The sequence below is a fragment of the Patagioenas fasciata genome, chromosome 3, assembly GCF_037038585.1.
Source record: "Patagioenas fasciata isolate bPatFas1 chromosome 3, bPatFas1.hap1, whole genome shotgun sequence".
Classification (NCBI taxonomy): Eukaryota; Metazoa; Chordata; class Aves; order Columbiformes; family Columbidae; genus Patagioenas; species Patagioenas fasciata.
In genome coordinates, this window is record NC_092522.1 from 64,761,895 (window position 1) to 64,875,942 (window position 114,048).

A 114,048-nucleotide genomic window follows, 5' to 3' on the forward strand; every position below is an offset into this window, starting at 1 on the left:
TTGTTGCTGTGCTGCTGAAGTTACCTTTTAGGACAGTTTTCAGCTATCTCTAATTGAAACTAGGTGCCTTTTCTGCCATTCTTTTTCCCCCATCTCCAGTGACATCAAAGCCAAAAGTATTTTCCTCATTGTAGTGTTTTAATGGGGGGAGAAATGCTTCACCTGTTTAGATATGTCACAGTTCTGCAGAGCGTCTACTTGTACCGTTAGTTATCTCATCTCAGCAGCTTCATCCTCCTTCTCCCCAAATCTGGCCCGGACTCTGCTTAGTCAATGGTATAGGGCTCATTTATTAATGTGTTTACATCTCAACTCCCACTGAAAAAAAAACTCCAGCAGTTCAATGTGGCGAAATTCCCCAGGTCATCTGTGAAAACTGCAGTCCCTGCTGGTATGTACCAAATATTTCAGGCCCCTTCTCAGTTCTGCTCCTTTCCTTCATCAGTAAGTGTAAAATAACCATCTTCAGACAAAACCAAAGCATGATTTATTTTGCATTTGCCCCTTTATTCTACAACACAAGCAACATAAATAGTTTATCATTTTTGTTTTAAAATATTTCCATTTCAGAATTCAGTCAGAATAAAATATACACAAAATACAATTTGCAAGCCAGCTTACAGTGACTGCCTGACCACTGGACACCCAAGGACCAAACAAAGCTAGCAGCACAACGGGACGCAGCAGACACAGGGAGGTGGTTTTTTCTAAAGAAGAGCAGAAGGGTAGAGGGAGGAAAAATGGATGAGACTGGGGAATTGCAGCTCAGTATGAACTCAGTAGAAGGTAAAGCCAATGTAAGCACTTGCTCGACAAGGTGATTTACAGTCTCTCTTAGAAAGCATTAATGGCTCCTCCTGAATATACAGCTAGAGAGATGAAGTCCTGGGAATTATGTTTTGTGGGAAAATGCTTCCTATGGCAGCCATCATCATGGAAATAAAATTTGATTTTTTTTTTTTTTTTTTTTCATTTTTGAACAGTAAAGTATTAGATCTTTGGCAAAACGGAGTGTACGCTCCCTTTGGCTTGCTTTCAGTTTTCAGTTCTGGTTGAAGGGCCCATGGAAGTATGTTTACAGTCTCACAAATAATGACAAAAAAAGGGGTGAGGGAGAGAAAGTGAGGGGAACAGAAAGAAGGTGCTCGCTGCTGTCATTGCATACTTTTCAATCTCTCGCTCCCATCTACTCAGCAAGCAGTGTGCGGTACAGGGCTCTGTCACCATGGTGCTCTGCCCTTCCTGGCTGTTGTCCCTTTGGTATAGAATCCTGCTTGGCTCTGCAGAGCAGGGGGCTCAGGCGCCACAGCCTGCTTGTGCAGGTGATATTTGTCCCGTGCTTGAACCCATGTACCTGTGCCTCTCCACTAGCTCAGCTCTTTTGTTTTAGCTCTTGTTTGTGGAAGCATTGGCACTGCAGCCCAGATGAACCAAAAGCATGGACAGGAAATAGGGCCCTGGTGCTCCACAGCATTCGGATGAAATTTATGGAAAAGTGGGACATTGGGTAAAAAAATTGAAGTAGATCCTGTTGCCATGTTTCTTAACAAAAAAATACCCTCCATAAACTCAGTTCCCTGGTTCGATGTGGCAGTGGAGACTTCGCAAACCTCAACTTGTGTACCTGCCAAAAATAAAGAGGATTTGAGGGATCTGGTCCCATAGATGAGCTCATTTTTGCATTAATCCAGGATCATAGAGCGTAGCTCCACCAATATCCACAGAATTAGGGCATTTCTTCTTTCCTCTGCTTTTAGTTCTTAGCTTGGAGACCTCTGAGCACTAAGTGAAAAAAGACTGATGAATACTTGTGCCACATGCTTTTATATTTTCTTTTTACATAGCCAGCCCGCCGTGCTGTTTGTTTAGTATGATACAGTTAGTGTCACATATAAAGTATATGTTCTGAAGAGGAGTAGAGGAAATAACAGAAAGAGGAGCTACAACTTCTTCTTTGCAGCCATACAGTTTTCTGAAGTCCCAGATGTGTTGCTGGTGAGGGCTGCCAAGAGACCCTGACGTTGTATCCCTACAGAAGCTCTACTCAAAAGGGAGGTTCAGAGAAGAGGGGTCTCTAGCTGCCGGACGCTGTTATCTACATTGCATAAAAATCCAACAGTTGTGCTTCTGTGCTATGGTAACTTGGTCCTTTTATACTAAAAAGAAAATTAACTTTTTTTTTTTTTTAATTGATGGTATTGCATCATTTCTTCAAACAATTGTGGAATGATCCAAAAAGGAAAAAAAACTAACTCTATTTTGTATCATATGCCATGATTAGCACTATACATAGATCTTCCCTAAAATGGCTATAACTACAGTAATGAGTAAATAGCTTGATTAATTGTAAACTTATCAGAACACCCTCACAAAAGCAGGGGCAAGGGAAGAAAGAACTTTTTTTTTTTTTTTTTGGTGAATGAAAATCTATTTATTACTGAATGGATTACGAAAGTTCACAATAGCCAAACCACATGCTCAATTTCCGAATAAGCTCCTACACAGAAGGGCTAGGTAGAAATAAATTACTTTCGCTTGCTGTGGTCAGCCTCTTACATGTTAAAACTGGATCTGTGCAAAAGTGAAGGTTCTAGTTTTGAGGCACTGGGATGTGTTGGAATATGTGCTGGTTCCTGTAGATGTTTTTCAAGCAGGAGGTGCATTGAGACTGACATCAGGAACTGTACAGGGCTTTCCCTTTACTGAGAACTTGTGAACCTGCATGTAGGGATTGAAGGATTGAGTCCTGAGTATTAAAGATATCCAGGTATGTAACCTGCATTGATTTCCACAGTATGGGCACTCTGATCGTGGACCTGAGCTGTGGGGAGAGGCATAAAGTGCAGGCAGCACAGGGAGTGGGACCTCTCTCCTTGCTAACATGTTTGCCACTCGGTTTCACTCTGATGCTGCGTTGAGCTCTGCAGTGCAGACACCAAAACGCAGATGCTACTATATCAAGTGCAGATGGAGATTACATACGGTAACACAAGGTATTTAGAGGTGGGAGTTGTATCTTTGGCAGGTGAGGATTTGTCAGTGAATTTTACAGGAAGGTTTAGGTTTTAAACAAAACTTTAAACTCAAGTTCAAAGGTAAAGTACCTTATAGGTCATGGGTGTAAATGCTGCTTGGTGTTGACATGAGCCAGCTATTGTCCAGAATGAATTTTTTTATCTGCGATGACGCAAAAGCTGTGTTGCCTGTGATTGGAGTTTTACAGGGAAAGTTTTGCCCAGGTCTGTGTAAATCTTTTCCTAATAATTTTTTTCTGGATGCTAAACTAAGTCAGTTATTCTCAAGTGAGCATTCATCCCTAGGAGAATATAAAATCTGTGTTTTAACAGCTTAAAGACATGAAAGCATTTTGACCAAGAGACGGTGGTAATTCTGTGGCTGCTGAACGCTCAGAAAAGACTGCTGTGGGAAAGGTACCAGAACAACTGTGCTAACCATTGCGGATGTGACACAAATATTCACAGAGCATGATAAACGTACTACAAATGTGGATATTGCTCTGTAAATGTGCAGAATGCTCATAGTATGGTAGTGACAGGAGCTAATGGAATCTATACAGAAATACATAAATAGTCTCTCATTTCTGCATATATTCACACTACAAGATAAAGTGTAAATGTATACAATGGCCTGAAACCATATTGATTGGGGTCAGACCCTCTGCCTGTTATACAAGACAAGTAGCACTCCATTGATGGGTAGGCCGCTATTTATTTCAGCTTTAAATATTTGCATGGTGATGAGCAGTTCCACATGAGAAAAAGTAGTTGATGCTGGTGAACGGCAACTTACTCTGTTTGTGGCTGCCTGCAAGATTTTAAGATGTTACTCATGAGTTCTTATGGAGCAGTGTTAAGGTGCAGAGGCATTAAGGCTGACAATGGGCACTTAGTGCATAATTTGGAGGGCAATGTTTAAAATAGGGCAACAGCAATACAGAAAATTTACTCCTACTCATTTCCAGTATGGTATTTCTAGTGTAAAAAGTTGAAATGGTACTTTGGGTCAAGATGGTGGCTAATCAAATATCATTAGGCTGTGCTGTGTTCATGAGCTGCAGGGGGTTGGTAGGAGTGGTGGCATTGTCACTCCTAGAGCTTTTCTTTCTATTTTACAGAAGGATCTTGTTATTACAACCAAGACACATACCCACCATATTTCTGGGATATTAGGCCCTCTTCTGGAGTCCTGAGTGATTCCACTGGTACTGCTATCAATTTTGCTCCTTCAACATAATTTAGGGATTTGCTTTAGTTTCAGACTAGCACAACAAGGATCTGCATCCATTTGATGCGTGTATAATGAAAGAGAGTTGAGGGTTTTGCATACAGTTCATTATTCTGATTTCTGTTGCTGCCTGATTAATGCACTGCTTTAAAAGCAGTTCTGTATAGACGCCCAATAAAAACTTTAACAAAAAATATAACCACCCTTTTACTCTACCTAAAGATGTGTAAGAAAGACATGCCAACAGAAATCAAACCATGCCACTACTCTCCTATATACCAAGGGCTGATCTCACCTACCTCCAACCAAGTATTACAACTGTTGGGGGAAAAATGACAGTTGATGAAATTGTTAAATTACTCCTTTATAAAGCCAATGTAGGCAGCAAGAAAGAGTTGGTTTTCAGGAATTTTTATGTCTGTGACTGATGCTACAGAAGGTTACGGGACAAATATTCCCTGCACAAGTCTAGCAGGTGACAAATGGGACAGGAGGGAAGAGGCAGGAGGATGGTGGCAGATTCTTTGTAAACACATCAGCTTGGGTGATGGCTGTTCAGTGAAGCCTCCTGGCTCTCTCTGTTTGCTTAGTTTTAAGATGCTAGAAGTTGTGCAAAATGCAGACCTGATATAAAGAGATGCCATTTTGAGGATGCTTTGGAGCACGGATTGAAGCTGTATATTTAGTTGGTGTGCACATTTCAAAAGCCTTGGGAGAACGTCATTAAGGGGTCAGCCAAGATTAAAATCAGCTTATTTTCAACAAATTATTTTGCCTTCTAATCAACAAGTTAGGTAGTATGGGAGTATGAGATGGAATGTCCCAGGGGCTGTGACATAACTTGTGCAGCAAGGTAACCCTTTGCTGTGTCTGCTGTGAAAAGTGTCACGTATGTATTTGACAATACAATAGTCCATCTTTCCCCTTCTCCCAACTCTAAAAATACCAGCAAATTGTTGTAGTTGCTATCAGACGGCTTGCACAGAGGGGTTGTACCTCTCTGAGGATCTGTCTCCTCCTGTTTACATCAGCAGACTAGAACTGGGAGAGAAACAGGAAAGATCTTTTCAGACTATTTTCCATCTTGATTCAGCTCATTGTGGAGTCATAGGCTAAGTTCATCATGGGAGAGAAGGGTGCTCCTGGCTACAGCTGCTCTAAATAAGTGAACATATAAGTTTCCAGTAAAAGCATAAGCTAACTTAGCTGTAGTGTTGCTTAAACTGGAACATTTTACTATGTTTAGGTGAATGCTGGATATTGGCACATGCTGGTGTTTGCTCTGTGGTGTGTCTTCCCCTCAGCTTCACTGGAAACAGCAAAACAAACTTCCCTGTTGCCCTTAAGGGGAATTAGACACGTGGAAAACAACGATCAGCTGAAGAGGCAGCCAGGGTAGTGTTGCAGAGAGGGCAGCTTGACTGTGCCATTTCTCTTCAAGCAATACTCCACAAAAGCAATGAAAGGATGAATAGTCTGTGCTTGGTTCACCACTTTTAGACCTGGGATGTTTTATGTAGTCACTTATTAGCTACCCCAAATGTGACCAGACTTCAAAGGCTCTTCTCAGAGCAAATTAAATTTCCACTTTCTCTAGTGAGTGAGGCATATAGTTAGTACAGTAATATTTTTTGGCTTTTCTCTCTCATGCTATTTTCAGAAGGGAAAAAAGTTACCTTAAAGAAGTGTCACCTTTTTACTTGGCCTATAGCCCCACTTTTTTCCTGACTTTTATTTATATTTTTGAAGTTATGTAGGCTTACTGGCCTGGTTTGACATCCAGATGACAGTGGTGTTCACCACTAACTGCAAGTGTGGAAGTTCAGCTGTGGTTTCATGTGGCTCCCACTATTGCAAATTTCAATTAAAATGAAGGCTATTGAAATGTATCACCCCTTCAGGTATTAGGCTGACTTACTGGCAGTTTCTGGGGCCATTCCAGACACCCCTGGACACACTTATGCTTTGCCTCCTTTGCTAGTGTGAGTGAGGGACACACAGTCTCAAGTGGATAGAGGATATACATCAACAAGCTCATTGTTTCTTAATTTATCACCAACAAACAGGCAATTAATGAACCCCAAATACTTCTTTGCTGTATACCTTGGATATCATCTCCCCTTTGCAACAGAGCACACCTCGGTTTAAATGATGATATCGTAAACTCGGCCCACTCTTCCCAGCCATTCCCGCACTGCCTGGCGGACGCGGATATCTGTCACGTGGCAGGTCAGCTGGCTGATGCAGGGGAACACAGCTGGCTGCAGGGCTGTGAATGTTTGGTCTGGCAGGGCCTGAATCTGGTTGAGAACTGTCAGCACCATGTTGGTCCATGCCTACAAACAAATGGGATACAAGAAAAGACTACTTAGAAGACCTTTCTAAATAGATGAGCCCATCAACTGTGGCAGAAAATAAGATATCTGGGGGTTGCAGCCTCATGAGGAGGTCTGAGTAATGCTAGAATCTTCATTTCATGTTCACTGTGTCTTCCTAATTCACATGCAGACTCTAAGTCCTTATTTGACTTTGTATTGCGGGTATCATGCCCACCCTTTTATTTCATCCTGCAGTGAACTAAGACTTTCAAGTTTGGTGCTTTCACTGATTTGTTCACTTGGATATGCAAGCAGCAAGTTTCTGTTTAGCAACAGAGCCCGCTATTTCTGCTGTCGAATTAACAAAGAAACCTTCTGAAGTACAAAAGCATTGTGAAAACAGCAGCACATTTTCACCCTTAAGTGGGTGAGAGCCCTTTAGCAGTAAGCAATGAGTTCATTGTAGGCTGTTAGTTCTTAGCACTAAGTGCAGCTTTGGCCCCGGTTGCAGAAGCACTCTTATAAGCTTGAGCAGTATATGCCTGATAACACGTCCACTGATACTCTTTGCTAGGCCAGAATCAGGCTTTTATCAGCACAAGCTGCTGAAATATTCAGTCCTCATCGTGATGACTTCTTTATGTAATGACAACATTCAATGAAGAGATTATAATCATTATAATAAAAGCAATAGAAAAATACTTATAGGTATAATTTTAATTATTGCTATTATTATTATCACTCTACAAATATGTCCTACCTGTATCTGAGCCTCGGCATCCCTAACAGATATATTCAGGGAACTGACTGTGGATCCTGAGCGCGGTCTCTTCTCTTGTCTCAGGATCTCTGGACCAGCACTGAATGAATGCCTCATTTGACCTTGATCTATAAGATGTTGTGGCCGCTGGAGTATGGGTGAGTCTGGCCCTCTTGAACCCAGGAGCTCCCCTTTCTTTTCCACTTTGACCTCTTTGGTGAATGATGTCATGGCCTGTTGCTGCTTTCTTTTCTTGTATTCTGTCATGAGCTTGGAGATAGTTTTGTCAGTGGCTATGGTGTAGATCTTGTTGCCAGCACTCTCCCACCATTCTTTTTTCCTGGTTTGCTCTTTCTTCTCTGGTTTAGGACTTAGGGGTGGGGGTAGTAGCAACATTTCCCCTCGGGGTGTCAGGCTGTCCCCCAGCTGGTCCCTGATTTGACTGCGGTCATCTTCTGATGGTGTGTTCTTCCCAGATTGCCCTCCGGTCGATGGGGTGGAGGTTTCTGAATGAAAGGATGGTAAAATGAAGAAAGGGTCACCTTTGAACACTGGAGGCTCCTCTACATTATTCTCCAGGTCCAGATGCATCTGGATATAGTTGTTGCACAGTTCCATACAGAGCTTATGAAGCCGCTTGATTAGCCATCCCCAGTCTGCATTGCTGACAGGCTGTACGCTCAGAGATGGTATTCGAGCCCTCCACTGTCTCTTCTCTTTCCCTCGTGGGGGACTGACCTGGGCAGTTTCTTCAAAAATGTCTTCATCTTCTGAAGAACATTGCTGTGATGAGTCTGTGCTTCTCTCATCATCTTCAAAGAGGATCTTCTTCACTTGCTCTGCAGTGATGTTCTCCTGGTTTGTCAGGATTGCACAAACCAAAGCATGGAAGTAGATGTTGAAGCTCATGGCTGACTGGCGATACAAGTTGGCAGCTCCACTAATGCCAGACACTTTTTTCAGCAAACACTTCAACCCAGGTCTGGTGTCAAACTCTCTGGCTGTTCTGTAGGAGTCCAGCAGTAAGTCAAAGATGACAGCCAGGTTTTGCATGGAAATGTACCTGAGAAAACCAGCCAACTTGTTTTCTGTTACTTGTATTGTTATTTTCTCCTCCATGTTGTAAGGGCCTTTCACAAATTCTTCCAGTAAGATGTCATATAAATTCTGGAGCAGTACTTGGTGAGACAGCAAGCTCACCACTATGGTCCTGAAAGGAATACTTGGTAAACCAAGCATGAGAAGGACAAAAATAAAATAAAATAAAAATGGTAGAATGTAGAAGTACAGGAATACTTCGTATTTTAGAATCTAACAAGGAAGATGCAAATGGAGGGCCCAATTTTCAGAGCCTTTTTACAAAACAGTGCAGGAAGATAAAGTTTTCTAGAATGGTCTTTCAGCTACTCTTTCAAACACTCTTCTAGGATTGAAGACACTTAGATTGGTTAAGAAAAAATAACTGCCCACAGCAAGCACACTATTGGCACTTGTGTGGAGGTGGTATTAAAACAAAGCTCTCTTATAATTTTTGTCCTTTTGTCTGGAGATGTCTAAAATTGAGAGATTAAATACTCTCTGTTTCAATTTAATGGCAGCTGAAGGTACTCCCAATATTTCAGCCTGCTATAACTGAGGAGTTTGTTAACATACAAGCTGTGCAGCACTGACTCTGATTCCTGATTCTAATTTCTATTGTAGTTGCTGAACTTTGGCTAAATTGAAATATCCTTAAAATTTCTCCACCAGCATTTCAGCCAAGCTTAACTTTGCCTTGATAAATCGAGGCCAAAGCTAGTTCACCACTTGGTTTCCATTTCCACTAATGCCAGGAATACTTCTTAAAAACAAATCACAAAGAGCCAACCAACCGATAAACAGACATCTACAGAAACATCAGCAGTTCAATGGAGCATGCAAAGAAGCTGAAGTCTTGCTGAAGGCACATTGCACTGTTTGCTCTTAAGACTTCAACTTGAACACTGAGAACCCAGTACGGACATATCTGTTCCTAACCCTGTCTCTCACACGTAATCCTGGGTGATGCTTGGCTGTGCTGCTGTGAGTTGTTCTAGATCTCACTGATTTTTGATTTGCACAGGGAACCAAGGAATAGCAAATTCCCCCAGCCAGAGTTTCCAGGTAATTGACTAGTAAATAACATTGGGAGGCTTGCAGGCCAGGGAGGCTAGGAAGAAGGGGTGGGATGAGATTGTTGTTTGGATTTAAAATTAAAAACTCTAGAACCTATCTTAAGGCATTTAAAAAAAAAAGCTTTGCATAAGTTGCAATGGTGATGTTTTAAATCAAACTGATGCTCTGGTACACTTGGTAATACTTGTTTTGATTTAGGGAACTGTGATGGGTCGCATTTTAACTAACACTGCTGTCTAGTGAGGAAGAGATTTTTCAATTTGCTTACAATACTGCAGTTTTAGGTCTAAGTCAAAATAAATATTCATGTAACGTATGTAACGTGAGAAGTTCAATTGTGGACTTTTTTTTTTTAATTTTCTTTCCAAAAATTATTCTACTTTCATTAAACAACTTTAAAAAGTGTTTTCAAAATACCAAAACAAAAAGCCAGGTTTGAGGATGCAACTCTTAAAAAAAAAAGAAGTCAAGAAAAACATGTGTCTTAACTCTCAAAATTTTGCCTTATGTTAACTGACTTATAAAAGCACACAAATGGTCCTGATTGATTAAAAAAAAAAGTCCTGATACTCCTGGGACTACTATATGCTTGGCCATGTAGAAGCTATGGGTCAAACAGAATTGTGCTTCTAAGGTTAATTTACCTATGTCAATTCACTTACCATGACACAGCTGTCAGTGCTAATAGATCAGTAAAATTTAATAGTCTTATTTTCTGACAGTGCTAAAAATCTTGATGATTAATACACATATTGGAGCTCTGTATGGGGAAGTAGTTTTCCACTGTAAAAATCATTAGAAGCTCTGACTCAGAAAAGCTCTTAAGAGCATGTATAAAGTTAAATGAGTGCTTGCATTGATTTTAAGGGACTTATCCTGTTTCAAAAGCAGGATCACAAAGCAGAGCTGCTTTTCCTTGTAATAGCCAAAAAGTCTATTGCCAAGGACAGTTTAAAGTACTGCTTAATTCCAAAAGAAAGTAGTACAGAACTATAGGTGAAAGCATGCAATACCAAAGCTGGTTAAGGATAGTATTTTCTTATTCTGCCCAAAGTTTCGAACTGAAATATATTATTACTTTTTAAGAAGAAAAGCTCCCTTACCCCAGCTTCCTGTGAAACGATGCAGCATTAAGGAAACAAAAGCAAAAAGGGAGAAGAGAAACCCCACAAAGGTTAAAATAAAACTTTTGAAAGGCCACAGTTAGTAGCATGCAAGACTGCCATATTACTGCACTGCTGTAGCAAATAATATGAAAAACAGTTGCACAGTCAACTTTTGAGCCCTGTTTTGGTGAAAAATGAGCATTGCTGGAGTGACAGTTGCCTATCAGCGTATACACTTTCTGCACTTGTTTGTTTAGACAAAGTGCAGCGTGAGAGCATTGAGAGTTTGTGTTAATTGCAAGTTTGATTTATTTATTTGTTGCAAGACAAGCAAGACCCGCACTACCTTTATGAATGCAGCCTGTTAGATTGCATGGCCTTCTGTGCCATGAGAGGGGAGTCCTCCAGCCTTTTGCTTTGCGTTCGTTACAGCAAGAAGAATGATCTGCAAACCTTTGGAAAAAGCAGATACTTTCCCACCATGAAGGAAGGGTTTAGACTGTGCTCTCAACCTCTCTTCATCTGTGCAGGGCCCTGTCCTCTTAAGGTGGGGCAACAGAGCACCTGCTCTTGGGGGAAACATCTGCACAGCTGTGTACGAATAAGGAAATCCTGCAGGGTCTTTCTTGCTGTCCGTCCAAAGAGGGACCATCACATTCTGGCTCCTTGTTGCAAGCAATCATTTAGTTTTGAATAAGAGTGATTGAAGCAGATTTGGCATCTAGTAAAAGACAATTTCATGCCATGTATTACATACCTTGCAATACAAACACAAACCCTGAATGCAGAATTCTCATTCTTGGCCCTACTGATGTTACAGCAGTTGCTTAAACAACTGAGTGCAAGCAAAAAGAAACATTCTTTGACAGGATCAGATTGTCATGCAAATGCATGAGTTTCTGAGGTGGTAACACAAAGAAGGACTTCCACAAAAATAAAGTGCTAAGCAAATACAATTTTCCCTAGATCAATGTGTTGACAGTTTCACAGCTTTGGATGTGGTCTCTGATTTATACTGCTCCAGTCTATCCATTAAGTTTTTGTACCTTCTTAATCCAGTAATATTGAATTTAAAAGATCATTAGTGAAGCAGACATAATTTCTAGGTATTATTACAAACATAAAAGTACTTCCAAAGCTTTCTTCAAACAGATATTTTTAACTCTTCTTCTTAAAGAAAATAATCTCAATATTGGAAACATTTTCCCAGTTTTTCCTATGAGAATTCTTTCCTTAATTTAATCTGCACTTCCTCTACTTGAAGGCTTTGTGTGACCTCATCTATCCTTCAGGCATTTATAACCTATCAATCTTTACTATCTATTAGAAGTGTTTTCCTTATTTAGCTTTCTGCCTGCTCACCAGTGTAAGACAAGGAGAACATCTGGAGAGCAGACAGTAGTAAACTATTGTCTCCTGTGTCACAAAACCTAATTTTCATCAGACTGGTGTATTTCATTTTTTTCCTGAGACCTATGGAGAGGCATGGGTTATCAGCCTCTGTTCACATCTCTGCCAGCCTAACAATATTTATTTTTATCTGGCTTTTAATGACACAATATTTTACTGAGAAGATATTTTACCTTCTCTGGGTATGCCCATTTGGTTTCTTATCTGGTGGCAGGTCAATGATGAGCACGCACGACTGGGCATGTTCAAACCCTTCCTTGTTGCTAGGGGTCTTTGGGGAGCACTGAGTCTCTAGCATGAAGACCTAGAAAACAACAAGTTACATGAAACAATCAGTTTAGCACTTGCACTGGGTTCTTGGGGAGCCTGAGAATAGGATTTCCTGCACTGTGAAAGATCTGTTATGATAAATTATTTTATAGTGATGGAGAGAATGCAGAGTATCCCCCCAGGCAGACCTTACCTGGAACACGCCACTTTGGTAAAACAGCCTCAGAGCCATGGGCTGCCTCCAGACACCGAGCAGAGCACAAGGCAAAGGACAGACATCTTTTTTCTTCGAACTCACACAAGGCAGAATACCAAACACCAAAACAAGCTTTCTGCTGTCTGTATACTACTATCAGAAAATATAATGTACGGTGGAGACAAGACCTGTTTACATAGTTAGCCTGTAGTACCTAGAAAGGTTGGTTGTTGGATTATTTTCAGCCATGAAGACACAACAGACACCTACCTTGCAATTATTTGGATGGGAAATGAAACAACTCTAAGTTGCTGTAGCTTAGTAGTTGTGTCAAATCCCCCCTGAGAAGCACTTGGGGAGTGCCACTCATAGAATCTATAAGAGAAGTATAAATGCCACATTCCCTGCTTTCTTGAGTTCTCTGCCTTTAAAACTTACACATTTTTTTCTATTCAGTCTGCCACTGACACATTACTTGTGATCACAAGTCCTGGTCTGTGGGTCTCAGATTTTCAAGGAGCATCAGGGTATGATTAATCAAGTCAGAATTTGACACTAAACATCTGTTGGTTCTTTCAATCCAGCTACTTTCCCAGGCTAAAACTGTTGTATGTCGTATTTACAGTTTTAAGGTACCTTGCAGGTCATTAGGTTCAGTCTGCTGTATTTCAAGGAACTTGTTTCATATAACCACTTTTATAAAATGAGCAATCTCCATTGTAGTCCAAAGGACCCAAAGAAGGTTGTCTCCGAGTTTGCTCTGCTGATTAGGAGCTAGTGGCGAGTTTTAAAAAATTTGTTAAATGTCAGCATTATCATCTAGTTCTCAATAAATCTTCTTCTCAGCAATATATACCCAGGTATTTATAGAGACAAAATCTGCATTCCTCTTCAAACTCTGCTTTGATAGGTTGCACAAATATTGTTTTTGTTTCATATCACAGTCTCTGTTCTAGTGCATTTTTTGACCTTTAAAATTATCATTCTTTAACAGAGTAATTAAAAATGTATCTGACATTCTAGGTGAGAATTCATAGTGCCACTACTATTTCCTTTTCTCTACCATTGATGTATGCTAGAGCTGCCTTTTTTAAAGTTACATTACACAATAGGCTCATCATCAATCTGCTTCAGGTACCTACAGATCTTCCCCCATGCTAGGCATTCCTAATTCCTACATACAGGGGAACAGTTTTAAGGTGTGGTTGTGTTGTTTGTTTTTTTTCTTTTTTTTTTGTGGTTTTTTTTTTTTTTTTTTTTGTGTGTGTGTGTTTGGTTGTGTTTTTATTACTTTTATTGAACTAACAGTAGTATTGAGAAAAATGTCAGTCTGGTGATGAGGAAGTCTTTGCCCATAGGGTTTGTGAGGAAGATATTGGTAAAGATGTACTTTCATAAAGAAAAGCCCCAAGTTTAAAAGGTTCTCTGACTTCCCCTGAAACATCAGTCAGTACCTGTTGTGCCATTGCTCTGATTCTCCAGTATTCAGCTTCAGCACTTGGCGAGAGGGAGGGGGCTGCCACTTTCACTTCACAGGCATCTCCACTAAAGCTTTCAGAACCACTGTGGAAATAGCCCAACAGGTTCTATAGAGAGACACAACATCAGACTTTCACTGTGCGTTAAATGAAGTCAGTGACTGTAGCGTTGTCCAGCCTGCTCATGTGCAATAGCAGATTCAGAGTGATCTGTCCCATTACCATCAGCCAGTCACCTGCTTTTTAGCATTTGACATATTTGATGCAAGGGCACTACAACTTGTTATGTAGTCTGGTCCGTGATTGGATTTTTTTGTTACAAGAAAGACAGCAAGTTGAGAAATAATCTATGTGGAGCATGCAGCTACATGATCAAGTAAGCAACTTTGTCTTCTGTCTAGTTTTAGGCAATCCAGAGGACAAAATAGATCAATAGGTTAAGTTTTCACCTACTAAACTCTTCTGATTTCATGCTGGCGGGGCAATTTAAAATAAGTCTGGATTATTAGTGACTAGTGCTGTCTGCACATGTTTAGAAAAGCTGCTTTAAATCTGCATTGCTGATCCAACACCTTTCATTGTGAGTAAATTGACAAAATAACAAAAGCTACCACATAATCCTTATGCTTCTGCCAAGGAAGCAACCTGCCAAAAGTTACTGAGTCTATAACTGACTGCTGTGATTACATTTTGTCTGTCAGCAAAAAGGCAGTTTACCTTCACTGGCTCCAGAGTGGCAGAGAACGCATCCTGCAAGGCACAACATGCAAGCCTCCACATCTCTTCAGTGAAAACAGGCCCTGCTGTCACTAACACATACCTGCAAGGACACAGGAAAATGTTACCACATTCAGGATGGAACTAGACAATTGTTACTTGTAATGGGAGAAGTTTCAAAACAGAACAAAAAGCCTACTCCGTAGTGAGCTAATGATACCCAGTCTCCTCGGTTGTTATCCTGACCTGTTTTTGTAATTATAGTGTAGTTTTGACTTTTTTTTTCCTTTGCTTTTCTTGTTTAAGTAATCATCTTGCCAGTACAAGAACCACACATTGTGTAAGTATATAATGCAGTGCTTATTTTGATTATGACTCTAATAACCTGACGACTGTGAAAGGTATCAATTGCCTCTAAAGACCTGGGAATTCCAACAGAAAGACCCTTGATTATTTTTCCTAAGGGTTAATTATTGACTAACTACATATAGGTAATGCACAAGTGCTTTTTATGGGAATGATACACATAACAATGTGTAAAATAACAGGTTCTGAAGCAGAAAAGAAACAGCAAGAAAAGGTTAGTAAGTCTAAAATTCATTATTCAAATAACAAGAGATAGATATATTGTAGACTTCTTTAGAGATGTTAGCCAACTTAATCAGTTCACAAGTTCTTCAAAGATGTAAACACATGCTTTTTTTTTTTTTTTTAATATACTAACAGAATGAATAGACTGTGTTACCTGATGCAAGAGCAGCCAACTCTGGAAATAATTTCTGTTGGTTCTGCTACACAGGCTACCAGCAATTTGAAAAGATCTTTCAGCATAGTATTGATCATATTTTCATAACCAATATCTATAAGGAAAAGATACAGACTGGTTTTAACATCATTGCCTTTTCATTATAATTAGAGATAAACAGTCTTGCTACACTTACTGCTATTCAGAAACTTTGCAAAGCCAAATCCTTTTATGCAGCTATCACTAGAGTTAAATTTTGAAACATGCATCACATCAAGCTGAAGTGAGAACAGTCCTTTTGATGTTAACAACATAATATGTCTGGGCTTAAGTGGTACTGGAGAAATTATGTTAGATCCCATTTTTGAATATTCTAGTTCTTTATGATCAAAGTCTTAGTATATTCTTTTGGAAAGTATACCATAGACTGTGATGATTTAATTGTGAAGATAGCCCTGCTCTGAGCGGAGGCTGGACTAACTTCCCTAGGTTCCTTACAAGTTATTTTTTTCCATAATTCTGAACCCTCTAAAGAAAAAAAAAAAAAAAACCAGAAAATTTCAACCCTCTTCCTCTTATTCTGTGCTTCAGTAACCAAAAAAGCAATGAAACCATCTCCCCAAGTAGCTATTAAGTAACATGCCACTGGTGCCTGTCAGTAGATGTGACAGTGCAATGACGTACCTGAGTGTATGAAATTTTGAATGTGCTCCACTACGAGTTCACAGGAAAGGCCAATGGCATGCTTGAAATTAGCAGATGCCACATCCCAGTAAGAATGGTCACCGTGGCTGCGATGGAGCCAAAGAGACATCGTGGGAAGAAGAAGATGTACAACTGCATAAATGCCAAATCCCGGGCCTTAAAATAAACACAATGATGGTTGTATGTTTTTGCTTACAAAGCCTATGTGCACAGTAAATTTCCTAAGTTGTTCCATGCTTGAGGCCAGGGGTGGTGCTAAAGAAAGCAGGTTCTGAAACTTTCTTTGTGTGTGACAAGAGGGGAAGGCAGTTTCGGATCTAGTGGTGAGGTAGTATATGAACATTTAGTCAGCTGTTTACCTGCTGTCTTTCCCAGTGGGTCTACAGGACTATATAATTTTCTTTTCCTATTTCCTGGACACCAGACAAATGTTTTCTGTGGCTAAGACAGAGTACTGCACCTCTTTATTTGTGCAGTAAATGTAAGAGTATGTTCAACATACTCTCACAAGATACTTTTTGTCAACATGGAACAATGCACTAACTGGAACAACAGATCACTCTCTGAGAAAAACCCTTTCTACTGGAGAATGTCTCTGGGCTGCTATAGCATGAGTTACACAAGTTATCAAGCCTTTTCATTACCGGGTGTCTTGGCAACATCCCTCAGCAATTCAAAGAGCAGATCCAGAGTAGGAGGCTGGTGCTGGCGGGGACAGTTGGATATGGCAGTTGTTAATTCTTCCAGCAGAATAATCCAGACATTGATAAGGCCTACAAAATAAGGGAATGAAGATTAAAAGAGTGGGATTCTGCATTGACCACAGCTGGAACGTGCCCTCAGAAAGTGCTGGGAAATTAATTAAAGATCATGGGTTCTTGCGTATTCACTCTTGCTGTGTAATAGTTGTGGGCAGTATCAATTTTTGAAATGATGGTCTCCTTTTCCTTCCCTCTTTATTAAAGTTTGTGTTTTGTTTCATCCTTCCTCTTCCATGTACGTCTTGTTCTGGTCTTCTTTCTGAGTTTAGGACTCCCACTGGTCCAGTATCTTTAACTTTTTTTTTTTTTTTAATGAAACACTTTACACATCTCACTACCATTGCAAATGCTGCCCACAATGGTTTGTAATCATTTCAGCTTATCTAAAAGGTAAGGACCCTAGGGTGACTAGCCATTGTTTAACTGTCTCTATTTGGTACCTAGAAGTGAACACCAATAATGCCTCATGAAGTATCATCAGGCTGCACCACATGTCATCTCGTTGTGTTAGCTCTCAGAAATATATAACAGTTGTATTATTAATATCAGGATAATCAAAATATTATTAATTAAAATATTATTGTGTGCCAAGAGAGGGGTTGTATTTTTCTCATATATAAACTGTATCTTCTAACAGAAAGAAGGTGACATGACCTGAACTTCCAAGCTCTGTGTGTGCTGGTGTGTGTGTAGACAATAGGAAGACAGTAAATTATGAAGATTTTCCCCTCCTTTTTGCTTTCAGCAGTTGGCAAAAACGACAGTGAAATGTGGAAGAAGCAGCTGATCCATTCTGCATTTACTACTTTCAATGCACTTACCAGTGTCATCATCAAAGTCAGAAAGGATGCACTCAATACCATCCTCACTGCTGGCTGACTGTTCCTGCACTCTTCGGGGCAAGTTAACCAGCCGGCCACTGAGGAAGATGGGTTTCAAGGGCATTTTATAGATTTTGGCTAACAACTGGGGACAGTGTGGGGAGGGGAGAGAGGAAAAAAAAAAAAAAAAAAGAAGAAAAAAAAGTAGTGAAGTTTGTAAAAGCTATCATATACAACACAGGTATGTAAAATAAAATAAATACAAGTTAAGAAAGCAGCATAATGTCAGCATCTGTTCTGTTCATCCAGCAAAAATGTAAATGAAAAACACAACTAGAGGCCAGAAGTCTTCTGCTCATTGACAAGTAAGGAGCAGAGGGGAGAAAGAAAGGGAGAAAAGCAGTTTAAATAACACATTTTTAGGAAGGATGTGTGCTCCCTCCTCATTTTTGAAAGTCAAATGTTCCTACTTACTGATTGAACCTATGACCTAAGATGCTTCATTAGATGTACACAGAATATTTTGGAGCACTGAAGGACTAATTAAACACTGATAAAAGTACCTGTACAGCTTTATCTCAGAGCTTCATTGCCTGGGTTGTCTGTTACTGAACAAATACAAACTTGGCAGAATTGTACTACTGCTGGGATGCTACCAGTATTTTACCAGGCCTTTCTAAAATACATCATGTATTTGCAATATACAGACAAGATCTCTTTTTAGTTATTCTTGTTCTTCTGGTAAGTTAAAAGGTATAACAAGATAAAAATGGCTGCTTTTTTAAAAAATGAGAAAATATTTCTGCCTCACTGTTGACTGAGGGTTATAAGAATAAGGAAGAGTAATATGATGCACATAGTGTGTAGACAGAACATATGCTAGGTACACGCATAGCCATTCACTAAGTTTTTTTATGTGAACCAGATAGCAAGGACAGTTTGATATGTCTGCTGTTTATTACTCTGAGCTGCTTTATTGTTTCCTTCTCCTCTCAGTCTGTGTACTGCATCTACCCGTTATCTCTGAATTTAGATATTAAGTCCTTTCAGCTATGGTAATATATTTTGTTATGCATTTGTATTGTATTCAGAAAAAACATGGCCTGGGTCCAACAGAAAGACCTGCAGGTACTACAGAAATACAAACAATGTTATAAAATCAGACAAAAAATGTCCTAATAACTCTGGATATTAATCTGTGCTGTGTGCAAGGAGATTACAGGAAACATGCCAGCATGCTAATTGTTAAGAGACTTGCCCTGAGCTTCAGATATGTTTTCATGGTACAGATAAGCTGCTGCTGCATTTTAGAGGGGGTATCCTGTTGCTGTTCTTAAGATCTGAGTATTCTCAGGGATTTTTTTGTCCTTCATTCCCACCACTGTTTACAGTAACAGTTTAAATAAGAATGAATGTAGGTTTTAATATGTTACTACTAGGTTTTGAACATTCACATTTTCCCACATGCTCCTTGGGTCTGAGTGTTTTTATCTTCTCGGTTTTCCCACCATTAGCTGGCCTAGAAGGTACGAGATTCCTTCAAACTCCCACTCTCCACCTGGCAGTGCAGGTTATTACCATCAGGCTTACCGCAGATTTTCTTGTGTTCAGGCAAACCATCTAACCATTGATGCCAAGCCTGGAGGTTAGAACCGTTTCCTAGGCCAGGTTAGTACCTGTGTAAGATTGTTCATCGTACCTGAGAACATCTCCTGAGGTAATCAAGCGCGGGAAGGCACAAGTCTGTAGATGCAGATCCTGATCCTGGCACACAGTCACCCATCTCCTTACAATCTACTTCCCCTGGGAACAGGAAAGGCAGCATCGGGAAGGACAGAAGAAACAAAGACAGCATTGGTTTTCATTTTTTCATTCAGTTGTGTGCTAATGTCTGAAGAGAATCCAGGAAACATCCTCTGTTTGATCTTCTTACGTGACAACCAGATGATTCTCATACAAACAATATGGTAATATTTTATATTAATAAATGCTTTAATAAATACATGCCTATTTACTAACGCTTTAGTCGAGTCTATGGGAGTTCTTATAATCTTATAGTCATCTGTCATATTGACTCCACTTTTTTCTATGGATATATGAATTCCTTGCTCATATTCACCCTTTGCTCAATTTATTCACTGACTTTTTTTCTATTCATTTGCACCCCAGTGCCCTGGAAAATGATTCTACCACAAGTTCTTCCTTTAAGTTCATTTATTCCTTAAATACAGCATTTAATATTTTCTGCCATAATATCTCCTTCTGCTGTCTAATTCAGGTATCAAGGTCTCACAGTGTCAACTGTATGATATCCTTGGGGTCCAGTGTCTCAGTATTGCAGGTATTACTGACTCTGTGGTATCAGCAGACTCCTACTTGCAGGTCAGCTTCACTAAGTGTATTAAATAAGCAGATCAGTTCCAAGGCACACTGTTGCAGAGCTCCTCCGTGGTTGACTCCATTCACACCAGCATCTTTCCTGCCTGCACAGACTGTTTTCCTCTCCTCTCAGCCAATGTTCTGCCCACCCTAGAAGACTTCGCTCATGACCATTTCTCCAGTTCAGCCAAACACTACCCATTCAGTGTGAAATCTGAAGCTTTACTAAATGCCCGTATACATTAATATTTTATTGCCTTAAAAGTTATTTCTCTCCTAAAACCCACAAGATAAATATGAAATCCTTTTATTAAATCCTACTTTATTCTCCTTTCACTACATTTATTTGTTTTTTCTATGCCCTTAAATATTCTCTCCATAAGGTATTTAAGTCTTGTCTACTATTAAGATCAGCCAAGTCAGACAACGAAGTTTGCATCCTTAAGTTTTTTGTTAGAATGCATATAAACAGTAGTGTATTTGCTATTGCTCATTGCTGAAGTATCCCAAGTCCTACTACCTTTAATACAAAAAAATATATTGCTTTTTGACATGTAACCATAAAGGCGACAAACTTATCTAATGGAAGTAAGAAACCTAAAGAAATGCAAGACAGGCTTTTAAGATCTCCAGAAGGAATGAGTTCCCTCTACTGGTGCTGGAAATGCAAGTTTGTTTCTCTTTTGTAGTAATAATTACAATTCCAGTCTGTCATCACAAGCTGAATTCTGCCCCCATTGAAACTGATGGGGTGAAACAGCTTAGTAAGATGAGAATAATATTGAAGACTAGATCTGCTGCAGTTAGGTGATCATTTAAATCAAAGGGAGTCACTTACAGACCTAGATACCTCTGTGAATTAATATACATATAAAACCACCCCATTTTACCACTCACTAGAAGTTTTGCGATTTATATAAGGAAAAAAAAACAATGCCACAGTTCAATGAAGTGTCAAGGTCTAATGATCAAGGCAAGCCAGGGAACGTGAACACGGGGACAGAATGACCCAAGCCCATCTGCCTTTGTTCTGAGGTTTGGTGAAGCACCATCATTACTCTGCTGGGCCACCTTGACTTGACACACCTGGTCTCCGCTGCCCTCAGTAACAGAACAAAAAACCTACGAATGGGAACAGTGTTGTTATTTGTAAGGCTCATGATCTCACTGCAGGTTCAGCAGGTTTTCACCACGGCATATGCTAAACTACTGCTGCTGAGGTGAGCAGGGGTAGAGAGGAGTCATGTGTCTTTGACTGCTGAGCATAAAAGCGTACCCATTCTGCTGCAGACAATCCATGCTGTCACTGCACAATGCCGGGCCATTTCTACAATATAGTGTGCAAGGTGGCTTTTTTTTTCGGTTGGTTTTCATTCCAGACTTGATTTCTACACTGCCTCTCTCTGCCCTACCATACTATGTATTACATAACTGAATTATCCTCTTCTGCAAGATCAAATTTTAAATATCATGACTTAACAGGATAAAAGAAAAATAAAAATATTTACCCAGTCCTTTGACAAACTTCATAAGGCACATAATATAACTGGTGGCAGCATTAGCAAAGACTTGGATGCTGTCTGTATTTAGAAATGCTTCAAAGACATCAAACACCGGAGCCTGGCGTTTCCCTGGGGAAATAACAAGATGAGAACTCTTCCCCATCCCCCATAAAGGTGATTTTCCAATTGTTTTTCAACAATTTAACTGAATCCGTAGAATCTCTTCTGTTCTGGGCAGAGAGAGAAATGATATTTGAAGTAAAACCTTCTTTTGCTCCTGAGGCAACTGGTGTAGCCCTTCATAGCAAGTAATACAGACATCTTCCTTTGCCTGATCCGTGAAAAATATCAGCTTATGCCTGCCCTAATGCTAAGGGCAGGTTTGAGCTCTTGAACTCAGCTCAGTAGCTAACAGTTCTGTTTTGTGGAGGTTTCTGGTTTACTACTTGATAACTGCCAAGATGAGAGCAGTCACTTGGAAAAGTATTCAGTCTATACAGTGGCAAAATATCCCTGCTTTTCCTAAGTAGATTATCAGTCTTCAAAAGCTGTATACACTTGCATTTTGCCATTGATCATAACAGATCTGAAAGACAGAATTTAGGAGGAAAATCATATCCCTTACACATGACTTGTAACATTTAAAAATGCCTTCTAATGGAGCAAAAGAACAGATTAAAGTGATTTTCCTATATTACTCATACAAGCAACCTTTGGGAGAGATGTAGAATCATTCTTAGGGCAAACATGGTTCATAATGGTGCTAGCAATCTGAAGCCTTGTGATTAAGTACCTGGACAAACACTTGCCTAGATTATCACACTAATCCTCATGTATAAGAGCAATATGTTTCGTATTGTAAGAAAGACACTCCACATGAGATGTGGTGGCTGCAAAGAGTATACTTTCCTTTCTCTAGCAGGACAGTGACAAGGGCCCAGCCAAGGTCAGTACTCCTGCACTACTGTTTTGCTCTAGAATATTCAAGGAGGTTCAAAACATTTATTTTTAATTCTACTCATCTGCCAGAATCTAACAGATAAAAAGTCAGAAAAATACCTCTGCTCTCTCTCCCACCACAACTAATAAAGCAGATATTTCAGTACAGTTCTGGAGTGTTGCAGTGCCACTGTTAAGTGTCACTGTTCAGGTAGGACACTTTAATATATTGAGTTAGTTGTTGTGGCACCAAGGAATAACACAGGGAAACAAAAGCACATATGAAACAGTCAGTTCAGTAAGTCCTTACCCATAGAGTATTCTCCTACAAGGTACTCTTTAATCTCGGACTTGCTGCTGCTGTGCACTGTTTCCAGAGCACTGAACAGGGGTCTCCATCCGGACTGGATCTGGGTAGAACACATTTCTACCAATTCTCCTATAGAGGTGACCACCTGCAGACCATGTAGGAGAGGTTAAAATAAAAACCAAAAACCAGAACTGATACATAGATAGACCTTCAGAAGAAATGAGGATGGCTTTAAACACATTCCTAGATTTCACTATGTCAGTCTGAAGTAATTTATTACTAATTTTTTTTTAAGATAATAAAAAGTTTTATTTAATTGCTTTAAAGCCACGTGTACTGTCTCCATCCTCTGCCACAATGCTGGCTTATGTAGGCAGATCCCTCCTGATTCCTTGAAGATGATGAAGGACATATTGGAAATGCTCTCAATTGGAGCAAGCGCACTCTGGAGAACATCCTTCTTACGGGCATGGTATGTCAGATACAGACACCCTGATCAGGGCTGACTTGCCTGGTCTTGGACATCCTCATCACACAGCTCTAGCTGCATGATACGCTCAAACGGGCGGAAAAGCGCCTCATTAAAGTGAAAATGAGAAGGCTCATTCCAGTCCGTCAGCACTTCAGTGAGGATGTCATGGATGAAGGAGACAGCCTTTCGAGACACATGTCTCTCCTTATGACAGGCAGCCTGCAGGGAAAGGAGGAGTATTAGAGTTTGTCCAAGCAAAAAATTTGCTATTAGCAAAACATTTTTAAGGGAGGTAGGCACTTCATGCTGCTGAACCCTAAAACCAGCTTCACTGTTAACAAGACTAGGAACCCTACTGCCATGAAAATGGGAGTGTACTGCCATGGTACTGAGCTGCTTGGAGTCTCACAGATGCATGAAGGTCTGCTGACGATTCAAAAAGCACAGAGCTAAAAATAAATGTTATAAACCCCACAGAAGAGAGCTCATGTGAAATGTCTTTTGTTTCTACTGTGTGACCATTCTTCCCTTAAAAAATGTAGTTTGTGCATATATTGACCATACCTATCTATGCATGACCAAATATCACTTTTTATTTGGCTATTTATGGAGCTTAAAGTGAGAAGGTTCTCATCACTTTTGGAGGAGCTATTAAAAAATTAAACACTAATAAATCTGGATATGAAGTTACTGTTTTGAGTAACTATGCAGGTTATGCTAAATTCTGTCCTTTCCCTGATATTGCTCCTTCCCGGTAATGCACTCATCTGCACTGAGGTCAACAAAAAAGGCTGAGCAGCACTGCATTCTAAAAACATGGAAGGCACTTGAGTTTAAACTGGCTTGGGATCTCAAAAGACTTAAAAGTGTTCAAAATGTGAAAAGTATTTAAAGTCATATCAGATTGGTAGGCAAAGGCGAGACACTAGTTTTCCACATAATGGGCTATTAGGAAAGGAGAAGGAAAGGAAAATATGTCACCATCATCCCAGCTGAGCTGGTTTGATGTGGGAAAAGAAAGTCTGCATCCTTTAATGCGAAAGACTTGCAAGGATGCAGACCTTTACTTAGCAAATAGGTAGATGGTGGCGTTACTTGTAACCTCTTAGGGTGGCTTCATTTTTTTCACCACAGACACACAGGAAGTATCGTATTGCAAAAATTGAACACACTGTCCCTGGGCCTGCCCATTTCAGTTATTTAAAAGTGCACTCCTTAATGCCAGTATCACAATATATGAAACAGCATATACAATACTCCAACAAGAGTGTAACCAGAATTGACAACTTTGAGGGTTGATATACGTTTTAAGAGCTACCAAGCCTTCTACAGCTGTTTCAGCTTTGCCATTTCTTGCACACACTCCCATTTTATCCCTCGCTCCTACCTCTACAAGGTGAGGTGCCACCAGGCTCCAGCAGCGCATGAGGTGGAGCAATGGGCGAGATTTACTCCTTACAATTCGGAGCATGGCATCACCGAGTCTGAACAAGTGAAGTGCACTTCTCCTGTCCTGGGTAGATTTTACTTCACCTACAAGGAAGTATAAAAAACCAAATTGAATCTAAGCAACAGCAGCTCCTTCATCTCTAGATGTCTAAATTGGAATATAAATCAAGGTAGAAGTATTAGGCCAGGGGGAGCGGGGTGGTGGAGGAAAAAAAAAATAAATAAAAGAGAAAAAATCAATGTAAAACACAGCCTGTGTCTGTGAAGGTAAAAGAACAGGAGATTGACCGAAGTTTTAAGAACAACTTGTTAAACACACTTTATTTTGATTTAAGTGATTTTTTTTTTGAAACATTTTAAAGACAAAGGCTTGGAAAAGTTAAGGAAGTAGTTAAAGAATTGGTAACAAGACTGGAAATAATAGTTGCAAAAACCTTTGGTGACATCTACAGGAAAGAATGAAAACTGCAATTTATGTAGTTTTAGTTTGTCCTTTTGTATTTATCAAGCAAAGCATGTGAAGCAAAGACTGTGAGAAAATACTTCTCTGTTCCCCAGCCAGTAATACGTGTTATTTCATATTGAAAGGGATTAATCTTTCACTGCTCTTACAACATTTAGAAAGACATTCATTCTCTCATCCGAAATATGCTGGTGCTTTTATCTCTAATGAAAGATGTAAACAGGGGGCACATCACTTTAAATATTAAAAAAAGCATTTAATTGCTCTATCCTAATTTTAGTTTCATTATTATTAACTACTGTTGATTGCCTACTAAATACATAACAGGGTCATTATTTATTAAAAATAAAGTGATGAATGTTGAGGTCTGGAGACAAGCAAGAGCAAAAACCAAACAACTTGAAGTGCCACATTGAGAAAATGACAAGTAACACTTCAGGGAGAGAGGAAACGGATTAAATTGGAGATATATACCAGATAAAATCGACATCTGCCATGGGACAGAACAAATCCCATATGACTAATATAACTTCTAAAGGCACTGTACAAATCTAAGTAAATTATCTTCCTTTGGGTCCAGTCCACCAATTGAGACAGTGGTGGAAATGACAATTTACGGGCTTTTGTTTGTGTGTTCTCCACTCTGCTGGGGAAGAGCAAGCAGGACAAATCCCACTGCGTTAATCAACATTATTCAGTTGTGTGCTTTGTTTCCTATCACCTATTTTCTGAATATTTCTGAGGTTATCCCACTGTCAAATGTCTAACCTAAATCCACTGTCTTAGGTCTACGTTCACTCAAGTTTCCTTACTGGATTGGGCTCCAAAAATAGGGCTGTGATTAGATGTCTGTGGATAATTAACATCCTCAAAGTCCAAAACACAAATCAGTGTCCTCTGAAGTGTTTCACAGCAGGTGTGGATGTAGTGCCTGCCAAAAAAGGTGCTCACCTTTTCTAAAGACTTTTAATTACTCCTACAGAAAGATCTCATTAGACTAAATTGGAAAAATTTAAACCGTAAGAATACAAAGCAAGTCCTGTAAGCAGTACAGGTGTATATGAAACACAGAAGCCTGTAAGGGATCTGCAGGCAATTTACCTGGCATTGCAAGGGAGTAATCAACTGTATCTGTGACTGAATGGAAAAGCTGGGCCTGAGAAGCCTTCTTGAGCTGGTAGAGGAAGCCTGCCAGTGCCATCAGGTTTAGCTTGTCAGCAGCATCTTCAAAGAGCCTGTGAGTAAAAGAACAGAATCTAATTGAAAAATTCATGAGATGCAGACTTAAATGTGTATGTAAGAGGAAATCTCTTATCTCTACATGGCTGCTATGTGTTGCCTCTGGTGACATACCTGTTTACTGAGGGCTTTTTCATTTATACAGTGCTACAGAAAGACTTTGATCTGGAAGCTTTATTGATCGGAGGGTGGGAAAGTAGAGTGCTGTACCCTTCCACTACCCTTCCAAGATTCAACTGTGGTACTAAAACAAAAAGCCACTTTTTCAAGGAATCAATGCTTTCCCATTAAGGTATCTTAATGCTATAAGAAGTTCATGAACCAATAATAAAAAAACCAGTAAGAATATGCCCAGTCCTCACAACACGTATCATCATAGCTTCACTGACTTGAGAGTTACACCAGTTTGCTTCATCTGAAGTTACAAATCCTTCCATGAAAAACAAACTAATTCAGGTCTTAAACCTAAAGTTGCTGTGCCTGAATTCCTATTTAGGAATATAAACAAGAGATGTTATCTTCAGCTGCAATGAGCTCTGAAGATTTTAGAGTTAAAATCAATACCCTTAAAGCAGTAAATTTATGGAGATGAGTTCCAGAGAGATCACAGTGAGACTTCACAGGGTGCAGCCACAAGTTGACACAAATATGATTTTCTGACATTGCTCTCCATGAAAATCTTCCTATAACCCTGGGAAACTGGGGATTGAGTCCTAATAACATCCATATTGAAATAACAGTGTGGAAATCAAACCTGCATTGTTAAAATTACAGTACTGCTATTCTCTCATTCTTGGAAACAAGTTGTATTGTGAGTTTCCTGAATAAAAGGTACTTTCCATGCACAGAGCCTAATTCTTATAGGTAGAGCCAGTATGCAATACTTTTTCTTCTGCAGTTACAAATAATGGCCTTCTATTGGCAGAGATCAAGAATGCAAAATATCAGCTGGAGAGAAAAAAGTATTAAAAGCATGCAAACCCGGGAAATATTCACTCTGGCCTGGGCTGCTGAAAGAATAGCAGAAAAAGTGAAGAAGTGTCTGACATATCAGTCTGCAGACTGTGTTGTAAGGACATGTAACCTAGCCATTCTGTGACCATGTGTGGTGGCCCTTCCTCCTTCGGACACCTTGGGGCAGGCTGACAAGCTGTCCACACAGTCCTGACAGAAGCAGCTGCTTTCTAACTGACACCAGTCTTGTGACTCAGTCCCTTCCTGTCAAGACAAGACAGTTATTTCATCTGCTTTAATGAACACAACAGATTAATTTACATGCAAGCAATAAATCCACCACTCTCAGGATGCATTTCATTTACTTGGCATATGCGCTGTTGTGCACAGACATACTCAGCCCTGTACCTGCACGGCAGGTACTGTAGAGATAAAGAAAAACAGATCTTTTAGGAACTGCTGTTTGTGACACACACGCAGCTGTTTTGTGAAACTCAGATGAAGCAAGTGGCTGCAACAGGCAAAATCAAGTCCAACTGCACCACAAAAATGTTCATTTTGCTCCTGTTTTGGGAACAGGGACTCTGGGTCCTGACAGCGCTGCTTTTACCTGTCTGCTTGTGTGGAGAGTGTGAGAACAGCCTTGGCAGCACTGGTCCCACATAGCAGGCTGCCTCCACGGAAGTCAAAAGCTCTGCCCTTACTGCTCTCCTTGACGAGTTCCTGAATAGAAACGGGCTGAATGACAGGATTGCTGCTGAGGGTGGTCTCCTGTTCGGGAGTCAGTGCCTGGGGAGACTCTCCAGGCTCAGAGTCCGGCTGCAGCCCTCCAGGTGCCTGCTGTGACTGGGTGATGGTAAGGGAGGGCTGGGAAACACCGTCACTGAAGTGGGTGTGCTCCAGTGTGCTGATGTACTCACACACCCTGAGAACAAACAGGAGAAGCAAAAGATGAATAAAAGCCCCCAAAACAACAGCTCCTCCCCCTACTAATCACCAGGTTCGCTGAAGAAAAGCATGGGTCTGTACTTCAGAGGGGAGCCAGGAGGATAGTGCAATTACAGCTCTTGGCTGCCTCACAGTGTCATCACTCTGAGAAGCCACCTTACACGGAAACCTGCTGCCGATTCACAGGCACTGATTTCTACATCTGAAGCAGATATGATGTACAGGATATTTTCCTCAAATCATAATCAGATGACCTCTAACTTTCAGACTACACCTAGATAATGTGTCTTCTTACATCCTTTGGCCTCCTGTGTGCTCAGATAGCAAATAGTTTAGTGGTGGTGTATGAAAAGCCCACTTAGGTACCTGCATCTGCCACAATCTTCTGGTAACTTGGAAGTTTCTAAGCATTGATTTTGTCTCTGAATAGTGGTGGAAAACAGCATCATCTTTTCTCTTACAGATACTGCTAGTTAATTCACTCTTGACACTTTATACAGAATACTCATAGAGCATGTAAAGGCCTTTTTCTCAGTCCATTACTTTCAGGCAATGTGGTATAAATTCTGTTTGTTTTCAGAATGCTGGCGGGTACCTGAACACATGAGGCCAACAGTCCTGATTGTGGCTTCCCATCTCCAGGCCCACATTAAGGACTGCATCCATGCACAAAACATGAGCAGTGTGCAGGCAGACTCCCTGCACTTTCCCCATCTGCTCCAGTTTCTGCTCCACTTTCTGTTTCACTGCAGCACAAAAAATAAATAATAAAAAATACCAACATTAGCTTCTCCATCTTTTAAACAAATACTGGTTTGTATATAGGGTGATGGCAAAGGCATACAGTCTGAAAGCTATAAAAGAACATGGCTTTTAGACCAAAAAACCACAAAAAATCAGCGAAACCCATTTTTTCCTAATATACATAAGGCAGTTTTAAAATTTAAATCCCTTTTGATTGATCTTATATGTATGAAAAAAAATCAATGCCAGATCAACACCTTCCACCCCCAAATTCACAGCTTGTTGCCCACAGAACAGATGCAGATTGCCAGTGATAATACACATTCCTTTTTGGAGCTGGCTGGCTAGATATTTATTTTTACCAAAATCTTCTTTGCTAGCAAAAAAAAAAAGGAAAAAAAAAAAGAGTTTGCAGATTTCACATCTATTTCCACACAAAAGTTCCACTAAAGAGCTTTTGTTAATGTATACTTGCCAAAGCAAAACTAATCCTGAGCTGAACTACAAGCATTTGGACTTCATTCTTTTTCCTGAGAATCTCTGAAAAGCTTAATTTTCATGCTGCATTGGAATGGAAACAAATTTTGAAGCTTTGCAAGCTTTCATAGAACAGATCTGTTGGCCTCTGGCCACTGCTACTGCCTCCTCTTGCTTCAGTGTTGCCTGGCCAACTCACTTCAGTCATGTCTAGCAGAGTGGCCAAAAGCTAGTTTGTGCTCAGCCTATTCAATTTTGTTTTCTCTACTGAGACACCAAATTTAAGTGCCAAGCAGGGTCATTTGTGCAACAGTGTGTTTTGTTATGGGCTTCTTGCCACTAGAAATCAGATGTCAGACACATTTCACATTTCAGACGTTGGAGACAACAACTGACTTTATTGACTTCCACTGGGTTTGAAGTAGTGGTGTAGAGATGCAGAACTTTTTACATGTTATACATTTATCATGTTTTCATTCCAGCTTCATTTAACTTGATCCAGAAACAGTTTTAAATATCTGATGATGACAAAGACAACAAAGGATGTATACACAAGACAGAGGGAGAGAGATGCAAACTCAGCTTATATTACCACCCAGAATGCTAAAAAAAATTGTTTCTCTGATGTTCTCTAGTATTCATACTAGTATCACAAGGCTTAAAAAGTTCACATTTCAAAAATGCTTTTGGCTCATCTGTTGTTCCACTGATTTCAGTTCCCTATAAAATATAATTAGTGTGACATAATGTTAAGAACCTAGGACAGCACAACACGTGCTGAAGCTTCTAGACATACAACCCATATGCCTACAAGTGAGTGGTGCACAGTACTGGCATTCCCCTCTGTCCTTCTATGTGTAGCAAAGTACTTCCCAGTTGCATCTCCACAGGCAATATGAAATAAGGTAAGTAATTTAATCACATAGTTACCTTGAGCTATAGTATCACTGGGCTCTTGGATTTCTTTTTCGTCTTTCTCTTCTTGGACACAGGAGGCAGCAGCCATTTGGGCAAGAGCAGATGCACAGTTAGCAGCAACTCCTGGAAAGCAACAACACAATTATTGTTTAACCAGCATTTCCTCCCTAGTCCCATGCAATTTCAACAACAGGTTGTGTCAAGGAAAGCTGGCTCTAGGGCAAGTATGCTCTCTGGGGAGTCCTACAGTCCAGGTTTCTATCCAAGACTGGAACAGGATGCTGCTTTTCTCTCTCCTAAATTCTTTCAAGGAAAGTTAGCATCCTATTTTATGAATCTGCCATGACATTCCACATGCAACAGTACCTAGAGCACAGCTCAGCCGGGCTGCCCTCCTCAGTCCATCCAGGCTCACGCAGATGGAGTCCTTCTCCTTTTGGTTCTGCTCTTTGGCTCCTTCTGCTCCCAAGATGAAGGCCAGCCCCTTCGAGCTGCCTGCCATGCGGCCAGTCAGTGGTGTGGACAAAGTGTCAATCAAGTTCTTCCAACAGCCGATTAAAAGGTATCGGGCAAAAGCAACTCCTGGAGTGAGAAATGCATTACCACTACTGCTGGAAAATGACACAACAGCGGCTTTATCATCAGTGGTAAGAAAACAAGTCATATTTGTCATCTGCATGTCGGGGCTACCAATTAACATGTAGGACGTACTGACAACCCTTACATTGTTATTCTAAAACACAATTTATCTAAATATTCTTATGGTATATAACAACTTGCTGCTGATAGATACATTTATGCTTATAATACAGTCTTAATACCTGCGACAACAGAATCATCTGTCTTTCGGTTTTGGGAAAGAGGAGATTGAGCTGAAGCAGATGCCATCAACTGGCCACCAATTGCACTGCTTCCCAAGCCATCGATGTCTGCCAGAACATAAAAAAAAAATAACAGATTACTATTCGACACAGAGAGAGTATAAGGAAAGCGTCTCCTACTGGCTCTTCATTCAAATTAAGTACTAGTGTGCCAGACTCGTCAGGTATGTTTTTTAGCTGCTCTTTTCTGGCAGTCTTCTGAAGGCTTGGCATAAACAAGAGCTGTGGCATCTCATGCTTAACCCAGTATAACTAATGTTTTCTTGAAGAGAGCAAATATCCCACTCTCAGAAGCATCAGCCCCTAAACCTCTTCCCCTGAAGTTATGCATTCAATAGAACTCTCAGCAAGGATTTCATGGTATTTTTTGCAGTTCAGAACTTCCTAAACGAAATTTTTAGTAGACCTATGTAAGTTCAGTCTCAGCAAAAGAAATACAACACTTTCTCCAACACAACAAAAGACCAGCTTCTCACAGAGAGTTTAATGTTAGGGACATCAGATTGATTTCCCTTCTAGAAGCCCCTGTCAGTCTGTCTCTTCTCCACATACTTCATGGCTGTTGTTTTTCCAAAGTGCTTCTTTCTGCTCTCCACTCAATAGCTAAAAGCGACACTCAGCTCAATACCATTAGCAAAAAAACTTTCAGAGCAATGCCCTTTGACTACCAGTTAATGGCTCAGTTGAAGCCAGTGTTCTCCCTGTGTACAGTTTTAATTAGCTCTTCGTAATCACACAGTATACGCATTCAAGCAGACAGTGCATTTTATATCAATACAATATCATAGACATCCTGCTGCCTTTCAGCTGATACCATTTGATTTTTTCCCTCAAATGAAGCTAAGGATTGTTTTTTAAGAATTTGTTAGAGGTGCTCCAGGTTCTCAGCTTCTCTTCAGTGCCATTTGGCATATCCCTGGCACAGCACAAATCTGAACCAAAGGGAGCTCAATCTGTGGAATGCTTCCAGAATCAGAAGCTGCTATTTTTATTTGGACTGCACCACAGGCACACTGAAATGGCTTTGCTATGACATCAAGAAAACAGTAGCCTTACCACCTATCATTACCAGCTACCAAGTCTACCAGAATTGAAACTAAGAGGCATTTTGGTTCAGTGAACAAACCTACTCTCCTTGTCTCCAGGGAGAGTTTGTTTTTAAACCCATGTTTCAAAATCTTTCTGTCTGATCCAAAACAAACACTTAAGTACCTGCCACAGTTAAGTCTGATTCCTTCTCTACTGGTAATTTTGTGAAACACCATATGTTGCATGATGACATGCTGTTCTGTATGTAATGCAACAAAGCAGCATGTTACTGTAGCTTGTCTTAGACAGGTTTGAAAGTTAGCCTTGCCACCATAACACAGCACTGACCGGTCAGCATGGTGATAAGTGGAAGGCTGTGCTCCTCGGGGCTTCCCCAGTATCCAGCTTCCCCCAGCATGTTCCTTTCTAGTACCTGGTGGTACAGTTCTTCAACCCAGGCCTGGGAAAATACCATCAACACTCCACTGGACTGGACCTGCTTCATGAATTCCTTCTGCAGAGAGCCATAAAAGCCAGATGTAAGATAACAGTAAGGCTTACAGCATGAGCATCAGCCCCTAGATCTACTCCTCAGCTTGAGGGAATGCAGGAGTAGAAATGAAGTTATGCAAATGTAAGAATTAACCAAGGATCACAATGAAGAATGACACAAACAAGGAGCTTTCCCTTCTCTCACTGCAGTTCATGCAAGATGCAAATCATAACGACAGGTCTTGCATAGTAACAATGGGACATGCTGATCTCTCACTATTTCCATAAGGCAGGGGTAGTGTGTAAATTCCAATAAAAAGAAGTTGTGGCACCTAATGCTGCCTGTTCAGCAATCAGGCCCTTCTGGCTTGAAGTCATCACAGACAAACTGGGGTCCAATTAGATATCTGAATTATTTTCAACAATACTTAGGTCATGCTCAGGCCCATTGTGTACAGTGTTACACCTAGGGAAGGTTCTGAGACACAGAATTGCTTTGGCAGGTGCTGATTTTCTTTTTTTTTATGTTTAGGAAAACTCTGAGATTATTTCTTTTGGTCAGCTTAGTTGAAAACCACAGATTGATATTTTATAACTCCTGTAGCCTATGAAACAATTTTTAAAAAGCCCAAAAATCTGAGAAATCCCAGGTGACACAAAAATAATCAGTTCATGTTACTAAAACCTAATTATTTTTCACTCTTAGCTTCTCATGTCTCCACCTGCATAAATACACATCAAGTATTAAGCAGGAAATTTGTCATTATGCGCAAAAGTAGTTGCAAGATGAAGGTATGTCACTTGATAACATGCACAAACAATACATGCTGCATCACATGATGCTAATGAAGATCTGATGTGATCTGAAGATAGAGTATCCATTAAAATGACTTCAGTGATAATCAGTAAGCAGCATTCATTCCTCCCTGAATTACAGAGAAGCTGTGTAATTCAGATGCACAACATGGATCATGCAAGATTCATAAGTAGCTTGGAGAACACTTGATTTGCAATTATTATTTCTCCACTTGGCAAGCAGCCTGAAGGCTTTACATGTGGGCTGTTTTACGTGAAAGGGAGCAAAACAAATTTTCTTTTTTTAACAGTTTTCCCATATTCCCCAGCTCACCAGCAACACAGGGGCTTGGGCAGGCTTCTTCCGGTAGTAATCCGAGTTGGCCAATTTTAGGTTCAGCAGCAAAGTGTAATGTGAGACCATGTAGAGACTGTCTGCATTCATTAGAGTCTGGAAGTTGAAGTTTAGGTTTCCCTCAAATCCCGGTGAGTGCATCATACCTAACAAAAACACCATGTGAGCTCTCACATTTTACACTGATTTCGCCTGGGAAAAACAAAATCAGAAACTGACCCTAGCATTTCAGCAGTAACAGACTGCTAAGACAGTTAATGAATTGTCAGTAGAAATTACTCTACTAAATGTACTAGAATAGAGAACTGAAAAATAAGTAGTCCATCTAGAATGCAGTGCTGCAAGGCAAACTGAACACTCCAGTCACAGTCCCCTCACCGGAGAGGGGAGGCAAAGCCTCCGTACTTAACTGAGCACAGATTGTACCCCATGGCTTAATGAGGGTGATAGCCCTTTTAAAGCCCCTAGTAAATCTGCCTTGGCTAAGTGAGGTGTTGGATGGGGACTGGAGGGCTCAGCACCTTGCAGGCTATCAGGTTGTGACCATCCTCTCCATGACCTATGTGGTCAAATATCTGGAGCCAAGCTGGCTGGAACTCATTACAACTCCAAGCCCTGTTGAATTTATGCAAGATCTGCTTTCTAGACAGCTGAGCATTTGCAGCTCTGTCAGGCCCAGAAGCCACCTGTAAGTACTCAGTACTCCTGAAAACATTATTTGTATCAAATGCCAGCCTACAACCATGCCCAGTGGCACAATCCCTTCTTCCCAGGTAGGATGGACAGTATATACATTTTCCTTCGAGCTAGCTGACCTATTGGTAGAAAAACATAAATCAAGTATGAGCAATACCTAAATGAATCCCCATGATCTTTAGTTTGAGCCATGAAAAAAACCAGAGATATTAAGACCCCCCAGACATGACTCAAAATATTTCATGGTTTTCACGTCAAGTGTGAAATCCATTCATATAATGTCAATTAGGAAAGATTAAGGTCTAAGCTTTATCCTAGAGGAATGTTTGACATGAAACAAAAAAGCAGCTTCCAAGGTTAGCTACGTGATGAAGCAAAGCTGTGTCATTTGTTAACTGCTGCAGTGGTTTACTGTGAATATATTCCTCCCACCATAAAGCTCATGCCTCTTCTTAGACAAAACACAACAAACCATTGACAGAAAAAAAACCCACACACAGAAAATAAGCAAATGTTTTTCTTGCCTCGTGAGGGTTTGCAAGCTCTGTGTTGCTGCCTTCTCGGACTTTCCACTGTCGTCACTTTGGGGGCGTGGATAAGGTGAGTAACTGTTTGAGGGCGGATTTAGAAAGAGAGTAACTGTTCCAGGGTGGGTCTAAAAAATGAATAGCTGTTCAAAGGAGCAACCTTTGTGGAAGAGGAGTGACAGGGCTGGCCACAAACCACACCCACACAGGCTGGCCTGTGCTTGGGGTAGATTTTTTGTAGTGAATGTTAACAGAAAATCTTTACCTAGTACCAAAACTGCAACTTCGAGCCTGAAAGTAGCCTGTGAGTAGCTCCAGTGACTCCACCACTGAAGGCAAAGATGCACCTTAACACTTTGTTGAATGGAGGATCATGACATTGATGTAGCTGGAATATACTGATTTGATGCCTTATTTCTCTTAAATATGTACCTTGGGGACTAGAATCTGATAGGGTAATAAAAACCTCAAGGCAAAGAGGTATGTAAAAGAAAAAAAAAAAGACCACTTAATTTTGCATTAAAATATTTTTAAAAATGTGCAACCTCCTATACAAGGCTACAATTAAAAAAGGTGTTTGGAAGTGGCTACTACATATTTGGTATGTATTTGAGCGCTCAAAAGTGTTTGGGAAAAATATGGTCTCTAATTTCCTCTAAAATACGGAAAGATAAACAACTGCATTTGAGAGATGCTCAGATCCTGAAAGCAGAAGATTAGCTGATGTGCAAGCTTGCAATGGTGCTTAACAACACAAACCCCTTGCCACTAAAACCTATGGAATCAAAACTGAAAGGAGGTGCTAAAAACATTTGCTATGATATTCACATAGTTGCACACAATTTTTGGAATGAATGCCTTGACACTGCAGTTAATGAGAATAGTTATGTCTGAATTAAGAGAATACTGATCATCAACTTTATAAAACTCTGCCAGCTATAATAAACAATGAGGTTAGTGCACTGTCTTAACAGAGAGAACAGTTCAGTGAAATTGGCCAGGTAAAAGGAAGTCCTGAAAAAGACGCAAACTTAGTCTTTTATAGATTCATAGAATCGTTTCAGTTGGAAGAGACCCGCAGGATCATCGAGTCCAACCATAAACTAACCCTAGCACTAAACCATGTCCCTAAGAACCTCGTCTAAATGCCTTTTAAACACCTCCAGGGATGGTGACTCCACCACTTTCCTGGGGAGCCTGCTCCAATGCCTGACAACCCTTCCCGTGAAGAATTATTTCCTAATATCCAATCTAAACCTCCCCTCGTGCAACTTGAGGGCATTTCCTCTTGACCTACCACTTGCTATTTGGGAGAACAGACCAACACCCTCCATACTACAACCTCTTTCTCACTGTATTAGCTGTACTGAATGATGACAAAAGCCGTGTTTAGCCTTAAAATCTAGAAGTCTGCTAGGTCTACCTCTTCCAGTGCTTTAAAACGTTCTAAAGAGATTTGACAGACAAAAGACAAAAGAAGTGGCATAGTCATGCATTAGGGAAGAGGTGCACAAAAGTTTGAGGTAGAGTTCTAGTCCTGGTCTTCTGGCCTAACCTCAAGATCACTCTTTTTTAGGAAAAAGAAAACCCTTGTGACAGAAAAGATGCTTTTGAGCACCTTAATTAGGAATCTACCATCTTCCTGAGTTAAGGCTTATTTGGTCAGCATTTAAACAGGATAACAGGAATATTGGCTTATTCACTCAGCTTCATATCTAAATTATGCTGTATGATGACGGGAGGCATCCCTTCTGACTCTGTATGAGTTTAATGTGTGTGAGAGAGCACAAATGAATGAAGTAATGATTAGGAGAGGAGCAACAAGAAAGGCAATTGTATGTGGATTAAGTTAAAGAAACAGAAATATAGTTTAACAAACACTTCTACTTTGGCCACTGTCAGGAAAAAGAAACCCTTCCAAAAATACATACATCTATACACATTTTAAACATATTATCAACAGGACAAACTAGTCTTTGCGTGGAATTTTTTTGTTTGATTGACCAAGTCAAGATCCCAAAGGTTCTAACCCTGAAAGACTGCAGGTACTTCATCTCTTAAGAGGTAAGATCTTTAACTACTTTTCACTTGGTCTGAGCTTTGAGCTTTACATTTCTTGTCATGATAGACAGCAATATTAAGAAAAACAAAAGAGTGAAGAAGAAGAGAGTTGCTTCTCTTTTCTTATCCTTTCAGGAGCTTACTCCTGTGGAATTTTTATCACCTCTTTTGCAAGGCTGGCATTACTAATGGTAATGCAGTGATGTACTAAGCTACTTAAACCTCTTCCAAAACAGGTGATGGTCCCTCCACAGCCCCTATCATGCTAAGGGGCAACCCCAACCTCTCTCTAATAACAGCATGCACAAATCTCAACAGATCTTCACAAACATGTGAAGAGGTATATTACTGGAGAAAATTTGGTTTCTCTATTGACTGAGGATGCAATCCAGACCCTGTTAAGAGTCAATAGAGTGACCTGCCTTTGAATCAGTGCCTGCAGATTCAAATTGCTTTGCCCTAAATGAAGTGTGCTGCTGTGGAGGAATGTGCATTGTAAAGAACAAACCTCCTTATTCTGGACATGTTCTCTGAATATGAAATCCTACAAGAGAATCTATGTACAGTGTTGTCACAGTGTCCGTGCTCATTGGACACTAAATACTGGCTTGCAAACCTGAGCAGAAGGTTGAAGAGAAGCTCTGCAGTGCTCCATCCACCTCCTCTATGCTGGGAAGAGCTATAAGCCGAGGAAGAAGAGCTTCAAGTGACTGAATGAACAGCCGTGCACTGTGCTGGTCTGCTTCTTGGTTTTTCAGCAATTTCAGAGAGAGAGCAGCAGTACGTAAGGACCTGTGGCCTGGACAGTCCCGTGGTGTCTGCTCCTCATCAGCCAGGGAGCAATTGTCAGAGCCTATGTCTGAGACATCTGACCTGCCGGAGTCCTTCTCTGCTGCCATGGAATACTGATCACATGAATCAAATTCAGTTCTAGAAAGGTCCTGGTCATCTACACTGAAGTTACTTTCACTGTATCTGGATCCATAGGACCGGGTCTTGCAGTCAACTGATAAGAAGTTAGTTATATCTGGATAGACTATGGTGTGGCTTCTCTGAACAACATCTGGCTGGTCGATGGTTTCTGACTCCGGTTCTCTGTAATGAATCTCTTTGCTTTCATGTCCAGCTGGAGATGGCAGTGAGTTTTTCTGACTTTCTGGATTATCCTCTGGAGTCGTCTGTCCCATATCCCCTTCCAAAGTGGTCTGACCAGTGTCTGTGGTAACACTAATGCTAATATCAGGACTCTTCTCATTTCCTGATTCCCAGGCAGGATTTTCTGAGGACAGGATGCGCCTCTGCCACCTAAAGTCAGCATCATTGATCTCCATGGAGTCTCTGCTTGTCTCGGTCCCATCCTTCAATTCTTCGGCGCGCTGGAGTAGCAGCTGAATCTGCTCTTCACTAAGACCCCTCCCTTGGCTCAGCTCATCTAATGCACCAAGCAGGGCAAAGACGCAGGACACCGAAGCATAACATGCTTCAATACCACCTTTGATGCACGCTTCTGTCATGCCGTCCATGATACTACAATTAAAACAGAGTTTATTTAAGTGATGCAGCACATATAGTGAGCATATGCCACTATCATCCAACACCATCCCTCCATAGCCAGGAAAAAAGAAGTGAAATTATCCTGTAAGACTACTCCTGAGAAAGAGAACTAGTATTAGAACAAATTTTTATGGTCTCCCATGTGGACATACATTGCCATTTTGTAAAGGAAGTGCCAACCAGGGAAACAGCTACCATGCAGTTATACCAGCATGCACAGCATGTTTTCCCTTACAGACAAGCACTTACACTGAAAAAAACCCTCAATACCCAACAGAAGCTAAATTTAAAGCCATCTGTGTCCTGAAAATTATCTTTTCTTGTCTGCAAGATATGATCTTTATAAGAACTGAGAATCCTTTTTGCTCAATCTGACAACATACAAATTTTTGATTACGTCTTTCGACTTCATCGTGGAAATGTACCTCTAAATAAGCACATAGTTATTTCATTGCAAGGTTAGGGACCCAAACACAAGAATTTCCAGGTGCAAACCACCATATTTGGGTATTTTGGCAAACTCCACAGGGGAGTTATCTATGCTTTTACAAACAGGTCCAGACTGACAACAAACCAGTAAGAGCTTTCACTCCTCTTCCATTTTTCACAGTTTATTTAACCAGAGAGATACCCTGGCTCATATTTGGGTATGCTTCTGAAGGTATAACTGTTTAAGTGTCCTGGGTGCACAGGTTTAAGAGAGAAGAGGCTAAAGGAGGAAACAAAGCATACAGCTTGAGGAGATCCAGATGTGACTTCCTTTTAGAAATAGACCTCTTCCTGCATTCTGACTCAGAAGAGCAGGGCCCTGCCAAATCACAAAGCCGCCGAGGACTACCAAGTATCTGAAAGGAAAGGAAACAGAAGTTAATAGAGGATTATCTAAGCATTATTTAAATACAATAAATGAGTCATAATTCTGTCAAGCCCTGGAACCCAGTGCTGTAATTTCTCACAGCAAAGGAAAACAGAACACTGATGTTCTACTTATTAAAGCTACCTTTCATCTTCTTAAAGGCATAAAAGCAGATAGAGAAGAGCAGAATATTCAACAAGAATCTCATATAGAATGTTCTCCAGTGCTTTACATTTTGACTGAGTATGTTTCAACTGATACTGCACACAAGACTATCTTTATGTCTAAATATAGAGCAAGAATCTTGCATCATATTATATACCAAAGAGGGCCTTTCTCTTCAGTGACCGAGTTACAAAATGACAGGAAACATGCAATGATAGGCAAAGTGTTTCCTTCCGACTCAACCTGCCAAGTGGTGTCCTGTTAATGCCCACCATGAAATACAAGGAGGCGCCTTTACAAACAAGCCCATCTTAATAACCAGAAAGAGGCAACAGATAAAACCTGCAGGAAACATTAGACTGAGCCTTTCCTGAATGTTCAATTGTCATCTTCATATTGTTTGAAATTAGAAGAAGACAAGTGCTGGTTCAGACAACAACCCAGTGGGTTGGCTGTGTGGTGTTAGGAGACATCTTTAGACACAGAACAGCCCAGGCAGGCACAAGGTAGAACAAAACCAGAACAAAGACCACCGTTCCTACAAATTCTGTCAGTTGCCTCCTGTTCCACAACGTTAGAAGAAAGCTGCACATGTGAAATGGAAGAGCCCACGATTTCAACTGCTGCTCAAAGAAGCCTCACAATGCTCCAGCTCTAGTGCTGTCAGAGGCACTGGGCGAGAGGCCAGAATGGACTGATCTTGACAAGGCCGCTTAAGACATTTGCAGCTTCCTTGTGGCTATTCCAATAAAGCTCAAGAAAACGGTATTTTAAAAACCTGGCACACAATCAAGGCACAGGTTCACCTTAATGCCTGGAATACTACACTGTGAGGATTAATGTCTTCTTCTAGCAACAGCAGAGAGTAAGGAAAGATGCCAAAGAAATTGAGAACTGAATCACTGTACTCCATCTCCTCCAAAAGAGCAGTCATGACTCAGTGACAAGATCTACTCCATGCAGTACCACAGCATGAACACTGAGGAGTTGCCATAGCAGCTTGCATTATGGAGACAAATATAACTATTACGACTTTGTAAAACTAAAAGTACTTGTCAGAGTAGCTTTGATGCAACAGCTCTGCTCAGAATGGGCAATTTCAACATCTCTATTGCTAAGGTATGGGATGGTATACACAGCAACATATACTGTTATATAAATATTTTGCTTTACATGCCTGCATTTGCACGAGATTATCCTACCTCTTTCATGATTTTGATGGCCTCTACTCGGTGCTGAGGTGGTGGGTAAAGTAATATCCGGTGATACAGAGACTGCAGCACAGGCTTCATGGATTCCACTGACCCCACCAGTCGAACCAGTTCTGCTGCAATATAATAAATGGTCCGTGCAACTGGCCCACTCAGGGCAGGTGCTGTGGAGGAACAACCTGAACCCCGGCCATGATCAGAGATCCCTGAGGAAGGTGAATCAGCCTCAAGGCAGATGTTGCTGTGAGCAGAAGTGATAGTTTTGTCATGGATTGGATTTCCCAGGATTACTACTAGGGCTGGACACAGTTGCTTCCTGAGAAAAAGAGAAAAGTAGCAGATGGTAACTGGAAAAAATAATCTCACAGGAACAGATTGCAAATAGCCCACAGTTAAATGAGATACACACTCTTGTTTTAATGATCAGCCAACAGCAGTGGTTAGATCGAATATCAAATTACGTCTTTTTTTTTTTTTTCAATCTCCCAAGCATCAGCATGCTAGTGCATAAGGAAATACTTTTGAGTGCTTTAAAAACATGGTACTGATCTTGCAAGTTCATGTTGCTGCAGAGTGCTGCCCTTTGCAGGATAGCATGCCTGCCTCTTTCATTGGCTGCAACCTCTCACAAGGTAGAAATGCTCGGTTTCTACTGCCAAGTGTTTCTTCTTCAGTCCAACTTGGAGGCTTTAAAAAAACCAGACCAAAACCCCTCAATCTATGTTAACTAGAAGGTCTGAGGTTCCATTACTGAACTGCACATGATGTATTTTTGTAAGTACCCTTAGCTGCAAACCACTGTTTGCTGGTTTTTGAGAACATAATTAAAGCCATTCACAGTAACTCAAAGTGTGTGTTGTAACTCTTCATAATGCCACTACACACTAAAAACATCATCATTCCTTCAACGGGCTTTCTGCATGAACACTCAAGTGATTCCACACCAGCAGATCACTCTTCTGTGAAGCAACAGCCAAAAGCAACGCAGCACTTTGCTTCATTAGCTGTTATTTCAGCTTTTCACTCACACACTTGACATTTTACTTCAGTCTGCAAGACCCTAATTTAAAAAGCCAAGTGTTGCATGAGAATGTGGTCCCAAACCTGATTTTCACCCCTATGCCTCAGAGGTTCAAGCTGGCACCCAGAGCAAGCACCCATAACAAGTAATGATTTGGCATAAAAAGTATTAATTACATCCTCATAGGTAAGTACATCTTATTTTCTCAATATTTTTATGTAGCCCAGAACTTTCATTGCTTCTCTTAATGTGCTTGCTAAAACAGCTCAGCTTCCTGAAGTCAGAGAAAGAAAACCATCTTTTAATCAGATACCAGATAATAACTTTGAGTCTGCTTATTCCATTTCTTTCTCCAATCAGGTATGCTTCAAAACATATCAATTCACTGCTTAAGAAATGTGCCTGCCTCTAAGCAGGCATAATCACAGGTTGCAACAGCAATATATTGTCCACACGTTAGTCCCATCAAAGTGCTTCTGTATTAAACTATGGAGAACACTGTCAGAAGAACATAGGGCTAAATCTTCTCTGTCTGCTCCCTTCTTTGTCTTCTGTTGAGAACTGACTACAAAGTGCCAGACAGAGAGAAAGTTGTGTGCGTGTAGGCAACAGCTCCTTAAAGAACAAAGACAACTATCAGTTTGGTTCACAACTTCACTAGACAGCTACTGGATTAGTGTGTACTTATACTGCTATGTATTCAAAATGATGTTTGCAGTTTAAACTGTTTCATGTCTTCCCTTTTTTTTTTTTTTTTTTTGTTCCACTTCATCTTAAGCATGTATCTGGAGGATGCATATTCCTTGGCAGCAATGCAGATTAAGAAGTCTTGCCCCAATGACACATAGATACAAATATAAACATCTATAGATTTGCAGTGTAAACTGGATCATCAAAATGATGTAAATTTAAAATAAAACGAGAATTGTTTTCTTTTAACAGAGATCATTTCAATGACCTTGCTTATAGGATGGCCCCACAGTCAGTCACATAAGCATAAACAAAGGGTTGGGTGAAATTCAAGGACAGAAACTCCTGAAATGGGTTTGCCGTGAGACAGAGAATTCTGCTTTTACATTAGAGCTCGCAGAGACCCCAGCACAGGGTCCCTGTGCAACCCTGCCAAGTATTATCAACCTGAAGACCTCCCAGTCCAGCAGCCACTGATTTTCCTGGGACAGCAAGGGAAGTTACAGGTGCCTCTACATAGTGCATCCTTAGAATTGGGACTAAGTCAAACAGTTCCACTTCAAAAATTACAGGGTAAGAGCACAAGAAATACATTTGCCATTAACAGTCATGCATATCTTTTCTTAACAAAATCACCCATAAAGGTCACAGGATGGGCATGGACCACAAGGAACTGAATATCAGTTAAATTCTTGCTTTGTTGCTATGACTCAGTTATCCATATGCTACTGAAAAAAAAAAAGCACAATTGCAAACAAAAAGAGGGAAAAGGATCATTTCAGGTGCTCTGAGGTGATGGTATCGAACAATTTAGAGGCAGATATGAACACTAAAAACGTGAAGCCTTTCTGGCGAAGTGTATTAAAAAGAGGATTTCTTGATAAAGTGGAATCACTACAAAGACCATGTAGCCTCAGTCCTTATACAATGCAGGTCATGAGCATTTCTAGTCATCAGCACAGCATCTGACATTAATTCTGCTTATCTTCCTGTATTACTGCATCAGAGCAGTAACATGATCCTGTGAATCTCTACAGCACCCTCCCACGGCAAGCAGAATATTTGTGTGTGTTTAAAGCCACACACAAATCCAAACTATTGCAGAAAGCCTAAGAGATTTTCTGTTCTGGCTAAGTACATTAGACTTCATTACAGTGATAATTCACTACAGGGATTTAATGTGCTAGCTGAGCATGAGGTCCTAACCAATCTTATATGAGGCACAGAATGAACTAATAGTAGGTTAACAGCAAGCTCTTCTCATGTCTGGAGATTTATTACAGGTTTGTTTGCATGGCTGAGGGGAGAAGGTCCTTTTAATACTTACAAACTGAATATATGCATTAGTTTGCCAATGTACTCACCATATGAGATCAGTGAACCCTTTGTGCTGGTGCATGCTGGGAGAGGAGCTGTTTAACATGGAGAGGATGCACTCCAAGTAAAGCAGCTGAAGTTGCCGATTGTCACTGGCAAAGAGAAAAGATGCCATTCATGTCACATTAAAACAAAGATTATTTAATTTTCTAAAATAATTACATTAGTTCACTTAAAAATCACACCCCAATTTACAGAAGTGATTTATTTTGCTTCTTGCTATGGATTTACAATGGTGTGGTCACCTTTATCATCCCATTTATTTTGTACTGTGATCCGCATGCAGTGATCTGCTACTTTTTGTAAGTAATAGAAAGAAAATAGATTTAATTGATCAAATTTCAGAGTAAGGAATTTAAAAAAATCCATGTGAAAAGAGAGGAGGAAGAAAACAGAAATAATCATTCAAATTGGGTAGTTTCTTCAGGCATTCTGAAGGGCATTTAAGCTGCTCTCTTCTGGTTATTTTTTCTCTTTTCTCGGTGACAGCCACCATGGTCAAAAGTCAGTGTCTACAGGCAGAAAATTGCCTGATGACATGGCTACCTTTCAGGGCCTTGACAGTTACTCTGTCAAAACCATAAACACAAAATGAGTTTCATGAGAAAGTATGTCCAAGATCCTGTGGACACCTGGAATTGACACACTTGTAACGTACAATGTGCTTGTACCTACTCGCAGAATTAGCTGCGGGATTCGGGAGAAAAGTAAAGCTGAGCTCTGCCTTATGAAAGGATCTCCCCATGTCAACTGCACTCACATTCTGGTTTTTATTCCTAAGACAGCTAGGATTTAATCACTATTTTTTTGTTTCAAGATGAGAACTAGAAGAATGTATTTTCTGATGTATGATGGTACGTAAAGGAAGCTGTAAAGAATGGATTTATCTTAACTGAAATTAAGGAATGAGAAATGTCTGTTCTTCTGTCACTGTCTGAATTCCTTTTGTTCACATAGATGAATTTTCATCCAAGTAGAACAGTATCTGTTTCACATGACATGCAGAAAACAGTGAATCCCAAGGCTCAAAGCTAGATTTCTATTATAACTACGTGCTATGGAGGCTTTAAAACTGCTGGTTGGTTATACATTTTAAAGGTAATAGCCTCTTCCTCAGAATAGTCCACACATATTTGGAAAAATGTACACATTCCAGACACAATTGCCTTATTTCCCCACAGTTTTTCTTACAACGTGTCTTAATGTATGTCATCAACATCTCGCAGTTGACACTTGCATGGGCATGTACAGGCTGTCCCTCCACTCTTGATTGCTCTGATGCCTCTTACTACCAAATTTTTTCCTGCAGGTAACAAATTAATACTGCACTCCTGCACACCTCAGCGTAGCTGTCATGTTCGCATCACTGCTGCCACAAAATCCAGAGGTTCTGATGCAGAATTCGTCTTCCTGAACTCTTCTTCATCATCACACATAGCTGTGCCTCCCTCAAACCCAAATTCTAGTGAGCTTAAATTTTAAATTAATGCAGTCTTCACACTAAGAAATTAGAACATGGCAGTACCATAGAACGGTTTGGGTTGGAAGGGATCCTAAAGATAATCTAGTTCCAACCCCACTGCCATGGGCAGGGACACCTTCCACTAGAGCAGGTTGCTCAAAGCCCCATCCATCCTGGCCTTGAACACTCCCAGGGATGGGGCATCCAGAGCTTCTCTGGGCAGCCTGTTCCAGTGCCTCACCACGCTCATGGTGAAGAATTTCTTCCTGATATCTAATTTAAATCTACTCTCATTCAGTTTAAAACCATTACCCCTTCTTCTATCGCTACACGCCCTTGTAAAATGTCTTTCTGCAGCTTTCTTGTAGGTCCCTTTTAGGTAGTGGAAGGCTCCTCTAAAGTCTCCCCGGAGCCTTCTCATCTCCAGGCTGAACAACGTCAATTCTCTTCCTGGTTGGGGGGCCTGTAGCAGACCCCCACTATAATGTCACCTGTGCCTGCCACCCTTTAAACCTGACCTGTAAGTTTCTCATCCATCCCGAGGCGGAGCTCCACGCACTCCAGCTGGTCACTGACATATAGGGTGACGCCCTCTCCTTGTCTTCCAGGTCTGTCCTTCCTAAAACGCCTGTATGTACCCTTCCATTCCAACACTCCAGTATAGCAAACTAAAACCTCACCTCACTGACCTGGAGGTTCAAAAGTTGCTGACAACAAAGTGTTTTGAAGGAGATACCAAAATTTGCCTTGAAAAAAATAAAGGCTTTTCATTCATGGAGTTAGTTCTTCAAAAAGCCACCCTAATTAAATTTATCTTCCTCGGATTCAATCAGAATCCTTTACAATGCTTTGCTCATAGTTAGAGATTCTAACAGTCTGGGTACCTAATTACAAGCATGAAGTAAATTATGGCTCAGTGAGTATTTTTAAGTCTTTTGAATTTCTTACTATACTTTGTTTACAGCATGACTCAATCTGTCCTAATTTAGTACAGTTTTATGGGGAGCTGGGATAGCAGATAATTTTTAAAAGACTTTCAGTGATTTTTGAGAGATCTCTTTAGGTAGTTTAGTTTTGATATTTCATATCCAGTAATTCAAAGTCATTAACATTTGGTTCACAATGCTTATCAGATGATAGCTGTTTATAGCTTTACATGTAGGCAAGATTGGATACAAATAATTAATCTTTAAACTGGTTTTGCCACTTGATATTGTTAGACGCACACTTTTGAAGATCTCTTCTTACTGTCCTGCATCTATGCACACAACTAAAAGAAAATAAATATTCCTTTAGAAGATTCAGAACCAAGCTTTTTTTTTCCCCCAAATGCTAACACTGATCAAATAATGCTAAGTGAGGCACTCTTCCCTTTCAAATCTTGCTGTAATTAGAGATAGTCATGGGAGGGCATTTTATAGGAAAACTGCACACAAAGACGTCTGTGCTGTCTATGGCTCTGGTAGTTCCTAAGTCATAGTTTTTCTCAAAGTGGTAGAAAAAGGAAAACACCAACACATGCTTGTTTTGTGTATCTCCCATTTCCCCAAGTTCATCACAGGCTACTTTCACAGACATGCGATCCAACCAAAGAGACATTACGCTACATTTAAAATAGTTTCAGATTGGTTTTCCACTACAACTCAGGTGATTTGCAACTGGCAGGAGCAGCAATTTAAATGTTATTTCACTGATACAGAAATAATGTTGTAAGGTGAGAGCTTGTTTTTCACTTAGAGGTTTCTAATTATTTCTGGCTTGCTATATTTCTGTTTTTTAAATAATTGCTGTGTTTGCAGAGCTTTTGCTTGTTTTGTTACCTCTTCAAGACCTAAGGCTTTTTTTTGGCTCATTTCTTAACAGACCATTAGTTGAGCTATGCTGGAATGCCACAGCAAGTAATTTTTAACTCATGAGTAAGCATTTAATCTTACAGTACTGGCCAACAAGAGACTCCAGTATTTTAATGCGGTGTATAGAATAGAGTAACACTCTATTACTGCCCATAATATCTGCATTTTAAAAGTTAGGCTCATGCATTTCCAAGTAGGTAGAGTGTATGATATTCCTAAATTTAAGGAATGTTTGGTAATGTGAATTATTTGAGTTGGATAAATGCTGCCTTTCTAAGGACATATTAATTCATTTTGCATATTGTTTCCTCTGGGCTTTTCCATGTCTAGTGTAATTGTTCTTTCTACAGCGGTTGCTTTCAAACCAGAAAACTTATCCTTTGACAAGTATTTTGCTGCTGTATGGAAGTTACTTATAGATTAGATTTACTGGAAGCTCTTTAAAGCTCAATGGTGCACAAAGAAGGCAAATTAGCTTCTCATCTCAAATAGAGATTAAATGAATGCATCAAGAACAATATTTCCTCTAATAAACACTTCATTTCAGCACAGTTTTGCTCCATAATCCCAGAACTACAACAGTACAATCACATGTATCAGTGAAACTATCAATCTCCAGGTAATACATTCAAATTATAAACTGAAGTAACTCACTTTATGACAGCCTGGAGCTTCTCACAGAGCACAGTGAGGACAGATACAACATCATCACAAAGAGACTCAGTTGAAGCACCTCCAAAAAGGACAGAGATCAGAGGCATTACGTATGTGCAGCTGGATTACAACCTCAGTTTACTTTATGGACTTTCAGAGATGGTCAGACCTTCTAAACAATGAACAGGGCTGCCAAAACTCATAGAGAAGATGCAGCAGGCCAAGTCCTAGATCAGAAAGTGATCTCCACACAACGAAAAAGCAGTAGGATTAAATCCGGAGGAAGCATTAACTGCTTACATGCATTTATAGAAGTTTAGGTGAAATTCAATTCAGATAATAAGTATACAAATAAATAAAAGAGAACTGGCTCCAGTACTTCTACAAGGCAGCTAAAATTTCTGTATCTCTCCCTGCATTTTGTCTCCACTATTCAGCTTCTGATGTCTGATCAGGTTCTGATCTTAAAAGAGGACGCTTGTGCACTTCAAAGATTTTATCCTTCATCCACACAAGTTCTCCTGCAGAAATCCAGTGAGAAGGTCAAAAGCAGAGATTATTTTTACCTACCAGGGAAGATCTTGGAAGTTAGGCCAGGATGGGAGTAGAAAATATTCTCTTGTAATACAATAATTTGGCAAGCACGAACACATTTTTGCTAGTGATGCGCTTTCAAAAGCTGCCATTACATAAACCATGTCTCTGGCCTGAAATACAGTAACACAATCATTTCCTGATTCTACATCCTCCTCCAAGAATCTGTTTCAATTTAAGAAAGAAAGCCACTTACTAAAGCTTTCTCCAGAGCACTGAAACTCCTTCATTACAGAAGTTAGCACCTCAAAACACACATTTATTACTATGTTGAGTGCAACACCGTTACTACATCTCAAATTAAGACATGACTGAAAATGTCAGGAGCTAACAGGGCTGTCTCAGTTCTTACCATAGGTAACACAGAGAACATCAAGCTATGGAGGATGTAAGAAGTCCTGAATATGCAATTCCTGTGACATCAAACAGTACTGTGCTGATGAAAGGAAAGTGAAGAGTAAAAAAGCTGAATTTGAAGGAGTATTTAAAAAAGTGTTACAAATACCTTGACTCTTGAATTTCTGCAAGGTGTCATGGTTTTCAATTGTCTGTTGAGAAAAGACAAAGATGGTGCAATTGGTGCAAAGGGGTGGAAAACCACTGTAGAAGTAATACTTGAACAGCAGAGCTTTCTTAACAAATCCATGTCCTCTGTTTTGGGTTTTTTGATTGGTTTTTTTGTTGTTGTTTTTTGGTTTTTTTTGGTTTTTTTTTTTTTTTGTTTTTTTTTTAGGTGAAGCCTTTGCAAAACGTTTTCAAAATTCCCTTAAGATCTGTTTTAACAGTCTTGTAGACTTAAAAGAACTCACACCTCATTGAACCGAATTAGGATTTTTAAGTCCCTAAGGGATTTTCTACACCTAAAAGAACTCAGCAATAACTAGACATGTAAGTCGCACTGCAAATAACAGAGGAAACCATAGTCTAGATTTCACAAAGTACTAAAAAACCAAAATCATTTGGGTGTTAGAGATTTTATCACATTGTCATCGTTAATGTTACAGTGCCAATACAATTAATGGCAGCCAGGAAATGGAAAAGACCTCTTGCATGATTTGGTTCAGTTGTGGTATAGGATTATTCCTATCTGTGCACAAAGGGGTCAAGCCAAATTCTTCTCTCTAGTGTCAACAACAAACTTCCAGGAATCAAATGCAGCTCTCATATGCTTTCTCCTACCCCTCAGCTAAGAATTGAACTAAAAAAAAATCAGATTTCAGACCCAAAATGAAATTTCAAAACTTTTTTTTTTCTTTAAATGTTTTGGCTTGTAAATAAACTTACTTAGCACAGACAGAAATAAGTTTAAGTAAACCGATTAATTTTGTCCTGCAGTTGCTCATTAGGATGAAAGTAATCTAGTCTAATAATCCAAAATAGAGGTGATCGTCTTAACCCAAAACAGATGCAAGGAAAATAATCTGTAAAACTAAAGTCCTCAAAATTTCCTAAAAAAACAGAAACCGACTTTTACAAAGACTACTTTTTTGATAATATGATAATAAACAAAGGAGCACAAATGAACGTAAGAAGGCAATGTAATTTCACATTTCCCCAGAACATTTACAGTTTTGCTGATGATGTGCTGGGATTTCATCTAAACAGCTATAATGGATTTTAATAATTCAATAAACAGAATTTACTTTTTTGCTAAAAATCAAGCAAAGAATCTCATGATCTTAAATGACCTTCTCCAAAAAAAGTAGAAGAAAACCTCAATTACACTTTCTTAGTTGAGAATTCGTTTTGTTTATGTAAATTTTTGTCATGCAAAAAACCTTTGGGAAAAGAATTTCAATGAATCTTAGGAAAACAAGCAAACAAAATAAAGAACGGAAAAGGAAAAGACCAAGGCAGCCTGACAGCAGAACAAAGCCTCTTTTGTTTAATGGAAGGAGAAAAATAATGAACAGCCAAGTAGAGCTGACAATGTGAGAGCTGCATTTCCGATACATGGCTCTGAGGCAGGCACAGAGTCAGAGCCCAAAAAAGCTTCTAAACACGATTAATTGTGGAAGTGTCAAATAAAAGCCATAAGGCACAACAAGCCAGCACAATACACCGCATTCAGAGAAACAAAAAGTAGGCAGCCATGGACATGGAACCATTTGTTGATGCCAGAAGGCTCACCATATTTTCTTGCTTTTGTCGTAACTGTAAAGTCAAGTCACTCAACATTTGGCTGAGGGTTGCCCGCACAGCGGTATTAATGCTCCGCTGGTGATAGCTAGATACATATGTCTCAATGCAAACCTGATGAGGAAACAAGATAGCAATACATAGATATGAACTGTCACTTACCAGTAACGCATTTTAGGAGGATACCAAGGTCTCTTGCATACAGAGAGTCAGCCTTGTTTACTGTTTCTTTACTATTTCATATTGCTTTATTAGCACATTAGAAGTTTTCAGCAATATGGAAAACCGAGTAAGTAGCATTTAGAAGCAGCACTTAATTCATCAGGATCACAGCTGCAGTAATGGTGAGGCAAAATTGGCAGTCTTCCCCTTCTGTCAAACCCAGGTGATTTCTGGCACTTCTGTTGCTCCGTAGATAATTCCCTAAATGCAGCTTTGATTGTTCATTTCTGGATTCTTATTTTTAACTATGACTCTGCAAGTCAGTATCTGCAATGTGAACACTCTCCAGTTCTTTAAAGTCGCTGCTTCTGTTGTATAGGTATTTGATACTTTTTCTACAATTATCACAAACAGCACCACATCTGAAAGCCTCTGAAGACCTTTCCTAATACAGAAAATACAATAGCATTTTACCATAAATAACACAGATTATTGCCTTTCAATAACTGGCAATCAATCTGAGGGCTCCTCAGATCTGAGATCCCAGAGGAGCCAAGGCAACTGATGGATCATCCAGTTCCCACCTCCATGCCCAGCTGTGCTATGACCAGAGTTGCGCTTGACTCTTGCCCCCAGATCATGTTATCCAAGTAGTTGCCAAAGTGTAATGCAGCTAGGATGCTGGGGACAGCACACCAAAAAACGCAGTTTCTATCCTTGATCAGATTTTCAGTGGGAGGTGTCGATCTCTGCAAGAGCTGCTATAACTGTAGTAACCACTGTAACTACTGCACAGGAGCTACTAAGTGGGTAACAGTCTTGATGGAGCTGAGTGCGTTTGCAACAGAACTGTACAATACAATCTGTATTGTACAGATTGTACATACTGTACAATATTCTCAGACTGTAATCTGAAGAATTAGTTTTGGTCCTTTGGCCTACACTGAGCTTTGTCATTGACTGTAAAAAAGAAAAACAATGACTGTTCATATACTTCTCAGTCTTTTTTTTTTTTTTTAATTCTGCCATCATTCAGATCTATAGCTAGTGAGAAGAACAGTGAATAAACTGTGAAAAAATATAGTATAAATGATACGCATGAGGAGTATACATAAATACCATTTTTAGAGGTAGGCTGACTTTCTGGAAAGAGCATGGTTGGTATCTCCATCTTCTCTCCCCTCCCCATGCCAGCTAATAAGAAACAGTACCAGCCACCTGAGCTTCAGTCTTACAGAAGGCCTGTGTTCTAAAATGGCTGGGCAAGGTACCTTGTGAAAAGCCATTGATGAAGCACCACCAGTAAAAATGCGAGAGCTCAGGGCCCCAAGGAGTTGTGCAATGGACATTTTGATCATTTCATGCATTCGGGGACTTCCAGCTCTATGGCATGCAAAACACAACTACGAGCAAAACACAGAAGGGTTAGCCAATAAACACAACAGAGTCGAACAAAACAAACCTCCATAAGGTAGATGAGAGTAACAAATACACACACAAAACCAAGCAACAGCATGAACTAAACTTTCTTGTGTAGGTCTAGGCAAGCATGGGAAGGTGCACAGAGCAAGGTTTAGTTTGTCTTCAATACTACTAATACTTAACCCACAAAATATAGCACTCTTTGTGTTGGATGCTTCCTTAATTTGAAGCTGATAATATTCAGAAAGATTTGGGTGCCATTATTTTGTACACATGAATTTAGAACAATCAGGTAGCACAAAACAGCCAGACCATAGCTTTGTTTGTAAGGGTCCTCAGAAAGTTCTACCAGTAACACAGGCAGCACCTTTACAATTCTGCAGTAGCTCCACTTCGCTATAGGGGGCAGGCTAGGAAAACTAAGGGACTGACTCGGAAAGAAATGTCAAATAGCAGGGGCACTGGAGCAGAGAGCTCCTCTTTGCCACCTTTCCATTAGAGCACATCAGAAAAATAAATGCTAAGGGTAAGGAAACACTGAACTCAGAAATAACTTTATGTTTCCTACTGATTATACAGTGCAAAATTCAGATACAAAGGCACATCGAGTCCAGCTGTTAAGTCTTTGCCTTACCTAAAACCTGGCCAGGAGAAACCTGAGGAAGCATGTACATGCCCAGTGGGACTTGCTAATTAAAAAGACCTAGGTATTCACTGAAGTGATGGTTTCTCAGGGAGCATGAGGAAGATAGTTGTATGTCTGAACACTCCAAATAGAAACACACATGCCCTATATTATCGCTTGTTCCAGTTTCCTGAAGGAAATTAAATTTTTGTTTGCTTTCAGAGCCACTGTTCACTTTAAAAGAAAAAGGCCAAACTATGATTGTGCTAACTTGTACCACTATACTAGCAAAGGTTTTTAAGAGCCAGCGTAGCCTTTTGGGAATAACAGTGAAGTGCAACTACCAAGAACAGTAGAGTTTAACCCCAGACTACGAAAGAAAACTGCCATTATTCAGGATGCTTTAAATGAATAATAGGCCTATTCCTACCAAAATTTACTGGGAGAACAGAAAATGATTTCTCATACAGCTTATAGCACACACAACATGACTGCTCGTTTTCCACGAGTCCTAGGCAGCGCTCTTAAAGACTGAAATCAGAAGGCTTTAGAGCCATTAAATACTCTTCCCAGCAAGGGAAACCAGGACAACCAGGCAATCAGGCCCAGTCAGCAGAGTTTTATGAAAGGCAGGTCCTGCTTGCCTAACCTGATCTCCTTCTATTACAAGGTGACCCGCTTAGTGGATGAGTGAAAGACTGTAGATGTCTACCTAGACTTTAGCAAAGCTTTTGACACTGTTTCGCACAGCATTCTCCTGGAGAAACTGGCTTGGATGGGCATACGCTTTACTGGGTAAAAAACTGGCTGGCTGGCCAGGCCCGAAGAGTTGTGGTGATCGGAGACAAATCCAGTTGGCAGTCGGTCACAAGCGTTGCTCCCCAGAGCTCAGTATTGGGGCCAGTTCTGTTTAATCTCTTTATCAATGATCTGGATGAGGGGATTGAGTGCACCCTCAGTAAGCCCGCCGACACACCAATTTGGGTGGGAATGTTGATCTGCATAAGGATAGGAAGGCTCTACAGAGGGATCTGGACCACCTGGATTGATGGGCCAAGACCAATTGTATGAGGTTTAACAAGACCAAGTGCCGGGTCCTGCATTTGGGTCACAACAACCCCAGGCAGCGCTACAGGCTCAGGGAAAAGTGGCTGGAAAGCTGCCTGGCAGAGAGGAATCTGAGGGTGTTGATTGACAGCTGGCTGAATATGAGCCATTGGTGTGCCCAAGTGGCCAAAAAGGCCAACAGCATCCTGGCTTGTATCAGAAATAGTGTGGCCAGCAGGACTAGAGAAGTGATTGTGCCACTGTACTCGGCACTGGTGAGGCCCTGCGTCAAATACTGTGTTCGGTTTTGGGCCCCTCATTATAGGAAAGACATTGAGGTGCTGGAGAGAGTGCAGAGAAAGGCTACAAGGATGGTGAAGGGTCTGCAGCATGCGTCTGATGAGGAGCAATTGAGGGAACAGGGGCTGTTTAGCTGAAGGGAGACCTTATCACTCTCTACAACTACCTGAAAGGAGGTTGTAGCATGGAGGGTGTTGGTCTCTTCTCCCAAGTAGCAAGAGATAGAACAAGAGGAAATGGCCTCAAGTTGCACCAGAGAAGGCACATTATGGCCTATGCCTCTCTCTTAAGGAAACTTCATTAGTTTCAGACTTTAGACTTATAAAGAACTCAAAGAAATTTTTCTATTGCACACAGCAAAGTAAATATGAGGAGTAGTAAATGTGCAATGTTGTAATATATAATTGTCAGTCAGTTTCCAAAAGTGCCTTCCCATGCAAGCCCATCAGCCCTGCCCAACTTGCAGTTATTTCTTCACACTGGACATAAAGTAATACCAGTCCTTAAGATGGTAGTTGTGATTTGGATTGGTTCAGTTTCAGAGTATGTGTGGAAGACATACTCTAGGTAGCAGGAGAACATCAAGTGACACAAGCACTGGTATGACAGAGGCACTTACCTCAGCAATCTTCAATACTGAACTCCCATTCAGCTCAAATGTGGAGGTATATGTTATACAGAGCAAAACCTTGAATCAAAAGAGAACGAGAAAAGAAAAAAAAAGTTTCATCTGTTATTGCCTCCCTTTCCCACCCATGCTCCTTCCATTTTTTGAGCATACATCAGAAGCTTCTTAACACCATGTGAGGGATAAAGGAGATGGCACAATCAAGTTACTTCTTCCTGAAAAGTTGCAATTTCTGTCCCAGGGGTACAGCGCAATGGATTAGTTATTGCTGTCTCCTACATTTGACCACAGAAGCAAAGGCAATCCAGTGATCCAACACTGGCCTTGGGCTCGGTAGCCAGAATCCATTCATATTTTATCCACAAGCTTTGCATGATTCATAGTCAGTCTTTCAATTCATTTCTATTAGTATAACAAAGGAGGAGGATGAAAGAAAAGTGCACACAATACGAGTTATTACTTAGATGACACAGATACATATGTATTATGTGAAACAAGCCATAAATTACTACTTGAGATGAGGATTTCCCAGTCTAGGATATTTCCCATAAGCGCATTATAGTCACTTGATAATGAGCAGCTAAAAAATAATTCATAGCCCCCAGCTCATGAGAGAATGCTTGTCCTGTCTTGAGCTCAGCATGAGCAACAGGAACTAAAAGCCCCATCCAACACCTTACTTTGAAGAGAAGGGGAGTGGGAATTTTATGTGATCTACCAGGGTAGTGTGGGGAGCAGGGCAATGTGATGAGAGGTGCTGTCGTGTGATGCCTTTAGTGCCTGGAAATATCCTCCATCCTTATCTTCCTTTCCAGTCCTTTCTGACCCACAGAAGATTGAGAGAGTCTGAGCTGCTGTCCTCTCCTTCAAAGCATAAAATGCCCCCATTGCCAGAATTTATGCTTTGCTTGGTCAGAAACAGCATGAGCTTCTTGGGAAGAGTGTGCCAGCAAATATTGGTCACATTAACACTAATGTATTGGTCCGTACATCTTCTCAGCCCCTAAGAACTACTGTTCTCTGCTTTGCAAGGAAAATTGGTGCATTAGATAAGTTAGCATTACTGGCTATTAACCATTTCTCTTATTTATTACATATTTCTCAGTGGTACTATGTTTTTATTTTATGGGTAGGTTCCTTAACAGCTACCAATGCAGGACACCCTGGTGTAATCTCCTTAGCCCAGAATGCAAAACAAACAAACTTTGCCACAGTGTTTCTGATGAGAGCTTGCAAATTAAACAAACAGAAAAAAAGGTGCCAAAGAGACATACGCTGAGGAAGATTATTACCCGTAGGTCCCTGTAATGTGTCATTTTTTTTTACCTTTTATTGTTTCATGCAGTTTCCACTGTGCAAAAGAGAATAAAGGAAGAACCCGGGGAACTACAGACCAGTCAATCTCACCTCTGTGCCCAGCAAGATCATGGTGCAGATCCTTCTGGAAACTATGCTAAGGCACACAGAAAATAACGAGGCAATCTGTGACAGCCAACATGGCTTTGCTAAGGGCACATCATGCCTGACACATTGGGTGGTCTTCTATGAAGTGGATACAGCACTGGTGGATAAGGGAAGAGCAACTGATGTCATCTACCTGGACTTGTGCAAAGCATTTGGCACTGTCCTGCATGACACCATGTCTCTAAACTGGATTAGATGGATGGACCACTCGGTGGATAAGGAATTGGCTGGATGGTTGCACACAGAGTTGCAGTTAATGGCTCGATGTCCAAATGGAGATCAGTGAGGAGCGGCATTCCTCAGAGGTGGGTACTGGGACCACACCGCTTAACATCTTCATTGGTGACATGAACAGTGGGACTGAGAGCACCATCAGCAAGTTTGCCAACAACATCAAGCTGTGTGGTGCGGTTGACATGCTGGAGGGAAGGGATGCCATCCAGAGGGACCTTGACAGGCTTGAGTGGTAAGACTGTGTGAACTTTATGAAGTTCAGCAAGGCCAAGTGCAAGGTCCTGCACATGGGTCAGGCTAATCCCAAGCACAAATACAGGCTGGGTGGAGAATGTATTGAGAGCAGCCCTAAGGAGAAGGACTTGGAGGTGTTGGTTGATGAGAAGCTCAACATGACCCAGTAATGCGTACTTGCAGCCCAGAAAGTGGACTGTATCTTGGGCTCCGTAAAAGAATGTGTGTCCAGGAGGCTGAGGAGAGTTTCTGAGTTAAGTTTCTTTATAGTATCCTTTTTTTCTGTGAAATTGGCAAAATGGATTTTCTCATCTTAAAAGTGTTAGATAGCCTACATCAGTATTATGAGATATGCAAGCTCTAGAGCACTTGAACTTGCCAGAGAAGGAAATCTGTTTCTAATTATGAACAATTAAGAATTCTGTACTTTGTATTTCTTGATATGAACTCCGCAAATTTCCCTGCAGTCTGCTGCACTCACTGGCAGATGGACAAGTTCCAGTGATGATGAACAGTGATGGCTTTTTTCCCATCCACTGAACAAATCCTACTGAATAGCTGCAAAGTAAATGGTCAGTTATAAAAGCCCTCAATAACCTCATTTAGTTATAAGTACATAAGTTATAACAGCTGTTATTTTCACCTGCTGCTCAGTCTCTACCTGCAAAATTTAAAACTTCAAAACTGAACCATTTCATTTGGTATTAACTGAATTCTAAACTACTGGCCAGCCTTGCATCCAGCTGTTGGGCCTCACCTTGTCAGCTGTTAACTGCTCTGAGAGAACTCAGCAGTTGGCTAAAAAAATACATTCAGTATTTATGGGAAAACTGTGATTTGTACTCTCCATGTACTGCTGTGTAAAACACAGGTGTAACACGCAGTTCATAGACCCAGAGACGCACAACTGTCACCTCCCACTGACAAACCTCTTGTTATTGTGATAAGAGCCAGGACAGATAGCCAGGCTCATGACTAATCTTATTCAGTGGTCTGCATGTCCTGATTTTCCCTACTTGTAAAACCTTGTTTGCTTTATGTGATTTTCTGCTCTCTTGTACCATCTCGGCTTTGTACAGTTTGTTAATACCCAATGCTTTCCACAGATCGAAACCTGGAAGCCATATACTACACATCAGTTTAGGCATTCTTATAAGGCCTTGCTCTTCAAAATCTCTTCTCCCTCCCTCTTACTTTTTTTTTAAGAAAAAAAATCCTACCTTTATAGAGCTGAACTGTGAAAATTAGCACATATATGCCTAATCCTTTGACACAAGTGCCAACAATCTGCTTGTGACAGGTAAATGATAGAAAAGTCAGACACCAAGCACAGCAGTGATGATCAAAACCTTGCTATAAAGCAATAGAGAATTTCAGCAAAAAGACTGTTGAGTTTTGACTGCTACTTTTTAATAAAATGAGATCTGGGAGCCTACTAGCTAGAGAAAGGGCAAATGATTGGATATAATTAAATCACAGAAGCATAAGAAGTTATCAGCCAGCATATTCTTAGCTTGGTCCGCTTGCTAGAGTCTTCACTCACAAATCATTTGTGAGATGCGAAAGATGGTCTCTGACCACCGCACAAGACAGCTCTCAGCTGTGACTTCCACTGCAGGGCTCATTTACAGTCTTGGCGATGTTCCAGACACTCAACTCCTGTGTCTTCCCATTTATGTCAAACAAACAGTAAGACAGCAGGCATCTCTTTGAGATCATGGGATGAAAAATGGGATTAAAACCAAACAAAATCATAATCATTCAGATCCACTAAAAGCATTGAGTCTCCAGACAGCATAGCCCATAGGCTGTTTAGCTGCCCATGACACTAACTCAAGTAGTCTGTATGTAAAAAAAAATTAAAGAAGGAATATACATTTTTTTGTGCAATGACATTTTGTTTTTGCAAGGACTAGTAGTGCAAGCAGAAGCAAAATTACAAAGCAATTCCTAGTAACACCTGTAATACAAAACAACACTAAAAATCAGTTTTCACTGTGTGTGATTACATCTTAATTGATACGAACTTTAAAACACATACTCTTTTCCTTTAAAAAATACCCTCAAACTCAGATGACTATAGAGATAGATTCAGACTCATACAACCTCCAGGATCTTTTAATTGGTTTGAACTATCTTGCAAATTCCCAGATGAGATCACATTTCCATAAATTGCTTATCCATAATGAAAGCATTCATTTTAATTACTATTGAAGCTTTGACTGTCATGGAACAAGAAACACAATTCCTACTCCCTGGAGTCCCAGGGTCTCAACTCTTATATAAGAGTGCATGCACAGACAGTTTTCACAATAAATGAAAACAATTAAAAACCCACAACCACCCCCCCTTGAAAAGTGCTTCAGATTATATAATGGTCAATTGACAAAAAATGTGCATTATTTGAATTGCAATGTAATCAAACTGACACTAAAATGTCCACTCATAGTTTAAAAGAGGTCTCTTAAAGAGGGAACAACTTTAAATTGTAAGACTGTTAAGTGTTGTCAGCCAAGCTCCCCAAGTGCTTAGTACACATCTGTAGTAAAAGGCAATTCTGACATGGAAGAGCTTATGGTGGAGTCACATAAAATAAACAAGGTGCATAAGAAAGCAAGCAGTATCCCCCAAGATGGAGAAAAGGGGGAAAGGTATAAAACTTGAAAGCAACTGTAATCTGTCATCACCTGAGGATGCTTCAACATCTCACTGCACAGCTATGTGCTACTGCATTCCTTTTTCTATTCCAACACACAAAGTCCCATTGGCAAAATCCTTTGAACATTTGTGTTTCTGTAGATGGGATGCATGTAGCCACTTTAGTCCTCAGAATGCTGAATTTTACAGCCACCTCTAATCCCTTTGTGGAATTCATAAAGGAATCCTGACTTGCTTTAATTGCAGGCTAGTAAATGTGGATGCAATGTATGCTTGAATGATTCTCAAATCCTCCTCTCCCTCGCACCCCCCCTCCCTACCCCTAGGAGGAAAAACCCAGCCAGAAAGCAAGGCAGAACAACTTTTTCTCATGCTCAGTAATTCAACATTTAAAGCAGACATTCAGTATTTTTGCGAAACAGTTTGAACAGCAGGTATCCTTACACTTGGCAGAATAACTAGTAAGCTGCTTGTGTTGCATGCTTTGGCCTTGAAGGAAAACAAGGGCAAGAGAAACCAAGTGTATAATGAACTCACGTACATTGTGTCACCATGTATCACCATACAAAATGGCAGATTTTAATTACACAGAGAAAGGAGACAGTGTCTCCCATGAATCAGTAAACCCCTAAGATGTGTTGCTATCACAGCAGCAACTTGTGCTTAGCATTATGGATGCACAAGGGCTTCAAACGGAAGGGCTGTTTCTGGTATAGAAGAACCTCACACATCATCAGCGGTGACAGGCTGAGTGCTCCCAGAAGACAATGCCCATTAGTTCACCAGGCTAAAACAGAGCTACCGCTCAACACTATTTATGGTATGAAACCAAGTGAAACTTCTGCTTACGTAGTACAGTTATAGAAGGGAAATAAATGATTTAAAGCAATTGCTTAAATTAATAGATATTTAACAGGTTCTCTTAACAGCTCTGACAGGGGCTTTTATCTTTAGAATTTAACACTTAAAAGCAGGGAAAATTTAAAAAAGGCTGACTAGCACTGCTTGGATGGCATTTCCCACTTGACAAGTTACAGCCTATTTAGGTATACTGCATTACTTTATGAATTAAAAGATTTATAACTGAGCAAAACAAAACTGAAAAAACATAGAAATAAAGAATTGAAAAATACCAACATAAAGTTTAAAACCTTAAATAAATAAAAAGTTAAAGCTCTAATGCTCCTTTTCTCATTAACAAAGAATGACACAATAAAGGGAGATTCAAGTAGATCAGTCATGAAATAAAGTGCTATTTGGTCTGCTCAGAGTGCTTGAAACCTCCCCTAAAACAGAAGTGGGTAGCATTATGTACGAGGCAAAGTAAAGAAAATGAGGAGAAAATAACGATTACGACCCTAAAAATCTTAAGTAGGAAAGCAGTAAAAACCAAAAGGAAGAAAATTTTCAGGAAGCATCTTTAAAATAAAAGTAAACTAAAAAAGAAAAAAATAAAAATCTCGATCTACTTAAGGAGTATACAAAAATACTATAAAAATATTTTAAGGCAATCATTTTACATATAGATAATAAAAACTAGTTTTTCATGCTTTTTAATATTAAATAATATATTTTCACTTTGTCCACGCTACAAAGAACGTTGGCTTAAAAATTAAGAAACAAGACAGAACAAGCATGTTCTCTGTCCAAAAACACTTCCACAACCTTGGAGCTGAGGAAGTCCTGGGAATGCTAAAATTTTTGCATTAGAATTTCTTCAGGCAAGAAACTAAGTCTACTTTTCTACTCCTGCAAACTTTTTAAGAGACAGGACTGACTCTTCGCTCAGATTTTTAAAGCCTCGTGGCTGCCTGGATCCACAGAGGTTGTTCAGGGCATGAATTCAAGCACTGAGGAAAAGCCACAGACCTGGAAAGAGGCTGGATTTATGAGATACTGCATTCACTGCTGACTGGTTAAGGCAACTCCCATCCAGCACCCATTCAGCAATATCCAGGCTGCTGCCACTGTCATTCAGTTGTACCCATTAAGGAGAAAGCTCAGGTATTTAATTCAAGGCTCTGAATTCTGCTATGGCAGCCAGGCACCTAAGAACCAGGGAAGTTCTTTAATCACAATCTTAAGTATTAGCAGTAGGCATTTACCATAGTTCTAATTAATTTGGGAAAGGCTGAGCTCATCTTGAAACACACAAGGTAGGTCACTCAATCCATTGGAATTAACCTGGTTCCTTGTAACTAAGCACATGCATAAAATGACTTCTAAAAGTAATCAGAAAAAAAAAGTAAACCCAAGAGAGTCTGGATTTGTAGTTGGCCTACATTATAGCAATTTAACTTATATAAAAGCTAAGCAGAGGAAGCACTAAGAACTCTAGCTGGATTCCTGGGCAGGAATGAAGAAAAGAGTCTTATCTGCATTATATTGTGCAAGTCTTTTCAGACTGGCCCCTTCGACAGTGTAGACTGCCAAAGCATCTCTGAACTATGGGCTGGACAAAAATCAGTTATTGTCTATGACAGCTTGTATCAGGCACCACTGTCACAAGAACTAATGAACACATTCAGGTGAAACATTTTCCAGAATTTTTCAGCATTTCATTAATTTTTTCTTATTAATATAAATTTTAAACCAGTTCTGGATTGAAGTACACAAAGTTCAATAATGGCTTTTATTTTTTACTTTATTTGAAACATAGTCTTTCTTTGCTCAGCAAGAGATTGGATTGCAATTTATATTGCAAGTGATGCTGAAAAATGTTTGCAATAACGCAGTACATAAAATATATTGAGGGGAAAAAGTGATCTGTTATTCCAAAATCATATAGTAATTAAAATATGTAGATTAACAGCAAGCATCAGCAATTGGGTTGCTGATTCTCATCCTGATAACGTCTCTCTTCTCCATTTCCATTTTTACTGTTGCACCAATTCATTATTATTTTTAATGGGCAATGAAATCACTCTTTTTACTCCTATATAGAACTATTATACATGCCTTGCCTCAAAGAGGCATCATAGGGAATAACATAGTTTACACATACCTTTAAATCAAGTTGTTTCAAGTTCAGCTTCCTCCTCCATTTAATTTAACAGTTCAAGACAAAGCAGAACAGTTGCAAATAATATTTTATTAAGTATAACCAAGTTTTATGTGGAAAGATACATTTCATAAACATCAATCTTAAAACAATTACGAGATCTCTATATTTGTGAGAGTTTATTATAGCGACCGGCTCATTTATCAGTATCCAAGAAAAAGCTGCAGAATATAATCATCCACAGAGGGGGGATTTTACAGTTGCATTCCATCAACATTTCGGATCAACCAGTTTAGAACTATTTTTCAAATATATCATATAATTTGTTCTCTGTCATAGAGGGCCAAAGAAAAAAAAATTAACTAGTTCCCCATAAAACATCCCACACCTTGGAAAAAGAAAAAAAGTTAGTCTTCCTGTTCAACAGAAACAAAGTTCCTGCCAAGTTTTCTGAAGCAGTTAACAATAAATTTTGCTTGGTTGCTCCAGTACAATCCAGCTTAATCCAATATTTGCATTAGATCAGGTCTATCTCCTTGAACCTGTAATGCATGTTTGTGCACAACCAAAAAGAGGCCAACTGTGACTGTTAAAAAACTGAAGACGAAGACTAGGAGATGGCTTTTAGTACTCAAAGAATCACTTTGCATCTTTAAAGCATCATTGTAGCAATCTTGAAAAGAACAATTACAAATATCCAACTCAAAGACAGCTTTTCAGAGGCAGAGCTATTTGCTCCATTTTTTTGCCCATCCTTACACAGCTCAGTTTTACCACAGAACTCTAATTCAGATTTCAGTTCTGAATATATCCAAAACAAAAACTGAAATCACAAAAAGAGCTGTCTAGTATTATTATGGAGAGATCCTAAATGCTGTATTAATGGATCAGTGGAGAGACAAAGAAAAAAATTGCCTTAACATAGCATATTTAGCAATGGTTCATTAAACCTCATTCATAGATTAAGATGACTTCTGGTTGACTCCTCACTGAAAGCCTGCAGAAGAAAACCATAAAAATTTTGCCCATCGGCAAGAAGTACACCTCATTCACCAACAAATGCAAGCTGGAGTCACTGGGAATAAAAAATGAAATAGCTGTTCGCCATGGAAAATATGTAAATAATGGCAATTGGAAGAGTCTTCTCTCTCACAAGCCACTTTGGAAGAATATTCTTTGGTTTCAGAAAATCCTCAAGTTTATTACAAGAAACACCACAAGTAGAGTAGCCATAAATACTGTGAAATCTTCTCTGAGGTAGTAAGAAACAAAGCTTGGAAGCTCCACTGACAGAAATGTAATATATATTTATGACTTGTCCAGCATATCACAACACCATTAATTAGAACAGTGAAATAAAGACTAAATATTTTAAAAGACATCAAATCAGAACACTGAGTTTCCGTAATAAAAGATAATTATTCTCATTCTTGCTTGAAAATTTGTTTTGCTAGCTGTAAATTTGCTGGGAAATCTGGGCACAGACTGGACTGACATACACTGGATTACATGACACAGCTTCATCTGTGACTGAAGAAAACAAAAGGAGGCAGGAGAAAGGGAAATTCTAAATGATCAATCATGCCTTTCTTTTTAAGAACAACCAGTTTACTCACAGAATCCGTTACATTACAGTGTATCCAGTTTATCTAGACAACTTATTTCTCGGTGAGGACTCATCTGCTAATTTGCAATTATTCACTAAACTCTACTTTTTTTGTTATTTGAGAGTAAGGTTCTCATAGTTAGAGAGTGGTACTGCATTATTAGGAAAGCTGTGAACTTATAAATTAAAGTCACCATAACATTAGCGAGACGACAAAAAAAATAGTCCTTGCTGTTCTCTGTTCTTTCCACCCTCCTCACTTCCTTCATATTTGGTTTGTACTGCTTCAACTCCATAGTTATGTTCAAAGCTGAGTTTCAGTTCTTCCAGGAGCCTTTCCTGAAGGAACTGGATTTTAGAGTCAGGGTTACAGATAAAAAACTACAACAAAAAAAAAAAAAACAAAAAAAACCAACAACAACAACAACAAAAAAAAAACAACAAACCTACCAAAAAAAAAAAATCAAAGAGGGAAAGTAAAAGCCACAGAAATGTTGAAGCTAAAAGTGACCTCAATCTAGAGGGTCAGGTATGGATCAGTTTATTTTTCCACTGCTGATGTGACCATATAGTATTGACAAAAGCACTATCAGATATGTGTTCCTGCAAACAAAGGTCTAATTGAATGAAGCAGAAGTGCTTCAGCCATTTCAAAAACATCTGAAGCCAGAATTTAAAAGCATCAAACCAGGAGAGAAAATAAGATCCCCCCCACTCCACAACCAAACCCAAACCCTTGATATTAATCTTCAATCCAGAACATGTCCAGTATCCCTTTCTGCTGCAGACCATCAATTTGCTTGCCAATCTAGTGCCTAAGATCAACAAAAGGTCCCCACTTCTCAACATGAGATATACTCTTGCATTTCACTCAGTTATAATACAGCCTCATGTCACACAACAGAAGTCTTCCCACTTCTGGGCAAGCCATATTGCATGATCATCTTCCTCTAAGGTAAGTGCTGAATTACTGCCTCCCCACTTATTCTATATGTTGGCAACTTCATAGAGCAGTGAGCCACTTTGGTGCCTCACTGATTAAACACTGAATTTGATAGTAATCAACATCTCTTCCTTCCCAACTCACATGAATATTGTAAAGAAAATACATAAGTAAAAATATTGAGATTTTTTTGTTTGAAACTGCAATGAAGCTATTGACGTATCACAAGAAGATCAACAACAAGGCACCGTATGATTGTGTGATTTTCCATTCCCTTGGTACAGTCAGCTAAGCATTGTAAAGAGACAAACTGATATCACATATGTTAGTGGGAATTTTCAGTGTGATAGCAAAGTATCATGGCAACAGCAAAGGTGGATGCTAAAGTGGCCTTATGTCAGCTACATCGCTCCCTCTGGTTATACTTCCTGGACTACCTGGTTTCTCAGTATTTCTTAATATGATTTAAAGCATCTCAATAGCCTCAATTCCCCAGTGTGAAAATACTAATAAATCTCTGTCATAAAACATGTCAGAGGTACAGAGAATACAGAGCACAGTCATTGAGATAGTCTAAAGAAATACTAGGCTCAGCAGTTAAATAACATGCAATTCTGAATGCAAAATTTATACAGCCCAGACAGCTTGCTTCATTATGCAGGATATCAAACACAGTTAGTACACCTGTGTTTGTTATGGGTGCCCATTCATGTCTCAGAGAAACGAGAGTCTTTTCCCCTTTCTCACTGGAAAGACCACTGCCTTCTTTGGGCACAAAAGTGCAGATGACATAAGAACTACTCTGTGCTTAGTAACAATAAGGGTGTCCTGCAAAAAGATAAACAAGGACTTCAGACTATCACTTCTACTCTGAAAATTCAAGGGGAGAATTTCCCTGCATAAGCACTCTATATGAGCATCTAAGAGAAAGATGCAATCCACAACTGGTATTCAGAAGAACTGGAGATACTGGCAGCAGTCCCTAACTTGGAGTTTAGTTTGATATTTGCTTATTACAAAAAGTAAAATTCCACTTTGATTTAAAGTTCACAATAAGGATGAGAAGTACCTCACCTAGCACAGAGGAGAGAGGTACTGTGAGAAATGAAGGCTTTGAGCTCATCTTGGCAGCTGCATTTCAGCAGTATTCATCTTCCCTGGCTGCCCAGGATGCCCTCCAGCACAGTCCCCAGCCCTGGCCTCTCAGCCTGGACACTGTCAGCTTGCTGGTTTTGTGATCCTCCAATTCGGGAATTTGTAGAACATGCCATGACACTCATCCTTCAAAAATAAAGAGGATTTGGTATATAGGCATAAATTAGCGAGTGCTGTTTCACTTCCACAGCAGTGGCCCCAACTGCATGGTTTTCACTTCCAGGGGAGGTCCAGCTAGCACTCCTTTCCATTTATTTACAGTAACCATTTCAGTTACTCTATGTCTTTCCTGTCTAATGCTGCCCCATCACAATAATATTTGACAGATTCTAAAAGCCTATCAAGCATGGCAACTAACTGCACTTATGCCTCTCTCCTGCATCCTTCTTTTCACTGCCAATTCCAACTTCCAGTAACCTGAATGTAAAGAGCTAATCAAATCCCTTCACACTGACATCTGTAATACAGGTGGGTGACAATAAAACATTAAAATAAATATCCAAAATATTTATTTTCGATAATGCATGAAGTGTGAATTTCTGGTGTACAATTATTGGGAACAAGAGCAGAAATTTTGGATAGGATTAAAAACAAAAAACCCCCACCAAACCCAAACCACAACATTTAAGTGATTTAGGAGCTTATGTTCCAGCAACTTACAATGAAGTCTGTACTCCCACACCTCTATTTTCACATCTATTTTGCACAACTGAAAGCTTTTGTGAATTCTTTGATGGTTGCATTCTTAACACCTGCAAGACTGGTGCAACTGTGTAGCAAGTCACAAAGAAGCCAGCCAGTATCACTGCTGACCCAGTTTCAAGCAAACCTGCTCATCTTTAGTAGTGTCTAATATCTGCACTGGATAAAGATGTATTTAATCTCCTTGGGATGGAGTAACACAGTTTAATGTACAACCATACACTGCCTGGAGGACACATTTTAGCAGATCCAGGGGTATAAATGCATTGCTGAGATCAGCTACTTGAAAGACCCCTGAAGGCTTCAGACATTCCAACGGACCTTTGTTTAGCTGCAACATTTTCGAGTGTTACAGTGGCATCTGCAACCTCCAGGTTACAATGTAAAAAACTCTCTACTTGATTTGACTTTTAGGCAAGGCTCAGATTTAATGCCTCTGAGTTTTAAATGCCCTGATTACAGTATGTTTCGATCCTCTGGTCTCTTGAAGTACTTAAATTGAAATAGAAGTTTTGCTTTGTTCTCAGGATATAAAGAAGTAGCCTGATTTTTACCATACATGCTTTGCTTTTAGCCAGAAAAGGATTTGTACATCAAAATTTCACTCTGTTGAATGAAAACTATGTTCCCCTTTCTCTTTTGCGCTTAAAATGGAACTGAACATGTTTGCTGTAGTTTTATGTGGTTTGGATTTTTTTTTCCCTTCTCACATATCAAGACAACTTGAAAAGATATTCACTCGTAACTGTAGTAAAATACAGTGCTCACATTCTTTCCAGTGTAGGAAAAACACATCACAGACACATGTCATGGCTTTCAAAGAAATTGTGAATCTGAAGCACTCAAGAAGGTAAAAAAAGCAACTTGCAAAACATTACTGCATAGCAAGAGACACTTGCTAGTTCAGTAGTACTAGTTAACTCTTCCCTTTTCCCACCAGAGAGACAAAAGGCAGGAAGGAGGCATGCTGGGTTTGGGATGCAGATCTGGGTGTCACCAGTTCAGCCCCTATGTGAGCAGAAGCCTGCTCCCATAAATTGTGTAACAGTCCACACAAATATTCCTCCCTTTTTTCTGCTGCTAGGCCCACCATTCTGCATGTTTTGACACAGAGTGTATATTGCACTGACGTAGTCATCTGCAGGGGCAAAAAGAACTGGTACAGAGCAGTTTCAGAGTGGATAATATATATTCACTAGAACAAGGATATCACATGCAAGAAAGAAATAAAATATCTAATCTATGCACTTAGAAGTAAAGGACAGTCAAGTAAGTAGACTTAAATGTATCAGTTGGGGCTAGGTATAGTAAACATGCAAAAAGGACCACCAGGTTTGTTCCAAAAATCAGCTACAGCACAACAAACCCTGTAGTACAAAGTTTACATCCAAACATCTGAGAACTACACACCACTGTACTGCTTCACACAAATAATACAGGTATTGGAAGTCACTTTTTTATGGCAGTACTGGCAAGTCATACAATCAACCCAATAACAGGGCAAAGAAATTTGATAGCAACTCCCCTCCAAAACAGGACCTCCCAGCAGCTGCACTTCATAACACACACAGAAGAATGCCAAAGCATTTCTAAAAATGAATTTTTTCACTGAGTATGGAAAGCAATTTCTCTCATGCACTAGTCTAGGGACATTTGGGTGCCTAAATAAATCATGCTCCATTATTAGCATTTTACAAAGAGAACATAAAACTAACAAGCTAGAAAGCACCTGTGCATACAATTCAAAATTACATACCTGCACAGCCCACTCCATGAGCACTAAAGCTCAATACCAAACACAAACTTCCAAATCCACAAGTCATTTATCTGTGAACTCTCATGAGGTGAATTTATTGTTCTGTTTCAGTCTGCAAAAACTGGGACCACCAGTGCACTGACTCTTAATATAACTGTCTCTTATTTAAGCCGGAGAAAAACAAACCAAGTAGAAATGAAAACAACTGACATCTGCCTGCAGGAAGGAGAGAATCAAATACCATTCTAAGGTGAAGATTTCCAAGGCAACAGCTAATTTGTTTGCTAACCACAGCATTTGGTCATGCAGCCTCTGTTGCAAGCACTGACGTGTGTGAAACACTAACCTTCATCACTTCAACCTGCAGGTCTTCGTTGAGTGAAGGAGTCACTTTGACAGCATTCAGCATCTGATTAAGCAACTGTTTCTCATCTGAGTCTGTTTCCACGGATACAAACCTCTCATCAGATAGTAGCTTCTGCAGAGAAAAAAATGGCAAAGTACAGGTTGAGACAAAATTGCCCCTGCCCAATTCTGCTGTAAACTACTACGCCTAAACTTATTAGTGTTTGGTACTATGGTGGCTAGGTTTTCTATGTACAAATTTCAAATTGATCTAATAATACAAAATACAAAACTACAGCAAAAAACAGGAGATCTGTGCCACCATATGAGGACAATTAACATCTTTCGAATCAGCTGCCATTCCAGTACCATCTTTCCCCGTCCCACTTCTCCAGTGTCCAGAAGAAAGCAGACATCAGCAACTGATGTGAGAGATCACAAACCATTCCAAGTAATGCTCTCAGCAAAACCTCTCAACAAATGGAGAGAGGGTGGAACCCTCACACTCCCTGCAAATGCAAAGAACAATGCCAAAAAAATCCCATTCAGTCTGGTATCCTGGCCTCAAACTAGTGCTATCAGATACCCTATCCGGCAGGACACAAGACTCAGCTATCATCCTGCTTGCTCTAACAGAGCCCAAGCACTGTGGAGGTAGCACTTCTGATCACTGACAAGATGTATTTTATGTCATTCAGAAGTAGACTAATCAGGTATGTGATCAAGACACTCAGAGTTAAGGCATTTGTCTTTCCAAGTAATCATTGCATGTGATGGAGCCCAGCTTTCCTGGAGATGGCTGAAAACCTGCCTGCCCATGGGAAGTAGTGAATGAATCCCTAATATTCTTGTGCTTGCACATGCAGCTCTGCTTTCCCTATCAAACTCTGTCTTAGACCATGAGTTTTCTCTAATTTACCCTTCCGATTCTCTCCTCCACCCCACTTAGAGGGAGAGAGTAAGTGGTTGGGTAGGGCTGAGCTGACAGCCAGGGATAACCCACAACAACATTTTAAGAATTTCCCACATAGTAGTACAGCAAGTGCTTTAGCACTGTACAGCCTGATGAGACTTAACTCAACTTACAAGGAAAATGATATGTTTTTCTATATAAAGGAGCGTGTTTAGTTTGGTATGAGAGATACAGACCTCCTGGAGAGAATCCAAGGAAGGGCCACTACAATAATGAAGGGACTGGAGCTTCCCATGAGGAAAGGCTGACAAAGCTGGGACTGTTTACCTTGGAGAAAAGGTTGGGGGGGGGGGGTCTCATCACTGTACCTGAAGGGAAGGTAAAAAACAAACCGAGCTGGGCTGTTTTCAGTGATGCCCACTGAGAGGACAAGAAGGAATGGGCACAAACTGAAACACAGGAGGTCCCTTCTGAACAGCAGGAAACACTTTAATGTGAAGGTGACTGAGCACTGGCACAGGTTGCCCAGGGAGGTTGTGGAGTCACCCTCCCTGGAAATATTCAAAAGCTATCTGGATATGGTTCTGGGCAAGCTCCTCTAGGCGACCCTATCTGAGCAGGGGGCTGGACCAGATGGTTTCCTGAGGTATCTCCTAATCTCCACTATCCTGTGACCTACTTTTGGTAGATGAAAGTTGTACTTCATCTCATTTTTGTCTTTTATCCTAATTTTTAACCTACCTCCCTAACATCAGTTGCATGGTGTGCTGTTCTGTCCTTCATAAAACTTCACATACCATAAATGCAGATGAAGGACTGTATTTTTGCCTGGATTACTTTATTAGGCTTCTAGATAGGAGGTAACACTCTGAAATACACTCTGCAAATACACAGCTTGGCAATTCCAGTTCTTACAGAACTCAAGCATATGTGCAGCAAGTTAGAAGAGTAAAAAGATAAAATTTATCTTCACCGAGTGTTCTCAAGGAAGTTATACTACAGTGGATAGGGGGCCATTCATAATTCCTCCACTAATCTTAGTCAATCATCACTCTACAGAGTTCTTCTAACAGGCATACCTGCACTGGTACAAGAGCAGACATATATTCAAATCCCACTAGTCTACTGTTGCTTTCATTTTAACAGCAACCCCCTCTCCCTCTCCTACTCGTCCTCTCACCGCTCATATATCTGAAACACAGGGCACAGGACCTCCGAGTAGGACCAGAGGACTATGCTGCAAGAAAGTGACACGGGTCTTCTGGCAGAGTCCAATAACTACAGTGACCCTTCGGAAAGTACCTTTTTTCCTTAGCTAGAGCCTCCCACAGCCATGTCACATCCCAGTACGGGGCACTGTCTAATCAAATGCCTGACACGTTCTATGTTGAAATAAGTGAATTTGAATGACTACTTACATCCTTATACGCCCAAAACAACTTCATGCTTGCTCTTGAAGGGAGAAATTTCTTTTTGGAAAATGGTGGTATGCATCTCACACCCCAGCAGCGTACCAGCTTTTTCCACAACTAGCACTCCCCTAGTGATAAGTATTTACTGATACTCATTTGTCCAACTAAAAGAAAGCTAAACTGATTTAGTTTTTATACTGTCAAACCCAAGAGTCATTTTGTTGCTTATGCTGCACTGCTGTTTTCTTTCACAATTTCTTAAACTTTCAAATCAGATGCTACTCCTACTGTTTTCAGTGTACAGAAAAGCATGGAAAGTGCCCACACATAGAGAACGCAGCTCCCAGATCCTTTGTTAGCTTCTCAATCTTTCAAGCACTGCAGTCCTCTCTTCCAATTAAATAAAACATAAAAAACTTGACTCAGATTAGTTTCCAAGACATTTAGAAGTGGCAAGGCTTACTGAGGGTAGCACAAGGCCATACAAAGAGTACATCTCCATTTCAGCACTGAAAGCCAGGAACTCCCACCTATCTGCAGAATATTTTTAGCTTCTGTGGAATCACTGGCCTTTACTTGCATCCCAACTTCTGAACACTGTTACAGAAACACAAACATTATTGTTAGGTCCACCTGAGGACAGACACTTTTCCTGCAGTATTTTTCAAAAGAAAAGCCTAGATTTCCATGACACCCACTACCCACTAACACACTCACTCAAAAGCCATACCTGCATCCCTGCTAGAGCCTGCTGGGCCAGTTTCATGCTCTTCGATTCCAGAGCCAGTTGGAGAGGAAGGAGACACTTCTCCCTGCAGAAAATTAAAAACAGTAAAAATGACAGGGAACAACGGAACTGAAACTGGTATTCAAAGGAGGAACATTCCAGAAGGCCCGTATCATTTTCGGTAAGATAACGCATACAGGAATCAAGGAGAATTTCACAACTCAGGGAAGAACATCTACCCTCTAAAGAGAGCTGGCATATTTCTTCACATACTGTTAAGAATGGCCTTTTAATTCAAATTTCACAAAATATTTCCCAACTGTTAGCCCTCTGTGTGCATACATGAATGTGCAACGCATAATGAAGCGATTCACACATCAATAGTGGTCCTTCAACTCAGCATGATGGGCATTACACCTCAGTCACCTTCTGTTTAATACTCAAGTTGCTAGAAAAGTAGTTTCATAATTCACTTTCTATTAGTCAAGTTTTGGTCTATGGTCTCCTTTACAGTACAGTATGCCTTGTCATTTTAGCTCCCTCTAATTATAAATGCTGTAGACAAAAGCAAATGTACACCTATACATGTAGCATGTACAACAACTATGACTAAGCTGCGCTTTGAGTACAGAATAACACCTTTTTAAAAAATATTAAAATAAATAAATAACTAGGATAATATTTTAGATGCTTTTGACTCAGTGCTCACATACTGAATTTTTCTAATTTGGTGACCAAACCAAAGAGTGTCTGGAGCTATGACTTCCCACTTTACTTCTTGTTCCTTATCAGAGGAGGGCTGCAGCATCTGAGGAGCACTAGTAACCACAAGCCCTTCAAGCAAATCCTGCTAGTTGGCAAGGAACCCATTCCTGATCAGAGATACTCAGCTGATGTTCAACTGCAGCGCCCCTAGAGGTTTGCAACACTTCATTAGGTCACGTATCATAAGAGGCTCTTATCTCTTCATACAGAGTCTGTTTTTGCATTTGTATAGACACGCTTCTGGCAAACCATTCTGTGCCAGCCCTTAAGAGTATTAGTTCTCCAGCTATCTGCATTGTACCCCAAGGAGTCCTTTCAGAATTGTATTAATTTCCTCCCCATGGAAACAAGTGTGTGCAAGGTAAGAAGGAACAACCACTTGAGTCTTTTCTTACCCAACTGGAAACCAAAAAGCCCTGACTTGTTCCGTTTGAGCTATTCTTCTTTGTCAAGTCTCAATGCATTCAAACAAACACCCAAACCCCCTGTCCTTTCAAAGCAGAGTCAAAGATGCTTAATTTCTAAATATACCAAAATGAAGAGTTTTTCCTCTTTAGCCCCTGTGAACTGCCTTTTACCTGAATTCACTTAGTTTCAGTTGACTAACTTTCCTACAATTTTGAAGGTTCAAGTTCTGACATGAATGAAACACATGCAGTAGACCAGTGTGCACAGTCTGCTCCTCTTGCACATCCTCCCTTCAATAACTAGCTAAGGAGAAGCCCTGGGTTAGAGCAATAGCGATTACCAGAGTTTCAGATGCACTGTCAATGCTACCTGAAGTCATGCTTTATCATAGTTTGCCCATGACCTGCCAACCTCCCCCCAAAACTGGCAGTCTACAACCTGAACTTGCTTTTAAAAAAATTTAAATGTGAATTACCAAACACTGACCATCTCAGCTTTGGGGAACCTGGCTTGTAACTCCTTCAGTGGATCCTGCTTGCAGAGGAGACTGAAAGTCCACTCTGAAAAGTTAACTCTGTTTTGGGTGCATTCAGCTGGTATTCCCTTCTCTCCACCTTTCCCAAAAAAGCAAAAATCACAAGCTACCCCAAGGGGCACAATTCTGCTATTTACTCTTTGAAATGTAAGCCCTTCCTTTAATGATAAAGAGTTTAGAGTCACAAGCTCAGGTAAGCAATCCAGCAAGCTTCTGTACTCGGCAAAGACCTCTTGAGAATCTGCAATTCTTTTCATATTTCCAGGTTTGTAAAAGGCCATTTGGCATAACACCACAAGAAGCTTTTTAAAAGAAACATGAATTATACAGATTTCTAAAAAACTAGATGTGTGTCTTGAAATAGGTTTCTAACTAAAAGCTAACCATTTGCTTCACTTAGGATATTCTGAGAAACAAGCAGGCACAAAGCCCAGTTTTCTCAGAAGCTCCTTTCTTGAATGTTTCTGGAATCAATTTAACTAAAAGGACTCTTAACACCTGCAAGTTTAGCAGCCAAAACAGCTTGAATTACAGAAATCTAGGAAATATTTCCTCATAGAGTGTCATATCATCCAGATCTACAGAAACTGTCAAAACATTGACTCCCAGGTTCAGACAGTAATCCTCTAGCCGGTACAGAGCTGGCTACTGCCTGTGTATTTACTGCCAGCTTTGCCTGGACCTGGGAACATCTGTAGCATGCAGGTAATTTTGATAGGACTTTGAAGTTTAGAGATGTGCCACAGCAACTCATCTCTAACCCACAAAGCACGTTTAATTGCTAACTTTCACGCTGTGACTTCAACATACTCTCTCTTTTAAAATAAGTTCTCATTACCACCCTCTAGGAGAGAACTCAAATTTGAAATTAGTAGATCAACAGGTGCCAAAACAAGGTACCTGTGCATTAACTGGTAGGTAGTCAATCAGTCAGGCACACACAGGAGAAAAAGAAGGGAAAAAAAAAAAAAAAAAATCACAATAGCTTATAGTGCTAACTGTAGGGATGCTAAAAGCTGATGTTTATTTGGACCTGCACCTCCTCAGGGCAGAACATCATGTTTCTTTTAGACTTTCTACAGTTCACTGCAACAGCATGTAAAAGTTTGGGGCATTATTAATACACAACAAATTTCTTCTCACATTAAAGTGGATGGAGGCAGGGAGGAGAGGGGAAAGGGAAGGCAGTCAGAAGTCACTGGAGTGGATCCAGTTCAGTTTCATTATAATGAAGACAGGTGGGAGCTCCTATGGCTTACGTGTAGCTACTCTGCACATCAGTGTGTTGCCTACCATCTGTCATCACATACTGAAATGAGCAGAGAACAACAAGAGCTGTTTCTTGAGATATCTCCCAAAATGAAGAGCAAACAATGACAATCAGGAGGATGGAAATTAGAATAGACTCAACTAGCTGAACTTCCCTTCCTTGCTTAAAATGTTTAAGTGAAAACCTAATTAAGGTTGCTGCAGCCTGTGCTCCCACTGTATTCTTGGAGAAAATGAATTGTCATTGTGTCATTTCCTGTTCTTGTTACACACTCAGTCAATTAAATCTTTAGCATTTCCATGCTACAGCTATAAAACACCTGCAGAGATACCTCACAATGCTGATTAGCCTGAGCATCTTCCACACTTCAGTTCGACCTGCTATTTAAATGCATCATCTGCTAGTGTGAGAACACAAAAGGACACAGCAGATAATTCTCAGGCAGAATGGGAGAGGATGATGTAAACTAATACAACTGGTCCCTGCTAAGGTCTGTCACTTAAGAATTGGGTTAAATAAGGCTGCACAAGAGATAATGCAGACCAGAATTTGGTCTCGTGTAATAAAGAAAGGGATTGAGGTTCTCTCTAATACCTTACAGCCCTTTTACAATTTTGAGTGGTATCACAACACAGGATCTCATTGCTTACTCCACTCTCTGCAGTTCCATACTGTCAAGTCACAGTTCATATATGTGATGTTCTCAGAATAAACCGGTACATAACCATATACTTCAAAACAAGTTGAAGAACGTTTTCCATTTATGCTACTGTATGGAAACTAGTTTCACACTGGAACTCCTATACTTCCATACTGATCCATGCAGGTGGGGACACACATACAAATATAGTTTTAGGCACACACACCAATTTAAGCCTGCATGAGATAAGTCAAGTACAACACAAAGTGGGTATGAAAGGAAGGGAGAACCTTTGACTTGGAAGAGGGGAAGCTGCCAAAAGCTTTGGGATAAGGTATGCTCGCATTGACAGATGAAATAAAGCAATGAAAGCAGAATCTAGAGGGAAGAATGAAGTTGTGGTGGTGTAAAGAAGGAATGGTAGTGAAGAAAAAGGATGTACTCAGATCCAAGTACTGTACTATGCTGAAATCCATGCTAATTGCATTGTTTGCATATGTCCACATAGCAGTGCTCTCAAAAGAAAGCTCAGTTTAAAAACCAAACCAAACCAAAGGAACCATCCTCCCAAAAGAGAAAGAAGCCAGGAGGCGGCGGGGGGGTGGGGAAGAGAGAGAGAAGAGAGAGGTGCCAATAACAGATCCTGGCTGTAGTGTTCTTTACCTGACAGCACAAGAGAGTCTGGAAGAACAATTTTAAAGCACAGAAAGTAACTGCAGAGTCATGAAACAGCTTTCCTAGTCACAGTGTTTCTATTAAAATCTGGTATAACACACAAATATTGAACAAGTACAACATGATGGAAGTCCCCTCCCTTCAAAACAAATAGTGCCAACAACTCTGCTGTCCTGACCCAGAAGGCCAATTAAAAACAAACAAACAAAAAAAAATATATATGTAAATATATATTCTAAGGTCACTAGAAACCAGTAGCCATTTGCACTAACTGGCACTCCATTAGAGAACACAGCATTTGTTAAGTGCAGACCTTGTTACGTGCAAAACAGAGTAAGAAGACAGCACCAAGGACAAAGATTCAGTCCTGTTCCTACTGAAGCTACCTAGAGTTTTGTCACTAGGCCTCCATGGTATCTTAACTGAATCCCAAGTGACCTGCCCAGGATCAAGCAAAAAGGTCAGAGACAGAACCCAGTGCATAATCCAGGACCAGTATCTCCAGGAGCACAGGTTGTCCTTCCTGAGCCATCCCACTCCACGACTGTCAGCTTTGTAAGATGCAGAATGAGTCACAAGAACCTAAATACCCTTTATATTCAGCACACTGAGTTATAACAACCTTTCTAGTCACTGGAGTTTGCCATGGCTCATCAACTTACCTCTTGCCCTGCAGGTCTGTCACAAGGGGTACTATAACAGGTCAGTCAAAACAAACTGCCAAAAAGGTCAGAGCAAGACAGATTACTATTGTAAGTAAGAGATAATAAAAATCTTTCTATCCTCATTGTAGCAGAACAAGTCTTTAGTGAGAGAAGAATAATGGTTCATTAATTCACTCTCATAATGAAAATTATAATGAAGGTAGGAAATGGCCCACTCTTAACTCCTCCTTGTTAGCACCTGGAACACAGTCTCCTGGCCCAGCTTCACCTCCACAATTCTGACTTAGAGAAGGGGGCACTATAAATGAAGTATTTGTCACCACTCTAAAAGTTATTCGCCTTCATGCAAATTGTGATAACCATACTAACTTTCAGAAATGGAATTATAAGTAGAGATTAAAAATAAGACATCTGTATGCATTATCTTCCCCCTGAAAATTACATAGCAGAAACAAAATTCAGAACCTCAGGGCCTTATCAGCATGTAATTTGTATTCCATAGCATAATTCACAGCCCAGTCAAAGAACAGATAAGAATTTGATTCACGGCTGTTGCCATTTTCTGATATGCTGTTTGTTAGGCGGGATAACAGTCATAGCCAGAGTCTGACATTTTTCAGTCAGAGTAACACTGACAGTTCAGAACTGCTGCTCCATCTTGGCTGTTTAAAATGAACAAAGTGTCACAGTGTGTAACTCCATTAGCCTCACTCACTCAAGCAGAAAAGTTGGCCCACTGTGAGAAAATAAATGGGAAAGATGAATTCTCAAAATTCTGGAGGTACTCCTAGCTGCTACCCTTAAATAAACCGAACAGAAGCAAATACTGTCCCTATACAAAAAAAAACACATGACAAAGTGGTGTGATTTGTGTAAAACAAATTCCAGCAGTGTATATATGAACACATGTACATATAAAGTAGAAATATCTGTAACTGTTCTTTTTTTGTGCTAAGCTTAGAGAAAGTTGATAAAAGAACCCACCAACAACTTTATGGTTCACAATTGAAGTACTTAAAACTTGGAGGAGGAACAGGAAACAAATACATCCTTTTTCAGGTAAAAGCTCTTCAAGAAGAAAGCAGGTTTTAAGTCCTTGCTCAGAGTCTAGAGAAACGATTATGACCATCCCACTTATGAAGAATATTACAGTCAAGCTCAGAAGTCTGGAGCTTGCAGCATACAAATATATGGCAAGTTTGGACCAGATGACTACAACAGAGTCCTCCAGCACTAACATGTCTATCTCTATGCAAATTCAAGTTTGTTAATAGTACTTAGGGACTTCTTAGAGCAATATAACAAAAGACAAAATCTGAAGCCTTCTAGTTAGAACCATCATTTTCAAGAACAACAACATAAAACCCCAAACAAAACAAAAAACACCCCAAAGAAACTCTCCCCCAACAATAAATTATCTTTATGATGCTGTACCACTACAAGATAACCATGCACTGTTACACAACTTTGATGCTACAGCACTTCATAAGAACAAACAAGCAGTTAGTAGGTCCTGAAAAACAAACAAAAAAAGTTGAGAGACCACCGTCAACTGTGTTGATATAAATTCTGACATGCTTCAGCAGGGCCAAGATTTTACCCCAGTTACTCACAAGCACAGAGAGACTTGTGCGCATGTTTCCCATGTCAAGAGATTTGCCTCTCATATAACCAGGTAAGGTTCCACCTTTACTAATAACTTCATAATTTCTGGTTGAAAGCCAGGTCAGGTTGGACAGTGCTCTGAGCAACCTGATCTCGTTGAAGATGTCCCTGCTCTTTGCAGGTGGGTTGGACTAGGTCACTTTTGAAGGTCCTTCCAACCCAAACTAGTCTATGATTTTTATTTTAATTCCTAATCACTTGCAACTTTGGTTTTGTTTTTTTAAAAACCAAAACCTCTTATTCTTTTTCTCCCCAGACAGTACAAAACTCTTTACTTTTATCCAGTTACAATGGAAGGGCTTCTTTTCATATGACTTGAGGTTTAACTCTCTGAATCTGATTCTCTCTCACCTCTGCTGCCAACATCAGCTCTCTCTTGGACTTCCCTCTGGGTCCCCCAGCTAAGTATTTCCTTTTTCCATTCTCTTTGTTTCAAGCATTCCCTTCTTCCCTTGACTTCCTTTGCTTTTCAAACCAAGACAGAAAGTAATCACTTCTCCCAGTGCTAAAATGAACCTGCCTCTGGAGGGAAGCATAAGAGTTGCTTAGCAGAGGACACTTAATGATACAGGGGAAAAAAGCAAGTGAGGAATAATGCCTAAATGTAAATTCATACAGTTTGTTAGCTACCATTTTAACAATTTTTCAGCCTAGAATGTTGAATGAGATTGCAATTTAATACTGGTTGGTATTAAAGTGACATAGCGGCATTTTTTTAAAATTTATTTACTTACTTTCCAAGATACATGGATTTGCCATAGCAGCAGAAGTATAGCTCTACTCATGGGAAAGGCAAACGCGAACAATTTCATCTTCCATCCAGCCTAATGCAGCTGAGACCAGAGAATTCATACAATCGTAATTAAATAGCTCAGCACAGTCGCTCAGCTGGAGAGCACTTTAAGTCATTTGCTTCTTCGCTATACTCACTAATAACATCTTGATTTCAACACAAAGTTCCTAGATAGGAGCCTGATACTGTTGTCAAGGCAAAATCGAAACAGAACAAAACGCACCTTTGCTTGAGAGAAGAGGAAGAGAGATAACAAAAGATTCTACATAATATTAAAGTAGACAAGGCCAAAATAATAATCAAGATGCTTCCAGTCTCCAAAGCTGTAGCATAATCTGTGACACATTATCATCACTCTCCCTAGAACATCCACCCCAGTAGATTTTTGTCCTTTGCACAAGGTATGACAGCCACTTACTAACTCTGCTCTTAAGGAATTGAATAACACATGTAAACCTCACAAGGTCTTAATTATAAAGCAATCTGTATTCTTTAGGTGATTTTATTGACTATCATTTGAAACACATAAAGAAGATGAGGTGAGGAGCAGAGTATCCATGCCTAGCGTACACCTCCTGGCCTGAATTAGAGCACACACTGGACTTGGCTCAGCCTACAATTTTGAAAGCTTATCAAGCTGTTCCACAAAACCTCTTTTCCCTATATTGGGCAAGACTGGAAGGGAAGCTGAGTATTTTTCCAGTGGAAACATTTTTGTTTCAAAATTTCAGTACACTGAGAAGAACAAGTAAAGCATCTTACAAGAATTGAACTTCCATCAGAAGTTTTACAATGCTGAAACAGGGTAAGATTGAGGGGACAGAAAAGAGGGACAGAGGTACTATAGCACAGACATTTTGCAAATGAACTTATTTTCTCCATTACAGTTGGATGGCCTAGAGTTATTTACAAAACACTTTGATGAAGAAACAGGAGGATAAGGTATATTTCTGGTTATTACTAGTTACATTTTGAAGGTTAATGCTGCAATCTGGAATTCCGTTCAACTTTCACAGCAGTGTAATGCTAAATCTTGACAGACCTAAGGGATGGTTGTTAAAAATATCCCTACATTTGCAATGCATTATGTAATTTTCTACTCACTGCACCTTAACATAGTCAATTTCTTAAGCAAACAAACACTTAAGGAAACCAAAGGCAGTCTCTTTCCTGCAGCTTAGTTACCTTTCACAGAACATAAATAAAAGAACTGTGAGAAAAGACTTATTATTCCCACTCACCCATTCATTTCCAAAACAAAGAAAAGTCGTGACTTGCACAGCATCACACAAAGACCACAGCAGAGTCAACCCTCATTCAGTAGGAAAAGAGTCCTCCCTGTTTCAGTGTCACTTTTCTTCCATCCCCTGGTTTCCCCGCCCAACCATATTTTATTCTCTAGGGCAATTATCAACAGCCTCCTGATGTTCTCACTTTCTTCTCCTTTGCAAGCACTAAAACTGATCAGATGTTTAAAACAAACACACACACAGCTATCCCACTATCATTCTTAGACTCTTGGGGCAAGATTGTGGTTGCATTTGTTGTTAGAAATTAGACAAACACTCAAAATTATGGCTGTTCTCATTTTTTATTGGTGCTATTCCTGTACTGAATTAATTGCCTACATTGCACAGTAACTGTATATCGGGGGTTAACCTCAAAAGGCAGCTCAGCCTCACCCAGCTGCTCTGCACTCCCATCCTACTAGCTTCTAGCCCAGCCAAAACCAATATACAGGGGACTTTTCTCACAAATCTAGAATTGACTTTCAGAAGAATTTGTAAAAGGAACAACGACCCAAAGCACTGGTGAATATTAAGGTTCGCTACTACAAAGAATGTCAGGAGGGGTAGCAAGTTAGTTTCAGAAACAGCGAGCACTGCCTTAAAAAAAAAAAAAAAAAAAAAACAAAACAAGCAACCAAATAACAACAACAAAACCCAACCAACCAAACAAAAAAAACCCAAACAACCCCCAAAACCAACAAAATCCAAAACAAACACAAACCAAACCGAAAATGCCGAACACCAAAAAAATCCATTAAAAAAGAGTGACAGAAATAATATTTCAGAAACCATGCACCTTTTCACATGACAATATCAATCCTTCTTCAATACCTTCAAGAGCCATAACCTCAGCTGACAGGTTTTTAGGGACTCCTAGATCTAAAGGCCTTCCAACACTTTGGGAATCTTTTCTTGGCAGCAAGAGTTCAGACATGCATGATGGAAACTGGCCCTATACATCCCTTTCCTCACCAACACTGCTGTCTTTGGGGCACCAGAACAGATGCAAAGCTCTTACTGACATAAAAATACCGCCCATCAGACAGAAATAGGGCCAGTTACATACCCCAGATTAAACATGCAGCTTGATCCAAATACTGTATTAGACAGTGCCACCCTGCCTTTCTAGACATCAACATCCTCCCCTCACCCGTCCTTCAATAACAGAACTAGGAATGCAACATTTTGAATCAAGACAAGAGCATGTACACCATTCAAAATACCAAATGGGCTACGTAAATGCCCCCCAAAAGTCTGGATGCAGTCTGTAAACTGCCAGCAGAGTAGATGCAGCTCAGCAGTCCACACTGCCACTATAATCTCTTCTTGGCTGGGTGCCAGCCAGGGAACTCATCATCCACTTACTGAATGCCAGATAGCAACTGTGTAATGGTTGAGCAGCATGAGTCACATACCCAGCAGTCAGGTTCAGAAGGAAAGCACAGGAGTGCTTAATGCCAGGTGGCTGTGGCAGCACAAGCAGGAAGCAAAGTGCATTAAAAATAAGAAAAATCTAGTGGAGAGATGTATGCTAAAAACACCACCCCAAAAAACCCAGAGACAGTCATTCCTCCCTCCCTGCTCCTTTTTTCTCGTCAGGGGATCTGATGAATATAGAGATGATAGATAGATAGATAGATAGATAGATAGATAGATAGATAGATCGATCCCTCAGTTCAAGAAGGACAGGGAACTGCTGGAGAGGGTCCAGCGTAGGGCAACAAAGATGATTAAGGGAGTGGAGCATCTCCCTTATGAAGAAAGGCCGAGGGAGCTGGGTCTCTTTAGTTTGGAGAAGAGGAGACTGAGGGGTGACCTTATTAATGTTTATAAATATATAAATGGTGAGTGCCATGAGGATGGAGCCAGGCTCTTCTCAGTGGCAAACAATGATAGGACAAGGGGTAATGGGATCAAGTTGGAACACAAGAGGTTCCACTTAAATTCAAGAAAGAACTTCTTCTCAGTGAGGGTGACAGAGCACTGGAACAGGCTGCCCAGGGAGGTTGTGGAGTCTCCTTCCCTGGAGACATTCAAAACCCGCCTGGACATGTTCCTGTGCGACCTCTCCTAGGCGTTCCTGCTCCAGCAGGGGGATTGGACTAGATGATCTTTTGAGGTCACTTCCAATCCCAAACATACTGTGATACTGTGATAGATAGATAACCTTCCCGATCCACTCCCAGTGGAAAGAAACTAACAGAAATGATGAAAAAAAAAAAAAAATCAAGTAGATGGGAGAAGAAAGAAATCAGGAAATCACAAATATTTCTTCACAATGGAGAAGTCAAAACGCATTCCAAGCCCCAAGACTATCTAAGTGAATTATCTGCAAGGCTAAGTGGACTGGAAGCCTCCATGGCACTGGATGTTTGGTGATGATCACACTGCACTTACTGCTTTCATTATTTGTTGAGCGCAAGCTAAAATGTGCGAGCATGTTGTTTTATTTAAGAGTTTGTAAGCTGTATCTACTTCCCAAGAAGTAGGTCAGATGCAAAGTTAGAGATGAAAAAACAAATGGCAGAGTAGAACAAACTTCATTCCCAAATTCCCATGATTATAGGAAAAAAAATGTTAGGAGGACAGATATTTTGGAGTTCAGCTAAGTTTAAGGCTTACTTCTGTTCCTGACTGGTCTTCATTGTACTGCACTCCTGAAGTTCACTAACTGCCCTCAAAAACCAGCACCAAGACGAATAGTACTGGGACACAAACAGGGGAGACAGAACTGGACATAAACTAGTTATTATTGAGGACCCTGCTCACCACTGACTTCTGACTCTCCAGCTCAAATCCCTGGAAATAGTGGTTATTTTTGAAAGGTCAATGTGAAATACCAGAGGGATGCAAGCTTTTGCAGTGATGAACACAAGAACTGCTAGCAACACAAAAAGGAAGGCTTGAGCCTGTGCCCCCACTTGATTTCAATTACTTTCTGTAACTTTTAGGTACAGAGATGTCCAGTGTACAGATATGCTGAACAGATCAGCAAGCATTTGGAAAGCCCTTCTGGCTCTTCCTTTAAGAAGGGATGTAAATTACATACATTATTACGCCAGAACACTTCACTCATCAGCATGTCTTGTGGCCATTACTTTAAGGTCCACAGGGGAAACTTCAAGCTGGCATGAAGAGCAATTTAAACTATTGAGAGTCTTGCATATGCATCTTCTGCACTCAGACACATTTCTCTGGGAGTAAAGAGACAACAGCCACATAAGCTTCACAGAACAGCTCAGACTCAAATCTGCAGTGATGCTCCTGCTATACTGACAAAAGAGCAAAAAAGTATATCTTGTCATTGTTCTGGTCAGAAGAAAAGTAGTAAAAGGATAGTAGAGAGACCTGGAAATTACAGGAAATCTCTTGGAACTACGAACAAGCCTCTTTAGGATAATAAAAACATAAATCCTAATGAAGAATGGTAGGGATGTAGTAACAAATTCTGTAGATAAGATTCCAGGTTCCAGTAAGGACAGAAACACCAACACACAACAGCTAAACTAACCACCAAACCACAGCCTCCCTCAAAAATCCAAACCTACCTCCTCTTTTCAGCACCATGATGATAGAAAGCCACCAAGTTCTATATAGCCTATGAGGCATGACTTAATTGCATAAAGCATTCCAAGAAACTCCGGGTTTTTTTCAAAACACTGTGACTGACAAGTGCTTCCCAGCCTCCTATTTTATTCTCTGCTATGTATATAATCCTCATGAGTATTAAACCGCTCTGATCAAACATTCTCTTTCAAGGCTCATTTTTTTGTGTCTGTTCAGTTGCCTTTTATGGATCACATTTCAGCCTCTAAAACCACAATGGAGAAACTGGGCAGGAACTAGCCAAAAAGAGAGAGTTGCTTAGTGTAGGTGGTTGGCCCTAGGGCAGAATTTGTCATCTTGAAAACACTGAAGTGAATGCAGCTCAACTTAGTAGCAAACAATTGTTTGCTAGCAGACAACATTAAGCTCTTTCTAGCTATTTTCCATGTGATCAGTTGACCAATTAAAACATCAGCACATCAATTCCTTTTGTCTAATTCATTATTCATAAGTCATCCATTCAGCCTCCTCAAGCACTTAGCATATATCTAATTTTCACAACACCTGTTCAGAGACAAACATCATACTAGGGGAGGCAACAATGGACCAGTTACCAACGCGTTACGTGACTCTCCCTTCTCCAGAATTCACATGACATCTATGGCAAAGCCTTCAACTGGCTTAAGGTCATTTCCATCCTGGTTCACTTTAATCTTCTTTACTATTTCATACCCCTGCTCAGTAGCCTAATCACAAGTCAAAGTACTGAAAAAGCACACACATACTCCTATCTCAAGGCAGAGCTGGCAGAACTCTGTAGGGAAGTCTGTATTTGTTGGAGATTTGTATTTCTTTAGAAAGTGAGACATTTAACTAATGTCCCCCACTAGAATCAATATCACAGAACCACACAATATGCTAGGTCATCAACTGGGATTTGCATTCATTTAACTACCTGAAGATATACTCAACATATCTCTATCAAACTACACTAAAGAATAACATTCCAGGTTGAGTGTACAGTCACTCCACTCCCAGGTGCTCTCAAACATACCAGGCACTTGCTATCTAAGCAGTTACCAAACAAGTGCTGGAAACAGCTCCCAGACAAATGCCACAGCTGAACCACCCAACTAATAGCACAGACATGAGGAAACTACCATGTGGCCTGCCTGGTGCTCAGTAACAGAACCCCAACACAAGAGAGGATACTATGAGTAGCTCAGGAACAAGCCAGAACATAGGATTAATCTACCCCAACACTATGGTGAAAAGTATGTGGCTGATACAACACACGTAACAATGCCTGAACTCAACTAGTCATAGTCTGAGGAAATAAAAAAAGATAACTTGTCCTCCCCATTCTCACACTAGGATCACTGTCTTAAAATATACATTATGAAGAACCTCTATTCATCCAGAACCACAGTTTCAAAACCAGCAAATGGCCATTTACTTTTTAAGGGGGAAAAAGGGGAGTATGCAGTTTACATCTTCTCATGAGCAGACTTCATTCTTCAGTTCCAGAACGAAAAGAAGGACCTGAGTAAGGGCATGGCCATCCTGTTAAAGAGCAGTAAAAACAACACAACTTGCTAGTGGAAGCCAGATGCTGCTTCGTGGAGAAACAGAAACAATACTGATTGGGGTACCTACTAGATTCACTATTTCTGAAACTGAGTCAGTATTTATGTCAACTGGACAGGGGAGATCATAAATCTCTGTTCTCCATTCCTATACAGTATAGTTGTGCCCCAGATAAGTCCCCAAACATACTGTAGAGAAATGCTGATATACTTTTGTTTTATCCAGCATATTCTAAGGACACACCAAACTTTCCTACTAAACAAGCTGGAACATTTTCCCCCTCATGACATACTCTAAAGACTCTTTTCAGCTCCTGCTCTTGGAAGAGACCTCACAAATATCTATTTTTCTCCTAAACCATTTGGGACGCTGCCTTTAACGCTTCCAGTATGTTACCACTATAGATCTCAGATCTGAGTTTTGGATTAGGGTCACTTGGTAGAAAGACACCACATACCTTCACTCTATCTCCAGTATCACAGAATATTCCAGACCACATCCCCAGGCTCTGCTACTACACCCCAAAAATATTACAACAGAAAGGGTGAATGGCAGATTCAAAGTGGATGAACAGCCAGGGTTTGATGTGTTACAGCAGATGATGCAATCTGCACCTCATCAGGGTGCAAGAAGAGAGGGACATGGTCAGGATTGCCCATCCTGCACCCATCTTGTCTGTATTTCTGGTCTTTGCCATTGCTCTGTTTTCAAGGCTATTCTTTTCCAGTGTTAGGAAACAAGCTGTCACAGTGCTATTCTTTAACAAATACTAAGCAAAGATGAATTTTTTTTCTGGTTTGCACATCATGCAGGCAAAGTCCAGCCCAAGATGCAGCCTAGTGTGCTGATCTGGAGTCTGGCAGTAGCTTGTTAGCAGAGAATGAAGAATAAGCTCAGAGTACTGGTGACAGCAACATCTCCCACACTGTCTGAGGTTGTATGGCAGAACCCTACGAAGGATCCCACAACCAAAGCTTTTATTCAAATTCTCTAGTGCAGCCTTAATTTTGTAAAACATCCAGTAATAGTGAGTACATTGTTACTGGCAAATCTAATGTTAAGAGCTTACTTCATCATAGTTAGACCTGTGAAGGTATTAGCTTTGTTTGAAAAGATTAGTATTTACAGTAGAAAAAAACCCAAAAAACTAAGCAAATACAACTTTAAGAATATTAGATGAAGAAAAGAAAAAGGCATATCTATAAAGAGGCAGCAGGCAAGTGAAAAAGGAAGATGTGATAACAGCTAGCTAACTAATTCATAGGGAATGAGAATAGTACTTAAAACCAGAGAGACCATATACTGTAAAGATGAAGGGTGATAAATGGGAAGAGAAAAAGCCAGTTTTCTCCAACCACAGTGCCAACAGCAATCATAATCTAAGTCTAATGGAACTACTGGGAATTACTTCTCCAGCTGTTCTCAGCTGCCCAGCCTGTGTTGGAAATGAGTATGTCTGGCACTGGTCATGTCAGACCTGTGTTACATCCACTCCCCATTGACTTGAGGCCCCCTCAGGCTGCAGCTGGCAGGTTTTTAGGGAAGCAATAAGAGTAGTTCTTTTGCTGCTCTATCTGGTGACTGCTCTGAAATAACTAGCTCTTCAGTCCCTAATTTTCCTTGCACAAAGCTGCACCAAGCATACCTGAAAGGAGCAGTGAGGAGTAATGAAGTGATAAAAATACTCTCAAGATAGTAATACTGTGGTAAAAAAGTGTCACCTCTGTCAGCACCTAATAGCAGATATCTAGGAGGACTACAGGCCAAATTTATGGCAACATTTTTACATACTCTCTTAGAAACTCAATCACCTCTGACTAGAGTACTTCTGAATAAGAAGGGATACCTTTGCATCTGATAGACTTCAATTAATTTCTTCAATGGATTTGTTGAGGTGCTTTCTGAACCCATGCATATTTTCAGCATCCATTACATTCTTATTAAAGTTAAGCCTAAGCATTTCACACCTTAACTATAAGCTGTGTGAATTAGCGTCCTGTTTTGAGCAGTGCACTTGCTAGTTTCTTTTGATGCTTCCTAACCGTTCTGTCAGAAGAGGCAGTGAATAATCTTGCCTATTTACTTTCTCCATAGCAATGTGAATCTCCAAAATGAGATCTTGAATAGCTCTAAAACTGAGGGCAGTGCCATCTCCCCCATTTTACAGGTATACAAACGGAGGCAGAAAGAAGGGAAAAGGCTTACTTAAGATAATCTAGCAGGCTAAAGGAAGAAATAGGCATAGAAACTGTATTATGTTAATTCATACCCAGTGTCCTAGCTGTACCATAATATAACCTTTCAGTTTCGAGAATATTTATTTTCAGTAAACAAAAACTGATCTGGATTTAAAAGAAAACAAACACAGTGAAAAGCATCATCACTTGTACTGAATGCTGTAATTTAGAAGGAAAACTCTCCAGATCATAAAGCAGCCCTCCTTTCTAACCAAGTGTCACCATTATACATACTCATGCCCATTTTAACACATTTCCTTATATTTCATTCATGGCTAGAGGCCAAAAGCTTATGAGCAATTTACTCACTACTACCAACCCAGATATGTGTATCTACACACTAAAGAAATCACATAGATTCATACCTCTCCTCTGTCTACCTCATTTTTAATTCCAAATTTTACTCCAATTTTAGTAACACAACTCCACAGACTCAACATTAAATCTTCTTACCTTAGCTGGTATGGAGGTATCTTGATAGCAGCATCAGGAGAATCCAACGTTTCTGTAGAACCAAAGGAAAAAATTGGTCTTTTAAAAGAAACTTTTGAGTTCAGTCATAGTAATACATTTGTCTACAATCTCTGAACCAACAATCCTAAAGTTTATACCTACTCCAGTTGGCAGAACAACTATCACTGCTGCTCTGAGTCTTCAAAGATTTACATGAATCAGGACACTGCGTGCCCAATGAGAAGGCACCAGATACCATCTTTTCCTCAGTGAACTCCCTTTCAACATATCAGCACTTCAGCAGCACATATACCAAAACTGGAACAGGACAGATGGCTATCCTTGCTGCTGTGCACGGATAACACAAAATGAAGCAACCCAGGGAACATAAAGCTGAAAGGGCAGTAATGATACAGCAACAGGTATGAACTACCAGAAATTGCTGTAACTATGTATGGATGAAAAACAAAAATTTTAAGCAATTTTAAGTACCACAGTTATGCTGATGTAAGTTAAGGGTCTTATTAAGTAATGCTCCAGGTAGTTAGCATCAAAAGCACTTTAAGCCTCAGCCAGTCTCTGAAAATGGGTGGATGCTGAAATGTACCTAAACTCATGTTCCCTTAAAAGAACATCTCATTTTATTGATCATTATTTCCATTACATAGCAAGGATAAAAGAGCTTATGGAGTCCAGTAAAAAAAAAAAAATAAAAATAAAAAAAATCCAGCTTTTAAAATAAATGCCTGAACGTGAGCCAGCAGTGAAAACCGTACTGAACATTTTTCTACAAAGATTCAGGAAGGGAATGAGGGTTTTCAGAGAAAAGACACATACACACGCCCAGCATACACAGAAACTGACAGCCACTGATACCCATATCTGCCTCTCAAGACCCACGAAGCAGACCCAGAAGGTGGCGGGGGACACAGATGCTCCGGGACCACAGCCCCTCCAGCAGCGCGGAGCTCCGGGCATTTCCAACCGCCCGAGGCGCTCCGGTCCCACCCCGCACACTGGAGTCTCAGCGGCCAGCGCGGAACAAGTTTGTTGAGGTCTCCCTGCCCCTGTCGTTATCAAACCTCCCCGCCGGCGGCTCCTACCCCGCACCGCTAAGGGCACTAACATGACCGGGCCGTGCTCCGCTCCACACCCCGCCAGCAGCCCGGCCGCGGCAGGGTCAGCCCGGCGCCGCTGCCTGCGCCCCCCGCCCCTTACCGATGGCCCAGGTGCAGCTCTCCTTGATGGCCCTGTGCTTGCTCCCCGACGCCTCCTTCTGCAGCTTTCGCAGGATTTCTTCCATCTTGCCTCCCCCAGGATCCTCGCGTAGCCGCGGGGGCAGAGGGACAGACGCCGAGGAGCAGAGGGCGGTGCAGGCGGCAGAACGGTGCCGGGGCTGCCCCCGCCGCGGCCGTGCCTACGCGGGGACGGAGCGCGGCACCCCGCTGCCGCCCCGCCGCGGCTGATGAATCACTCCGAGTTCCATGGCGGGGACACGTCAGTTGTTGCCGCTGCAGAGTCCCTCCTCTGCCTCCTCCTCCTCTGCTCCCCCGCGGTGGCGCAGCCAGGCTGGGGCCGAGCCTGGCCCCGCCCGCCGCGGGCACAGCCCGGCAGCCACGGCTTCTCTCAGCTCCGGGAGCGCTGGGCGTCCCTTCCCGGCGCCGCGGGGAGAGGCAGCGGCTGCTGCACCTGGGGAGCGGAACGGTGAATGGCGCCGCCAGACCCGGCCCCTGCGGCGGCAGCCGCCCCCGGGGGAGAAACACTGCGCGGGTGGGCTGCGGCCTGTCCAGTTGCCATGGCGACCGGCGGGCGGGGGGCGCCGGCAGACCTGCCTGCATGCCCCGGGGAAGAGTGCGGGAGAGCGCTTGGTGTCTGCTTGCGGCGGCTGAGCGGTTCCAGCCGGGCGTCTTGCGGGGTCGGGCGGCGTCTCTGCGTCCGGGGCTGGGAGAGGCTATCTGGGCTTTGCGGGGCTGAGGCGGGGGCCTGTTCCTGGGCTCGCCCGGCCTCCCGCCAGCCCCGCTGCGGAGCGCGGCGTGGAGATCTCTTACCCGGGCAGGGCAGCCCGGCGGTCCTTTTCCTGCAGTCCTGCTGCAGGTCAGGCCCTCGCTCCAGCCTGCGGAGCCAGGCGGGGCGGGATGCAGGGAGTCACGCCTGCACACCGACACCTGTGCAGGGGCCACTCATCCTCTGAAATCAGTGAGATCAAATAAATGTCAGTGTGCCCTACAGGGTCTACAACTTTGTTCCCAGCTGGCACTTGCTTAAGGTCTTCACTCAACCTGCTCACCTGTTTTTCCCCCCCCAACAAGGCATTCCCTGGGAGAGAGAACACTCTACTACCTCAAACATTCCTTCTCACAGCCCAAATGCTTTCTACCCAGCAAAGCTCCTGCCTTCTTCAGTTTGTTGTTTTAGTGCCTTATCTCTAGGATATGCTACTTCTTCTTTTTTTTGCAACTACATCAGTTAATGTTAACTGAGTGTTTTAATGATGTTATCTTATTGCAGAATATCTCTCAGAAGATGCAAGAGGACAAGCAGTCTAGGAAAACAAAAAGACAACAGATAAGAAAGGCAGTGTAGGTAGCAGCTGGAAGTATTAGCGATTATGTCTGCTGCTGCTAATTGGAAGAGTACCAATTGTGAATTACCAGACAGAGTATTGGCACCTGGTGAATCACTCATAGCATTTCCCATAGGATATTGGGCTTTCAAAGGCTGTCCCTTATCCAAATACTTATAAGGGCTGATCCTGCTTGTGTTCGAAGTATAATGAATGCATTATCCACAGGATTTAAAATGATGCCAGAAAGGTCTGGAGATGGTTAGGGAATGCCATGAGCTACAATACTGAGGATCAAAAAACCCCAAACAACTCTGATAGACCATTCAGATTCCAGGGCATAAACCAACATCTAAGAAACTGGAAGTAGTTTCCCAAAGTTTCTTACCTGACTGTGCTCTGCCACCTTCCTTGGAATGAAAAACTGGAAATAGTGGCCACAGTTATCAGTGAACCGTGGTGCTGTAAGTCAAGGCTTAAAAACTGAAGTGATTATGAGTTATTTCCCACCTATGTGCTTCCTCCTTATTCCATGGTGTCCTTAGTGGAAATGAACATGGGGTGGTTTTTGTCTGTTCAAGTCTTTGATTTTATTTTTTTTCCTTGGGGCAAAAACAACAAGAAGGGTTGTGATGGTGTTTAAGGTATTTTTAATGTAGAAATTATATACCAGGGATCATCGGGACCTATGTAATACTAAAATATAAATATGTATCCATTAACAGTAAATAATGAATTGCTTATTTTCAGGAAGCCACTGATTAAAGTCAATTAATTTCTAATTTGAGATTATTTTATAGCTACATGCATCATCAACTCACTAGTTAATTCCTCTGTGGTCTCCAAAGGAAGCCCTTTGTAGCTGAAATCCTCACCAGAGCTACAGTGTTTTCATAGATGCTGATGTCACTGAGCCAAGATTTGCATTTGTGTTTTAGTCGCTGTCCAATGTCTTCAGGCAAAATGAATTCTGTGCTGCTAACACTTTTTCCCAGTAGTTATGTCATCAGAGTGAGAGAAATAAAAATCAGGTTCAGGCTCTCTAGAGCATCTTAAGGCCTGTCTATAAGATTATGCAGATGGAAAAACAAGTAGGCCATGATGAATCTTCCCAAGCCCATGTGTGTGAGTGCCATGAGTCAGCTTGCTGACACTTTTCATGTAAGTCCTTCCATCTCCAAATGAACCAGAGTCCATCAGTCCTTGTCTCTGTTGTCTGTCATAAGCGCATAAATACACAGTAGCCATGTCTTGCTGGAAGTCAGTCACTGAATGTGCCTTGGACAGGGAGGAGATCACATTTAATTGTGTGATTTGGGCTCCACTTCAAGACAAGTGGCCTAGAAGGTCTGGAGGTACAGAGTAGGGATGATGGAGGAAAAACCTTCTATCTTCTGCCATGAAGAGACAACTAAGCTTCTATAGTCACTCTTACAGCTCGTAAGTCCTACTTGCCATGTTCTGGCTGTTGAAAGCCAGCAGCTTTCTACAGTGGTAGGGGCTACCTAGGACTCAGCTCTGATGTTCCCCTGCACAGCTCAAACCTTGTCCATCTGGAAGTCAGAAGGATCCTGTGCAGATCTGGTACCTTCAGGATGCAGTGCTTATGGATCACTAAGATGCAGTGGGAGATATGCAGTGTGCTTTCGGGACTCTCACCTGGCAGTGCTGCTGACTGTTTGCATTACGGGAATGCAGATTATATCCGAGGCTATACCTACAGCTGTGAACACAGCCAAGAAGCGTGTAAGCAAAGCCAAACTACTCAAGATACCCAGAGTGACAAAGTTCTACTTGTGCAGTTCTCTGTAAGCTAGTGAGCAGAGTTCAGGAGCAGCATATGCTTGCATTCAGACATCCACATGCTGCTGTGGCTCTGCTCCTTCTTGTAGCCAAGGAAGGCAATGTGGTGCTATTTTAAATCTCTTCCCATAGCATATAGCCATATTGCCCAGGCACACACCTGCCCTGTCACTGTAGCCTTTGAGATCCTAAAAAAGAACCAAATGTACAGTGGAAAAGTATGATACAAGGGCATATTAGGCTGTGAGATAGCTGCATGTATTTGCTATTAGTTATCACTCATTTATTACCTGTGCTTTGGCCATTTTACTAGTGTGCTTGGTCAGGATCTCATTATACACTGTGGATGCTGGACAATGTGGACCAAAGAAATGAGCTGTGTCCCTGAGAACTTTCAGTTTAATTACAAAATACCAAGAGATACCCTTAATGACAGGAAAACCATGGTTCATGGTTCCATGGTTCAAAAATGGCACTTAGCCAGATTTTTCAAAATTACTGTTTTCCCAGAAGCACGCCCATGACTGGACTGACCAGACTTGCAAAAGAAGCTTGGGTGACATGGCCCCATCAGCACCTTCATGACACCTGATATCAGAGGCAGGTACCCTTCCTTCCCTCTCCCAGAGGGCAGCAACTCTTGGACAAGCAAGACCCTTGTCAGGGTTTGGTTGTGGTTTTGGTTGTCTAGACTGTAACCGCGTCATCAGTGATAGGGTGGCATCTGTCACTGTTTGCCTGATTGCACAGTGAGTTACCAGAGGCTTGCTGAGTGCTCAGTGAAGTCGCTCCAGAGGAGGTGCTGCTTTCTGCAGCCTCCACAGTGTGACCTTGCTGAACAAAGGCGAAGCACAGCAATGACGGGTGCTGCTGAGTGCAGGGATTACGGAGGTGAGGAGGAAAACCCTCTGCAGTGGGACCTGTGAATACAGCTAGCATGTGTTCAGCACTGTCTGTTCAACACAACCTCACATCGTTTATTCTGTAAAGAACAGTTGAAACAAAAGTAAAGTCTTGAGATCCATGCCAAGATAGAAATAAGATACATGACTCTCTGGCCCAGCCGAGACATACTTTCTGCCAAGACAGAGGAAAACCAAAAACCCCCTTAACTGCCTTCAATCTACCATAATCTCCTCTCCCTGAGGAATTGCAAAGGCAATCGAAGAGGGTATCAGGAATGCAGAACAGCTATTCTGGGTCAGATCAAGGTCCTTTTTACCCAGTAGCTTGTTTCTGACAAAAGTCAGTTGGGGATTCTTAAAGAAAGGGTAGAAAGAATATAGTGCCCCTTCCTCTGGTAAATTCTCCCATTTTCTATTGATTTGCAGACTAGGTACTTCCTGAGACAGTGGTTTTATCTTTATGAATTCACTAATACCTGACAGATTTTTCTTCTTTGAGTGTATCTAATTCCTTTTGAACCTTTTCACAGTCATCCAGTGGCAGCAAGTTCCACAGCTGAGTTGCACACAAACAGAAGAAAATACTTTTCTTTTTACAGTTCCATCTTCTTTTTTTTTTTTTTCCACAGGTTTTTGATGCTACCTAGCTTTTGTACTGTGAGAAACTTTGCATAAGCTCTCCCTATTCACGTTTTCCCCATCATTCATTATTCCTTATGCACTGAGTGTGTTCTGCCTCAGCTACTTCTATTGCAGTCTACAGCAGACTGTTCTTCATATATGATCTTTGGTCATACTGATTGCCGTTCTCTGTACCATTTGTAGTTCTGCTCTACCCTGAAATATGAGAGTTTGGAAGGAAGAATGAATACACTGAAAAAGGCAGCATGAAGATTGGAACCATAAAAGCTCTTTCTTCCATCAGACTCTACTGAAAAGGCTTTGAGGAGAAAGGAAATTACAAGTGACTGTGGAATTATACTTGTTATCAAAAGGGTTCCAAGTTGGCCAGACAGCTAAATGTCAGAGGACTGATTGAGTCCCACCTTTCTCTCTGTAATCCAGAGAATTCCCATAGTCTTAATTTATGGAAGGGCAGTTTAGAAGTCTAACAGCAGTACATTCAAAGGCTTGAATACTAAGGTCAGGATTGTACTGTCTAGCCACCATACATTTGGAATATACAAAATGGGCAAAACCAGCCTCTCTGAAGCTGTGAAAGAGACTGAACTGACAAGTTTTCATATAGCTGTATGAAATGCAGGTCACTCAAAATTACAAATGCATTATACATATTTGAGGTCATAAACTGCTTTGAAATTTGTTGAGGCCTTTGACTGAGAAAAAGATGTTTCTCATTATGAGGAAACACGGACATCATGGCATCTACAGCTGTCAGATGCTTGTGATGCAAAGTCAAGAAAAGTCAGCAAGACCTAACTACATCTCTGCTGTCTGGGAAATGGATTGTGATTTGCATACCCTCTTTGGTGTTAAGCATGTAAATAAATGGGTTGAAGTACTAGAAATATTCCTGGAAAAGCTGAAATTATGTACGTTTTCAACCTAATATGCTCTTTTTAAGGTAGACTAATAGATTTTCATGCCACTGTTTCAAATTTTAATATATCTCTCTTGTGACAAATCCGCAAAGTAAAGAGAAGCACAAAGGGACAAGTTAAATAGAAGTTTATTTAATAGTGTTGATTTGCAGATTCTGTTCTGTCACAGATAGATCAATCTGAAATTAATTATCTTGTTTCAGGAAAATGTCAGTTTTACAATGCAATGGTGGCAAAATTCGTCAGAGTGGGGTTTTTTAATGCATTCAGATAATATTCACATATAAAGACCAGAGAAAATGTCTCCCTTTTCTTCTTCATGCTGCCCATGAAGTTCCTGAGATGTGGATTGATTCTCATAGTCAATCGTGCTTATTTTGACAGCTTTAAAGACCAACTTGAAATTTTAAAAGAACGTGTTCTGAATTAAGAGAGCAAGTTAGCTCCAGAACATACTTTGGTTCCTGTTTAGTATTTTTTTTTCTGCACAGTGATAAGTAAGAACTTATTTAAAGGAAGGCAAGCCCTGGGCTCCAAAAGCCCTTCCAAAGAATGTAAGAATCCGTTATTCCCCATATGCTCTTCCCTTTACTTGCTACTTCTCATCATATCAAAAGACAGAGCATGTTCAATACTTTCAACATGAATTAGGAAACTATTGATTACTTATACATCTCTTTCTGCCATCTGACTGGGCACAGGACCAAGTTTCTGGATTTGACACTTAAATTACAAATTAACAGTAAAATCAACCTGTAAGTAGACCTGTGGTGTAGTCACATGCTTAGAGGTTTTTCTTGAGATGTTCTTCAAGACAGCAGTTTGTTATAAGCTGACAGATGAGCTTGCATATTGAGTGATGCCCTTTTATATTTCACTGCTAGTATTAATCAATGTGAAATCGATGCTCAGATTGTTGTTGGTATATACTTTCTGGAAGGAATATAGCCTTCAGCTTCCAACTTTTTAAGAGCAGACAGTAACTGCCTCTAAGTCATGATCTGAAAATCCAGTGCTAACCGGATATTGAACCACACAAAAGCTCCTATTACAGCAACAGGCACACAAACACACAGCCTTGTAGGCTTGAAGGAGATCACCATATGTTTTTTGAGGCTTTTGGAAATCGCTCTTACATTAAATGGAAAATCTAGCAGAAAGACACACTTCCCAACATGTATTTTGAAAAGGGATTTCAAAGAATGGCATTTCAGAGTTCTGTGTTTGGATTTCTGTAGCTTCCAGATCAAATATGCTCAGCCTACAAATGAAAAACCTCAGGGGAAAAGTGATCTAGTAACCTGGGCTACAGATTCATCTAATTTCTATTAGATTGGATTCTTTGCTCTCTGTGGCATACTATAGCGTAAGCAGAAAGAAAAAGATGAAAATATTTGGGAGATTATTAGAATGATGGGCCTTTAAAGAGCAATCACTATTTATAGGGATACAGTCTGAATGTATTTAGTTGGCTTGGTCTTAAACATACCTGGTAGAAGCCTTGCTTTCAGTGCTACTGTACGCCTCACTGATTTCAGTGATGTATAATTTGACCTATGCAACTCTTTTCCCTCACATTACGTTGCCACAATTGCAACCAGCAGAACTGTCTGATTTCAGGTCTCACCGATATGAAAAGAGAGAGGCTTTCCTATCATAGCCCTTTACTTTTGCAATGTGCTCTCTCCCCTTTGATCTGTAAGGGCTTGGATTGCTGTGTGGTAGCTGCACTGGTTTGCCCTTTTAATTTTTTTTTTTCTTTTTTTTTAATGTGTGTATTTCTTTTTGTTTTTCTTTTCTTTTTTTCTGGGCCTGTAAGGAACAGAGAGATATGAATAATATGAAGCCAGTCCACTGAACTGAAGAAGATTGCTCGTTTATGGGAGGATAAGGTACTTGGGTTTTCAGGTACTTAATTTCTGAGAATAATTTTGTCCATATGGCACGTTTTACAAAAAGACATCAGATTTTAACACAGAAGTTCTTCTGTGTAAAATTTAAACACCAATGAATGTTTAGAAGTGTACAATAATATTTGACATTTAGCTTGAATTAAAGATGTTCTGAATTAATATTGGTATTATTTTCTGACAGCTAGTTTACAAAAGGTGATGACTCTGTCCTCTTTTCTTCCTCATCAGTCTTCACTATTCCACCTGGTATATTCACATGTTTAGTTAGAATGTATACACAAAGGCACAGTTATTAAAAGAACATTGAGATGCAACTTGTGCATCGCGATAAAGTGTAGATGCTCATGCAACTTCATGACTCCTCACAGTCCCAGCCTCCTTGTTCCCTCTGCTCAGCTCTGCCGCAGCTCATCTGTGCTTCATTGTGTCTCTTTCTGCAGGTGCTTTCAGCTGCTCTCACTGCTCTCCTGTCCCATACTTCTTCCCAGGCCAGTCAAGGTTCACCTTGCACCATACTTGACATTAGCCTACTTTGCCCCTTTCCTATGTCTCCCCTCAGTCAGCCCTTCTGTCTATGTCTTTTTTATTAAAAAAAAATTAAAATACTGCCTACATGTGTGCAGGTTTACAGACACAGGAAGACTTCTGTTTAGTCCCTTACAGTGTAAAGTATTAGCATAAAACTATAAAAAGACTCTTCAGAGATTTTAGCTGATAAAATCTAGTGGCCTTAATGAACATGTGCAGACTGATTTTATGAAACTTTGAAAGATTTGGGCAAGTTTTCAAAAATGCAGCAAAAAAGCATAACCCTGATACATAAACCACTCAAATGCTATGTTTTAATTCATCATGAAACAAACAGGGAGAGTACATCTTCCCAAAGAAAAGTTATTGGATTGCACTAACATTGGCAAAACATTATCTTTTGTCTAGAAATAGTTAAACTAATCTGATTGAAATGCAAAGCGATCACCCCTACTCCCATCCAGATGGAAGATTTCAGCCCCAGTTAGTATTTGGCAAAGTGAGTGAAAATAAGATTGTACTGTGGCAGTTGTCAGATAACCTTAGGGTAGTCACACCTGTAATGCCAGCCAATTTTATGAGATATATATTGTAGATACAATATTTATTTCATACAGTCAGATGTCACTAGTCATGAGAATATTGTTCATTTAATTTACTGTGCCTTTTCTAATCTGTGTGAAAGACAAAAACATCTTAAATACCAAGTGAAAAATAAATATAAAAATTAAATAATTGTGTCTCTCTCTCATCTTCCTTCCTTCCTTCCTTCCTTCCTTCCTTCCTTCCTTCCTTCCTTCCTTCCTTCCTTCCTTCCTTCCTTCCTTCCTTCCTTCCTTCCTTCCTTCCTCCCTCCCTCCCTCCCTCCCTCCCTTCCTTCCTCCCTCCCTCCCTCCCTCCCTCCCTCCCTTCCTCCCTTCCTTCCTCTCTTCCTTCCTCTCTTCCTTCCTCCCTTCCTTCCTCCCTTCCTTCCTCTCTTCCTTCCTCTCTTCCTTCCTCTCTTCCTTCCTCCCTTCCTTCCTTCCTCCCTTCCTTCCTTCCTTCCTTCCTTCCTTCCTTCCTTCCTTCCTCCCTTCCTTCCTTCCTTCCTTCCTTCCTTCCTTCCTTCCTTCCTTCCTTCCTTCCTCCCTCCCTCCCTCCCTCCCTCCCTCCCTTCCTTCCTTTCTTCCTCCCTCCCTCCCTCCCTCCCTCCCTTCCTCCCTCCCTCCCTTCCTCCCTTCCTTCCTCTCTTCCTTCCTCTCTTCCTTCCTCCCTTCCTTCCTCCCTTCCTTCCTCTCTTCCTTCCTCTCTTCCTTCCTCCCTTCCTTCCTTCCTCCCTTCCTTCCTCCCTTCCTTCCTTCCTCCCTTCCTTCCTTCCTCCCTCCCTTCCTCCCTTCCTTCCTCCCTTCCTCCCTTCCTCCCTTCCTCCCTTCCTCCCTTCCTTCCTTCCTCCCTTCCTTCCTTCCTTCCTTCCTCCCTCCCTTCCTCCCTCCCTTCCTCCCTCCCTTCCTTCCTCCCTTCCTCCCTTCCTCCCTTCCTCCCTTCCTTCCTTCCTTCCTCCCTCCCTCCCTCCCTTCCTCCCTTCCTCCCTTCCTCCCTTCCTCCCTTCCTTCCTTCCTTCCTCCCTCCCTCCCTCCCTTCCTTCCTTCCTCCCTTCCTTCCTTCCTTCCTTCCTTCCTTCCTCCCTCCCTCCCTCCCTCCCTCCCTCCCTTCCTTCCTTTCTTCCTCCCTCCCTCCCTCCCTCCCTCCCTTCCTCCCTCCCTCCCTTCCTCCCTTCCTTCCTCTCTTCCTTCCTCTCTTCCTTCCTCCCTTCCTTCCTCCCTTCCTTCCTCTCTTCCTTCCTCTCTTCCTTCCTCCCTTCCTTCCTTCCTCCCTTCCTTCCTCCCTTCCTTCCTTCCTCCCTTCCTTCCTTCCTCCCTCCCTTCCTCCCTTCCTTCCTCCCTTCCTCCCTTCCTCCCTTCCTCCCTTCCTCCCTTCCTTCCTTCCTCCCTTCCTTCCTTCCTTCCTTCCTCCCTCCCTTCCTCCCTCCCTTCCTCCCTCCCTTCCTCCCTTCCTTCCTCCCTTCCTCCCTTCCTCCCTTCCTCCCTTCCTCCCTTCCTCCCTTCCTCCCTTCCTTCCTCCCTCCCTTCCTTCCTTCCTTCCTTCCTTCCTTCCTTCCTTCCTTCCTTCCTTCCTTCCTTCCTTCCTTCCTCCCTCCCTCCCTCCCTCCCTTCCTCCCTCCCTTCCTCCCTCCCTTCCTCCCTCCCTTCCTCCCTTCCTTCCTTCCTTCCTTCCTTCCTTCCTCCCTTCCTCCCTCCCTCCCTTCCTCCCTCCCTCCCTCCCTTCCTTCCTTCCTTCCTTCCTTCCTTCCTTCCTTCCTTCCTTCCTTCCTCCCTCCCTCCCTCCATTCCTTCCTTCCTTCCTTCCTTCCTTCCTTCCTTCCTTCCTTCCTTCCTTCCTTCCTCCCTCCCTCCCTCCCTCCCTCCCTCCCTTCCTTCCTCTCTTCCTTCCTTCCTCTCTTCCTTCCTCTCTTCCTTCCTCTCTTCCTTCCTTCCTCTCTTCCTTCCTTCCTCTCTTCCTTCCTTCCTCTCTTCCTTCCTCTCTTCCTCCCTTCCTCCCTTCCTCTCTTCCTCCCTTCCTCTCTTCCTCCCTTCCTCCCTTCCTCCCTTCCTCTCTTCCTCCCTTCCTCCCTTCCTCTCTTCCTCCCTTCCTTCCTTCCTCTCTTCCTCCCTTCCTTCCTCTCTTCCTCTCTTTCTCTCTTTCTCTCTTTCTCTCTTTCTCTCTTTCTCTCTTTCTTTCTCTCTCTCTTTCTTTCTCTCTTTCTCTCTTTCTTTCTCTCTTTCTCTCTTTCTCTTTCTCTCTTTCTTTCTCTCTTTCTCTCTTTCTCTCTTTCTTTCTCTCTTTCTCTCTTTCTCTCTTTCTCTCTATTGTTTTTTTAAATTAAGCTCCCAGGTTCCATTTTTTTCCTGTCAGCCTTGTGCAAAATGTTGTAAACTAACTTACTGTTATTGGCCACTGAATGAAAACGTGAAAACACACCTTCCTGCAGCAGGGGTCAGTTGATATTATAGGATTTCCCTCTGGCAGTGGAAAGAAGTCCTGCCACTATCACAGTCCTCCCCAATAACACAATTTAACATACCTCACCTCTTTCTTGCACTTGCCAGATTCTTTAGTGTATGTACATGTTCTCTACCTTCTGAGGAGGGCAGCAGCAATTCGTGTATTTTCTGCCTTCGTTCTCAAAGGTGTAAACAGAGATTAGCTGCTGTAGGTGTTTGCAAGACTGTGAGCTGATGTGTGTCCTTCAAAGTCATGGAAAATGGTCCAGTAGCATTTCACCAGCAGCAGAGCTAGGCCAATATTTTTTACACTGAAGTGTAGATATATATGCATATATATGGATACACGCCATAATGTAGATTCTCTAGTTTTATAATCCTAAGACAAAGTTGAATGACTGGATGCTAATTAAATTTTATTAACTTAATTAACTTAAAGAGAAATTCAAGGAATAGATATACTGCTTGTTAATCTTTTTATTAGTGATCTTTATGCAGTATGCTCGCAATGAATCTAGTTCTACAAGAATTTGCATTCCACAGATTCATACAACACATTAGATTATAATTTTCTTTCTTAAGGGAAAACCCTTAAATGGTCATTAGAGTGATTTATGTTATGTTGTATGGATGGTTTATGTATTTTGTATTTGTGCTTAAGAATGCAGCAAGAATACTGCATAACAAGCTGCATGTCGATATGAGGATTTATCAGAGTGGAAAACGTAAGCTTCCCATGGATTATGCATCTTTATTTGACACCTGTGTGTGCTGAATCTCATGACTTTTTGCCCCTCTCCTAATTATTTGCCCCATTAAACTATTCACCTCAATGCTTTCCGATGTTTTTTCTCTAGCAAACTAGCTGCATAGATTTCCCAAATTCTCATATGGCCAGAAAGCCACAATATTCACACTTGTGTTTGTTTAACTTTTTCCGTGTTGAACATGGCACTGGGACATATTTTCAATGAACACCTTCTGTGCTTCTCGGATATCTCACACCCTTGCTGTGGTGTTCAGTTACCTACAAAAGCCATTTATCGCCTAACACATTCCTCCACCATGGGTATTATCCCGTAAATAATTCACACTCCATTGTGCCCTACTGCCTGCGCTGCCTGAGCTGCTGCTTAAAATATTTATATATAAAAAATATTTAAGGACAGTCTTTACATAAAGCTCACATAATTTCATATAAGTACAGTTGAACCCTCTTGTGGAGCCAGGTTTGCTTCAAGAAAGCTCCATCTCAGCAGGAAATTTTCTGTGTCGTATGAGCTATTTTCCTCGTGATTTGTGTCTGAATCATGAGAAAGAGCATCTTCAGTGCAAGCTGCATTGTTGGCAGAGCATATACAGGCAGTTAAATCACTTTTATCTCCTTGATGCTCTTGTGATTTGTTCTTTTTGTTTGGTTGGGGTTTTTTTTTCCATTTACAATCGGGGTTAGAACAGATGGCAAAGGCTTAGCTTGATGTAACGTGTCCATAAAATAAGCAAAGCTGTCAGTGAGCCTTCTCTCCAGCAGGCCTATTTCACTTTCAGGAGGATTTTTTTTTCCACTGTAATGAACCTGAAAAAAAAGTGACTTTAGGCAGAAATTAGTAGCTCTATGAGCAGCAGAAGTTAATGGTTTTGTGGTTCTCTGTGAGCTCACTGTATAGCTTCTCCCTTAGGGGAGGAAAGTTATACTTTGGGATTCTAGGCTCCACAAGGCAATGTGTTTTGACAAAACTTGCAGCAATTCCTCAGTTTTGCTGCTTCTGCTCTTGTGTCATTAAAAGATGTTTTGGGAAAGTAGGGAGTTGCAGGAAGCTGAAAAAGTCATGGAGACATTAGCACTGCATGTGTTCATGGCTTGATAGAGCCAATCACCTCAGTAAGCGCAGTCTCAGTAAGTTCCGCTCATCAGGTTCCAAAAGGAAAAAAAAAAAACAACTTAGATTTTTTTTCTCCCATAGGATTTGAGCTAAATATCTTCTAAAGTTGTAACTTCATAAGCTATTCCTGCTGTTATTTCTGATGCCAGAAGTGCTCAGTGTGTGCCAGCATATACAGCCCTCTACAGATAGACAGTGAAGACTGACTTTAGGCTTTACCCAGAGCACTATGTAAGCAGAAAACAGGTTAAACAAACTTTAATTTTACTGATTTCTTAGCTAAAAAAATTATGGCATGGACTGCTTACATGATTTTCCCAAGGCCACACACAAAGTCTGACAATGAGCTGTGTCTGAGGAAAAGAACAGAAAATTTCTCCTGAGCCAGAGATCAGTGCATTACGCACAGTTCAGCCTTCCTTTTCAGAGTACCACCAGGTAGTAACATACTATTCAAAGTTGCCTTGTTCTAACAAATGAAGGAGTGGCAGTTGGCAAAAGGTAATAAGAGCACTGGGCAGCAGAGATTATAACTGCCTGTACCATGCATTGTATTGTACATTTATCTTTAAATGCTCCCTTAGAGAAGAACAAACAAGAATACAAAGGAAGCTGAAATCCGACACCTGCCTATAATGTATAATACTCATTATATTTTTGGGACAGCCATCTCTTGGCAAGGTAAGTTCTTTTATTTATAGGCAGGGGCTGTTCATGATTTGCATGCTAATGGATTCACATCTGCAAAACCTATAAATTAGCCTCTAGCTCATTATGGCAATGCCATTGTCCCACTTGCCAGTATGTAGTCTGATCCCAAATGTTTCAGATGTCCACAAAATAAAAGCAGCCTGAGAGAAGAGTTTCACTGTTGCAGTATTAGCACACCAAAAAATACTACCCCCAACCCCCACCTCACCACCAAACTCCACAAAAAAAACCCAAAAGACCCCAAACAAACAAAACCAAACCCCAAACAAATCAAAACAGCAATAAATGCCTCGGAGGAGGTGACACTGCCAAGTGTTTCAGAAAGATGAGCCCAAAAACTCAAGAAACTGGGAAGCTGCTGCTGTGTTTTGAGGTGCTTATGCCAGTTCAGTCAGAAGAATGAATTTATAGCAGCTTTTTAATGGGTTCCCAATAAAAGTATCTTCATAGAAGATTAAGTAATTTTGCTGTGTATCCTGATTGTATCCTAATGTGTCAAACATGAACACACTTGTTACTGTTTACGTTCTGGTTGTGTCTAGCTACCTGAAATGGACAGTGAGGTCTTTTTTTTTGGTGAGTCTTATAAAGGACATCCCTGCTTCAGGTAGTCAGGAGTTCATGATTATGTCAAGATTTTGCTCCTTTGTTGAGCTGGCAAAAAGATGAAACACAGCATAGGCAAAGCAGACTCACAGAGTGCATATGCTCTCCCATCCAGATGTATGGATGACTCCTGTGTGAATTCACTTTGTCAAAGTTAACTGGATGCTATAAGACCACTGGTCCCACAAGTAAACATTGAGATTCTGAAATCTCTGCAGGCTCAGCTTGGCCACCGTGGGTAGGATGAAGGATACTCCCCACCAGCCTCAGATAAACTCTGGCTTGCTCTTGTAACTTCCAGCTGGTTACCTTTAACTGTGCTGAGACATTTAGACATGCTCATCCTTAACAAAGAGAAAAGTGAAACCCTTACAAATAAAACACTAACCCTACCTACATCATTGGCAAGATCTTAAACAAGGCAACAGAGCTGCTGTCAGCAAGACTCACAGATTTTGTTATTTTATGGACAAGTTACATCTTGCCCATATTTGCTTCTTCATATCCCACTGTTTGCATCCTCTGGCCTTTTCATCTCTGCCTCCCAACCTCTCCACCTACTCTTCCTTGGCTGAAGAGTCCTCAGAAACCTCCCTTCTTTGCTGGCATATTGCTATAGGTGAATGCCTATAAATGAGAAGAAGGCCTGAAACAGAAAAGCTTCAACTGAGGCTTCAGAGTTGGAGGGGGCAAGGCAGCATCCAGATGTACCTGCATGCAGATGTAGCAGTATCTTTATTAAATGTCTTTATTGAATTCTGGTTGATAATAATAGTTGCTTATCTATTTATTTACCTATAATACTCTTGTTTGTCAGAGTAGGTGGAAGAGGAGCAGAAAACCAGAGCGTTTCATGAGTCATAACCCAGAAAAAGCTCTGCTGAGAATACAGCTCACACTGCTCTGCAGCACAGCCCGGGTGATAAGTATCAGTGTTGCTGTTGTCTCCATGCAGTTGGTTTCATATTACCATGGATGACAAGATTCACTATGACATATTCAAATGGGGCTGTAGGTAAGGATAGGTAGGGACTTCTTCATTTCATTCTCTTATATTTGTCTTCTATATACTGCCATAAGAAAGGCAAATTGCAGCATAAAGAAAAATAACTACTTGTTTGGAATAAATCTAGAAATGTAGAAAAAAGGTTTTACTTCTAAATCCATGGTTTTGACCCTAATTCTGTTCATCTGTACTTTTGGTCTTGCAAAGAATTGCACAAGGCTAGATCCAGCTATGGGGCCTGGGGAGGGTTCATGCATTTCTGCTGCTTATCCCACTACACTAGTGGGCAGTGTTCATGCATGAGCCGCAGCCTTGTCACCCTCTGTCACCCCTGCAACTGGCAGATAGTTGGCAAGTCTTGCTTTCAAATATATGACAGCCCCAGTGAACTCTGTGGGACCTTCCTAGCTAAGAGCTGGGCACAGGGTGAAGGAACAGGGCCTGGCGTTCTCACTGAAATCTGTGGTTCATGCACGTTTAAAGGCAGCTGTCCTGCCCACATTAGGAGCCGGGCTGCTCGGTGCTGAATCTGTGATGAACTTCTCACAGACAGGCCCTGGAGTGGTCACTGCTGGGTGAGGACCACTGGCCGCATCCACGCTGCTCTGAACATGCCGAGCTGGGGATGGCAGTGAGCACTGGTTAGGTACCTCTCCCCTGCACATCTACCTCACCCAGAAGCTGAAGACCATTTGGAGCTGCTGAGGTGCTGGATGTGTGAGGTCCCTGGTGTCCCACAGAGACCAAGCAAGCTCTGGCTATGCCTGGGGCTGCCCTTGTAGGCTGGATCTCTGCACAGGCACTGCATCTTGCCTGCTGGGCTCACCCAGCCCTGCAGCAGACTGTGACAATAGTGGTTGCAAAAGATTCCAGTATTTGAATAGTTTATTGATGGCTCCCATGTTTATTTTGCTTCTTCTTTTCACAGCAGAATGGAGCATGGAATACACTGGATGTTGCTTTTTAGGTACTGCACTGAAAAGTACAGTGTCAGTGCCTAGACAGAGCTGATTCTCATCCCATTTCTAATTGCTTTCTCTTTCTAAACATGACATAATTTCCTTTACAATAACTTGTGTGGGAAAAAAAAGTCTTGGTAGCATTTTTGTTAAGATCACCTGTGATAAAGCCTAATTTTCTCTTTTCTCTGCCTATTGTGCTTTTCAAAAAACTTTTACTGAACCTATGCTTTGGACCTAGTACCTTCATGCTTTGTACTACAGAGATCCAAGGAATTATTTCTTCACAAATAGTAGGGTAAAAAAAAAAAAAGCAAGCAAAGGCTAGAAACTGGCATGCTGTAAAGACAGTTTAAAAGCATACATTTTCCTCTGTGTGTATTTAACAGTTTCCATCTTGCCATATGTTCTTTCCTTCATCAATTTGCCTTTTAGATTGTTCTTTAACACTTGCCTATTTTCTTGCTTCTGCAACAGAAGGGAAGTTGATCTTTCATTTGTTCCGCAAATATTCCTTATTGTCCCAGGTTTTATTACCCCATCTGTTATTGTGTGATCAATTGAAGTCTCTCGTGGTCTCACTTTTCCAACTGATCACACTATACCACAGGTTATATTTCAATTTAATTGCTATCTACTGTATAATATGTAAGCTAGAAAGAGTGGAGCATAAAGACGAGGATATTTCCCCCCTGCCTACCATTCCTCTCTTTCTGTGTAAGCACATATCTTCAGTGCTTACTTGTTATCAGTGACAGCGTTTAAACTAAAATCCCTCATCTCCATTCTTTTCTATGCAAATCTGATGCTTCCATCTCAGTGTTTACTACTTTAACCACAAAAGTATTTACAGAACATGCTCACCAACACTTGAGAGAAACAGGTAGATTCTGTCACCCTTCATGAGCTAAAGCAACACCTCCCTGCAGCACCCTTGCCAAAATGGGAACTTCTGTCTCCAAGCACAGTGTTTCCTCATTCTTCCTTCTTCATCTCCCAGTCCCCTCTTACTGCTCCCAAACACTTGGTCATGCATGGTTGTGTTACCTCTGCATGCGTGTGTACTTTCAAAATTACTTTTCTCTCTCTCTTTTTTTTTTTTTTTGTTTCTTTAGGCATTTGTAGATACTATCTTATGCAAATTCATCTTTGATCTTCCTGCCTTCAGCTCTATCTATCACAGCAAGGTGTTCAAGGTCTTTTAAAATCAGAGGTACAGTACTTTTTCTGCAAGGGGAAGCTAGCCCTGTGAGCACGATCAAGCTGATTTGAAGATGATGAGTCTTTTGCAGCAGGACAAATAGATGGAAATTTCTCCTATCTGTCTTGTTCTACAGGAGAGAAGACTCATTTGTAGCTATTGCTTTTCATAATAACAGTGCAAAGTGGGTCAATGCCAGGGAGGAACACGGAAGCAGCTCCTTCTGTAACAAGGCTTGGGGGACATTGTGCAAGAAACAGCACCCCCGATTTGCCCCTGAAAATAATGACTCAAAGTATTGATGTTCATGCATGCTATGTTAATCCAGTGTCACGACCACATATGCTGCTAATTTGGTGTTGTGATCCCTCATTTGATCATGTACTTAAAGACCAAGCTGCCTCTTAGAAATCAGGCTTCGGTGGACTGAGCTGTTGGGTGAATCATTTATAAAAGCTTAACAGGATCTTTAATGTGGAGCTGTGCACTGAAATGTATCCTGTCTGCTTCTGGATGCGCACACAGAGATTAAATTTATCCCAAAAGCTTCTGATGCCGCTGCTGGGAACCAAGTCATTATTTCACAAGAGCTGCCTGTGCTGAGGCTGGAAAGAACAAAAAATGTGACTTCTATGGTGCTGTGTGGGCAGGTTTGACAGAAGGGAAGGGGGAATTAAGACAGGAAATACAAATCAATGCAAGGAAATATTAATACTGGTGGAAAGAGAAGCTGCAGTAAATCTATCAAGCCAAATATCTTTTCCTCAATATATCTGAATGGAAAACTCTTTCTAGATCTGACTGTTTCCTCAAAAGTATTGACAAAAAAAAAAAAAAGAAAAAAAATATATACACATAATCTTGGTGCTAAGAATGGACAACAGGACAGCAGCTTCTGGCTCCCTAAGGGAACTCCAACCCACAAATGGAACGCCATGCCAAACTCCCACTGGAAAACATAAAGGCAATAGGCTCCACCATGTCTGTGGTGTGGGTGCATGGACAGCAGCTAACTCCATAGACTGGATAACTCTCCATCATCAGTGGGGAGACAACCAGGCATTTCTCTTCACTTCAGCCTCAGTCTAAAAGAGCTGAGCGAGAGGAATTCCACTTTGGGTTAGAATTGTAGAATCATATAATAGTTTGGGTTCGGAGGGGCCTTCAAAGGTCATCTAGTTCAACCACCCTGCAATGAGCAGGGACATCTTCAACTAGATCAGGTTGCTCAGAGCACTGTCCAGCCTGGCCTCCAATGTTTCCAGGGATGGGGCATCTCCCACCTCTCTGGGCAACCTGGGCCAGAGTTTCACCACCCTCATTGTGAAAAATTTCTTCCTTATATCTAGTCAAAATCTCCCCCCCTTTAGTTTAAAATCATTACCCCTTGTCCTATCACGGGGTTTCCACCCTGCCGTTTCAGGGGGAGTTAAGCACCTTAAACGTCTCGCTGCTGCAGGAGCAGGAACATGGACGGCTGTCTTTGTGCCCATGGAAGGTCCCCACCGAGCCTGCCTAAGCTACTCGGGACGCTCCGCGGCACCAGGCTGAGGGTGCGGGGCACGGCAGGTCCCTTTGCGGGGGTTGAGGGGAGCGGATTTTGGCCGAAGGTCCCCGCTCTCCTGCCTCGGATGGCAGCCCCGGCTGTTTCCTGCCCCCTGGCGGTCAGGGCTTGCACCGCGGCACAGACCCGTCCCGCCGGTGAAACGGGGCTGTGCGCATCACATGCGCTTCCAAAAATAGTGCAGCCGTAGGAGAAACCTCGTGTTTCAAGCAGAGTTTCAAATCTGACGCCCGTACTCAGGATGACGTGAAAAACTAACATCTTCCCTGCGGGCGGCAGCTACAATAAATGCATTTCCACCTTTGTATCTGTTATTGCACAAATATGGTATTTTCCAAAACACATCTTCTCTCAACTTATTTGATCTGAACACACAATTCAGAATAAATACAAGCATGCTGCTCTGCAGGAGTTAGTAAGTCTTCCTGGTACCTCTGAGTAAATAGAAGTCAATGTTAAAACTAAAAACCAGTGAAAACCCTCGTGCATAAATATACACTATACCTTGGGTTTTCTTGAAGGACTGGTTCAAAATGTAATACTGGCAGCTCCAGGAAATAATGTTCACATGTTGCACCAAGTTCCCATTCCTGCGGGAATAGTTTCAGTGTTAGCTGGGCAATTGCTATCGCTTTATTAGCACTCTTGACCATTATGCACAAAGATGGTCAGTTTGCAGCCTTGGTAAAGGACTTATGGACAAACCCAAAATTAGTATGGAGGTCAAGGATGACACAGTTGTTTTTTTGATGCTTTCTTTTTACATACTTTGAAAATGCAAATAAGAGGATGTGGTAAAGGAGAAAAAGTTGCAGCAACAAGTCCATAGACCTTAATTTTCCAAAGACCCTGGATATTGTGTGGGCATGATTTGTGAGCCTGAAGCCTCCAGAGAGTTCTGGGGTAAATACTGAGCCACCAGGGATTCTGCTGTTTCCTTTAACAGAGATGGCATTCCATCCAGCACAACTCCAGGATAATACAGAGGCTTCTGCACAGCTGAAGTGCAGAAAACTGGAGCTGCTGAGTTAGTAGGCTCGCATGCACCTTGATGAGTATCTGTATGGCAATCATAGGAACACAGTGCACAGAAGGAGGAGAGCTCTTCTATCCTTTTATTTCTAAGATTTTAAGTCATCTCTGGCTGATGGAGTTGCATAAGGTGTTTCTTGTGGGAATGAGAAAGGGTTAGTCACACCTCTGCGGGCCACGCTGCTGTCCTAGTATTTTCACAAGGCTTTTGAAGCAGCCTCAACAGCACATCAATTGCATGGAGCCAACTTATTTCAGCTGTGCCAGCCCTAGATGAGTCTCTAATGTATGCTGAGTTCAGCCAAGGGCTACTGACAAGAGCTGGTCAGAAAAATTGCTTTCTTTTAAATTTAGATAATGGCAGCTTTTTGGCACACATGAAGAAATTGAAGTTTGACCTGGAAATACTGCTGGAGCAGTTGTTGCGGGTTATACAAACTATCTCCCATCCCTATCCTGTTTTATGGGTTGAATGACTACCTTATTTGGCGATGCTACTTAAGCATTATGGTTGTGATGCCTGAAGAGAGATTAAGTAGAATTAGGGCACATGGACATGGAGGAAAGTGAGCATAAGATGCTGCTGAAGGACAACACCCACAAATTACGAAATAATTGGATTTACAACAGGTATTCAGTCTGCAGACATTGCTTTTTTTCCTAATGGTTTTATCTGAGAGGTAAACAGGCTAGAAAAATATATTCAAATTAAATGGAAAAAGGAAGGGTACCCCAGCCCTGAGAGGACCCCACATCCTGCCTCACAGCTGCCTGCTGAAGGGCAGAGGGATGCCCTTGGCACTGTGCTGCTCACCATGTTCCCCAACTGCCCCCTTTCCCAAATGCCCTCTTGGGAACTGGCCTGGGATTCCCAGCAGCCCATTTCAAAGCTGTCCCCCTGAGAGCCCAGCCATGCCCATCTGGGCTGGAGCTGACCCCTGACCTTCACTCAGCGCTCCCTGGTTTTCTTCAATAGCTGGGTGAATGATTGCCAGCAGTTGTAAATGATTTACTCCACGTAACACACTGTCTACTAGAGGGGCATATCCTAGAAGGGCAGAGAAAGAAATATTGTTATACAGCCTCAAAGATTATGAAATTATCTAAGTATTTACATAATAAAGAATTAAAGGTAAGGATAGTGGTGCTGAAAGAAGTTTATTATTCCTTTATTCCATGGCAAAAGAAAAATTTTGGAAAAGTGTTTTATTTTTATAATAGCTACAAAAGACATAGCTGTATTCATAGCTGAAGACAACACACTTTTGACAGAGCAGCTTGATCCAGAATGCCCAGATTGATTCAGGCATTTTTGGTTGTTTAGTAAAGCAGTCCCTCAGTTTATTTTGTTACTTATTAGGGCATCTTTTCCTCATGATCATAGCACTACATGTTTTTCATCCATGTATTGTTGCAGCCCCACAGAGCTGACTCCTACCATCTGGTCTCTGTGAAGATGCGGGCTACACAGCCTGCAGGCGAGAAAAATGACATATGCTGCTGGAGCTGCCTATTTTGCTGCAGGAGGCACTGGTTTATTAGTTTGCTAGATTTCCTCACTACTAAATCAAAGCAACATCAGGACTGAAGGCAGATTAACTTCATTGACTGTGTTGTAGGCCGTTGGTCACACAGAATGAAATCTTTGCTGTATTTTCTAACTTCTGCTAGATTTCGCACTTGTTTAAAAGCCAGATGTTTAAGAACAAAGGAGAAGATGGAATTTCTCTCTTCATGGGGTCACTGGGAGCAGCAGGGTAGCTGATCAGAGCTGCTAATGCCAGAGGTGGGTTTGGAGGGGTTCGGTGTGATGTCACGCAGCAGAGCCAGGCTGCTCGTGATGCTCCTTGTCATGTCCCCCAGCCACTGCAGTGTCCAGGCACTGAGGCACTCTGGATACAGGCAAAGCCTTGGGAAACCAGTTAATGCAACTAGAACTCTCTAACTTCAGACCTTGTGATAAAGTGAGCACTTTCCTGAGCAGTGCATTCCTACTCTATTTCTGGCAAAATGGATGAAATTTGACCTCCCTTCTCTTCCAACAGCTCTCCCTTTTTGTGCTGAAGAAAGTACCTTCTGTGTCTGCTTCCCAGGTGACTTGAGTGCTGACAGTAAAACTGCTGGAAAATCACCTCTTGGCACCTTCCAAATGAAGTTCTGCTATAGTGACAAAAAGAGAGGATCGTGGTGTCCAGTTCTGCCCTTACTTCTCCTTTATGCAAAAATTGTGTGCTGAAGAATTACGCTTGCAAGTAGTTCAGGCAAAATGTATTTACAGCTCTCTTTTATAATGAGTTTGGAATGAAACCTGAACAGCGAGCATGGCCATCAGGAGTGAAGAAGGAGGATTATTTTGGTTGTAGTGTGGTACTGAAGACTTGGTTGAATTTGAAAAGGACAAAGTTATGGTAATCAAGGCCTCAATAATAAGACAAAGGTAGAAATGATTGGAATTGATATTGCAACAAAACACTGGCACGAACTGAAGGGTAGAAGAGGAGTTATGAATAAAAAGTATCTGTATCTAAAAGGATATGTATATGTGCATGCGGATATGTATATATATTTATATATTTTAAACCACTAAATTGATACCTTGTCACAATACCACTTACTATACGGGAATACACAGGCCATTAATTTTTCAAAACAGATGATTTAAAGCTAGATTAGATCTTAAAACCAGCCCCTCATTATTTTGCCATTCAATATGCACTTGCCCATAAAAGCCCATGAGACAGTTAAGTGGCAAGTAGTCCTTCGAGTGTATCCAAAAATGGAAATTCTTAAAAATCTCAACTTAAAAATACCCTTTTTTCAGTTTTATGAAATGTTACAATAATTCATTGCTCTAACTTTTCATTTGCACTCTTTGAAAAGCCACATGCTATCCAGCAAATATGCAAATAATCTTTTGAAGCTACTTTTTAACAGAAATTGTATATTTTTATTATTATTGATGGAATTAATATTTCTCACTGTCCTATTTTTCACCCAAATTTCATTAACAAGTACATACAGGCATATGCTTTCTAGATACATATAGCATCTTTCTAGATTTTTCTGGTGGGGAGTTTGAGGAGGATATTAAGAGAGGTCTGGTGAAACTCTATGTGGTTTGAGATAACCTGCCTGAGATATTTCCAATTTGCCTACAGTGATATCATCTTACTGTTCTAGTTTTTGCATCACAATCCATCCCCTGGCATTTGCCAGTAAGTGGTACTCCAATGAGTTTCACCATCACTCCTCTAAGGACACTTCCCCTGAGTGTCTTTTGAGGAAATGACGCTGGGCACAGTCTGAGCATGTTTGACACAGCTGTGACAATATCCCCTTTGATGCAGCTCAAGAACAACTCATATGCCCCTATCTTTCATGAAACCCATGTAATCCCCCCTGCCTGCTATTCTTTTTCAGCCCTTCAGAAGTCAAAGGTTTGCTCTACTGATCTCTTTGCTGAGGCCTTGAAGCTGCTCCAAGACTTGACCAAATGCATGTGAGTTATGTGCCCAGAACGCATGCATCCCTAGTCCTGTGATAGGCACATGTCTGCTCATACGATGAGAGTTTGTGCTGATGCTGGGCAATGGGATGACATGATGGATGTGTGTAGACCTTATTGTGGAGAATTGTTTCGCCCATGACAAAAATGTTGAGTGTTCATTCATGACATGTGATGGTCAAGCTTTCATTTTGGTCATCTTGGGGCTGCATTTCCAGATATGGGGTGGGGAAGGATCAGGGACTATGCATCCTGAGTACCACTCCTGGACTGTGCCCGGCACAGCATGGTTGGAAGCCAGAGCATAATTGCAATAAAGCACTCATTAGACGGCCATTAGGAAACATGCATTTGTTTGATGCCAGGCAAGTGATGGCATCCTTATTAACTATGTCACATTCCCAACCTCAAATAAAAACCTTTATTTCTTCTTCTCATTTGCATTAGAATTGTCCAAAAACCAGGCAAGAAGTTGACTGTTTCAACTACAAAGCAACTTATTACAAACTTTTGGCACCTGATGGGGCTAATAT

At 41.0% G+C, this 114,048-nt stretch overlaps 1 protein-coding gene across 6 annotated transcripts; it reads right to left on the minus strand.

Annotated features, from left to right (window-relative positions):
• Positions 1 to 486: 486 nt before the first annotated feature.
• ARFGEF3 (ARFGEF family member 3) lies at positions 487 to 90,562 on the minus strand. Of its 6 annotated transcripts, XM_071806492.1 has the most exons (36): positions 89,973 to 90,562; positions 88,755 to 88,806; positions 72,230 to 72,311; positions 69,176 to 69,307; positions 55,068 to 55,136; positions 52,326 to 52,457; positions 50,884 to 51,006; positions 49,259 to 49,301; positions 48,160 to 48,238; positions 44,178 to 44,282; positions 41,094 to 41,418; positions 39,603 to 39,715; positions 37,933 to 38,843; positions 35,253 to 35,336; positions 34,012 to 34,178; positions 32,739 to 32,904; positions 31,302 to 31,409; positions 30,847 to 31,062; positions 30,493 to 30,603; positions 28,937 to 29,087; positions 28,004 to 28,318; positions 26,302 to 26,435; positions 24,676 to 24,821; positions 23,328 to 23,507; positions 22,817 to 22,961; positions 21,574 to 21,696; positions 19,386 to 19,489; positions 17,687 to 17,831; positions 16,749 to 16,877; positions 16,084 to 16,260; positions 15,400 to 15,514; positions 14,655 to 14,757; positions 13,914 to 14,045; positions 12,167 to 12,297; positions 7,324 to 8,545; positions 487 to 6,581 (listed from the first exon to the last, which is right to left on the minus strand). In XM_071806492.1, exons 1-36 carry the CDS (start codon positions 90,055 to 90,057, stop codon positions 6,390 to 6,392), a joined length of 6,747 nt encoding a protein of 2,248 aa, XP_071662593.1. In that variant the 5' UTR covers positions 90,058 to 90,562; the 3' UTR covers positions 487 to 6,389. The 6 variants fall into 6 exon arrangements, with proteins under 6 accessions (XP_071662593.1, XP_071662595.1, XP_071662594.1 ...); XM_071806494.1 differs by lacking the exon at positions 52,326 to 52,457 and having other exon boundaries at positions 89,973 to 90,561; XM_071806493.1 differs by lacking the exon at positions 50,884 to 51,006 and having other exon boundaries at positions 89,973 to 90,561.
• Positions 90,563 to 114,048: the final 23,486 nt, after the last annotated feature.

Bases quoted from the DNA above. Each gene is read 5' to 3' on its own strand.
- ARFGEF3 (XM_071806492.1), bottom strand. From the start codon at position 90,057: ATGGAAGAAATCCTGCGAAAGCTGCAGAAGGAGGCGTCGGGGAGCAAG. The intron at 49,302-50,883 runs GTGAGCCTTCTG...TTTTCTCAACAG, and splicing joins GACAAAAGCAAGAAAATATG to ACAATTGAAAACCATGACAC. The intron at 31,063-31,301 runs GTATTAAGACTG...TTCTCACTCCAG, and splicing joins AGATGATTCTGTTGTCGCAG to GAGTTGCTTTTGCCCGATAC.